The sequence below is a fragment of the Drosophila navojoa genome, chromosome X (assembly GCF_054131105.1).
Source record: "Drosophila navojoa isolate 15081-1374.11 chromosome X, UAZ_NAV_1.0, whole genome shotgun sequence".
Taxonomy (NCBI): domain Eukaryota; kingdom Metazoa; phylum Arthropoda; class Insecta; order Diptera; family Drosophilidae; genus Drosophila; species Drosophila navojoa.
Window position 1 is genome coordinate 10,407,991 of NC_142895.1, and position 140,600 is coordinate 10,548,590.

At 44.0% G+C, this 140,600-nt stretch overlaps 20 protein-coding genes and 1 long non-coding RNA gene across 27 annotated transcripts; 9 read left to right on the top strand and 12 right to left on the bottom strand.

The window, feature by feature from the left end:
• The first annotated feature begins 696 nt into the window (after positions 1–696).
• htk (AT-rich interaction domain hat-trick) lies at positions 697–12,526 on the top strand. Its single transcript, XM_089265005.1, has 6 exons — positions 697–1,069; positions 1,136–1,753; positions 1,816–3,091; positions 5,902–11,079; positions 11,831–12,097; positions 12,168–12,526. Exons 1-6 carry the CDS (start codon positions 1,064–1,066, stop codon positions 12,359–12,361), a joined length of 7,539 nt encoding a protein of 2,512 aa, XP_089121131.1. The 5' UTR covers positions 697–1,063; the 3' UTR covers positions 12,362–12,526.
• shop (sulfite oxidase) lies at positions 3,224–5,367 on the bottom strand. Its single transcript, XM_030390120.2, has 2 exons — positions 4,130–5,367; positions 3,224–4,072 (listed from the first exon to the last, which is right to left on the bottom strand). Exons 1-2 carry the CDS (start codon positions 5,040–5,042, stop codon positions 3,264–3,266), a joined length of 1,722 nt encoding a protein of 573 aa, XP_030245980.1. The 5' UTR covers positions 5,043–5,367; the 3' UTR covers positions 3,224–3,263.
• Positions 12,527–12,704: 178 nt separating the features above from the next.
• Positions 12,705–13,733, bottom strand: LOC115565139 (L-xylulose reductase). The gene is made up of 2 exons (XM_030390143.2): positions 13,271–13,733; positions 12,705–13,211 (listed from the first exon to the last, which is right to left on the bottom strand). Exons 1-2 carry the CDS (start codon positions 13,576–13,578, stop codon positions 12,791–12,793), a joined length of 729 nt encoding a protein of 242 aa, XP_030246003.1. The 5' UTR covers positions 13,579–13,733; the 3' UTR covers positions 12,705–12,790.
• A 491-nt stretch (positions 13,734–14,224) lies between these two features.
• Usp39 (ubiquitin specific protease 39) lies at positions 14,225–16,143 on the top strand. Its single transcript, XM_030390142.2, has 4 exons — positions 14,225–14,379; positions 14,446–14,496; positions 14,589–15,741; positions 15,815–16,143. Exons 1-4 carry the CDS (start codon positions 14,352–14,354, stop codon positions 16,065–16,067), a joined length of 1,485 nt encoding a protein of 494 aa, XP_030246002.1. The 5' UTR covers positions 14,225–14,351; the 3' UTR covers positions 16,068–16,143.
• Positions 16,144–16,245: 102 nt separating this feature from the next.
• On the top strand, positions 16,246–17,363 carry LOC115565136 (uncharacterized). Its single transcript, XM_030390140.2, has 2 exons — positions 16,246–16,522; positions 16,584–17,363. Exons 1-2 carry the CDS (start codon positions 16,379–16,381, stop codon positions 17,001–17,003), a joined length of 564 nt encoding a protein of 187 aa, XP_030246000.1. The 5' UTR covers positions 16,246–16,378; the 3' UTR covers positions 17,004–17,363.
• LOC115565135 (uncharacterized) lies at positions 17,009–19,135 on the bottom strand. 2 transcript variants are annotated; one of them, XM_030390139.2, is made up of 2 exons: positions 17,806–19,135; positions 17,009–17,718 (listed from the first exon to the last, which is right to left on the bottom strand). In XM_030390139.2, exons 1-2 carry the CDS (start codon positions 19,009–19,011, stop codon positions 17,461–17,463), a joined length of 1,464 nt encoding a protein of 487 aa, XP_030245999.1. In that variant the 5' UTR covers positions 19,012–19,135; the 3' UTR covers positions 17,009–17,460. The 2 variants fall into 2 exon arrangements, with proteins under 2 accessions (XP_030245999.1, XP_030245998.1); XM_030390138.2 differs by having other exon boundaries at positions 17,009–17,721; positions 17,806–19,129.
• A 4,468-nt stretch (positions 19,136–23,603) lies between these two features.
• Positions 23,604–35,927, top strand: Dora (zinc finger SWIM domain-containing dorado). Of its 2 annotated transcripts, none has more exons than XM_089264373.1 (8): positions 23,604–24,792; positions 27,691–27,933; positions 28,041–28,204; positions 28,285–28,595; positions 28,683–33,713; positions 33,783–34,121; positions 34,226–34,375; positions 34,466–34,831. In XM_089264373.1, exons 1-8 carry the CDS (start codon positions 24,489–24,491, stop codon positions 34,683–34,685), a joined length of 6,762 nt encoding a protein of 2,253 aa, XP_089120499.1. In that variant the 5' UTR covers positions 23,604–24,488; the 3' UTR covers positions 34,686–34,831. The 2 variants fall into 2 exon arrangements, with proteins under 2 accessions (XP_089120499.1, XP_089120500.1); XM_089264374.1 differs by lacking the exon at positions 34,466–34,831 and adding an exon at positions 35,645–35,927 and having other exon boundaries at positions 23,607–24,792.
• An 8,975-nt stretch (positions 35,928–44,902) lies between these two features.
• Positions 44,903–51,917, bottom strand: LOC115564759 (alanine--glyoxylate aminotransferase 2-like). The gene is made up of 4 exons (XM_030389446.2): positions 51,423–51,917; positions 50,600–50,718; positions 46,424–46,658; positions 44,903–46,353 (listed from the first exon to the last, which is right to left on the bottom strand). Exons 1-4 carry the CDS (start codon positions 51,509–51,511, stop codon positions 45,285–45,287), a joined length of 1,512 nt encoding a protein of 503 aa, XP_030245306.1. The 5' UTR covers positions 51,512–51,917; the 3' UTR covers positions 44,903–45,284.
• A 477-nt stretch (positions 51,918–52,394) lies between these two features.
• On the bottom strand, positions 52,395–53,717 carry LOC149090592 (moonshiner-like). Its single transcript, XM_089265021.1, has one exon. It carries the CDS (start codon positions 53,703–53,705, stop codon positions 53,067–53,069), a length of 639 nt encoding a protein of 212 aa, XP_089121147.1. The 5' UTR covers positions 53,706–53,717; the 3' UTR covers positions 52,395–53,066.
• A 1,089-nt stretch (positions 53,718–54,806) lies between these two features.
• Positions 54,807–55,814, top strand: LOC115565315 (uncharacterized). The gene is made up of 2 exons (XM_089263477.1): positions 54,807–54,905; positions 55,028–55,814. Exons 1-2 carry the CDS (start codon positions 54,807–54,809, stop codon positions 55,445–55,447), a joined length of 519 nt encoding a protein of 172 aa, XP_089119603.1. The 3' UTR covers positions 55,448–55,814.
• On the bottom strand, positions 55,520–62,181 carry yl (Putative vitellogenin receptor yl). Of its 2 annotated transcripts, XM_030390413.2 has the most exons (7): positions 61,930–62,181; positions 61,604–61,854; positions 61,149–61,541; positions 58,501–61,083; positions 56,268–58,416; positions 55,946–56,203; positions 55,520–55,862 (listed from the first exon to the last, which is right to left on the bottom strand). In XM_030390413.2, the coding sequence occupies exons 1-7, from the start codon at positions 61,989–61,991 to the stop codon at positions 55,706–55,708; spliced, it is 5,853 nt and encodes a 1,950-aa protein (XP_030246273.1). In that variant the 5' UTR covers positions 61,992–62,181; the 3' UTR covers positions 55,520–55,705. The 2 variants fall into 2 exon arrangements, with proteins under 2 accessions (XP_030246273.1, XP_030246272.1); XM_030390412.2 differs by having other exon boundaries at positions 55,946–58,416.
• Positions 62,182–63,634: 1,453 nt separating this feature from the next.
• Positions 63,635–64,833, top strand: LOC115565481 (uncharacterized). The gene is made up of 2 exons (XM_089263561.1): positions 63,635–64,184; positions 64,325–64,833. The coding sequence occupies exons 1-2, from the start codon at positions 64,086–64,088 to the stop codon at positions 64,700–64,702; spliced, it is 477 nt and encodes a 158-aa protein (XP_089119687.1). The 5' UTR covers positions 63,635–64,085; the 3' UTR covers positions 64,703–64,833.
• A 134-nt stretch (positions 64,834–64,967) lies between these two features.
• On the bottom strand, positions 64,968–66,247 carry LOC115565482 (uncharacterized). The gene is made up of 2 exons (XM_030390674.2): positions 66,094–66,247; positions 64,968–66,029 (listed from the first exon to the last, which is right to left on the bottom strand). Exons 1-2 carry the CDS (start codon positions 66,094–66,096, stop codon positions 65,112–65,114), a joined length of 921 nt encoding a protein of 306 aa, XP_030246534.1. The 5' UTR covers positions 66,097–66,247; the 3' UTR covers positions 64,968–65,111.
• Positions 66,248–70,424: 4,177 nt separating this feature from the next.
• Positions 70,425–70,887, top strand: LOC108658625 (uncharacterized). Its single transcript, XM_018111283.3, has one exon. It carries the CDS (start codon positions 70,473–70,475, stop codon positions 70,776–70,778), a length of 306 nt encoding a protein of 101 aa, XP_017966772.1. The 5' UTR covers positions 70,425–70,472; the 3' UTR covers positions 70,779–70,887.
• Positions 70,888–71,613: 726 nt separating this feature from the next.
• LOC115564515 (uncharacterized) lies at positions 71,614–72,875 on the bottom strand. Its single transcript, XM_089264501.1, has 2 exons — positions 72,717–72,875; positions 71,614–72,654 (listed from the first exon to the last, which is right to left on the bottom strand). Exons 1-2 carry the CDS (start codon positions 72,717–72,719, stop codon positions 71,734–71,736), a joined length of 924 nt encoding a protein of 307 aa, XP_089120627.1. The 5' UTR covers positions 72,720–72,875; the 3' UTR covers positions 71,614–71,733.
• A 1,244-nt stretch (positions 72,876–74,119) lies between these two features.
• On the bottom strand, positions 74,120–84,644 carry LOC108657750 (uncharacterized). 2 transcript variants are annotated; one of them, XM_089263843.1, is made up of 4 exons: positions 84,495–84,644; positions 83,963–84,321; positions 83,801–83,908; positions 74,120–75,730 (listed from the first exon to the last, which is right to left on the bottom strand). In XM_089263843.1, the coding sequence occupies exons 1-4, from the start codon at positions 84,495–84,497 to the stop codon at positions 74,290–74,292; spliced, it is 1,911 nt and encodes a 636-aa protein (XP_089119969.1). In that variant the 5' UTR covers positions 84,498–84,644; the 3' UTR covers positions 74,120–74,289. The 2 variants fall into 2 exon arrangements, with proteins under 2 accessions (XP_089119969.1, XP_017965894.2); XM_018110405.3 differs by having other exon boundaries at positions 83,801–84,321.
• LOC115564516 (uncharacterized) lies at positions 75,736–77,113 on the bottom strand (the record flags this gene model as incomplete). Its single annotated transcript, XM_030388906.2, has 2 exons — positions 76,574–77,113; positions 75,736–76,443 (listed from the first exon to the last, which is right to left on the bottom strand). Coding segments are annotated over exons 1-2 (867 nt in total), but the record flags the coding sequence as incomplete, so codon positions are not given.
• LOC108657749 (uncharacterized) lies at positions 80,666–82,004 on the bottom strand. The gene has a single exon (XM_089264715.1). It carries the CDS (start codon positions 81,692–81,694, stop codon positions 80,708–80,710), a length of 987 nt encoding a protein of 328 aa, XP_089120841.1. The 5' UTR covers positions 81,695–82,004; the 3' UTR covers positions 80,666–80,707.
• On the top strand, positions 83,801–84,445 carry LOC149090593 (uncharacterized). Its single transcript, XR_016197338.1, has 2 exons — positions 83,801–83,908; positions 83,963–84,445. It is a non-coding gene; the product is annotated as an uncharacterized LOC149090593 (long non-coding RNA).
• A 2,555-nt stretch (positions 84,645–87,199) lies between the features above and the next one.
• On the bottom strand, positions 87,200–88,676 carry LOC108657748 (uncharacterized). 3 transcript variants are annotated; one of them, XM_089264404.1, is made up of 4 exons: positions 88,539–88,676; positions 88,260–88,449; positions 87,898–88,130; positions 87,200–87,837 (listed from the first exon to the last, which is right to left on the bottom strand). In XM_089264404.1, exons 1-4 carry the CDS (start codon positions 88,581–88,583, stop codon positions 87,286–87,288), a joined length of 1,020 nt encoding a protein of 339 aa, XP_089120530.1. In that variant the 5' UTR covers positions 88,584–88,676; the 3' UTR covers positions 87,200–87,285. The 3 variants fall into 3 exon arrangements, with proteins under 3 accessions (XP_089120530.1, XP_089120529.1, XP_089120528.1); XM_089264403.1 differs by having other exon boundaries at positions 87,200–87,768; positions 87,898–88,449; XM_089264402.1 differs by having other exon boundaries at positions 87,898–88,449.
• Positions 88,677–106,877: 18,201 nt separating this feature from the next.
• On the top strand, positions 106,878–107,751 carry LOC108657853 (MICOS complex subunit Mic10). The gene has a single exon (XM_018110508.3). The coding sequence runs from the start codon at positions 107,126–107,128 to the stop codon at positions 107,345–107,347; it is 222 nt and encodes a 73-aa protein (XP_017965997.1). The 5' UTR covers positions 106,878–107,125; the 3' UTR covers positions 107,348–107,751.
• The last annotated feature ends 32,849 nt before the right edge of the window (positions 107,752–140,600 follow it).

Here is a 140,600-nt window from a genome sequence, read left to right on the forward strand (position 1 = left end):
TTTTGGTTAAAATAACAACAAGAGAGACAACAACAAAATTGACTCCTCGCACAACGTGCATTGCTTTGCTTAAACACACATACATATGCATTAGTTTTTCTCTCATTCTTTCGCTTCCCCCTACGTACATACATATAATTGGTTTCGCTGTTCTAAAAGCATTCGCTAGAAACTTAATTATGTAGTTCGCGTGAACAAGCGGCTTATTGAACAGTTACGGCAAACTTTGTTGCGTACGTATGTATTTACAACGTGCAAAATAGCAATTATCTGGTAACTAAATTTACTTTTCATCTACTGTGTATTTGTTTAAGTTGCATAAGTTATATTATATTATGCATATTGTATGTAGGTATGCATATGCATGTATGTACCCATGTTTGTGTGTAAAATATTTTTATTTGCCTATTTTTCTCCATCTATGTATGTATGTATGTACATGTATGTATGTATGTATATACATACATATAATAATGACACACGCATTTTGACGTTGAGGCCGCGCATGTATTCGAATTTACGCTCAAATACAAAAGTAGCGTTGCCACTCAGAGTTGCCATACTGCAATGTGTAATAGTGCAGCGATTGGCGGACATATTTGTATATCGTCACCGCAGTGTTGCTATGGCAAACAACTTATCGATTGCTCAAACAGTGTATTGACTAATCGTAAAGTCCATGTACATTTGTACATCTCTAAATTTTGGCTAAGACGCTAAACAACGTAAAAGAGAGAATGAAAATTTCACTTAAACTTGCGCCAAAATAACTTGCAAGCTTAAAAACTTCGAATTCATAGTTGGACACATTATGCATTATTTACGAATCGTGTAGCAGTGAACATATATCAAGAAAAGAGTAATTATAACAAATAGAAGCACAACGCGGCAAGGCGTGCGAAAAATAGTTCACCTAGAAGTAGGTGGAGGAGGTGGTGAACTTTGAAGGGAATTGCTAGCAGCCCAACGTAAACACCTCGTTGAAATGTACAGCCACTAGTAATACTGTATAAAAGTGGCGTTGGTTTCGGATTACTCGAATTACGAACGGTATTTACAAAATATGCAGGTAAGTGTTGAGCATTTGATCATTTTCAATAGATTTGGAGGGATTTGAACAATGCGTATGTTGCAGCAAGTGGACGATCCGCCATCGCTGCCCGTGGGCACCGAGGTGAGCGCCAAGTACAAAGGAGCCTTCTGCGAGGCCAAAGTCAGTAAAGTGGTTCGTAACATCAAAGTGAAGGTCGCCTATAAACAGGGTCTCGGCTCGGGCATTGTATCAGACGATGCCATCAAGGCGCCACCTGGACAGCTGCGTGTCGGCGCCGTTGTCGAAGTGCGTCATCCAGATCGCAAGGAGAATGTGGAGGCGACCATAACTAAAATCCAGGATTGTTCACAATATACGGTCGTCTTTGATGACGGCGATATCACAACGTTGCGTCGCACTGCGCTCTGTCTGAAGAGCGGCAGGCATTTCAATGAGAGCGAAACATTGGATCAGCTGCCGCTAACACATCCCGAGCACTTCGGCAATCCGGTTGTGGGCGGTCGTCGGGGTCGTCGTCGTGGCCAATTGAACGATGGCAGCTCCGACGATGATGACGAAAGCGATGCAAAGGAAGTGGTCAACGAGAAGGAGGAGCACATTGGCAAAGTGGTGTGCGTGGAGACCGAGTCCAAGAAGAAGGACAAAGAGAAATGGTTTCCCGCCCTTGTCGTGGCGCCCACAGCGCAGGTCAGCAAACAGGTAACTCAAAGCCTAATTCAATTTCCAATTACAATCATAATCGAATCAATTACAATCAATAGGCTACTGTGCGGATACGCGTCAAGGACGAGTATCTCGTGCGGTCCTTCAAGGATGGCCGCTACTACACAGTGCCCAAGAAGGAAGCGAACGAATTCACACGTGAAATGGCCAGCAAACAGGACGTGCCCGCTGTTAAGGCAGCTTTCGAATTCCTCGACAGCAGCAAATTGCCAGCCCACTGGGATCGCGACTCGCTATTCGGCCTATCCAATCTGACTAGCGACGATGAAGGCGAAATCGATTCGGACTCGTCGGACGACGAGCCACACGAGGAGAAGGATCGCTTCGTTGCCCAGCTATACAAGTATATGGACGATCGGGGCACACCATTGAACAAGGTGCCATCGATACAGAGCCGCGACGTGGATCTGTACCGTCTGTTTCGGGCGGTGCAGAAGCGGGGCGGCTACAATCGCGTCACCGCCAAAAATCAATGGAAAGTAATTGCCATGCGGCTGGGCTTCACGCCCTGCACCCTAAGCGTCATGAATCTGGTGAAGCAGGCCTATAAGAAATTTCTACAGCCCTATGGGGACTTTCATCGCAAGCTTGGCTGCTCCCTGCTGATGACGTCTCGCGCCTCGAATCGCAGCAAGGGACGCAGTCTGGTGCGTGCCAATTCGGTGGCCTCACCCAAGCCGGTGGAGACCACGAAGATAGAAACGATTAGCAAACTGGCGATGCCCAATCAGACCACGGTGGCCGCCAGTGGCGCCTCCTCCACTGCCGCTACATCTGCAGCTGGCAGCAGTGCAGCAGCTGCAACGCCTGTTCGCGCCGCCTCGACGGCCTCACAGTCGGCCACTGAGGAATCGGAGAACACCAGCGAGTCCAGCGTGGCCGTGGAGCCGGTCAAAAAACAACGCAAAGCATCCGCCGCCAACAGTGGCAAGGTCAAGAGTCTTGTTGAGAAATACGAGGAGAAATCATCGTCTGTATCCAGCATTGGCCCAGTCGCAACAGCAGCGCTCAACACGAGCAATGTGAGCAGCGCTGCGACAGCTGCAGCTGGAGCAGCATCAACAGCAGCCGGAGCAGGAGCAGCAGCAGCAGCAGCAGCAACAACATCAGCTGCTTCGTCCGCCGCAGCAACAGCAGCAGCTGCTGCCAGTGTCAAGGCCGAGGCTGAGGCGGATATGCCGCTGGCCAAGATCAAGGCCTCGTCCGTATCGACGCGCAACAGCATGGACAAGGAGCCCAGCGCTGGCGGCAGCAATGCATCCAGCAAGGCCACCTCGGAGACCCAACGCAGTCGCGATGCATCGCCAACAACGGGTAAGTGCAAGAGACCTTAACTTAGTCTTCACATAGAAGGATGTTAATAAGGTAGTTGGATGATTCATCCAGTCAAATACACCTTTAATTGTCTTTCTCTAGTTGGGAACAAAAAAAAAAAATAATAATAATAATAATTAAGCAGGAGACCCAATTCATCTTCCGACAGTCCCTAGATTAGCTTCACTTTCACCTTGTGGTAGGCATTGGCGAGCACGCCACGTAGATTCCATATGTTCTCGAAGCTCTCCGGCTGCACATTGTAGGCGGAGTCCACGGCCTTGGCCCAAATCGCAAGTTCCGATTGCTTCCGCTGCTCATCGGTTACTGGCAAACGAATGGACCACAGCGACCAGCCATAGTGGCGTCCATCGGGCACACTCTCCTGCTCCAGTTTGGCGACATGCCACGTTTTGCCGCCGTCGTTTGTCAAATCCACGCGCTCGATGCGTCGACCGCCGCCGCTCCAGGCATAGCCATAGACGGTGATGTGACCGTTGTCCAGCCTCACTCGTTCCTCGGGCATGGGCGAGCAGATGGCCGAGGTTACTGGCATCGCTTGTATGGCCTGTGCCTTGCCAAAGTCCACGGTGTCCCAGTCGGTGCTGGGACTGAAGCCCTTGTAGTCGTTCTGCTGCCAGTGGGAATCGGACTCGTGATCGGCCACAACGATGCGGGTCAACCACTTGACATTGCGCGCGCCCACAGTGCCGGGCACGATGACCCTAATGGGATAGCCATGGTCGCGCGACAGTGGCTGTCCGTTCATTTCATAGGCCAGCACCACATCGCCCCGCGGATCTAGCGCCTTGGACAGCGGTATTGAAGCACCGTAGGGATGTGCCGTCGGATCCAGGTCAGCGCCCTCGAATATAACCTGCAAGTGCTCATCGGGCTCCACGCCCTGGGCACGCAGCACATCGCAGAGGCGGGCGCCCGACCACTTGGCATTGCCCACGGCTCCAGCGCCCCAGGACAGGCCTGGAAAGCAGAGATTCGATTAGATCAGATCAGATCAGGTCAGAGTGGGAGGTTTACCTTTGACGGGCTTGATGCGCGTCATTTCGGAGCGACGATTGCCGCCGCACATGATGGCCGCCGTGACAGTGTGCTTGGGCAGCTTCTTAATCTCATCCAAATTGAAAGTGCATTTGCTCGACTTGCCAGCGCCCGCTTCCACCTCCAGTTCGAGCTCATAATCCTCAGCACTGATGCATGGCACGGGCAAATGATTTCGCACATAGAACAGCTCGTTGGGCGTGTAGAAGTGCTCGCCCAGCATGCTGATTGGCGGCTCCGCATTGAACGGCCGCTTGCTGGCCGGCTTGAGCAATTCGTGGCGTTTCGGCTCTTGTGCCCAGGGTGAGCCCAGCTCATCGGTTTCCGGCGCTTCCACTTTGTTCAGATTGCCAATGCGAAAGCTCTCCAGCAGGTCGAGCACCTCCAATGTATTGTGCTGCTGGTAGATGGCCCAGAAGGGATCGATGGCGTTGCCCGCGGCCATCATTATTTTATCGCCGCCGGGATGATTGGGCGCGAATTCGGTGACATCGTAGACGCCTATTCCGTAGGTGACCCAAATGCCATTCTCTGGCGTATCATGCTTCAGCACATCCTCCACACTGTACGTGGGCAGATCCGTACGATTTGTGTTGTGCCAGAGGCGTGCCGCCTCTTCAGCGTCCAAAGTGGCTGGAGATGGCGTTGCTTTTTGGGGCTTCGCCAATTGCACTAGCTGGCGGTGCCTCTTGTCCAGCTCATGGAACAGCCAATAGCCGACACCAATGCCGCCCAGTGCAGCAGTTGCATAAAGCGCTCGACTGCCTCCTGGCTGATACTCCTGGTGCTCCTGCTGATGCTGTCCAGCTGCGCTTGTTGCCAGCAGACGGTGACGTTGCCGATTGCCCAGACGCAGCTGTTTGCTGGCCGTGGTCAGGAGACGTAAACGCATGATGTTTATATTATATAATCAGCCGCTGCTGAGCAACCAAGTCCGTTTAAGTCTTCGTCGCAGCGCGAATTGTCACATTATCTGGAACGCACGACTAGAGGGAAACGTTTTGTTTGCTTTTTATTTTTGTATTTCTTGTTAGGTTTGTAGCGTTGGCCCCCAAATTGTCGCAATGCTTGAACTATTGATAAGATCAATGTGAAGCCGATTTAATCTTTGTTCTCTTTCTTTAATCTCTTCTTGGGGGTCTGTTTTGAGCTTTCCTTTTCAGTTTTCGTTTTTTTTTTTTTTTTTTTTGTTTGTGCTTTGGTTGCGCCGGCATAAGCACGTACACACTCATACACACGCAGACACACACACACACCTGTTAGTTAGCTTTTTATTGTTATATGCGTCGTATCGATAGTTCGTGCAACGCTATCGAAATATCTAATATCAGTAAAACTATCGAGCAGTTGAAATAAGCTAAAAATTGCAACAGAACAAAGCAAAGCAAACATATTGGCGCATACTTGTATTCATTTTATAATTATTATTATTAATTAATAATAGCAAATCATTTGTGAAACAGTATAAAAACCTGGCAACTGCTCCGTAAGGCAGTGAAGTGAGCCTTAAAAAAAGCTAGATCTGTCGTGAATACAGCTAAACTGGCAATGCCAACGCGATTGACGTCTTTTAAAGTAGAATAAAATTACAAATACGGGTATTCCCTTTGGCAGTAAATATGTGAACTCTTACATTCATAGGAATATCCCTAACAGTAACTAATAGTTTGCCTTTGTTAATGTACTTACATACACACACGAACATGAGCAGCAGTTATTTATGTGCATTTGTCTCTCTCTAACCCATGCAGCGACCGGAACAGCAACAACTGCTGCCGCTACAGCAACAAACACAGGCGCATCAACGAAGAAGGAGAAACACCAACAACGCAAACAGGTGGATAAAGGCGACGAGAAGCGCGGCAAACGCAAAAAGGACGAAATAACCGTTGAGAAAATTGATACAGGCGATTTTGTAGTCGGGATCGGCGACAAATTGAAGGTCAATTATCACGAAAAGAAATCACCCAGCTCCCATGGCAGCACCTACGAAGCGAAGGTCATCGAGATCAGTGTGCAGCGCGGCGTGCCCATGTACCTGGTGCACTACACCGGCTGGAATAATCGCTACGATGAGTGGGTGCCGCGCGAGCGCATTGCCGAGAATCTAACCAAGGGTTCGAAACAGAAGACTCGCACCATCAGCACCAGCAGTGCCAATAGCGGCGGTGCACCCGCCCAAGCATCCAACACAGCTGGCAACAGCAGCAACAATAATAACGGCAATAGCAGCAACAGTGGCCCCAACGCATCTTTGCCACCAAAAGATGGTTCTGGCAAAGCGGAGCAACAGCAACCACCACCTGGACCGGGCACGGGCCCGAGTGCCTCGCTGCTCCAGGGCTTGACCAAGACACCAACGTCGTCGGCAGCACTCACCACCCAGCCGGGCGGCAAACGTGGACGCGGACGTAGCGACTCAATGCCGCCGCGCTCCACAACACCCTCGTCGGTGGCCTCGAACTCGAGTCGCACCAAGTCGCCGGCTGCCTCGCAGTCGCTGGCGCAGCTGAAGCACAAGCGACCCACACGCACGCTGCCCATGAGCAGCAGCAGCAGCAGCAACAATCAGGGCCGGCGCACCTCTGCCTCGGCATCCATCTCGGCCAATGTCTCGGATGCCTCCATGGGCAGCGACAGTGACACGGATTCCGATGAGCCAGTGCGTCGTCCCAAGCGGCTCAATGCCAAGGACGCCCAGCAGCAACAGCAGCAGAGCAAGGCCAAGGCAGCTGCGGCCAGTGGCAAAAAGGTAGCGCCCATACGACGCACCACCGGCAGCGATGACAGCGACGACGACGATGACGAGGAGCAACAACAGCAGCAGCAGCAGCAGCAGCCAACGCCATCGTCATCCGGCAAACAGCAGTCGCAGACGGCACAGCAGCAACAGCAACAACAACAACAACAACAGGCAACAGCCATTCAGCGTCCGCGCGCTGGCAATCGTGCCATGAGCAGCGGTGGAGCAGGCAAGGGGCGTGACTATGATCTCAGCGAGATACGATCGGAGCTGAAGGGCTTTCAGCCGCAGCTGCTGGAGCGCAAAGAAACCATCAAGACCGAGCCGAGCGATGTGCAGGCCAAGCAGGAGCCCAAGACGGGCAGCTCCACGGAGCAGTCATCCGAGACGGATTCCTACATGGACGAGGACTCGCAGTCCTCTGAGAAGTTGCCCTATCGCAAGCAGCAGCAGCAGCAGCAGACGACGACAACTGGCGATAAGCGCAAAGGTGCTGCAGCAACAGCAGCTCCGAGCGGCTCCACTGCAGATCAGCAGCATGCTGCCGAAACGCCCATCAAGAAGGAGTCGGAGAAGCTGCACATCAAGCATGAGACGCTCACTGGTGAGGATCGCAAGCCATTCAAAACGGAGCCCAAGGAGGAACAGGCAAAGCCATTCCATAGTGGCGCCGATATCAAGCCAACGACAACAACATCAATAATAGCTCCAGCACGCTTTGGCGCCAACAGCAGCAGCGGCGGCAGTGGCAGTGGCGGAACAGCCAAGTGCACCTCGGTCATTGTGGAGAAGCCGCTGACCATGATCAAGAAGACGGAGAAAACTGAAGCGACAACAGCGTCAACAGCAGCTGCAGCAGCAGGAGGAGCAGGAGCAGGAGCAGGAACAGGAGCAACAACCTCGACTGGGCCCAAGTTAGAGCTGCTGAAGAAACTGCAGTCGGGTGGCTCCATGGGCTTGGAGCGTGGCAAAAAGTTTGCCGAGCCGGTGCAGCACAAGGAGACGGCCACATTGAAGGTGGAACTGCCGGCTGCCTGTTCGCCATCCTCATCCAGTTCATCCTCCAGCTCGTTCTGCTCGAGCAGCAACAATTCGGCCGCCACGTCCGCCAGCCTGAGCAGCTCCTCGGCGACGCGCTCCTTGCCGGACATGAGCAAGCTGGAGATAAGCAGCGGCACCACCACCACCACCACAACAACAGCGGCTGCAGCAGCCACAGCCACAGCTGGCACGGGCAAGGAGTCCAAATACAGCAACGTCGGTGGTGCTGGTAGTAGTGGTGCAGCTGGTGGTGCTGGTGGTGCTGCTGCTGCGGCTGGCGGTGCTGCCGGCATCAACAATAGCAACCTGACCAGCGGCATCAAGCGACTCTCCTCGGACGTGTACGAGTTCAAGGACACCGAACCCTTCGAGTTCGAGAAGCGCATCTCGCCCATGGCCTGTGGCACCTCGGTCATTGCCAGCAGCAGCAGCGGCAGCGGCAGCACGCCACCGGCACCGGCGCCGGTGATTGTCAGCGCCGCGTCACGAAAGCAGGCGCTCAAGGCGGTCCCTGTGCCGCGGAGCATCGAGCATAAGCTGCTGCTTGCGGCCCACGAGCTAGTGACGCGTGGCTATGCCGCAAATACAGCAGCAGCTGGTGGAGCAACAGCGGCAGGAGCAGCGGCTGCGACCAGCACGCCGAGCAAGGCCAAGAAACGCGGTTCGCCGCTCAAGGAGGCCAGCCTGACGGGCGCGGAGAAGCCCAAGCTAATCAAAGTGGATCAGCAGCAGCAGCAGCAGCAGCAGCAGCAACAGGCGGCCGCAGCTGCGCAATCCTCGCCAGCAGCAAGTCCCAACAGTGCCAAGTCGTCCGGGGCGTCTGCGTCTGGAGCTGGCAGCAAGGCACAGGCAGGCAATGCTGCAGCCGGAACAGTTGCTGCCGGCGCCCAGCTAACGCCTGGGCATCCGCATGCCACGCCCTTCGATGTGCTGCGCAGATCGCCCATCTTCAATTTGAATATCACGGCCCTCAACGAGGAGCTCGCCCAGACGGTGCAGGAGACAACAAGGGCGCTCACTGATGCACTGCAGCCGCCCACAACGCCAGCAACGCCGCCAGCAGCAGCAACCGGAGCACCTGCAGCTGGATCAGGGGCAGGTGCAGGATCAGTTTCTGCTGCCTTCACGCCAGTCATTGCTGTGCCCGTCTCGCCCAAGCTGAGCACTCCGCCCCAAGCGATGGGCGTGGCGAAGGCAACACAACAACAGCAACAGATTGTGGGCAGTCCCTTCATGGAGACGCGCAACGTCTTCGAGCTGAGCACCTCGAACGAGGGCAGCGGCTACAGCTCCGGCGAATCGAACAAGGACAACAAACTGGAGAAGCTGGAGAATGTGAAGATCCTGCTGGCGGGCACTGGGGCTGGTTCATTCGATCTGGATGCGGTCAAGTACGAGCAGAAGCCCACCTCCATTGCCGACAAGGTGCTCAAGGCCATCAGCCAAAAGAAGGAGGAGGTGGAGCAGAGCAAAACCAAGAGCCAAACGGAAAGCAGCACGGACAAAGACGAACAGCAGCAACAGCAACCACAACCGCAATCGCAACCACAACCACAACCGCATCCGAGCAGCCTCAAAGTGGAGCCGAACAGCATCAGCTCGACCCTGAAGGTGGACACATTGAGTCTGCTCAGTGAGCAGCTCAAGGTGCAGACCGGCAGTGGGCTGCCCTCGGTGCTGAGCGAGCTGTACCATCGGACGAGCAGCAGCAACAGTCCCGAAACGAAATCCATTCTGGATGCATCGCTGCCGGCGAAGAATAATGAGCTGAGCGAGACCATACAGAAGCTCGAGTGCGCCATACAGCGCAAGACGCCAGTGGCTGGCCAGTCGTTGGGCTCATCTCTGGCTGGAACACCGCCGGTGACAGCAACAGTGGGCACTGCCAGCTTCTCGGATGAGTCAATGGATAGCACCGATTCCGAGCAGCGTCTGGTCATTGAGGACGTCATTGCCGAGGAGCCGAATACGGCTACCGAACTGAAGAGTCCCATGTCCGAGGGAGTCGGCGGTCTAATGGGCAGTGCGCCGGTCAAGCTGGAGCTGGCTGCCGCGGGTAGCAAACAGCTGACGGGCGTCCAGGCGCCCATTGCATTGAAGCCCGTGTTCATGATGGGTGTGCCGATGTCCATGAATGTCTTCCTCAACAAGGAGCAGTCCACAGCACCGACAACGTCACCAACGCCAACTGGAACCACTGCAACAGCAGGAGCAGGAGCTGGAGCAGCAGGAGCAACTGGAGCGGCTGCAACGCATACAGCACAACCATCTGGGCTGTCTGCGCCTGGAGTGCCAATTGTGGTGCCCGAGATCCCAGTCTCTGTGGTGGTTGCACTGCGTCACAGTCCGGGCAGCGTCAGTCCCGCCTCACCCAAGCCAGAACCGAAGCAGACGCCCAAGCAATTGCTGCCCGCCGCCGACGAGGGCGGTTTACTGCTGAAACCGTACACGGCCCAGGCGAGTCCGCCATTGCCGGATGCTCAGGCTCAGGCACAGGCACAGACTCAGGCACAGGCTCAGGCACAATCTCACTCACAGGCACAATCATTGGCCGTGGAGGCCAAGGCGTCGCCATCGCCGCTGCCACGCCCATTCGCACTATACCAACAGGCCAAGGAGCTGCCCATGCACGTCTCGCCCGCAGCGGGCAGTCCGCTGATCAGCGAGGCCTCCCACACGGAGGCAGCCATCAATCTGCTCTGCGAGGAGACCATACCGGGCAGTCCGGCACCCAACTACAGCAGCAAGGACGAGCCGACGGGCAACACGCTTGGCCTGGCACTCGGCACTGGTGGCGCCGCCGTGACAAGCTCATCTGCCGGGCCCATACCTGGCATCGCATCCATGCCGTCGGACACACCGTCGCCGCGGGCCAACCAAGCGCCGTTGGCTGGACAATCGGCGCCGGCTGCCTCGGTGTCGCCGAACAGCTCGCCGGAGTCGCCGGCCAGCCAGGACGACAGCAGCGAGGAGACCGGCAGCAGCAAGAAGCATACGGAGCTGGAGAGCAACAGCGCGCTCAGCGGTCGACGGAAGCGGCGCGCCAAGGCGAACGAATCAAATGTCCAATCCGCTGTCTGTCACTTCCTGGGCAAGCGACGCAGGCAGCAGATCAACAACATGCGCAAGACAGCTGCAACGACAGGCAAGTATCTCGGAGTAGTGTGGAGCAGTAACAAGAACAGTGTTGCAAAACGGCTAAAGAGTGTTGAGGCTCATGCTCCGCAAGATACAAGCAGAATCTCATTTATGATCCGTTTATAGTAGAATCTATTTATGTAGTATTGACAACACTCATGCTAGGTAAATAAAAGAGTTCCGAGCCATATTATCCATGGCAAAAATAGTATTGGACAAGAAAAAGTATTGGAGATTAAATGGGAATCAATTTGTATGCTAAATAGAAAGTAGAATCTCTATGAAATACGAGTTTAGAGTATTTATGTAGGTTACTACATTACGTTAACTTGCTCCATTACGAAAACAGTGCTGAAAAACGGCTCAAGTGCATTGAGATTCATGAGACAGTAGAATAAAGGGGGAATATGCTTTGACAAATTTTTCATTGCAATCTAGATGAAATAGGAAATTTGATAGACTTTCCTTAACCTTTCACCAAGGCGAAAATATTGTTGACAGAAAATATTTTAAGAATATTTTACGGGTTGAAAACTTTGCAGTAAAATGACAATTTTGTTTAAAACTTTTCTTGGTAAATAGTGAAGAAAACGAAAATAGAAAATTAGCTTGGGAGCAACAGATCCATTGAAATCCAAGCACAGTGGTTGAAGAAAGAGAGAACTCTTTGCTTCTCTCTCTCTTCCTGCAGTGTTCTTCCCAAGGAAATCAGCTCAAATACTTGTAATCTATATTAATAAACATACTTTCAACTCTAGCTGGCTCCGATACGGATGATACGTCCGAGAATGTAGTCACCACACAGCGTCATAGTGCACGCCATCAACTGTTGCCGCAGGGACAACAGCAACAGCTGCAGCAGCAGCATCAACAGGAGCACCATCAACAGCAGCAACAACAACAACAGCAGCAGCAGCAGCAGCAACAACTGCCGCAACAGCAACAACAACAGCAGCAGCCGGCACAAACAATAACCAATGCATCGGGCGTCAGACCATGTCCCTACAACTTCCTGGTGGAATTGGGTAAGCTATTAAGGAGTTGTGAATGCAATTGAGAAATTGAAATGGAACTTAATCTATGAATCCTCTGCAGATCCCTCACTCAGCGCCGAGCAGTGCATATTGATACTGCGCAAGCAGATTCAGGATCTGCGCAAGGCCTACAATAGCATCAAGGGCGAGCTGGCCATCATTGATCGGCGGCGCAAGAAGCTGCGTCGTCGCGAGCGCGAGAAGAAGCAGCAGCAGCAGCTGCAGAGCCAGCAGCAGAGCAAAATCTGTGCATAATAAGAAACGTAAATGCAATACACATACATATACATAGAGATGCATATGTATATACAATATATAGACACACACATACACATATATAAATCCAAAACAATTGTATATTTGTAACGATTTAGGTCCGTTCCGTTCTGCTTTTGAATTTCGCTCGCTCAGTTATTAGAACTATTTTACTATATAAAACAATTACATATATAAATATATTTTTTTTGTGAACTGTCATTGAAATACAGTTATACAGCATTTGAATGGCTACAATCGGTATCGCAGACCATTGTAATTAAAATAAAACAAATATACATACATAACATAATCATGAATTATAAAACGAAACTGAAAAATGTAGTAATAAATGCTTTTATTGATTGAAATATTGATAGTGTATCTCTGTGCATGTGAGTATCCATAAGTGTGTGTGTGTGTGCGTGTTTAGGAGACGGAGTAGCCGCCCTCCAGGTTAATGTGGTGGCCATTCACGAAGCTGGACTTGCTGCTCAGCAGATAGCCAATGGCATCGACCACCTCCTGCACCTCACAGAAGCGATGCAGCGGTATATGGGCCAGCAGTGGCCCACTCTTGGCCGGATCGGACCAATTGTCACGGCCCATTTTGGTCAGCACCACGGTGGGATTAACCGAATTGACTCTTATCTGACGTTCGCCTAGCTCCAGGGCCAAAGATTTGGTCAGCGAGTCCAGTGCCGCTTTGGTCGCACTGTAGGCGGTGTGGCCGGCAAAACTGCGGGATGCCGCAATCGAGGAGACGTTGACGATGGAGCTGCCATTGCGTAGCTTGGGCAGCAGCGCCTGGGTCACATTGAAGACGGCCTTGATGTTTACATCGAATTGCCTGCAGAATGGACAGCATATGAAATATGATCACCGGGAAATGAAATTCCAACAACTTACGTATCGAAATCCTGTTCGGTCAGCTCGGCGAAGGGTTTGATAATGGCCACGCCCGCATTGTTAACCAGGCCGTCGAGCGGCGGCACAGCGGACAAGTCCTCACGCACCTTGTTCCAGTCACGCAAGTCGAGCAACAGTGGCTTAATGTGCTGCTCATCGACGGCCACCAAATCCCTCAGCTGCGCCTCACTGCGCGCCACCGCAATGACCGTGGCGCCCGCAGCGGCCAGCTGCTTGACCAGAGCATTACCAATGCCAGCCCCGGCGCCGGTCACCAGGATCACCTTGTTCTTTAAATCACTCCACATTGCTTATATGTATAGGTATTTCAGTGCGTGTGGAAAATTTTGATCTGCTTCGCCGCTCGTTAGCTTTCTTAGACTGCTCAAAGTTTGCTAATCTGATTTGTTTACATATGTATTATCGTTCTAATCCGCAAGAAGCTTTCAAAGCACTTGATAACTGCTATGCCGCTCTCTCTCTTCCACACACACACTCTCCGCCTCACAGGCACGCTCTCATACTCTCACTTATAGAACTCCCTTGGTACATGCCGATCAGTAGGGCATTCAATGTCAAGCCAATAAATAGTTTGCTCTCATTATGCTGGCTGAGCATTTGATGAGTTGCTTGCTTGTTTAATAAAAGCTTTCCAGAACATCATTTCATATTTGAATATATCCATAATGTAACTGAAGCTATATCGATTAAAAGTTTAAGCATAGTTTCTTTTACTTAAATTCTATTCAGTTGTACTTCTCTCATCCAGCTTGAAATTTGCTACATTTCTTTTCATAATTTATAACCATATTCACTTTATTGTTTGCAGCTCGAGCCGAGCTGCTGAGCTGCTGAGCTGCTTAGCTCCAGTTCCATGAATTTTGCTGGGTCCTCAAAGTATGCTGCGTAAGTCTTGCACATTTAAAATGAAAATATCGATAGGCTAGCAAGACACTGAACTATCGTCGCATATTGATATTGTCACATCTCTAGCCGATAGAAGCGCCGGCAAAAATACAATTGATGGACATTTACAGTTATAGTCAAAACGTAAACAATAGCTAGGAAGAATTTAAGCACAATGGAAATGGAGCAAACACAACCTGCAGGTAGGTCATACAACCCAATATATATGCAGTACGCTAAAATTAACCTACTATTTCATACACAAACAGCAAAGCGCGCCAAACTGGAGACGAAGCACAAGCCCCTATTGGAAGAGGATGGTAAGCTTAGCATATTAAATAAGTCAAATCGGATTATGTCTTGAATGTTAATATATATATATATATATATATATAACATATAACTGTTCCAGAGACGCCATCGGTATTCAATCCCAAGTATCGCGTCTGCCCCTATTTGGACACGATCAATCGCAATCTGCTGGACTTCGACTTCGAGAAACTCTGCTCCATATCGCTGACGCGCATAAACGTTTACGCCTGCCTCGTGTGCGGCAAGTATTTCCAGGGGCGTGGCACCAATACACACGCCTACACACATTCGGTGGGCGAGGCGCATCATGTGTTCCTCAATCTGCATACGCTGCGCTTCTACTGCCTGCCGGACAACTACGAGATCATCGACTCCTCGCTGGACGACATCAAATATGTGCTGAATCCGACATTTCAGCGCAGCGAGATCAGCAAACTGGACCAGCTGCAGCCGAAGCATTCGCGAACCGTTGACGGCGTCCTCTATCTGCCCGGCGTGGTGGGCCTGAACAACATCAAGGCGAACGACTACTGCAATGTGGTGCTCCATGCCCTGTCCCATGTCAGCCCCTTGCGGGATTATTTTCTGCGCGAGCAAAACTACGCAAAGATCAAACGGCCGCCGGGCGACTCCATGTTTACGCTGGTTCAGCGCTTTGGCGAACTGATGCGTAAAATGTGGAATCCGCGCAACTTCAAGGCGCACGTGTCACCGCACGAGATGTTGCAGGCGGTGGTGCTGTGGTCCAACAAACGTTTCCAGATCACCGAGCAGGGTGATCCCATAGACTTTCTGTCCTGGTTCCTCAACACGCTGCATCGCGCCCTCAAGGGTAACAAGCAGCCCAATTCATCCATTTTGTACAAAATATTCCTGGGCGAGATGAACATCTATACGCGCAAGATTCCGCCCGTTGAGCTGGACGATGCGGCCAAGCAGCAGCTGCTCTCCACGGACGAGTACAAGGATCAGGTGGAGCACACCAATTTCATATATCTCACCTGCGATCTGCCGCCGCCGCCGCTGTTTACGGACGAGTTCCGTGAGAACATAATACCGCAGGTGAATCTCTATCAGCTGCTGGCCAAATTCAATGGCACCGCCGAGAAGGAGTACAAAACGTACAAGGATAACTTCATGAAGCGCTTCGAGATCATACGCCTGCCGCAGTTCATCATTCTGTACATCAAACGCTTCACGAAGAACACATTCTTTCTCGAGAAGAATCCCACGATTGTCAACTTTCCCATCAAGTGAGTGGTGCAGCAGTCAGTGGTGCATTCAATTCAGTTATTCACACAATTCATTTGCTTTGTAATCCTGCAGAAATGTGGACTTTGGCGACATTCTGGGCATGAGGCAGCGCGACAAGGATCTCAAGGAAACGAAATATAATCTGGTGGCCAACATTGTGCACGATGGCGATCCAAAGAAGGGCACCTATCGTGTCCACATTCTGCACAAGGCCAACGGCCAGTGGTACGAGATGCAGGATCTGCATGTCACCGAAATCCTGCCACAGATGATCACGCTGACCGAGTCCTACATACAGATCTATGAGCGCTGCGCCGAATCCTAGTCTTAATTGTATATACATATATAAATCTATATATAAATATATACATGTAGCTCAATGCAGAGATTTTTATTATTTACATACATATGTACATATATGTATATGTAAATGTGTGTGTCGTGTCAGCTGTGCATCTGCATCTCCCACCCGCCTGCGCCAACTGTCCGGCGCATGCGTCATGGCCCAGTTGCCAGACCTCCAGCCAGCCACTCGATTCATCAGATTTGCCTTTGCACATGTCAAAAATCGATGTGTGGTGCATTTGTTGATTAGTCATAAGCCCACAGCCCGCAGCTAGCAGCCAGCAGCCAGTCATGTCCGAGCAGGTCAGCTACGAGGAGGAGTGCCAGCGAGCAGAGCTGCTGGGTCTGCAGCCGCCGGACAAAGCTGAATTTGAGCGCAAACGCAGCGCACGGCTCGAACAGCAGCTGGCCGAGCAGGAGGCTGCCGAGGCAGTCGTAAGTATTGACACCAATTAGCTTTGGCCTGCGGCTTATGCTCCACTCTGGCCCTTTGCAGATGCTCGAGCAGCAGGGCGAGTCGCTGCGCGGCGCCGGCGGCAAGTTGGACGAGCTGAACAGCATCCTGTCCAGCACGCAGCAGCGTCTGAATCGCTTCAAGCAAACGGCCTGCGGCAGTCTGACAAACATATTTACGCGTGGCGGTAGTCTGAGTGGTGCCAGCGGCTCTAGTGCTTCCATGGACATGCCCGGCTACAGCATGGATCAGTCAGCCGAGCAGCCGCAGCAGCCGCCCGTGCAAAGGCAGCCCCAGCCCATGGCCCCGCCCACAGCGGCGGAGGTGGCCGCAGCCAAGGCGGCCAAGCGCGCCGCAATGGACAGCCAGCTGGACAAGCTGGACTCACTGATCAACAAGGCGGACAATGCGGAGCTGGCCATGAGCGAGCAGACGAAGCAGATGCGACGCATCGCCAAGTGAGAGACGCGTTTTGGGATCGGGTAACTTAAAAGAAAAGCATTCGGTTTTATTTCATATATAAATATGTGTGCATATATACATACATATATGCTATATATATCTGAACACATTAGTTGCCCTAAATCACAAAAACAATTAAACATAAAGTCGAGATTTTCAATCACAAATGTGCAAAGTTTGTCTTCGCCCTTGATGCATATATACACATACAACTATATGGTTTATATATAATAATGTTAATAATAATAATGTTTGTGTATACATATAGAAATATACATACTTATTTATGTCTTATACCTAATACTTCTTGCTACATTTGAATCGATTTAAATTAACTAAATAAAATTGCATAATCCAAAAGCTAGTTATGAAATTAATTGATAAGAGAAAGGAAGGAACTAAGGCAAACATAACAACACTCGATTTTAAGCTCCAGCTGGAAGATCTGGCTATTACTCTATTCACTCGGATCGGGCGGCGTTAGTGGCGGCGATGGCTGACGCTGCTGCTGCTTCAGCCAGCGCTTGGCCAGATTCTGCTCGTAGACCATAATGGGCGTCGATTTGCTGAGCAATGGGGAGGTCAGTTCGCTATCCGAATCCGAGCGCTCGTCATCGCTCTCATCGTCCGTCTCATACAAGCTGGCGTCCAGACCCGCATCAGTCTCATAGTCTTCCAGTTCAGTGTCCTGTGGCGGCTGGTTGGGCTTCGCACGCTGCTGAAAGCAGGAGGCAAAGGAGGTAGAAGAAGATTGATAATTGTAATAATAATAATAAAACAGTAAAACAAGATTCTCTCTTACAGGCTGCTCTTTGGGGCGCTGCTGGTTAAGCAGCTCCTGTGCCTCGGTCTCGTAGAAGAAGTAGCTGAGCAGCAGCTTCTCCTCCTCCGAATTGTAGCGCCAGGCATGCGGAATCAGTGCCGAATTGTAATCGAAGCGAGCCTGCAGCTCAAGGAACATGTGCGGCGAGATGTGCATCTTGGGCACCTCGATCTGTTGCTGCCACTGCGCAAGCACTGGCGCATCCGGCGGGCAGCTGCCGAAGACGCGAAAGTAGAGCTTGCAGGCGCGATAGTGCTGCAGTTGCTCCGTCTCGCTGACTGTGCGCCGCAGCACGGTTAGCTGCGGCTCCAGCACCTGGATGAGCATGTGGTGCTGCTGGCGATCCGGCATGTTGGCCACCAGCACCGCCCGACTGTTGGTCGGGGAGAAGAGTGGTGGCAGTAGCGTCGGCCACAAGGTGCTCAGCAGGCGCAGCATCAGTTGCGTCACGGTCGAGTGCTTGAAGAGCTGGCGAGGCTGAAGCTTTGGTGCTGTGGCATCTATGGGTTGTGGCAGCCAGCGCAGTGCATCGGCCCAGAGTTTGGCAGCGGCGCCGGCTTGTGTGCTCAGGCCCAGCATCCACATGCAGCGCTTGCAGTACAGATGATCCGCACGATTCATGATGCGATCCTGCAGCACACTCATATTGAGCACAATGTAATTGAGGCCATAGTAGATGTCTTTGGGGCCGGGCACCAATGTGGCGGTCGGCTTATCTGCGCCGCCATGATTGTGGCAAAAGAACTCGCTGGGATCGATCAGACCACTGGGGCATTCGCGTAAGCGATTGTAGCTGCAGCCGGGTACCAGTTCGCTCCGGCAATTGTTGCAATGCAGCGCCACTAGTTGCTCCGAGTGCTCCTCAAAGCCAAGCAGCAACGGCTGTGGTTTCATCGGGACGGCGATGCTCTTCTCCAGTGCCTCCACATCCAGTGTGGTGTAGTTGAAGCGAAAGCTAATGTGACAGCCGTTCGCAATGAAAACTGAAATGCGTTGTATGTCCATGCCGAAGGTATCGTGGCGCAGCACCAGTTGACTTCCACCGTTCTCAACAATGTGCACGTCGTGCTCCTTGATGATGAGGCGCGTTTTCTTTCGACCGCGAATCTCTTGATCGAACTGCAGGAAGACATGGCCGCTGCTTAAATTTGGGCGCAACTCAATGCAAACGGCCTTTAGCGGCATTTTTTGTATTTATTTTTTGTAGCAGTGTCCCTTGTCGGTTGATAATTTCAATATAGTTAATACAATTAAAAAACCGAATGTGAAATGTTTTGTTTGACGCTGAAGTGCTACTGAAACTTATCGATATTATTGTTTCTATCAAGCGATACATTTATGCTGTCCCGATACTGAGTCAACAGCTGCTGAGTTTAAATTTTTGTAAATTATTTAAAAAGCTTCTTAAAAGTTGTTTAAAAATTTGTAGTACCGTGCTATTAAATTATGACATGATAAATATATCGCATTGCTCTAATATTTAAAACAAATTGCACTGTAAATGGAACTCTGCGCCATCCAGAGTCACATAACGACTAAATTCCCAAACGAAAAAATTATTTTGTAACCAGATATGCGTTTAATATATGTACATACATACATACATACATAATTATATAATTTTGTATAGCTTTATTTAGTTATGTTTTCTAATATTGACAGTTAGCTCACACCAACAGGTCATAATATAAGCATCGTGCTCTACGACCTTTAGAGAATACACTTGTACATACATTTACCAAGAAAGTTATCAAGTCAATTACAAGCTCCCAAAAATCTAACGGCAACATTCTATGAAGTTTCCATGATAAAACTGATTCAAACCCAATGACAACGTGGGCAATATGAGGTCAAGGCTTGCAACAAGCGCATGGATGGCTTAAATTAAAAAGTCAGTATGTAAAAACCCACGACGTCGAGCAAATGTACAGAATTCCTGTTCCATAGAGAAATATAATGATAAAGAGTAATTTTCAAATGTGGCGGTCATAATCTAATATATCAGTTAGCTTGTGCATGTCTGCTAGCGCCCCCATATGATTGGGGGAGTCCTTATGTCGTGTATTTTTTACAAACGCAACACATTGCTTTTTATTCACTTACACATATACATAGAGCTGTAAACATAGGAAAGAAATTATTTTATAGTTGACAATCTGTATTAAAAATCTATCATAGGAGGCGCCGGGCGCCCTCCATCGTTATTATTTGAAGTTGACCACTAACCAGAGAACACATAGACCGGACACGTAGTGTAAAGTGTTTTGCACACTTTTTTTTTGACATTACGACCCACACCACTTCGTATTTGCTCGGCTCCTCACTTTTAGGTTCAGGCTACTAAAATATTCGAGAGCACAATCATTTTGCTTCTGGCGCTCGACCGAGATGGTCGATGGTTGAACAAAAGATCCCTCTGTGCTCAATGTTTCCTTTGCTCTCTCTCTCTCTCTCGGTGCTCTTTGCTCTCTCAAATGTGTATATGTGTGTATGCATGTGAGCACAAGCAGCAGCTCTGAGCTGCCAGCTCACGAAAATTGAAATTTCTTCGCAGCAAGAACCCATGCCTTCCCTTCTGTGTGAAGAGTATACCGAACTTATCAAACCGTTTGCCAAGCTCGTACAAAATATGTATATGTGTTTTCGATTTTAATTGTGGAAAGGGTATGAAAGCGTTGGTGCTCATGATGAAAATGCTTTCGCGGCGAGCGTGCACACACACAGTCTTTGTTGCTACATATATTATGAGCGTTTGTGTGCCTGTGTGCGTAGCACTTGCTGCCTGTAGCAATTTTAGGTCCCAGCATTTGCATTTGGTTGATCTTGAGAAGTGCGCACACTTATATATGTACATACATATGTATGTATGATTGTATGTACGCACGGGGCGCGATGCCCACAATTGTGGAATATCACTTGTAGAAGCATTTGTATGCCTATGTGCCCTTACATGTGCGTTTGTGTGTGTGCATGTGTGTAAGCATGGGACGTCAACATTGGTGTGCATGTGTGTATGCATGGGACGAGAACATTGACGTGCATGTGTGTATGCATGGGACGAGAACATTGGCTGCCTACCTCAACTAAGAATTGTCTGAATGATTTTGGGCTCGAATTGAAGAGGCGCGCTTATACATACATACATATGTATGTATTTATGTAAGTAGCTGATTAACTAAAGTGACAAGTGCATATGCCAATTCTTTGTGGCACTGTGACCGTCGAATAACTCATACTGTATGTGTATGTGTGTAGTATAGTTACTCTCGCGCTTATATTTAAGCACCTGGATTTAATTTTAATGATCGTGGGTTGGCTATCGGAAGGAATTAAAACAAAAGTTTAGTATCTTATTTAGCTTACTATACAAATGGGATGCGATTTTCGATCCTTTGTACCTGTTCATATAGTTACATACATATACAGGTGCATGCCAATAAAAAATAAACTTCTAAAAAGAATTGGCATATGCACTTGTCACTTTAGTTATAAGCGCGCCTCTTCAATTCGAGCCCAAAATCATTCAGACAATTCTTAGTTGAGGTAGGCAGCCAATGTTCTCGTCCCATGCTTACACACATGCACACACACAAACGCACATGTAAGGGCACATAGGCATACAAATGCTTCTACAAGTGATATTCCACAATTGTGGGCATCGCGCCCCGTGCGTACATACAATCATACATACATATGTATGTACATATATAAGTGTGCGCACTTCTCAAGATCAACCAAATGCAAATGCTGGGACCTAAAATTGCTACAGGCAGCAAGTGCTACGCACACAGGCACACAAACGCTCATAATATATGTAGCAACAAAGACTGTGTGTGTGCACGCTCGCCGCGAAAGCATTTTCATCATGAGCACCAACGCTTTCATACCCTTTCCACAATTAAAATCGAAAACACATATACATATTTTGTACGAGCTTGGCAAACGGTTTGATAAGTTCGGTATACTCTTCACACAGAAGGGAAGGCATGGGTTCTTGCTGCGAAGAAATTTCAATTTTCGTGAGCTGGCAGCTCAGAGCTGCTGCTTGTGCTCACATGCATACACACATATACACATTTGAGAGAGCAAAGAGCACCGAGAGAGAGAGAGAGAGCAAAGGAAACATTGAGCACAGAGGGATCTTTTGTTCAACCATCGACCATCTCGGTCGAGCGCCAGAAGCAAAATGATTGTGCTCTCGAATATTTTAGTAGCCTGAACCTAAAAGTGAGGAGCCGAGCAAATACGAAGTGGTGTGGGTCGTAATGTCAAAAAAAAAGTGTGCAAAACACTTTACACTACGTGTCCGGTCTATGTGTTCTCTGGTTAGTGAGTTGACTTATGCCCGATATATATTGGTATCGAATTGTTTGGGAAGAGCTGCCGATGTTTTTCGATGTTTTTTTACATCACTAGTACGAACGCGAACGCGATTTTTGTGATGGATAAAAACAAAGTCCCGTATAAATTTATGAAAACTGTGTAAAAATGCAGCAAATGAATCAGAAAATTATTACTAAATTCTGCATTGATTGAGAACTAACAATTTGGAGTGCATAATTAGTGTAACAAAGCAAAATTATTTCGAAACGGGCAAACAAAAAGGTTTTTTCAACGTTTTCTTTACGCATTTCATGCACACACATATACACACAAACACAACATATACACATATATTTGAGCACACATACAGGCATTGATATATGTATATCAATATATTGATGTTGTGCTGTTGTTGTTTATGAAAGTGTGTGTGTGTGTGCGGGAGCGGTGCATTAGTCTATATATGTGTCTATGTGTATGTGTGCGTGCGTTTGTTCAGTGTGTTTCTGTCTGCCTGAACAGGCCAGCGCGAGTACGTTTGTGTTTGTGTGTGATAAAGAGAGAAAGAGTGCGAGCTCGCGCGCAGGTTTCGCGACAAGGCATAAAGCAGGATAAAAGGAGCGAGCAAAGATGAGCAGAAAGAATAAATGTAGAAAATAATTAAAGGTTGCTAAAGGGACGTACAAGACACGGTACAACAGCAATGGCAACGGGGGCAGCAACAGCAACTACAGAGCAGCTGGTCCTGCTGCAGCTAAAACAACAACAACAACTACCAAATACATACATACATGCATACATATGTATATTTGTGTGTATTTCATATGTACGTACGTTTATGCATAAAACTGTGTGACCAACACAATTGGCCATTTTGGCGTTCTCTATTTTGGCAGTCACACACACACACACACTCACAGATACACGAAATACACCAATACACAATCGCAGTCACTGCTCCCCCAGTGACTCTCTCACTCTCTGCTGCTGCTGCTTATGCTTCTTGCTGCTGCTGCTGTGGGGGGTACAAATTCACATAGCCGTGAAAAATAGCATGAAACACAACAACGACAATAAACAATAGGCAGCCGTCGCAGTCGCAACAGCGCAGCGCGTTAAGTTCGTTTGGTTGCGTATGTTCCATCTAACGCGTCGTCTCGGAGACTTCTATTAAACTTTTGATTTTTAAATTATTTTTATTGTTTGTTACTTTTGGGCAGCTCCCACCCTTCGGTCCTGTAGCAATCGGTCGCTCGGTCGGTCAGTTAAAAGCTTATGCGTATGCAAGTTGACGCAGTTAACGATAAATGTTTGTCGTGACACGAAGTGCCCGCGCTTGCAACACACAAAAACAAGAAAAAAAAGAAAAGTAAAAAGAAGAACAAAAAACCCAAACAAATCATAGAATTTTAGTGTTTTTAATATTATTAAAAGTGTAATTTATTAAAAATTGTTAATTGAAACAGTTGAAAGAATAAAATATTTAGTACAGACACGCGTATAAATATAAGAAAATATATATGAGTACACATACATATAATTAAGGAGTCTAGTGAAATTAGTGAACATACCTTTAACCTGCAGTTCATATATCTCGCTGTTTTGAAATCACGCAACCATCCCTATGAAAACAAAACACAATTCACCAACACCAGCAAGAGAAAAAGAATCAGAGCAAACGTAGCAGGCGACGCTGCACAAATCCATGCGTACACACACACGCGCGCGCATACATACATAAGTATGTATCTGTAAATAAATAGTTTTGAAATAATTTTGAAAGCATTAAGCAGCAGTTGACAACAGGAAAATTTCCAAAAAAATAAATATATTAAAAAATAACTAAATAATTATAACAAAGAAAAGAACTTTAAATAAACGTAATCCGCTCAACATTTCGCCATTTACACGAATAAAATTGAGCGTAATTATCCAAATTGCACTTTACAAAGAACTTGCAAATAAGAGAGAAGGAAAGAGTTAGAGGATTGAGCAAAGAGTAGCACCGGAAGAAAGCAAATATCCATCCAAAAATAACAAACAAACACACAGAGGGAGAGACAGCGAAAGCCCCGGCAGCAGCATCAGCAGCAGCTGAATAAATAAATCATAAGCTCGCAGAACGCGTAAAGCTCAGCTTCAACCTGGCGAATCGCAACGGCAACAATAACAACAACAGAGCCGATGCCGCCGCTGGTGGCGCTGCCGCTGTAGCCGCCGCTGGCCGCAACAATAACAATAATGCAGCTGCCGCTGGTGGAGCTGCTGCTGGAGGCGCTGGCGCCGATGCAAATGCGGCCAACGGCGGTGGCGGCGGCAACGAGTGGAATCCCGAGGAAATGGATCGTTTCAGCTTTGACGACTCCATACGCTTCGAAGAGGATTCTCTCTGCAGCTGGAGTTCGGAGGCTGAATCGTTGTGCAACAATTGGCGTGGCTGGAAGAAGCCAACCAATGGCACCACCGGCCCTGGTCTGGGCAATGGTAATGGCAATGGCTTAGGTCCACTTGCGGCCAACAGCAATAGCAATTCTGGTGGCGCATTCGGTGTGGCGGGATGCAGTGCACCTGGCACAGGCAGCAACGGTGGCATGTCCAGCTCAGCCTCCATGGCGTTTGGTGTTCAGTGTGGACGCCAGTTTGGTAAGTGAATATCCTTAAAATATCTCTGAGACTACCACTTGATCAATGCTTAACCCCATAATATACCAACATAACCCTGAATGCATTTCTATGTATGTATGTGTGTCTCGCATACCCGCAAATCGGTTAATCTGGGAACGTAGGCAGCTGTCTAATGAGTACTTGTTGAACCATTGCCAAGATCTTTTCTTTTTATTGAGGACTTCAACAGTACCAATAGCTCAACCTTTCTATAATTTTAAGAAACAAAAACAAATTCAATTTACATCTTATCAGATCATTCAACGCTGGCGATTGTAACGATCTGGCAGCACTGCCAATTACATACGCTCAAATTACACGCATTACATTTTCGATGCATTCACCGAATTCGACGTTAAGTCTGTATGTATGTATGTATGTAAATGTACCTACAAGCATATCTGTATGTATGTTTGTATGTATGTAAGCATATGTAAAAATTGGCTATAAGTTGCAGCAACAACAACTATTTCTGCCTGCGTCTCCTGCTTATCGCTAAAGTCAAAATCACGACTTTGCTGCTTACATTTTGTTGCCATTGTCCGTTTACCTTGTATTACCTTCCTCTTCTTCTTCTGTCTGTTCCTCTCATCTGCACATCACAACGTTTTTTTTATGTATGTGTGTGTCTGTATGTATGCATTGCTCATTGGCTTTGGTCCGTTTCGTGTCCTGTGCGCCGCCGCACCATTATCAACATATAATCTCAGCAGCGCTGCGACTGCGCTGCCGTTACTTTTCATTGCTCTTTGTTTAGCTGTTGTTGCTGGTGCCTGTGTATGCTAGTTTTTTTTTTGTTTTGTTATTGGGGGCCAGGCCATCTTACTATGTAGGTGAGCGAGCACCGGGCAGCTGCATTTTTACGTTAAATGAATGTAAAAATTGGTATGAATGTGCGTGTGTTTTGTGTACCTGTGTATCTTTGTCTGTCTGGCTTTGAAATAGGTATAAAAAATGAATAATAACCGCAAAAAAAGTGACGTTCTGCCTTCTTTCTGCGCTGCGTTGCGTCGGTAATTTACTTTAGCTCTTCGTTTGTGTCAAGGAACCTTTTCAAGGATAATGTCCAAATAAGTGTGTATGATTTCCCTATATGCATATATATTTGTATATAGGATACTTATGTATGTATAGTTCAGTATGTACATACATATATCCATATATCCACCAGCTTTGACAAAACTTGTAACAAGGATCGATGTCAATCAATTTGTAAAAAACTATCGATGACATTACAACCCTGTGTATATGCATATGTATTTGTATGTGCTACGTGGAGTATGTTGCCACATGTCATCTAATTAGTCTCGTGGTGTTTTTTTAACTTTTTGTTTGTTTCGATTTTGCTAAAAATTTGCTGACAGAGTAAAGGCAGCAAAAGACATACGAGAAGAGTTTTATTTGTATTTGTGCTATTTGTTGGAATATCAGTTTTCATGCACTTCCGGGACCGCGAACGAGCGACACACATGCGTACGCGCGTATGTGAGTATGCATGTAAGTGCACATGTATTATGCACAATTTTGACCTCTTTTTTGGTGGGGACAACACTGACGACAATAACACATATCTGAACTCGATTTGTTGTTGCTGTTGTTACTGGTGCTCCTTACCCTTGCCTGCTTGCGCTTACACGCACACACACACACACACACACCAGATGTCAGCAAATGGAATGCGAATAAAGAAGGAATAGGAGGAGGCATGAATAATAACTCTTGACGCTTGCGGAAAATGACTTTGAATAAAATGGTGCCAGAGTGTCTGAAATTAAGCGACAGCGAGCGAACGAGCGAAAGAATGAAAACAAACAAACGATGCGCTGGCCGATGCTTGCGTATGCATGTGTGTGAGTGTGTGAGCGGGTGACTGAGTAAGTGTATAAGTTTGTGTGCGTGCGTGTGTAATGAATGCCAACCGACAAAAACGTACAAAATCGATATCGATAATGGGAAACGAGAAGTAAAGCTTGAAAACGTAACACATTAGCCAAGACCCTTCACGATAGTGAAAGCGAAACAGGTTTACATTAAAATGTCGAAGACAGCTGTTTATATGTAGATGTATGTATATATATAAATATATTCATATATGTACGTATGCAGCTCTTAGAAGATGAACACATGACTGTGTGTGTGTGTGTGGGCGAACTTGAACCTTATTTTCTTGTCGGGTGCGCGCGACCAATGCTTTGTTGCTGTTGTTATTGCTGCGTCAGTGCTCGTGTTAAAAGCAGCAAAACGACACAAAAATATAAACTCAACTCTTTTATTGTTTCTCTGCTTCTTTGTTTTGCGCTCTACAGCGGATGGACACGACCTTTATATATGTATGTATGTGTATGTGTGTGTGTGCTTATGTATGCATGTTGTTATTGTTAATGTGTTGGCTGTTTGTTCATTTGTTTATTTGCATGACAATTTGTAGAATTTTGTTTATCTACAAGTCAATTGCGCTGCACGCACAGACAAAACATACATACAGACATCTATATAATGTGTGTGTGTGTGTGTGTGTGTGTGTGTAGCATGCAACGAAAATTTAACTCGGCTTTTTCATCATCTAAAACGCCATTGACCTCTGCAGCGACTGACTTGCCTCTTCTTCTTCTTCTTCTGCTTACTTGGTCATTGCTCGAATCGTCTCGGATAGCGTTTGATTTATGCTTTAGTTGTGTGCGTGCGTACGTGCGTGTCTGTATGTGTGTGTGTGTTAAGCATTCCTGGTATTACGAATAAAAATCGAATCGGCTCCCTCTAAGGCCTTCCCCTCCACATTTCTTGTTATTGGAGACTAGTTGAAGAGCTACTGGCAATTGATTTTATTGAAATCGAAACTTTATAATATTATTAACCCATTTTTATTGTTATTTACAGATGTCTCGTCGCTGACCGAGCTTGCGGCACGCTGTGTTGCCTCGTACATACCATTCGAGCTGGTCGAGCATGTCTATCCGCCCGTGCCAGAGCAGCTGCAGCTGCGTATTGCATTCTGGAGCTTTCCGGACAACGAGGAGGACATACGATTGTACTCGTGTCTGGCCAACAGTTCGGCCGATGAGTTTCATCGTGGCGATCAGCTGTTTCGCATGCGCGCCGTCAAGGATCCGCTACAGATAGGTGAGTCTCGAGAGATCTGTATATGTACATATGTATGTATGTATGTATGTATGTATGTATGTTGTATATCAAGATCTGGTAATCATTGGTCGAATTTCATCTTGCAGGCTTTCATCTGTCTGCCAGCGTTGTGAGCCAAACGCCGCGCACCTTCTTCAATGTGGCCGTCACATTCGATCGCCGGCGGATCTCCTCGTGCAACTGCACCTGCACCTCCTCGGCGTACTGGTGCTCCCATGTGGTGGCCGTCTGCCTGCACCGCATCCATTGTGTATGTGTCCCATGCCAAGATTTCGCATATGCCACCGTTTCACACTCTAACCCTGTCTCTTTCCATTTCATGCCGTGCAGCCCCTGGAGGTGTGCTTGCGTGCACCTGTCTCCGAGTCGCTGACTCGCCTGCAGCGCGACCAATTGCAAAAGTTCGCCCAGTATCTGATCAGTGAGTTGCCGCAGCAGATATTGCCCACAGCGCAGCGGCTGCTCGACGAGCTGCTCAGCGCCCAGCCGACGGCAATCAATACAGTTTGCGGCGCACCAGATCCCACGGCGGGTGCCTCCATAAATGATCAGACCAGCTGGTATCTAGACGAGAAGACGCTCCACAACAACATCAATCGAATACTCATCAAATTCATAATGCCGGCGCCAATCGTTTTCAGGTAAGCCTCTACCGTCTTTTGAGCTCCAGCTCCAGCTCATGCTCATCCTCATCTTCATCCGCATGCTCATCATTTTCGTCCTTGCAGCGATGTCAACTACTTGACCAATTCGGCACCACCGGCGGCCGCTGAATGGAGCTCGCTGCTGCGTCCGTTGCGTGGACGCGAGCCGGAGGGCATGTGGAATCTCTTGTCCATAGTGCGCGAGATGTACAGACGCTGCGATCGGAATGCCGTGCGTCTGCTGGAGATCATAACGGAGGAGTGCATGGCCTGCGATCAGATGCTGATATGGTGGTTCCAGACCAAGCTGGCGCTCATGATGGGCTCCCATGGCCACAGCGGTGGCAAGCACTCCAATACGCACTCGAACTCCACAGCGCTGCAGCACGCGTGCAGCTCGCTCTGCGATGAAATTGTCGCCCTGTGGCGTCTGGCTGCACTGAATCCGGGACTGGCGCCCGACGAGCGCGACATGCTGCACGCCCAGTTCACGGCCTGGCATCTGAAGATACTCGATCGTGTGGTGAAGAGTCGCATGATGCCGTCGTCGTACACGAACAAGCACCAGCAGAACTCCCGATCCGAAACGGAGCTGTTCATTGGCTTCAAGCCGGCCATTGAGGCATGCTATTTGGACTGGGAGGACTATCCGATAGCGGGCGTCACGCACACCCACGACACCAATCCCATTTACTATTCACCGTTCACATGCTTCAAGCACACGGATGCCAAGGGCGATGCCTGCGGCACCAGCACCACCAGCCAGCTGAACGCCACCCAGGCGCTGATGAGCAACAACAAGCACTATAATTACTTCAGCACCTCCAACGATCATGGCATGCATGCGGGCGCCTTCAAGCAGCGTGCGGAGCGTAGCGCCTATCGTGAACGCTTCGATGCCAGCGGTGCTGAGCTGTTCGGCTCGCCCAATGAGCCGCCGTCCATAAACGCTGTCATGATGCTGGCCCAAGTGAATGCCGCCTGCGGCATGGGCGTCGATCGTGATGCCATTGGACTGGGCGCCAGCTCACAGCAGCAACAACAGCAGCAACAACAGCAGCAACAACAGCAGCAACAGCAACAGCAGCAACAACAGCAACAGCAACATCAGCTCGCAGGCGCTGTTGGGACATCCAAGTCGAATGCTTCAGGCTCTGTGGCAGGCGGCGTTGGCGTCGGCGTTGGCGGAGGCGATGGCAATCGTTCGAGTGCCAGCAGCGAGGGATTCTGTGAGAACGAAGATTTCGGCGGCGACAACAGCAGCAGCCTGAACTATTGCACGGAACGTGCGACGGCTGGCGTGTCAGGGCAGAAATCGCTAACCGAGTCCGATTCGCAAAGCAGCTTCGATGCCGTCTCGCAGCAGAGCAAGGATCTGCCCATGTCTGTTGCTGCGGGCGTGGCAGGCGCCGGTAATGTTGTTGTTGTCGGACCGGGCACACCCGACTATAGACAACAGGCGGGCGGCTCCACGTCGGATACCTCGTCGGCATCGTCGGCCTCGTCATCGGCATCAACGGGATCGGGCAGCAGCAACAGCTCCAGCTCATCCATGCTGAAAACAGCTGCAACGGCTCAGCAGCAGCAACAGCAACAGCAGCAGCAGCAGGTGTCACGTCGCCTGTCCAAGGACGAATCATTTAGCAGCAGCAGCGATGAGTTCATTCCAGTTGTGGGTGCGCCCATTGCAGCGGCAGGAGCAGCATCGGCAGCTGCAACTGGCGGTGATTCGACGCCAGTGCCCAGCACTTCAGCAGCAGCACGCGCCGCATTGGCAGCAGCAACAATTGCACAGCAATGTGAAGAAACAACGGCCGCAGCAGGAGCAGCAGCAGCAGCAGCTGGAGCAGGAGCCGGAGCTGGAGCAGGAGCAGCAGCACCTGTGCCAGCGGCAGCAACAGCAACACCAACTGCAGCTGCTGCTGGTTCTAGTGCTGCTCCTGCTGCTGGAGGCACGGCAGCCATGGAACAGCCTTGCTGCAGCAGCAGCATCGCCGGCGCCGGCGCCAGCAGCAGCAGTGGGACACGCGGCGCCATGGCTGGCGATAACAAGCAGCCGCACATCTTCTCGAATGTACGCCCCTCGGAGGACGCGTGGGACATATTGTTGGCACGGGCGGAGGGCTTGCACGCCCATGGGCATGGTCGTGAGGCGTGCATCTTGGCCGTGCGCCTGGCCGAACAGATGCTGGCCAATCCGCCCAACCTGCTGATGGAGCTGCCTCCGGCGCCCAAGCGCAAGGGCAAGAAACAGAACGTGAATCCCATATCGCATCAGTTGACAGTGGTGGCCTCGTCGACGCTCTCCAAGTGCGCCTTCCTGTGCACCGTGCTCTCCGAGAACTCGGAGCACTATCACATCGGCTTTCGCATCTGTTTGTTTGCCCTGGAGATGCCCCGACCGCCGGCCAGCACCAAGCCGCTCGAGGTGAAGCTGGCCAACCAGGAGGCGGACATATTGGCGCTGCTGAAGCGCCTGCCCCTGGGCGCGGCCGAGCTGCAGGTGATCCGCGAACGGGCCGAGCAGCTGCGCAGCGGCACCTTCAAGTCGCGCGGCGAGGCCCTGCTGCCCATCAACCTGGCCACATTCATCTTTGATGCACTGGTCACGCCCGGCGTGCCCAAACTGCCAATCGGTTACGGCGTCTCCAGCGATCCGACGCGCCGCCCCAGCACATCGACGACGCTGTACAAGCTGAGCGAGGAGAACATGGGCTTCGAGGCCGCCGTGGCGGCATTGGGCCTGAAGGCCAACGTCTCGGAGGCGGAGCATCCGCTGCTCTGCGAGGGCACGCGACGGCAGCGCGGCGATTTGGCACTGACGCTGCTCTACCACTACAAGGACGAGCCGCGCAAGATAGCCAAGATTATGGAGAAGCTACTGGACCGGGACATACACACGCTGCTGAAGACGCCGCTGCTGCCCTCCTACTACTCCAACCATCCGCCGGTGCGCACGCCCAGCCAGCAGCCCTTGCGGCGGGATCACGATCACGAATATGGTGCCAGCGCGGCAATGGGTGCTGGCAACAGTGGTGGTGGCGGCGGAGGAAGTGGCGGCAGCGGTGGTGGCAATGGCGGTGGTGGTGGTGGCGGTGGTGCGGCCGCTGCTGCTGCCTTCAATCTGTGCGAGCTGCTGCCCAACGACTACGGCAGTGTGGGCGGCAACAGTCGACCCCACAGCTCGACCAGCGCCGAGCTGGAGCTGAGCATGTGCGCCCTGAGCATGGCCAGCAGCAGCAATCAGTCGTGCAGCAGCAACAACAACGGCCAGGGACAGGGACAGGGCCAGGGTCAGGGTCTGGTGGCCTGCCAGAGCGGCGGGCAGCCGAATGGAGGCAATGGCGGTGGCAGTGCCAGCAATCCGGCTGGCGGAGCAGGTGCAGCTGGCGGAGCAGCCGCAGTTGGTCAGAACAATGGCAATGGCAATGGCAATTCGGCCGGCGGCAATGGCAACTCGGCCAGCGGCAGCAACAGCAATCCGAACAATGCGAGCAGCAGCAGCCGGAGCAAGGAGAGCCGCTACAAGGGCAAGCGCGCCTATCCCTCGATACCCAATCAGCCGTCGGAGGCGAGCGCCCACTTCATGTTCGAGCTGGCCAAGAATGTGCTGACCAAGGCCGGCGGCAACAGCTCCACGTCGCTGTTCACCCAAGCCAGCACCACACAGAATCACCATGGACCGCACCGGGCGCTGCAGATGTGCGCCTTCCAGCTGGGCCTCTATGCGCTCGGCCTGCACAACTGCGTCAGTCCGAATTGGCTGTCGCGCACGTACTCGTCGCACGTGTCCTGGATACTGGGCCAGGCCATGGAGATTGGTGCGCCGGCGATTAGTTTTCTGATTGACACGTGGGAGGCGCATCTGACGCCGCCAGAGGCAGCCGGCATGGCGGATCGTGCGTCGCGCGGCTGGGACAACAACATGGTCTATCCGGCCGCCGAGCTGGCGCTCTCTGTGCTGCCCCATGCGGCCGCCCTCAATCCCAATGAGATACAGCGCGCGATACTGCAGTGCAAGGAGCAGAGCGATCTGATGCTGGAGCGTGCCTGCCTCACCGTCGAGACGGCCGCCAAGGGCGGCGGCGTCTATCCAGAGGTACTATTCCAGGTGGCGCGCTACTGGTACGAGCTCTACACCCGCAACTCGCCCAACAACTCGGGCGGGGATCACGAACAGCACGAGGATCAGCTGGAGCATTCGGCTGTCAATCTGAGTGCGCTCATCGAGTCGCAGCAGCAGCACGAGCTGCAGCAACAGCAACAGTTGCAGCAGCAGCAACAGCAACAGCAGCAACAACAACAGCAGCAACAACAACAGCAACAGCAGCAGCAACAACAACAGCAGCTAATGAGCGCCGCTGCTGGTGGAGCTGGTGGCCCATTGGCGGGTCCACCTGTGGTCAATGCGGCGCCGCAACAATTCCAGCCAAACGTGGCCGCCTTGACGCCCATCAACCTGGCGCCGTACGGGCCGTACACGTTCTGCCAGAGCATCTATGCGCATCATCACAATCTCAGCTATCCGCCCGGCCAGATGCAGATGTACATTTCGGCTGGTCCGCCACCGCCGCCACAGCCGCTCTATACGAGCTACTCGCAGCAGCAGCAACAGCCGCCGCCACCGCCGCAGGGCGCACAGCAGCAACAGCATGTGCAGCAGCAACAGCAGCAGCAACAACAGCAGCAGCAGCAACAGTCGTTGGTGGCGGCATCAGGTGTGGTGCATGCAGCACCGCCCGGTCATCAGCCACCGCCAGCGTTCCAGGCGCCACCACCGGGCGCCTTTCAGCCACTGCCGCCACAGGCATACCAGGCACTGCAGGGAGGTCCGCCCGGGCCGCCCATGGGTCCAATGGCGCCCACCTATTACGGGCCACCGCCGCCGCCGCCACCAAACGGACCGCCCGGCGGCGGTGTTGGCGTACCATTGCGCCAGCATCCTGCCCAGCATCCAGCACAGCATCCGGCACAGCATCCAGCACAGCATCCATCGCAGCATCCCGTCTATCCGTTCATGCAGCAACAGCCGCCACCACCGCCACCGCAGCACCAGCAGCAGCCGCCGCCGCCAACACAGCCGCCAGTGCGTCAGCGTCAACAGCATCAGTTCACGTAAGTAGAAAGAGTGTGTGAGAGAGAGAGAGAGAGACGGATATATATATCTCCCTTTGCTTCCCATAGATCCACGCAGCTGCGCTATCTGCTGGCCGCCTACAATGTGGGCATGCTGGCCATGGAGACACTGGCGCGACGCGTCCACGACGATCGGCCGCAGGCAAAGTACGCCAGGAATCCTCCGTACGGCGAGGACGTCAAGTGGCTGCTGCGCATCAGCAAGAAGCTGGGCACACAGTATCTGCATCAGTTCTGCGTCTGTGCAGTGAACTCGATCGTGAGTCCCTTTGTGCTGCACGACGTGGCCATCGAGTCGGCCCACTATCTGGGCCGGAACAATCATCAGTTGGTCATGCAGCATCTGCGCTCGGCCCTGACGCCCCTGGTGCAGAAATGCCAGCAAATGTGAGTAGCGTATGGAGTGGCAGCCAGCAGGACTCGTCCATATTCATATTGATTGATTGATTGATTGATTGACCCTTTGTCTTCTTCATTTCTTTGGCATTCAGGTATATCCAGTGCATCCACCAGAAGCTGTACCATCTAACCCAAGGCGACTACGAGGAGTTTGCCAGCATTGTGGTTGCCGCCCGCGCGGCCTTCCAGATCACTCCCGAGGGCAATGCCCAGTTCAAGGATTGGCTGCAGTCGATCAAGCGGTCAGTTGAGGGCAAACTTAGATTAAATATTATAGCTTTGCTATCCACATGTATATATCTCAATTCTAAAAAGTAACCTAACTATCCCAGCGTCATGGACAAAGTATTTGTCGCGAATGGCTATCGGCCGCAGGGCCTAAAGCCCTGGCAATACGACGATCCGGACGGGGTGCTTTTTATATGCGAGAATTTGTACACGAGCCCCAACACCGTCACCAACAGTCACAAGAGCTGGAAGAGAAACTTGAGCATGGCGTTCCGTCGTATGCTCCGCCGGGCTCCCCAGACCAAAGAGAATATTGAAAAATGAAAACGATGCTGAAGATGCAGCAGACTGAGATATCAAGAACGAAGAAACTAACTAGAAAATTTGTCATCACGTTTTTTTGCCTTTGTGCTTTTTTTTCGTTTTTCGTTTTTTTTTTTTTTTTTTTTTTTTTTTTTTTTTTTTATTATCATGATTTATATGTGCGCATGTTTCTTATAACTTTGTATATTGTAAAGCCAATTCTGGTTCTTTAATAATTCCTGGTCATTTTGCGTATTCTATTTGAAATTAAAATTCATCTGCCCTAACATCTGGCTGAAATAATTGAAGGCTTCATTGTTTTATAGTTATCTACATTTATATATATAGTTCACATACAGTATAAACATTTGTATTAACTTGATATAATATGGATATGCTCAAGTCTGGCTGCTGTCTCGATGCGAAGATGGTATTCCAGTCGAGACTTTCCAGTTGTAGCTTATGTTTAACTAATCTTAATGATTAATATACGATATGGAATGCTATACGATAATAGAGCTAACATACGAACGTGCATAAGCATAGTTCACTAAGAACTTTGAGCAAGAGAAAGTTTTAGATTTGAAGAAATTGTTAAATTGAGATGAGTAAAAAAAATCGATAACATTAAGAGGATTTTCTGATTGCCTCCTTTAAATTATCGATATTTTTGAAAAAAAATTTTAAATTAACTGTAAACCGATAACATTCGCAATTGAATATCGTTGATTTAAGAGGACGAAATGTCAAATATTCCAGAATGCTTTAAGCAAACTAAGAAATATTCACACCGACATAGTAAGAGACGATCTATTGAGACTCGGGATAGTTCACAATGTGCTGAAGTCAATTAGGCATTCAGGATGAATGCTATATAAATCGATAACATTCCTTTACAACTATGTAGAATCGATTAATAATTGTCATTGAATTTGCAGCATTCACAATTGAAATGAAATTATTTCCCTGTTCCGTTGCAGATCGAAGTCGTGCAAGAAGGAGCTGTGGACACAGATCAATGCGGCGCTACAAAGCAATTCCAAATGACAAAGACTTGACTCCTGCAATCTGATGACGGCAACGGTTGCGGCTGCAGCGGCTGCTGCTGCTGCCGCTGTTGCGACAACAGCAACAACAATTGCCAGCAGCGGCAGCAGCAGCAGCGACACAGTGCTGGCATCGTCGCCGCCAATGTCGCTGGTGAAGGCAACAGCCGCTGGCAGCGCCGGCAGCAACAATATCATCAACAGCAGCGTCGGCAGTGCTGGCAGCATCAGCAGCCATGGGCACGGCCACAGCCACAGCCATAGCCACAGTCATAGCCACAGCCATAGCCACAACCACAACCACAACCATAACCACAACCATAACCACAGTCACAGCAACAACAGCAGTAGCAGCAGCAGCAGCAGCAGCAACAACAGCAACAGCAATGGCAATGGCAATGGCAATGGCAACGGCAGTGGCAATGGCGGCAGCAACAACGATCAGACTACAGCGCAGGCGCATCATCATCATCACCATCATCATCATCGACATCATCATTTGCTGGAGACGCCGACAAGCAATACAGCCGTTGCTGCTGCAGCAGTGGCGGCGGCAGCAGCAGCCGCGGCAGCAACAACATCCGCCTCAACAACGGCTCAAGTGTACGAGCGTCTATGCCGTCCCAGTCACGTGGTAATGGAACAACAGCAGCAGCAACAGCAGCAACAACAACAACAACATCAACAACAACACCAAAAGCAGCAACAGCAGCAACAACAACAACAGCAGCAGCAGCAACAGCAACAACAACGCGTTGCCCAACTGCCGCCAGTGGGGCAGCAACGTTCAGTGGTGCCGGGACAGGTGCCACCGTTGCCAGCTGCGGCGGGAGCGTTGCCATTGCCTGCGCACGGCTATCCGACAATGCCCGCCGGTTATTATCAGACGCAGGGCACAGGGCGTTCGCTGTTGCATCCGCACCCGCATCCGCATCCACATCCGCATCATGCGCACCCGCCGCACGCGCATCCACATGCCCATGCGCATCCAACGACACATCCCCACGTGCATCCGCATGTGGGCTACCATCATGTGCAGTCGGCGAGCCCATTCCATCAGCATCTTTAACAACGTATCGCAGGCGCTGCCCGCGGCTGCTTTACAGGTGGCGCGTCTCATGCTGCAGCTGCATCCGCGCATCAAGCCCATGGAGCACCAGACGCCCCAACAGCTGCCAACATCAGATGCCACAGGTGCCACATTGGCTCTGCAGCTGCATCGGCCGGGTCGTCTGCAACGCTGCCCTGAGCGGCGGCGCACCACGCTGCTGGTGGTGCTGCTGCTGTTGGCAGCACTCCTGGCCATTGGCCTGCCGCTGCTCCTGCTGCTGCTGCTGCGCTAGCAGCCATTCGACTAGGCTAATGCAGTGTGATCTCAGCGCTGCGCCACGTTTTTACAACCCACACACACACACACACAACCACAACCACACACCACCGCACTTAGTTCATGTTATAGGTTATCTATTGCTCTATATATAACATATATATCTCTAAAAATTTATATATATAATTTTTTTTTTTTTTTTGCTTTTCATTAATTCATTTTTTAGTTGTACAACACAGAATAGAAAACAACAAATTACACGATGTGTGTGCATATTTAGACTGAGATTTCTGCCAACACACAAGCAAGCATTCACACACACACACACACTCACACACACAGGGACAGACACACAGACAGACAACAACAGTAAAAACTCACTTCAAAATGTGTTCAGTTAAACTAACGTTATTTTAGACAACTACTTAACAATAATTAGTTACTACATATACATATATATATATTTATATGTATATGTAATTTTTTTTTTATTTCTGCTTATGATCTATATATATATATATATGTTTTTTTTTCACACTAGACGTAACATTTTACATTTATATATTTTATATAATTTAAGGCAAATATATTTACATATTTTCATAAATCATATACATTGTACATATATATATATATATATATATAAATATATATATGTGCGTAGAGAAATGTCTGTATATATATATGTATGTATATGTGTGTGTATATGTAGAAAAACAAGTGTAGCTAAGCAATTTTGAGGGCTTTTCAAATTATTTTTTATTTATTAAGCCAGACCACTCACCGATCAACTTATTAAATTTATTTAAACAAAATATTGTTATATTATATATATATATTTATATGTATATACATATATCTCCATATATACATATATATATTTTTATTATATAATTTTAGCAATTTTTTTTTTCAAGCTATATATTTGTAGGCAAATCTTTTAGAAGCAATTGTTCAGGCTTCAACTCTTTTGAGCTAATTGTATTTGAAATGTAACTGACATTTGACGTACATCAATTGAATTTGTTTTACCACAAATATTTAGCAGTTAGAGAAATATATATATCTAAATATATATATGTATGTATGTATATTATAAAAAAAGAAAGAAGTAAAAACGACATTTCTCTCAACATGCAAAACGAACAGAACGAGATGGAACAGAATATAAAACAATATAAAATACATAGTTTTAAAAATATTACTTTGTAATTAATTTTAATTAAACACACACACACACATGCAACAACGCAAGTGAGAGAGAAATACAATTTTTATTAAACAAAAAAAAAAATATATAAATATGTATACATATATTTATATATATATATATATACACATTTGCAGTCTATTTACATGCAGTTTAGTTTTGTAAAGTGAACAGAGTACGAAAAAATGCAAAAATAATTAGCAATTGTTTGTTTTTGATTGAGTTTTATTTAGTTATGCTTTATCTTAAACATAATTCATTTTTATCTTAATTGCTATTGATTCTTTTAACTTATAATCCAACTTCTTGCAAAAGAAACAAAAACACAAAAAAAAGAAGAAAAAAAAAAAACAAAAACAAAAGAAACAAATTTTTTTATAAACATACAAAAAACTAAACAAAAATGCAGTTTTGAATAAATATGGTTTTTTGGATTTATTTCAAAACGCAACTAAAAAAAAAAAAACAAAAACAAAAACAAAAACCACAAGACACAAAAAAACATTTTGTTTTATTTCAATTTACCCTTAAACTTATTATTTACTTCTCATTTTGTACTTAAAAGCAAATGCGCCGAGTGGTACCGTTATTTTCTTATGATTTGCCATTTGTTTTGGCCTTGCCACCTGGTTGCGAAATGCGTGTGCTGAGATCGCTGCTGCATAGGCTAGCGTACGAGGGGGTGAGCAAGCGAGACGGCAAGCTGAGCTGGAGAGAGGAGTTATGGCATGCTCGTGTCACGTTGGGCCGAAGCACGACTATCAATCAATGCGAATGTATACACATACACAAACAAACACACACAGAGCTATTTCAATGAGAAACTGCCAACTTCTGTTAGAAACTATGTTAAAAAAAAATTATGTTATAAATATGTATTTGTATATGTATGTAAACAACTTACGCTAAACAGACAGAGAAAGTCCGCACAGAAGCTGAAGCTGTTAAGCTACAACGGCGCACTGCCGCTGCCGCTAACGCTGCTGCTGCTGCTGTATGTAATGCGAAATACCCTGTAAATATGAAATAGTAATTAGATGACTCGTGCAGCGCATTTAGCGCTCCTCTTATATATAAATATTGTAACTCTTTTTGTGTTTTTATATGCGTACATATAATATATGTATATGAAATATAGTATACATATGCATATATATATATATATACATACTTGAATTCGTGCATGCATACAACTTATATATACATATATATACAAATATATACAATATATGAAAAAAAAAAGATAAAAAAGAAAGATGAAAAAGAAAATGAAAATAAAAAAATCTAGTGAATTCTGTAAGCAATCGCGAAAATTGTAAATTTTTAGTAAACAGTTTTATACAAGCGCAATCGAAAATGAAAATGAATATATATAAATATATATACATATATATACATCAATTTACATGCTAACTGTAAAATGTAAAAAAAAAAAGAAATGAAACAAACTTCAGCGAAAAAAAAAACAGTTTTTAAAAACATCAAATGCAAAAGACATGAAACATATACATACATACATACATATATACAGACAACTATTTATTTACATCTAGTTATATATATGTATATACATATAGTTGACTTTTTTCCATGAAAAAACATTAAGCTAAAACAATTAAGCAGAATTAGTAAGAGCGCTTATTCAATATATATATTTATACATATATATAGAATATTCAATTATTGTACATTATATGCAAACACACACAGATATAGTATAATCAATAAACAGGCCACACACACACACACGCACACACCACCATAGCCATCATACATATTTACGATCGCAACTTTTCCGATATTTTACACAATTCCTTAAACAATATGATCAAAGATAAACCAAAAATTATATATGTATATATATATTTCTACATACATACATATATGTGTATGTACAGGTATATTCTTGGGCACACATACTAATGCTAACCCTTCTCATGCGTTCACTTCAGTGACATTTTTTATAGCATACTTTTGAGCGTTCGCCATTTTCTCCATTTCCATTTTCGTTTGCTGTCTTCAGCATGCATTTACCGAAATATCCAAATGAACAAAATTAATAATAATGCTGCCATATAACCCGCCTGCCAATCGGCGCTCAAACACCAACGAACAGTTTATTAACTCCAACATTCATTGTAATATTCTATAACAATATATATATATATGTTTATATGTATAGCTAAATCTACTTGAATAATTTCTTAAAAGAGCGGAAATACGTTGCGATTGTAGCCGTAAAAGTAAACAGACCATAGACATCGATTGTATATATATGCATACATATAAATGTATACAGAATAGTCGAAATTCACAAATACACACACACACACACGCATACATAGAGAGAGTTCACTTTGTTTATTTACATGGGCAGCCACGTCAACCTTAAATAATGAAATGTTAAATTGAAGAAACAAAAACTTAGCAAGATATATATATATATATATACATATATGTATGTACATACAAATACATATAAATATATATATATACATATAAATATATATATATATATATGTATATAAATATATATATATATATGTATATATATATATATATATGTATATGCCTTGTGCTTGGCTTCAAACAGATTCCGCTTAAAAAAATGTATACATACATACTTGTACATATATACAAACAAACTAACATTTAAATAGATATGGCATTCACAGAAATATGTATGATATATGTATGTATGTATGTGTGTACATATATTGAGATATACATACATATGTATGTATGTACTTGCAGACATAAATATGAGCTAGCAGCGCTCATACATACATACATAAATATATAGACTCTATGTACATATACAGTCATTCAAACAGACATTGCCTACATATGCACATACATACACATACATATATATACATACATACATACATATTTATATATACAAATATATATTTAGGCCGCATGCAATTAATCAGATCAACAGGACGACATACATATTTACATATGTAGGTATGTATATACTACGTACATGTATATGTATAGATATTCTCATAGACATATATCTGTCTGTCTGTCTGTCTGTCTGGCGGCCATCGTAGTTAAGATGATATAAAAAAAAACATTACCTCATACTTTAAATACTTATGATAACAGTTGTAGAGCTCTGCGCATATACATACATATATATAGATATATATGTATATATTAGGCAACATAGGCATACACATACACATACACATATACATATACATATATGTATACATATACTAGAAATACTATTTTTTTTTTTGTCAGAAATTAAATGAAACTTTTGGCATTGTATATATTTATATACATACATACAAGCATACATACATGCCCCATATATGTATATACATATATAGCACATGTATATGTATGTATATATGTATGTATATATGTATATTGTCAAGCGTATCTGTCCAACTATGCGCGACTGGGGCTCAATGCCAATATTATTTACTTAAAATAAATAAAAAAAAAAAATAAAAATAAAAAATGTAAACTAAAAACAAAATTTTACAGAAAATTCACATATGTGAATATATATTATATATATACAGCTGCGGTTATTAAAATCGATTTTATTTGTTAAAACAATTCAACACGAATATTAAGATTGAAATATTTACCATTGATTGAAGTAGAATTCTCCAATGGATTCTATCCGACGTCAGCTATTGATTTACATATACATATGTTTTTGTTGAGTTCCCAGCTTCAGGACGTAAGAGCCCCAAATTTGAATTTGTTGCATTGTACAGTTAACCAGGCGGGAAATATATATCGCTTGATTGATTTTTAGGAACGGAACTGTATATAATAATATATGTAAAAGCTTGCTAAATTAAATTAAAAATAATTTCTTATTATATATATAATAAGAAATCTATTATATACAAAACAAAAAAAAAAATAAAAATAAAAATTTATATATATATATACATATATATATATACATACATAAACATTGATACGTATTTGTATATATCTGCATACATAATAAATATACATACACAAACGCATATATATATATACATATATATACATATTTACATTGCATATTTTAGCGTTTTATTCGAATAAAAAACAAAAAAACAAAATAAAACTCGACTTAAAAAATAAAAAAAAAACACACACACACACACACACAAAATCAAGTAGAAACGCTAAAGAGAGAAAAAAGTGTTCTTTTTTTTAAACTAAACAATTAAAAATTTCAAACTAAACCAACAATAACTAATAAACAGAGACAAAAAAAAAAAAAAAAACACGTTACGAAAAGCAACCAAAAAAAGAAAAAAAAATAAATAAAAAAACAAGAACAAAGTGAAAAACTTAATTAAATATGTATTTAAACAATAAATAAATGCGCATTTGGCGCATCTTTTACACCGCTGTAAATATGTCTGAGCCTCAAGTAGAGTAAATAATCCGCAATATCTTTTACACGCGACACGCCCCCTTTACAGCCCTTATGTGTTTCCCGTTTCCCGTTTCCCGTTGGCCCAGTGTGCCGTTAGCTCCACTGATATACATATATACATATATCACTATCTCTTTCCCTCTCTCTCTCTCTCTATCTCTCTCTCCCTCTCTCTCTCTCTGTTTCTTTCGCACACACTAGCTCCAGCTATCTATCCGTTTTACACACACTGATATAATGAAATTTATGAAAATCGTACGACAAAAAAACTCTGCCAAAAAAATGCAACGCTAAAAACAAAAACTAAAAAAAATATATATATATAAAAAAATATTTTAAATTTACAAATAATTCTCATTTGAAAATAGCAACAAATTGTAAACACAATCCCCGAAATATATATATATATATATATATATTCCAAAATATGACTAACTAAATATACATTAATATTAAAATTAAACTTAAAAATTAAATTTAAAAATAAAAATAAAAAAGAGAAATGCAAGAGAAAAATATATGAAAAATGCTTATTTTATATATATTTAAACATACAACAATAAAACAGAAAACCGAGAAGACCATTTAAAAAAAGAAATTAAATTAAATTAAATTATATATATACATAACATAAAATATCAGATATATATATATATATATATATACATTATATATATACATTATATATATATATGATTTTAAACCGTGTTAATATAATAATAACAACATAAACTAGGCAGAAATGAAAAGTGTTTTTTTTTTCGAATTTTAATAGTTTTCAATGGAAATTGGAAAATGGCTGAGACAGTTAGAAATTGCGCATTATTATTATGAACTTATTGAATATGCAATATATGCTACATACATATACATATACACACAATCTTTATACATGTATGTACGTATGTATATGGCGCATTCGCTATATTACAAACACACACGGAGAAAACCAAGAGAAAAACTAAAGTAAACAAAATAGATGGGCAAAAGAGAAACGAAGATCGAGGAAGCGAAACACATTTTTAAACAATGAAACGAAAAATGAAATGCAAAAAAAAAATAACACTCAAATAAAAAACAAAAAAAAACTAAAACTAAAAGCAAAAAAAAAAAAAAAACACATAAATTCTTTTGTAGTTTTATTTTTTATTGTTGTTAACATTTGCAATGGAATTTGAGTTGATTTGATGGTAAGTAAAAAATGTCATGGGCCGAGATGAAGATTACGAATGAGGCATCGTTTCACTTACCTTTCGGTTGAAGTGTCCTTGCTATCTCTCTCTATCTCTCTCTCTCTCTCTCTTTCTCTCTCTCTCTCTCTCTCTGCCTCCCTTTCGCTCTTCCTCTCACTTTCTCTGTCCCTCTTCTTATCTATATCTCTCCTTCTCTTCATTATCGTTATTTCTGTTCTTCTTCTCACCCTTATTCCCTTGCTCTTTCATCTCTTGTTCTATTCCATTTTCTCTTGTCTTTTCTCTGTCACTATTTTCTTCGATTTTTATTTCTATCTCTCTCCTTTTACATTTCGCTGTCTTTGTCCGTCGCTACGTGTCTCTCTTTCCATACTTTTATTTTGTTTTTGTTTTCTGATCTTTCTTTTTTATTTCGCTTCCTCTAGAGGTTTTCTTTCCTTACATATATATCTTTATACCTTGAGCCCATTTTAAATGGGAAATCAGTTTATAGTTTGTTATATCTATTTAAAAATCTTACATTCTTTTTCTCTATACATATATCTTTTTCACTATTTTTCACGTCTCTCTCTATCTCTCTCTCTCTCTCTCTCTCTCTCACACTCTTTCTTCCTATTTCAATCATCCTTCTCCTTGAACTTTGCTTGTTCGTTAAGCGCAGCTTTTTTCAGATAAGCTTTTACTGTAAAAGAAAGCTGACTACGTGTTTCCAACACCAATACAAAAACAGCCAACACACACACACACACACACACACACAATAATACACGTTCGATTAGCAGGAACAGCAACAGATTTATTGAATAAATCAGCGAAGCTTAAAGCTATAAAATATGGGAATTTCTGCGAGTGAGTCTATAAAAAATATATGTATATATCTATGTAAATATATGTATGTATACATATTTTTTATTGTCATCAAAAATGTTGAATAAAATAAAAAAAATAATTCGTTTGTTTGTTTTTTTTTTATGTATGTAAGTATATTAAAATATATTTGTAAATATGTATACAATCTATAAAAAAATATATATATATAATAATAATAATCATAGTAATAAGAAGAAGCATATAACACTATTATTGTATATATTTGTGGCTACATTTCTAGATACTAGAAGTATAATTCGCTTGGATAAAAAAAAAATGATAAAAAAAAAATAGAATATAAAATATAATATTTAAATATATATCGAGATATTCCTAACAAGCTACAGCTAGTAAAAAAAAAATAGATGTACATATTTATATAACGGTAAACATATATATATATATACATATATATATATATATGATTATCTTTGTGCAACTAACTAAGGAGTAGGAGAAAGAGCAGGAGCAGGAGCTGGAGCTGGAGCTGGAGCAGGAGCTGGAGCTGGAGCTGGAGCAGGAGCTGGAGCTGGGGTAAGGGCGCAGGCTGAGGCTGGAGCATGCCCCACTCAGACAGACTTGATCAGGCGATCCTGCCGCTCGAACAGCTTCGTCTTGTTGGCCAGCGTCTCGGCCGCTGTGGCAATGACACCGTTGGTGCTTGCAGCAGCATCCGCTGCCGCGGCGGCCGTCGCCGCCTCCATGGCGCGCGCCTGCATCTGCTCCTGCCGCAGGGTGGTGAGGCATTCGCGGAACGCGAGCAGAAACTCGTCGGCATTCTCGCGATTGAAGCACATGGGCGGCTTTAGCTTGATGACGTTCTCGTTGGGCCCGTCGCTGGAGATGAGCACCTTGTGCAGCTGCTTCATGCGATTCACCAGCCAGTGGGCGGCCTGGGTGTCCGGCGAGCGCGTCTCCCGGTCGCTGACCAGCTCGATGCCCACGAACAGGCCCATGCCGCGCACATCGCCGACGGAGTCGAACTCCTGCTTCAGCTGGCTGCACTCGCGCAGCAGATACTCGCCCACCTGCTGGGCGTTCTGCTGCAGCTGCTCCTCGTCGATGATGCGCATCACCGCGTTGGCAATGGCGCACGAGACCGGATTGCCGCCGTATGTGTTGAAGTAGGCGATGCCCGTGTCGTGGAAGGCCTGGGCGATCTCGGGCGTGGTCACCACTGCGCCCACCGGATGGCCATTGCCCATGGGCTTGGCCACGCACACGATGTCGGGCACCACGCCCTGCGTCTCGAACGCCCAGTAGTGGCTGCCCACGCGCCCGAAGCCCACCTGCACCTCGTCCGCGATGCAGACGCCGCCGGTACGGCGCACCGCCTGGTAGGCGGCCTGGAAGTACCCGGCGGGCGGCAGGATCTGTCCGCCGCAGCTCTGCAGGCTCTCCGCAATGAAGGCGGCCACGCCCTGGCCCTTCGCCAGCTGGCGCTCGCAAATGTCGGCAATGGGCTGGGCATAGAGCGCGCCGAGATCAGCATTGGGATAGAGCTTGTCCGTGAACTGGCCGCCGTAGATGTCCGGGCAGGGAGCCACGTGCACGTAGTCCGGCTTCTTGGCGCCGCCCGGCTGATTGAACTTGTACGGCGAGATCTCCATGACGGACTGCAAGTGGCCGTGATAGGCGCTGCAGGAGGACAAGCAAATGCGAGAGTGAATCCCTATTCGATATTGGGAATGGACGGGAGATGTCTTACTGGTCCAGTGTGATCACATCCTGACGCTTCGTGTAGTTGCGTGCCAGGCGCAGGGCCAAGTCGTTCGCCTCCGAGCCGGAGTTGACGAAGAAGCAAACGGACAGCGATGGCGGCATCTTGCTGGTCAGCGTACGGCCGCACTGCACCAGCTCGTCGTGCAGGAAGCGATTGTTCGTCGATATCGTGGCCATCTGCAGGGCGCCCGCTCGCACCACCTCCGGATGACAGTGACCCACTGCAAGTGAGAGCAGACGTGAAATATCTCATTATAATATATGTGTGTATGTGTTTGGACTGATTATGAACCACTTTGAAGCGGTGCCAAGTGGAAATACTGGAAGCGGTTAGCTTGGTTCACTGACCCCAGCATAATCTCTCTTCTCTACGGAAAGTAACAACAGTCAGTTGGCTCCAAGATAACCTCAATGGTTCAGTTCTTTAAGCTTTACCTAAAGAGTCTACCCCGAGACCGTACTTAACTCTAGAAAGAACTTGAAAAGTCTATCTGTATTGGAATAGTCTATTAAGACTTCGATCTTAGATCAATTGCCCCAGTAATAGTGGGGATATCTATAGTTAAATCGGCTTGCGCTCTAAGAGGAGAACAAGGAAGAGCAATGAGGAGGAGAAGATGAGGCGGAGGAGCAGTATGACGAGGATTAGGAGTAGAAGGCAGAAAAGGAGACAGATAAGAATGATAATATGTGAAAGGAGGAGGTAATTTAGAAGGAGGAGGACAACGAGAAGAAGAAACTAGAGGAGAGAGGAGGAGTTGTAGGCCGATGATGATGAGGAAGAGTAGAAATTATAATAAGGAGAAGGAACAAGAGAAGAGAGTAAAGATACGAGGATAAAGAGATATGGGGAAGCAGCAGGAGGCGGAAAAATATAAGGATAATGGAAAGAGGAGAAGCTGTAGGAGAGAGTACAAAATGAAAAAAAGAGAAGGAGGATGATTAGCTGGAGGAGAGCCAGAGCAGGAGTAGAAGGCAGAAAAGGAACAGTTGCCAAGAGCTACTCTGCCCTAGAGCAGTTGATGCTGCACATCAGTGGATGGCATTGCATCATCATAGACAACGGACAAGGGACTACGGACCGGACATCCGCATCGGCTGCTGGGGGCCGATTTGCTTCGAGCCATGAAGGGCTATGGAGCTGCCAGGTTGCATTTTGAGTCCACGCTGCGCTAAGCCAGATTCGACAGATAAGCGCCACTATGGATGGGGATAGCAGGCTGGCTGGCTGGGCACACGTGAATGCCATGAATAATGATTATTTTTAGGCACATTCGAGCGGGCGACTGAATGCATAGTTAGTGAGCGTCTGTGATTGCGAGAGCCCAGCAGCACTGTCCTACACACTCGCAATCCCAATATAGATAAATATTTATAGGTATAATGTAACAAGATTTCAATATTATAATATTGTTGAATTATTTGAAAACTTGTTTAATGTAAATTAATTACTTTTAATTAAGAGCAGATATTTTAAAAGTTGTTTTCAATTTTGCAAGGCAATTTTTTTTTTTTAATAAAATTTAGAATAAGAAGATAATTGTTGAGCCTTGACAGCTATCAGCAATAATTATAAAAAAAAAAAAAAAAAAAAAAAAAAAAAACAAATATACAAACTAAGCCATCTATCTAATCAGTTCTATTTTGTAGGCGTGTGTAGCGAATTGTCAAGTCTTGACCGCATTTTCCTAATGACAAACATGCACACATACATACATACATACATGCAGACACACACACACACACACACACACACTCATGCATGTGCATGTGTCAAAAGTGTTTTTCACCATTATCACACAACGGCGCAGAATTTTCCACTCGCAACGGCCGCCCGCTGATTGCTCAGTTTGTTAGGCTTGAACAAATATTGAATGTAGACTATGGACGACAAACGGCTAGATGACAGACAGCCCGTTAGCTGGCCGAGCCGGGCCGGGCCGGGCCGGGCCAATCGGCCAAAGTGCGTAGTTGTTGTTGTTATCTCGCGTAGATTTCCACTCGGCACGAGACGTTCACATGTTGCTGCCCCCACAAGGCAACGCAACGGAACGCAAAGCAAATCAAATCAAAGCAACGCAACGGAACGCAACGTAGTTCAGCTCATTCCAGTGCAGCCACCCAGTTTCACAGCTGGGCCGTCACGTCGTCCAGCAGATAAGCGGCACACTACGCGCTCTGCTCGTCATAGTGGCCGCCGCAGTCGACGCTGCTGCTTGGAAAGTAGCACGAGACAATAACGTGGCGATTGGAACGCGTGAGAGGCGAGACGCGACGTAGGAAATCACAAAGTTTCGTAATGAGCAATAACAAAGTGCCGTTGCTGCTGTTGTTGTTGTTGCTGCTGTTATGACTATTGCTGCTGTTGTTGGTGCTGTTGCTGTTATGGTCAGCAATAGCAACACGTGCACAGAACACGCTACGTTATCAAGTCTAACAATAAACTAGTTAATATTTGTCTTGATACGCTTACGCTGCCTTCAGTTGTTGTTCTATTGTCGCTGTTGTTGTCTTTGTTGTTGTTGTACCGAAGACAAATGTAGTCGAAATCACGTTTATAGCTTGTGCACAGAAATAGCCTCGGTCTTGCGTTCAAGCACTTTGATCGTACGATCGATTGGCCCTGATAATGCCAAACGCATATCGTAAACGGTAAACAATAATGTGTACACAATTCAATATTTGTTATTTAAAGCGACTAAATAACAATTTGCTACTCGAACTATAAATAAACAGATTGTGCATGGGTGATAACGGGGAAAAAAAGTGCTATTCAAATTTAAATATAAATATGCAAAATGGACCAAAATAGTCTAGGGCTATTAATAATGAACGATCTCTGCCCAATAGTAGGCCTTATCGGAAAATATGCTAGGCGTAGCGAGCTAATTTCTTACGTACATACATACATGCCTACATATGTATGTATGTATGGACATGCCTGCATACATGCATACGTACATAGTTGGCTGCGCTCAATTTAGCAGCTTATCAGCTGAATATATTATAATTTTTTGCACTTAGTAGTTTTTTGTAGTATTCTTTTCATATGATTTTTTTCCTATTTATTATATGGCATAAATATTTGCAATAGTGAAAATGAAAACTGCGCACAACGGCCAAATGTTAAATGTTACACGAGGCTGTCGTCAGAGGGCGCGCTTACGTCACTAGCATAACAGCATGCCTGACCTAGCGGCGGCTGCTGCCTTACATAAGTGTAACAGCTGATCGCTGCTGCTAATGCAAGCATCTGCATTCTGAATGGAAAATTCCGTTACGAAAGCAAAAAGGGATAACAGTGCACTGCAAAATGGCACAGTGGGTCGACACTGTTGCAATACGCAAATTGTCAAATTGATAAATTGCACACAAATGTCAGTCCTAATTGAATTGATTATTTATATTACTGCAAGTATTATTTTTATGACGATGATTTGCATTGTAATTGTTATTGTTATTGTTAGGTCTATGGGTGGCTCTATTAGTGTTTGTGCCACCAGCAGAGCAACCTAATCAGGCCCAGCAACAGCTGCTCGTGCTCACCGTGTGCCGGGGCCCGAAATCAATGGGCAGCATCAACAACTTACGTAGTACACATAGGCCGGCCCCGGCCCAGGCCAGCCCAGCCCCAAGCGACGTATGTGATAAGGCTGAGTCAGTATAATAATTTTTTTTTTTGTTTTTTTTTTTTTTTTTTTTTTTGCGCCAGCTACTCGAATCAAATCACACACACAAGCTGCTCAATCGGGGCCTGAGCATGCCGTCAGCGTCTGGCCAGCCAACAAGCCAGATTGGGGAGCCTAGCCTTGAACTTGCTGATGCCCTCTCACTAATCATCATCATCATCAGGGGTGTCAAACTTTTTATCAGAATACATTGAGACGCATTTCGCACATATCAGCTTACTGCATTATATTGTGACTGGCGGTTATTTGATTTTGAACCCAGCTAATCGGGCCTCGATCCCGGGGCCAAAAAATATTACTCTTAGTATATGCTAATTTGAGATGCTGATCTCATGAGCTTAAGCTTAATTAGCCTACTTTCTGTTAAGACACATATAATTTATGAACTATTCTTATTTGCGGTCATAATCACATTTCTAATTACCGTTATAGTTATAGTTATAGTTATAGTTATGTAATGAATCAACACTTACCATGTGCCACATTGTTGATGCAGTCCAGATAGCGTACGCCCTCCTCATCGAACATATATTGACCCTGGCCGCGTACGATCTTCAATGGATCCGAGCGATAGAAGAGCTTACAGGCTTGACTGCATTTTGTTTGGTATTTTGTTAGTATTTTTACGCAGGTGTGCAGAAAAGAAAAGAATGAGAAAATAAATAAGAAATATTTAAAAATGTATTCAAAATCGAGTTAGGTTAATGTATGTTTTATATATGTAGGTGTTTAGCTGGATTGTCTGTAGCTATCTATCTATATGGCTTTTGGATGGGGACAACCGGGGCCTAGGTCCACAAACAACAACGTAGAATATGACGAGCTGTACTAGAAGACTTGAGATTATCGTTTATGTTCTTATATGAAGATTTGTGCTATTTGGACGGCTTTGGCTGTGGCTCTTGTTGTTGAGCAGTAAATCGATAAAGGCCAAAAATAAATACCGCTACTTGCGGCGCGAGTGTTTGGCAACAGTAAAAAATGTGAACTCGTCTGTTGGCCCATTCACCATTGTTGTTGTTGTTTTTGTGGGGCGGAAGAGGCGAACACAAGCAAAACTCAACGGCTGCAGCTACACAACGGATGAGTGTGCTGCATGGGGATGCCGTTAGTTGACCTTGACAGCGAAATTGTTTAACGCAAGGTCAACTAATTGTACGCATAACATAAGTGCAGTTGCATATGCATAGCATTGCATTGTATTGCTTAACATAACATAACGTAAGGCAGCAACGTAAGGATGTTAGCTATACGCCTGCATAATAATATTGTAATTATATTTGATTTAATACGCACCCAATGTGTTTGTTACGCAGCTTAATTGTCTCCGCCTTGGACAGCTGCTGACTGGCCACGCTTTGCAATTGCTCACTTGCAAACGGCATTTTGAATTTGTGCAGCTAAATTGTTATTATTAATATTATTTTAAAAACGAGACTTGAGCGCGCGCACTTTGAAAAGTTGAACTGTTCCAGCAAGGATTACGTGTCAACTGAATTGAATTGAAGGCTGTGTATGTCGGTCTGACTGGCAGGCACTGGACGCCTTTAACGTCTTTGGGTGCTTAGAAATTGTCGCCGAATGACAAATTTTATGTGAGAGTAGAGCTATTTTATAACCAGCCCACTGCCATATACAATATAATATTATATATATACATATATATAGTATCTGTATGCATATACATATGTGTATGCCTCTGCTGATGTTGTTGCTGTTGTTATTTGGCACTGTTGCCGTTGCTGCCGCTGCTACTGCCGCCGCCGCCGCCGCTGCTGCTGCTGCTGCAGCTACACCGTTAAGACTCAATATTCCTTAATTGTGCCGCTGCTACTGCAGACGCTGTTACTGGCTGACGCGCTCAGTTGCTGTTACTGTTAAGCGTCGCACTGGCCAATGTGTGCGTGAGTGCATGTACACATAGGGTGTAGCGGCAACACACACGTGACTAGCACCTCTCTTGTTCTCGCTCTCATTCTATAGCGGCTGGCTGTGTGTGTGAGTGTCCGCTTGGTGTCGGTGTGATAACAGCAGCCAGCCGACAGAGCGTAGCGCAACGTGCGCTGAATGAAAACAACAACAAAATAAACAACAACAACAGCTACAGCAGCGACAGCTGAGCTGAAAGTTAGCCAACTAGGAGCTTTGTTGTTGTTAGAGATGCTCGCGTGCGTGATGCATGCGTGATGCATGCATAGTCACGTTTCAATAATGTTATGCAATATTCATGTATTATATGAAATTATTAGTACTCTGCTTATATAATAATGTTTAAAGGCCATACGCCCACATATGTTTTCTTACATCTGTTTAAAAAATTAATATGTACATTATAATACGTCATGAATATACATATAACATCGGCCTAAAAGTATGTTATAATTAAAAATATGAGTATATGTAACAATTTTTATATTTATTATTACATACAGTGATCATTAAGTATTGCATATGTATAGTTTATTGTTAAAGCTAAGGTAATTTCACTGCTGATTTAATTAAATGAACGAGGCGATGTATAATTGCCAAAAAAAATAATCGCAACTACTTCGTTACATACCCACACTCACAGACGTACATACATATATATATATTTTTTCCACAATTTCACCAGCTGGTCACACCAAATATAACGGAACTTAGACGATTTTCGAAGTATACATACGTATGTATGGTGTAAGGTGTTAAGGGTATTGTCCACAGTTTCACCAGCTGGTCACACCAAATATATATATATGTACATATACTTCGAAAATCGTCCAAGTTCCGTTATATTTGGTGTGACCAGCTGGTAAAACTGTGTAAAATAACCTAAACGGCGTAAGCAAATGTCGAAATACAAACTTCAAATTGCACTATTTTAAATTTGTACACTACATATAATGTTTAGTTTTGCACTAAAGTATAACTAGGTAACAAATTATGTAAGTCATAATTAACTCATTGTAATTGCAGCAATTTATTAACATACGTCTGAAATTCGGCAGTGCCCTCCTCCAGCGGCAGCTCCATAATGCGGTCCAGCAGCTGCCATGTTATGAGTGGCTGAATTAAATTTTGTTTGCACACATACGCTGGAATGTTGAGATCAAAGCTGCGGCAGCACCACTCTGGCTTTATTGGCGGTATGCAAATACGATACACAATTTTATCGTTGTCCTTCAGATTGTGAGGATCAACCGGCCTTGCATTCCGTTTGGCTCTTGCTGGGCGCTTCGCGACAGGGCGACTTTGTTTACGAGGCGCTGCCTTGGGCAGCTCTAATGGAAGCGGAGTTGACTCCGGCATGCGCTCATTGGCGTTGTACTTTTCCCTCCACTTCACCTCCAGTTTGCACATCGCCTTTTCCTCATTTGCACTTAGTTGAAGCGTGGAATTAATGCGCAGATAATGCAAAGTATCCGTTATCACATGATCAAAAAAACTACGCGACTCGGGAATCCAAGTAGGATTTATGACACTATTAGTCCTTTTACGTTTACTCATTGTGCTTTGCCAAATGATCAAGCATTGCCCAAGATGGCCTAATATTATTGCTGGATGTTTTCGATTCGAGTAAATCTCGCGCAGTGTGTGCATACAATTATTTGAAATATATTACATTTTTTGCCTTTCAAGGAGTTGCCACCATGCTTGATATTTATATCCGGTAAACGGATAAAAACTTACACACACATGTGTACACATGTATGTATGTAAATAAGGAGCTTTAAAGACTATTTGATTAGCTGATCTAAATATGCATAATAACAATGATAAAGCATTTTAATATGATGTACAATGGCGGATCCCCCTCCCGGTAATTTGACTATAGCCTTTTGTGGCAACAATTAATAACTCCAAGATTTATGATCAGCGACTCACATAAGACCGAAGCGCTAAAGCGGCGACCGCAGTATGTCATAAAACAGTAAAAACAATACAATACAAAACACCAGCATCCACTTAACCCAATAGCAATACCCCAAGGTAGATTTGAAAAATATATAAATTGTATAATTAAAGCAAAGGAGCGTGCGACAATGCTACGCCCAAAGCGGAGCAAAAGAGATGAAGCGAGTGCGGAGCAGGCGTGGCAGGGTCACAAAAACAATAACAAAATAAATGACAACAAAGAACATCTATCTATGGCAAGTCGACCGTGAAATACCCTTACTAGCATAGGGAAATTTAAGTATATACCCGATATTTTACGATATTCACTTCTCCACCTCTCTCTTTCAGCCACTCTATGTCACTCTCTCTCTCTTCATATAACTGGTATTAGTATTATGGATGAGTTGCATACCCAATGAGATCTTATCTTCTGTGATAGCCCTTCTTGTGTTTGATGTACCCTCTGTAAGAGTATAGCGAAAATCCACAAAATCTAGCAATTGCATTTACGACTCTCATCCGAAATTGTCTGTTCGTCGTCGATGAGTCGTGGGATCGTGGGATTCGCTACACACGGCTAAACGCGTCGCCCAACATTTCTAAGCAGTTCAGTTGCACACTTATTGTTGTTGGTTTCGGCTATTCGGTTGTTCAGTTGTTCAGTTGTTGGGCTTGAGTAATGAGCACTGTCCGTCGACATGTTCGCAGTGCCGTAAAGGCGTTCAAATTAGTTGTAAAATCAGCCCGCACGATACATTTCATTTAATAACAGTTCGGACTTGTTTCTTTTAGCGAGAGTATATAATGCACACACGATGTCCGAATGAGCCACAGTCATCCGTCAACACCGTTCCAGTGAACTCGTACAACTCCAACTCAACGAATCCTACAGTCTCCAAAATGGCAAGTCCACAAGAAAAAGTGTGATCAGTCGGAATACCTCAGCTCATGAGATCATAAAGCATCTTGGAATAATAATAGTAGCTCTCGTCTGTTGTCTCTCTTATCTGAATCCCTCTCTGTAGCACTCCATTGCTGCCATTGCTCTGATCGCTTCACTGGCGCTGTGCGCCGCTGACGTCTCTCATTTGCCCCTCTCCCGGAGCTACTTGCCTCCGCTCAGTGGTGCCGGCGGCTACTCGGCGTACTCTTCTTATCCCTCGTATACGGGCAACTCCTACTCCGGTGGTGCCTACTACCCGGGCTCCCGCATCGGCTCTGGCTACAACTCCGGCTACAGGTCCGGCCTAGGCTCCGGCTATGCTGCTCCGCTGGTCACCTCTGGCTACAACAGCTATGCAGCTGTGCCACAGTATAATACCTATGCCACGCCCACACGCAACTATCTGCCAGCCCTGGCTGGATACTCCGGCTCTGGCTTAGCTGGCTCCGGCTACAGCGGCCTGGACACTAAATACGCCTCCAATGGTGGCTATATCTATTAGGAGACGATCTCAGGCTTTGCTGGCGTTTCCTTGCCTAATCTTAGTATTTACATTTGGCGAATAAATAGTATCTCTGATTAAATGCAATTTAATTGTAGATTATTTTAAGTGCGTATAACGGTAAAGGCACTGCTTGTAAAACATAAATTGTACAAATATAAATACATATATAAATATATAACACGCGTAAGTGCAGACAACATTTAGACAACTAATAGTTAACAATTTCTGGGGGGTGATTGGGGGCAGAGATGAGGATCACTTATGGTACAAGTCGTGCATGCACATCATCGCTTGCGTCATCTCCGCCGTAGGGCCCGGCTGAGAAGGCATCATCACCAGAGCCTGGTACCAGGGCATTCGAACCTCGGCGTTCTCCTCCCCGTTCGTTGACCAGCGAATGTATTCGGCTCGACTAATTCATTGAATGAGACGGAAATAACGGACATTAGTATTCGTATTATATTCTTATACATATATATAAATCTTCGCACTCACTCTTGTGTTTTCGAGCGGAACTTGCGTAGCCATTTCGCTGCTCTGTGCTTGCCTTTGCTGCAGGAATCTCTGCAGGATTTTGGGTACACCGAACTGAAGGGGTTCACGCTCGGCCGTATAGGGAGCTGTGTCTGTCGCTGTGGTGTGGGTGTGTGTGCTGATGCCTCTGCTGCTGGAGCTGCTGCCGGTGTCGCATACCATGTCCACTTCGTTGCCGTCTTCCCGGAGCGACTTGTCGCCAAGCGTTGCCAGAGGATTCTGGAAATGCAGGTTAATATTGAGATCGCGATGTCCGCGCTGCCGCCGTTGATAGAACATGTACCCAATGCCGGTGGCGGCAACTGCCATCAACAGTAGCGCGGCCAGCAGCCAGACACCTCGACCCTCCCCATCATCGCTGCTGTCCGAGCGCTGCTCGCTGGAGACCAGCCAATTCATGTCGATCTCGTTCGTGCTGCCGTGCGGACACTGCTGGGTCTCCGGGACGACAGCATTGCCGCACATGCACTCGTACCCGTAGTCGGCCAGGACACACATGCCGGCGCAGTGGGCATGCTGGCAGGGATTGGCTGGGGCTAGAGGCTGTCGCGACACTCCCGCTACAATGATGTCCTGGGCATTCATCACGTTCAGATTGATGGCCTTGCAGTTGCGCTGGCCGTACAGTTGACAGCGCACCGCCTCCCTGGCGCCCATATTGACAATGTAGGCGTGGTTCTCGTAGATGCTCAGTCCGGTGGGCTGCATCAGAGCGTTGCTCTTCTGCAGCAGCACATAGCTCTGCCTCTGCTTGGCACCGCCACGCCCCCCATAGCTGATCATCTCCAGGGTGCGGCTGTGCAGATCCACAAAGTAGAGCATCTGCAGGTGGGGATCTGTTGCCAGGGCGGTCACATAGCTGCGATGCTTGCCCAGCAGCAGCTCCCGCCGGCTGCCGTCCAGGCGCGCCATGTGGATCTGGGAAATGTGCAGTCCGAAGGTTTCACTGCGTATGGCCACGTAGAAGAGACGCCCCAGGTGCGCATCCACGGCCAGGGCCTTCAGACTGAACCGGGCCGTCATGTGCAGTATCTGGCCACACATCTTGGCCCGGAAGCTGCACACACTGATCTGCTGCGGCGCACTGCCGCTGATCACGTACACGTTGCCCGTCGTCCACTCCACGGCCATTTTGCTGGGCGCGCGCAGCGAGAGAGCGGCCATGCGCGTGCGGTCCCGCATGTCCACGCGGTAGATGATGTTCTCCTCCTCGCTGCTGAAGTAGCCCAGCTTACGGCGCATGTCCACGTCGAAGCCGCTGATGCGCGAATCGTTCGCTGACCAGGCCACCGTCAGCATCACCGGCTGCTCACTGAGATTGCGCACCTCGTTGTAGCTGGTGAAGAGTAGAGTCGCCCCGGACTGTATGCTCTTGCAGCTGCTGCGATCTTGGCGCAGCATGAAATCCGCATGGCACTGGCACTGATAGCTGCCCGGCGTATTCTCGCACAGCTGCGCGCACGGCTGCTGCTCCGGCGAGACGGCGCACTCGTCAATGTCCACGCAGCTGCGCTGATCGCTCTGCAGCCGATAGCCCTCCAAGCAGGTGCACACGGCGCCTGCCGGCGTCGCCTGGCACTTGTGCTGGCAGAGCGGCCTCATGCAGGCGCTGCCGCACTGCGGGCCCTCGTCGTTGCCATTGGTGCAGTCATCGAAGCCGTTGCAGACACGCGACATGTCCACACACTCGCCATCGTGGCAGTCGAAGAGATGCGGCTTGCACGCTCGCCTCGCACTCCCACTCCCACTCTCAGCCATGGCCGTTCCGTTGCCGAGCTGCGCGTGCTGCTCGCAGTGCTCCTCGTCGCTGCCGTCGGCACAGTCGCGCTCCTTGTCGCAGCGGAACTCCTGCCGGATGCAGTGCTTGCTGTCGCGGCACTGGAACTCGTAGATGCTGCACAGCTCGCCACAGTCCGCCTCATCCTCGCCGCGCGGGCACTCGGCGGTGCCGTTGCAGCGCGCGGCCATGTCCAGACACAGCTTCAGATTGCTGCTGCACTGATACATGGGCGTGGTCAGCGTGCCGCAGCTAATGTTGGCTGCAGCAGCACCACCGTTGCCGCTGCGCCGGTCACAGTTGAGCTCGTCCGACTGATCCCCGCAGTCGTTGTGGCCGTCGCAGACGAGCCGCTCATCCAGACACTGGCCAAGCAGGCAGCGATGCATCTTCTCGGGGCACTGGCGCTGTCCGCACTTGTCGTGCTCATCGGAGGCATCGCTGCAGTCGATGCGGCCGTCGCATTCCCAGCTGCTGGATATGCACGATCCGCTGCTGCACTGGAACATGCCGTGCTCACAGCTGGCGGCCTCCTTGCAGCGCAGCTCGTCCGAGTTGTCGCCACAGTCGTTGTTGCCATCGCAGACCAGGGTGTAGTCCACGCACTTGCCGTTGTCGCACGCGTGCTGGTGGGCGTGGCAGAGCTTGGTGCGATCTGAAAGGGAGAAGGGATATATAAGACACACACATATCTATACATATCATGCATGCACATCGTATAGCATAGCAGTTGACCTACCAAACTGGGCGCAGTGCAGCTCGTCGGAGCTATCGTTGCAGTCCTTGTGGCCGTCGCAGCGCTTGTTCTTGGCCAGACAACGCTTGCCGTCATGGCAGGCGAATTCCGACAGATCACACTTCACTTTGACGCGTTTGATGCCGTCGCAGTCCGTCTCATCGGAGCCATCGGCGCAGTCCTGATGGCCGTTGCAGCGGTGCGTCATCGTCAGGCACTCGCCCGAGCTGCGACAGCGGAACTCGCAGTCCAGGGCCTCGGTGCAGCTGCGATTGGAGGCGTCGCGATACACGAAGCCGGCGGGGCACAGGCACGTGCTGTCAAACTGTCCGGCACTGACGCACACATGCGAGCATCCGCCGTTGGCGTTCTGGCAGGGATGCGGGGACTGGCCGGCGCCCAGTCGCCGACTCGCGGCCAAAGGTATGCGCACGGGCAGCATGTGACTGAGGAAGGCGGTGGCTGCTGCGGCGGCACCGTCACGGCCCATGTGCGGGTTCGCGTCGATCTCGATGCGCTTGTTGGGGCCCAGGTTGTTCTTGTGCGTCCAGTAGATGGCCGGTGAGCCGAGCTCGCTCCAAAAGAGATCCTGATCGACCAGGGCCAGGGCGTACGGTCGCCGGAACTTGCCCCGGAACGACTGCCCGTGGGTCTGGCGATAATTGCTGTAGCTGATGCGACTCGTGTCGCTGTCCGACCAGAACATGGTGCGCGTTTCATAGTCCACGGCAAACTTGATGTCATCGTCGCCCAGGTCGTCCTCAAAGACATGCGTCTGGGCGCCCTTTCCGCTCAGCGCCAAGCGATCGATGTGCGTGTGCCGGCGCGCCTTGAGCGCCACAAACATATAGCCCTCGGCTGGCATTACGGTCAGCCCGATGGGCATCTCGTCGCCGGCAAAGAAGCGCACCAGGGCACGCTGTCCGGTGCGCAGGGACAGCAGCTCAATCACGTGACGTTCCATGTCCGTCCAGTAGAGATTGTGGGCCAAGTGATCAAATGCCAAGCCGCTGATGTTTCCCAGATTGCGAGAGACCAAGGTGACCAAACGCTGCTCGTTCATGTGGGGCACATACTCGAAGATCGCGCGCTGCATGTTGTCCGCTATGAAGAGGGTGCCATTGATGCTATTGAAGGCCATCTCGCTGATGTAGCAGGGCAGGTTGTGCGAGGCGGTGACCACATGGCGGCCGAACGCGGTGTGCTCGATCTCCAGCAGTGCCTGGCGCAGTCCAATGAACAGACGATGCTTCTTCTCCGTTTGGCTGCACCGACGGCCATCGGTGGACAGTGTCATGCCCTCGGGACAGGCGCACGTGTGGCCGCCCGCGCTCGGCTCAGCGAGCAGGCAGAGATGTGAGCAGCGCGCCATTTCACAGGCATGCGGCACCTGCGGCTGCTTGGCCGGATGATAGATGTGCACGGCATAGATGGTGCGATCACGTGCCAATACCCGATGATCTTTGCCGGAGAACTTGTGGCAGGTGTGAATACTCCGGGTGCCCCAGTCCGACCAGTAGAGGTGATCCTCAAAGATGGCGAGCCCATAAGGATGCTTTAGCATACCATCGAGCACGGTTTGACGCGAGCTGCCATCCGGGTGGACACTCTGTATGCTGCCCAGCTTGGCGTCCACCCAATAGACGCGCTCCTGGTGCATGTCCAAGGCAATGCCGTTCGGCCAGTGTATATTATCCGATACAATCGGCTTGGAGTGGGTGCCATCCATGGAGGCACGGGCTATCATCGGCTTATTGCCCCAATCGGTCCAGAACATTTGACCACGCTGCGGCCACAGTGCCAGGCTGCGTGGCTGATGCACATCCTCGGTGACCAGCACCACACAGTTAAGTCCATCGTTCGAGCAGACCGCAATGTGTCGCATGACATTGTCCGAGAAATATATGTTGTGCGTCAGCCAATCGACGGCCAAATCCTCGGGAGCGTCTAGGCCGGATGTGAGCAAGATTTCGGCCATGGAGCCGTCGGCATGCGCGCGCACAATGCTCTCGGCCTCATTCTGTATGTTGGTCCAGTAGATGTACTTGCCATCGAAAGCCACACCAATCACCTTGGTCAAATTGGTGGCCACACTGATGACGTGATGTCGCTCCTTTGACTGCGGCGCTAGGTGCATGCCCATCACAGTCACTTGGGTGGTGTAGAGGAGTAGTGGGGACTGCTTCTCACCGCCAATGCTAGTGGCGTGACAGGTGCGATTGTTGGTGGGATCTAGCTCGTAGCCTGCATCACAGGCGCAGCGATAGCCACCGGATGTGTTCTCACAGCGCTGACTGCACAGATCCTGTTGCTCCTGGCACTCGTTAATGTCCCCGCACTTATTCTGAAACTTGAGCAGCCGAAAGCCTTTGGGGCAATAGCATTCTGGACCGCTGGTGGGCATCATGTGACAAGTGGCGTTGAGCGGGCACTCCTTGCTGCTGCAGCCGGGCTTCACATTGCAGCTCTCGCTCTCATCGCTGCCATCCGAGCAGTTGGGCTGACCGTCGCACACCTGAGCGAGCGACAGGCAGCTGCCATGATTGCGACACATAAACTTGCCCATAGACGGTTGACACAGATCCTCTGCAAAGTTAAGTTCACAATGCTAAAGCATTCAATTGACCAAATCACGTCGAGCATACACTTACCACAGTCCTTCTCATCACTGCCATCGCCGCAATCGTCGACGCCGTCGCAGACCCACTGCTTGCGCTGCAGGCAACGTCCGTTGGCACAGAGGTGGCCGGTGGTGCAGCTGGTGGCCGACTGCTTGCAGCCGGCCGTCTCATCGGAGCCGTCGGGGCAATCCGGTTTGCCGTCACACATAAAGTCAAGCGGCAAGCAGCTGTGATCCTGACACATGTACTCATACTGGCTGCAGTTGCGGTGTCCGAAGCTAGTCACCATTCGATGCGGGCAATGGAGCTCATCTTCGCCGCCGGGACAATTGTCGACACCATTGCATATTAGTTCCGCTGCCAGGCAGGCACCGTGTGGCTGGGCACACGGGAACCAATGCGGCTGCTGGCACAGCTTGTAGTCTGCCATCCACGGAGATATAAGATTTAGGTTAAGTTTGAGGTTAAATTCGATTTCTAGCTACCGCAATCCAATTCATCCGTGTTGTCTGTGCAATCGCTACGTCCGTCGCACATCTTCGCCTGTAAGATGCAGACTCCGTTTTTGCACTGGAACTGATCTCCATCGCAGCGTGCGTGCGTTGATCCCGTCGCGGTGGCAGAAGTCGCACCGCAAATGAGCAGCAGCACTCCACCGCACAGGCACAAAAGCCACCAGGACTGCTGCACATGGCACTGTGTTCGCACATTCTTCTCTTGGCTCAAGGCTGCGGCCCTGTTCGGACAATATCCACGTGTGCATTTGAGGTTATGTTACGCAACGAGCCCAGCTCAATTATTTGGTACTCACATTTGATTTGTGCTCTTAATCCAGCGGCTTGTGGTCTTCTTCACCGCGTATTCGTTACTCATAAATTAAACATTAACGAAACAAAATATATCAAAACGTTCAACACAAATTACTAACACAATGCAACAAGCGTGCGCAAAACTCGACGCAGACGTTAAGATGCAAAAAGCGAACTGGACGATGTTCAATTGCAAGAAAGCGCAATCGGCTTATTGTGCACCCACGCATGCCTATGCACAATTCGAAATTCGGCCAAGTTCCGTTACAGTTGGTGTGACCAGCTGTATTAACCGCTGAAATACCCATTAGAGCGCATACAAATGATAATGTTCAAATCGTTGCTTTATTTTGCAATAAGTTTTTTTTTTTTCGATGTAATTTACTAATGCATTTTTTTAATACACATGAAAATGTACTGAATTGGCGTATTTTGTTCTCTGTCGATGTAATTGACTAATGCATTAGTTTAATACATACACATGAAAATATACTGAGTTAGCATATTTTGTTCTTAGGTATAATGCAATTTTAGATGAAAACAGACATGAGCCTGAAACACGGCAGTGGCCTGGCGCAAAGGCACCTTCATGATGTGGTCCAGCAGCTTCCATGTGATCAACGGCTGAATCAAGTTGTACTTGCTTACATATGCTGGGACCTTGAGATCGAAGTCACGGGACTCCCAGTGGGACTTTAGACGCGGAACGTTAATGCGATGTGTTACAATAACGTTGTTATCCACTCTGCGAAGAGGAACGACCTTTCCATTCTTAAAGGCTATTGGAAAGTTCAATCCACCACGGCAGCGCTTTCCGCGTTTTCTACGGAAATCGAACTGCGGCTTTATGCCCGTCTTTGTCATCTTCCATTTCGCCCACAGCTTGTAAAGCTTGAACATAATTGAACAGCTGCGAAAATCAAGAATTCAGTTGAATTTTGGGATTATTATTTTGATTTTTCATAAAATGTAACACGACTTACTTGATGATTACTCAAAAACGTTTGAACGAGAAAGTTCGACGACTTAAACTGTGCCTACACGCACAACTGGCAAAAAATATTGTCGCTTCCGGTTAGTGGCAACTCTACCCGTTATATCGATTAAGATGCAAGCAATTGATATGCGCCTTTTTAGTGCCATTTTAATGCCGATATATGAAAATATGAATAGCATGCGATATATATGTAAATGAATAATGTACGATAAATCTGTTAAAATGAAGTAACATGACTACACTGGGACCCCAACATGCAGCAATTCGACTATAGCCGTTTGTGGCAACAATTAATAACGATAAGATTTATGATTGGCGACCCATATAAGACCGAAGCGTTAAACCGGCCACCGCACTATGTCATAAAACAGTAAAAAAAAAAATTTAAAAAACAAACGAAAAGCAATACCAGCATCCACTTAACACAAAACAATATCCCAAGGTAGATTTGAAAAATATATAAATTGTATAATTAAAGTAAAGGAGCGCGCGACAATGTTACGTCCCAAAACGAAGAATAGAAGAGGTGAAGTGAGTGCGGAGTGCAGGCGTGGCAGGGTCATAAAAACAATAACAAAATAAATGACAACAAAGAACATCTATCTATGGCAAGCCGACCGTGAAATACCCTTACTAGGATAGGGAAATTTAAGTAAGTGTTTACGATATTCACTTCTCTAGCTCTATTATCCTCTATATGTCTCCCTCTCTCTCTCTTTCTCTCTTCCTATGTCACCGACTAGCATTATGGATGAGTTGCATACCCAGTGAGATCTTATCTTCTGTGTTTGATACCCCTTGTGCATATACCTCTTTTAAGAGTATAGCGAAAAACCACAAAATCTAGCAATTGCATTTACGACTCTCATCCGAAATTGTCTGTTCGTCGTCGATGAGTCGTGGGATCGTGGGATTCGCTACACACTGCTAAACGCGTCGCTCAACATTTCTAAGCAGTTCAGTTGCACACTTATTGTTGTTGGTTTCGGCTATTCGGTTGTTCAGTTGTTCAGTTGTTCAGTTGTTGGGCTTGAGTAATGAGCACTGTCCGTCGACATGTTCGCAGTGCCGTAAAGGCGTTCAAATTAGTTGTAAAATCAGCCCGCACGATACATTTCATTTAATAACAGTTCGGTTGTTTTCTTTTAGCGAGAGTATATAATGCACACACGATGTCCGAATGAGCCACAGTCATCCGTCAACACCGTTCCAGTGAACTCGTACAACTCCAACTCAACGAATCCTACACATTCCGAAATGGCAAGTCCACATGAAAAGTGTGATCAGTCGGAATACCTCAGCTCATGAGATCATAAAGCATCTTGGAATAACAATAATAATTCATTGAGTCTATAGTAACTCTCGTCTGTTGTCTCTCTTATCTGAATCCCTCTCTGTAGCACTCTATTTCTGCCATTGCTCTGATCGCTTCACTGGCGCTGTGCGCCGCTGACGTCTCTCATTTGCCCCTCTCCGGAAGCTACTTGCCTCCGCTCAGTGGTGCCGGCGGCTACTCGACGTACTCTTCGTATCCCTCGTATACGGGCAACTCCTACTCCGCTGGTGCCTACTACCCGGGCTCCCGCATCGGCTCTGGCTACAACTCCGGCCTAGGCTCCGGCTACGCTGCTCCGCTGGTCACCTCTGGCTACAACAGCTATGCAGCTGTGCCCCAGTACAACACCTATGCCACGCCCTCACGCACCTACCTGCCAGCTCAGGTAAGCTACAGTGGTCTGGACACTAAATATGCGGCCAACGGTGGCTACATCTATTAAAAGCCGAACTTAGTCTGTGCTTGGATCAGTATCGCGCCTATCTTATCATATATATGTATATATATAATTGTATATATGCTTACCGATAAAACTCTTTTTTTTTCACTATAAATAAAGTTGTTTAAACTATAATTATTTATGTTTTGTTTTTAAAGTTGAATGGGTTTGAAGTAAGACGCAAGGAAAGTGAGATGGATTGGGGTTTTCCCAGTCGGTCAGTCTTATTTTTGTGAGCTCAGAAATAGAAAAAAAATACATTTATCTATTTTTTTGTTTTTGCACATTTCAAACTTTATTTAAACACAAAACTAATTAAGAAACTTAATTTAAAAAAAAAAATGATTTTTCTTGGAAATTCGTTTTGTTGTTAACCTTTAGCCCGATTCAATCAGAAATTGTGGAGATCAGCTTAATGCTTATGACGGTACGCGTAACCACCGTTGGCAGCGTAGCGGGTGCCGCCAGCACCATGGGAGCTGCCGCCTCCGTAGCGAGATCCACCAAAGCCCTGACCAAAGCTGCGCGCCGAGGCCGAAGAGCTCGCAGCGTAGCCACCGAGGCCCTGGCCAAAGGAGGAGGCGTAACGAGCTGGCGAGGAATAGCTGCTACGTGAGACGGCTGGAGCGGAGTAGCTGACGTGCGAAACAGCTGGAGCAGAGTAGCTGCTCTGGGCTGGTGCCAGGTACTGCCGGGAGGGAGCATATGTGGAGGCAGCGGATGAGTAGCCGCTGCGAGAGACAGAAGGAGCGGAGTAGCTGCTGCGAGAGACAGCTGGAGCGGAGTAGCTCACATGCGAAACAGCTGGAGCGGAGTAGCTGCTGCGAGAGACAGCTGGAGCGGAGTAGCTGCTCTGGGCTGGGGCCAAGTACTGGCGAGATGGAGCATATGTAGAGGCAGCGGATGAGTAGCTGCTGTGAGAGACAGCAGGAGCGGAGTAGCTGCTATGGGAGATGGCAGGAGCGGAGTAGCTGCTGCGAGAGACAGCTGGAGCCAGGTATTGGCGCGACGGAGCTGCATAGGTGGAGCCAGCCGAGCTGTAGCTGCCGTGTGAGATGGCTGGGGCAGAGTAGCTGCTGGCGCCTGCGGTCGAGTAGCTGCTGAGGGATGCAGCCGGTGCCAGATACTGTCGCGATGGCGTTGCATAGCTGGAGCCCAGCGAGCTCGACGAGTAGGAGCTGGATGGTGTATAGGAGGCGACGCCGCTCGATCCCGCCGAGCTGTAGCCGCTGTACGCATTGGCCTGTGGTGGCAGATAGGTGTTGCTCAAAGGACTGGCCACGCCCAGGGCGGCGAGGGCCAGCAGCGCGGAGCAAATGACGAATGGACGCTGTCGGCAGAGACAATTCGATTAGATGGGATTAGCCACTGGAGACTGGACACTGGACACTTACCATGACGAGCTAGTGGTAGTAGTTGTTGGTCGTTCAGTGATGCTAAGCCAGCGCTTACTGATGCCCCTAGAGTTGCGGACCAACACTTTTATAGCGCTCACAAACAAAAGAATTTTGTGTACAAATCGTGTTGAAGAACGAAACGGAATCCAAGATCTCAGCTAAACTAGTCAGCCGAAATTTGAGTACCACGCCCGAGTCGTATGCGTGAGACAATCAGAAACCGCAATTCTGGCTAATTGTAAAGTTAAAAGAGCTTTTCGAGTAATACAAGTATCGTAAACATCGCGATAATTGATATTCTAAAACGGTGGCAACGCTACCAAAAGACTTTATAAAAATATCAATCAGAATTTCTAAAAAATGTACATATATACATATGTAAATATAATATAAAAAAAACTATTAAAATTACAATAAATGTTAATTGAATAATAAAAAAAAAATATAGATCAACTAAATTTAGGAATGACACCAAATAATGCTACACATGTGTCAGCATACTACCCTTTTTTTACTTTATCACCCTTTAAATACTTTATTAATTCAAATAATTTAATATAACTAAATAAATAAATTAGGTACATTATATCAGGAATTATTTTTAAATAGATATATGAAAAAAAAAAAACAAATAATTTGTAGTGCAGTGTAGACGCAGAATTGCGCTATAGTAGAGGATGCCATGGGATCTAATAGTAGTTTGTTTATTTTTAGCCATGTCCATTTCGGAAGTCGCAGAGCCAAACACAAACATTAACGCAAATAATTTGAAAGTTTAATTAATGATGCGATTTTTTTTCTATCGTGTCTAGTATTTTGCGGTCTTTGTTGTTTATTTTTGGTTCTCAGCTCAGACTGGCCAGGCGGAGCATTGGCAATAGTGAAAAACGTGAGATAAGTAAGGTTTAGGGAGGTAGAGGTGGAGATAGAGATAGACTTAGGCTAGAAGCAGAAGTAGAGCTAAAGGCGGAGATAGATATAAAAATAAATGTGGATATAGATCTACATAGATATATAGGCGGAGGTAGAGATACTGGTAGAGGTGGAGGTAGAGGTAGAGCTAGAGCTGGAGGTAGAGGTAGAGGTAGAGGTAGAGGTAGAGGTAGAGGTAGAGGTAGAGGTAGAGGTAGAGGTAGAGGTAGAGGTAGAGGTAGAGGTAGAGGTAGAGGTAGAGGTAGAGGTAGAGGTAGAGGTAGAGGTAGAGGTGGAGGTGGAGGTAGAGAGGCATCGCCTCTATGTTGATTTGCTGATTTAGACTGACATATGTATGTAGCTGCGGGCCTGCAGTTGGGGCATGGGACTTGGCACTTAATCTTGGCTGAAAGCTTGAACGTTTGAATGCTTTATTCGGGCTGAAGGCGACGATTACTCACATTGGACATTAATTATAATTCGTACAGTGTTTATATCATTGCGTGCCCAGCAAATGGTGAGGAACCCAGAAACAAATACAAATAACAACGTAGCAAACAATTCGTTTATGGGCGCAATTTTAAATTATGCGCCCAATTTTGTAGATCGTTATCCCAACCCAGATACTATATATATCAGATGGGTGTTGATAGAGCCAAAGCGGTGTTGGCAGTTGTTTGCCTCGCTTAGCCAAGATCAGTTTATTGTAGATATGTATTAGCTAATATATGTTGGCATGAATATGTATGTACATACATATGTATATATGTACGTATCTATGTAGTTTTGTATTATTTACTTTATCTGATTTACTTTGGAGTTACTATTACTTTTACTACTGAATAAATTAGAGATAAATTGTATTTAACTTACGTATACTCTCCGTGCACTGCATCATAAGCTTTGCTTACAACGTTTCCTAATACTTATACTTCTACTACTATATCTACTACTATTCATACTACTTTAAAATACTTCAACTACTATTTCTGTATTTAGACATGAATTCCATATAATCCTTATAATTTTATATTACTATTTCTGCTCCTATTATTGCATCACATATTTCAACTAGAATACTACTACTATTTCTACTACTATAATATAATTTCTATTTTGATATTAATACTATTGGTACTACTATACACAATTTCTATGTTGATACCTTGTACTACGTTTCTACTGCTCTACTACTATTTCTACTACCATGCTTATATGTCTACTACCATAGTTTTATTTGTCATTGCATACAACTATTTCTACTAATATACTACTATTTACCTCTGCTTGCATACTATTATTTCTACTACTCTACCACTTCTATTACTATTCTTTATATACGACTATCCCATTACTACTGCTACTACTTATCTACTATTACTACTATACCAATACTGCTACTATCAATATTCTACTACTATTTAGTATTTGCATATACTATTTCTACCTAAATTACTGCTACAGGAAGTCTTACTACTACGACTATTTCTACTTTGATTGCCAATTTGAACTCGACTACTTGTTCTACTTTTAATACTACTTCCAGGTCTTTCTCTGTCTTCTAATATAAATAGTTGTTATACCATTGCTGCCTCAGCGTCTTCTACCATTTCTATTTCGACTATTACTTCAGCTTTAGCCTCTACTCCATCTGTATTTAATACTCAGTTGACATCTATTATATTTTTTTTCACTACTTCCACTCTTACTCTTTCTTCTACTAAACTTGGCATACTTTTTTTTTTTGCTAGTATGACTACATTATTTTCAGCTTAGTCTTTTGCTATTGCTACTTCCACTTTCGTTAGTAACCGTCTCTCTATCTCTCCCTCTCTCTCTCTCTTTCTCTCTTCTACTTCTATAATCTCTACAATTAGTGTTGAGCGCTTAAAGAGTCTCGTAATATATCTACCCGCATGAAGTTCCTCCTTCGAATTGCTAATCATTAATGACAGCATAAATAATAATAATAATAATAACAATAAAAAAACACGTTCTGCTTAGCAAAAATGTAAACATTAACTCATTTAGCAAATATTTAAGCTGGCATTGTCCAACTTGATTAAATGCAATTTGACTACCGAATCGACTTTCACTATCGACCCAGAGCCAGGGGAGCTTAACTATGGCATAGACTTAGTGGTATACTATGGCGGGTGTCTCTGAGATAATGAGCTGTGGAATAACTCAAGCGCGCTAAGATTTATTTCCAGAGTTTTTCTTCTAATTGACGCGGCCCGCATGTCGTTCGGCTCTCGTTCTCTTGCTATACGTCAAATTCTTTATATCTTCTTGATATTTAATTAACCAATTCTTTTTCCAAATATTTGCAGTCAATTTATTGGCTATTCGAATTGAACTGAATATGTATTAATTGCAAACAGACACGAAGAGTTGCAGTTGAACGACTACAATATACCCTAACCGCAAGTTAGATGAACGAAATGTAGCTATATTTGTAGTTGAACGACTACAATATACCCTAACCACAAGTTAGATAAACGGAATGTAGCTATATTTGCAGTTGAACGACTACAAGATACCCTAACCAGAAGTTAGATAAACGATATGTAGCTATATTTGCAGTTGAACGACTACACGATACCCTAACCACAAGTTAGATATACGAAATGTAGCTATATTTGCAGTTGAACGACTACACGATACCCTAACCACAAGTTAGATAAACGAAATGTAGCTATATTTGCAGTTGAACGACTACAATATACCCTAACCACAAGTTAGATAAACGAATTGTAGCTGTATTTGATGTGTCCTAAACACACCCCTTTACAGGGTAGTTTACAGGGTATTTACGAAAAGTTAACAATTAGCTGAACCAATACAAGCAAATACAAAGCTGATTATGTGTTATTTATATTATGTGCACCAACTACTATTATAAGTTTATCAACTTACATATATACATGTGATATATGTATATGTATTATATATGGTATATAAAACCTGATACGACAAACGTAATTTGCAAAGATTATTTTTTGTTGCGTGAGTTTGTTGTGCCTTCTTTTCATTTCTTACCTCTTTCTCATCTTTCTTGAATGCCTTTTGTGCTGCTGAATTGGGAGCGCTAAAAAAGCAATGTATACATACATACATATACATATATGTATTCATATTCATATAAGTATATATGTACATATATAGTTTCTTTTTTGTTGTATTTCATGTATTGCATTTTGATTTTTCCTCTTTTTGTCGAATCGGGTTAATGTTAATGGACCCTCGAAGAAACTTGTTATGCCCGAATAACGGCGTGCAAGCAAGGAAGAGTCGTGCGTGAGAAGCGCATAGAAGGGCCGTTGCCCTGGCCCAATGCTGCAGCTGCATCCAGAATACATGTATATATATATATTTCGACCCGTTGCAATTCCTCAGATGCCAACTTGTTGCCATCGTCTGCACATCGCTCGTCGCTCATCGCTCATCGCTCATCGCTCGTCATGCAGTTCACTTGGATTTTGTTGTCGCTGTCGATGCTGGCAATGCACAGCTTCGCCCGGCCCACGGCCAGCACAACGAAGCCACAGATATTCATTGCCGAGCCGATGCTGTATCATTTTATTACGGAGCATCGGCCCACATCGATGGGCCAGAACTATTACCTCAAGCCCGGCCAGCTGGTCGGCACATTCAGCCTCGACTCGGGCACGCTGCACGTGAAGCACGAGGACAGCAAGCGACCCATCAGCAGCAAGCTCAACATTCTCTTTGTGGCCACGGCCAAGGAGAAGGATGCCGCCACCTAGGAATCATCTGCGAACCTTATATACATGTATATCTATGTAAATCCCATCTATTGTATATTTCTCTTGAGCAGCTCAATAAAGCCCAGTGTTGAAAGACTGTCGATATATAGCAGATCCTTTTTTACTGAACGAAAATCATAGGTTGATTCGCCTACCACCTCCATAAAATGAATAGAGCCATCCTTTATATACGTCTTCAAATAAAGAAATGTATATCCCATTCTTTGTGGCTATCTATTGACATGTGTACCTATAGATATACTTAGATACAGAGAGAGAGAGAGAGAGAGAGAGAGAGAGAGAGAGAGAGAGAGAGAGAGATAGAGAGCGAGAGAGAGATAGAGAGGTTGGAGCAGCGAGAGAGACGAGAGAGAGAGAGAGAGAGAGAGAGAGAGAGAGAGAATTGAAATAATAAGAATTGAATAGTTAGATTCCCTTGACTTCTTCAGACTGATCTAAGTCTCATATCATTGTAATCAATCAAGCCCACAGCCGGTAGTGCTCCAGTTACTTTAAACGGATCTTGATGGCTGAGCGAATAGTTTTTATATAACGAAATTTTAGTATGATATAGATGTATTGACGTATTGATGATGAAATCATGAAATATTAATATCATATGATATCACAGAACGCCCAAAAACATCGAATCTATTTCTAAAGGAAACACATTAAACATTAAAAATTCACTAATTATAGTAGAACAATGGTCTTACTTAAAGAAGTATTTATAGAGACCCATGTATATGCATATGACTAAATATGAATACAAATTTGCATATTTACGGGCCGAGTGCTTTGTAGAACTTTCATCGAATGCAAATAAAATGCTGCGTTTATCGTTTCTGGTAGTTTAAGAAATTCATTGTTTTTATTTTAATTTATAAAAAAAAAAAGGTTGGTTCGAAAAAAAAAAATTGTGAGGAATATCGATTGGAAGCGTTCTTGGAGCCAACTAGTAGACGTAGCCGCCGTTCGAGCCATAGACGGTGTCAATGCCAGAGTATCTCACTACATTGGCAACTGGAGCGGTAGCGGCAGCTGCAGCGGGAGCAGAATACGAAGCACTCTCGAAGCTGGCCGCGGGAGCAGTGTACGAGGATTCGCTGGTGAAGCCACTGGCTGGAGCGGCGTACGAGGCGCTCTCGAAGCTGGCAGCAGGGGCGACGTACGACGAGTCGCTGGTGAAGCTACCAGCGGCGGCAGCTTCAGCGGGAGCAGCATAAGATGCGCTCTGGTAGCTGGCAGCGGGAGCGACATAGGATGAGTCGGCGGTAAAGCTGCTGGTGGCTGGGGCGGTGTAGGTCTTGCTGGTGTAAGTCTTGACGGGGGCAGCATAGGTAGTGCTCTGGTAGCTGGCAGCGGGAGCGACATAGGATGTGTCGGCGGTAGCTGGGGCGGTGTAGGTCTTGCTGGTGTAAGTCTTGACGGGGGCGGCGTACGAGGTGGTCTGAACAGAGGCAGCGGGAGCGACATAGGATGAGTCAGCGGTAAAGCTGCTGGTGGCTGGGGCGGTGTAGGTCTTGCTGAAGACTTGCTTAGCTGGGGCAGCATAGGTAGTGCTCTGGTAGGTGGCAGCCGGAGCGGTGTAAGTCTTGCTGGTGAAAGTCTTGACGGGGGCGGCGTACGAGGTGGTCTGGACGGAGGCAGCGGGAGCCACGAACGAGGAGTCGCTGCTGAACGAGCCGGCATCGGCAGACGCCACAGCAGCTGGGGCGGCATACGAGGCGCTCTGGACGGAGGCAGCCGGAGCGACGTAGCTCTTGGTCACACTCGTGATCACGGAGGAGCGCGGTGGCAGATAGGTGTTGCTCAGGTGGCTGACATCAGCTGCGGCCAGGGCCAACAGGGCGAACGAGACGATGGCAAAGAGTTGCTGAAATGATTAGCAGGAGCTATTAGCAGGAGCCGGAGCCAGAGCAGCATGTCCTTACTAACCATTGTGTGTGAGAGTGTGTGTGTGCGTGTATGCGTGTATGCGGGGGTGCTGTGAGGGTGTTCCTGCGCGTTGCTGCGTTGACAAAGTTGGTCAAAGAACTAACTTTTGACTAGCGCGTCCTAGCATATTTATAGTCAAGAGACAAATGTCAAAGCGACGCAGCGAGAAGAACAAGATAATAAGAACTTGTAGCTTATTTAACAAATGCTCATAAAATATCGTTCATTATAAGCTTTCTATGAATAAACCAGAGAGAACAAAAAAAAATATAATAATAAAATAAAAGCACAAAACAAATAAGACTCATATAATAATAAAAGCAATGTTCAGAACAAGCTTGAGCTCCTAGTGGAGCTCGGAGTGAGACGTCCGTCAGTGATGATGATTGGTGGTTTGTTCATTAGCTGGCTCAGAACTCAATATTCTATCTGAAACATGTTTCGTTGCTTTTATTTCGGCTGGCATTTATAGTCGCACAGCTCGTCCATTTAATGGCCGACTCATAAAGCACGATATTGGCAAACGAAACTCCATTCATAACGCTCAGCTTGGCAGGTCCGCTAGGTGGGCCGTCTATAGCCAACGAGTTCTATGCCCTGCAATCAGTCATAGCGCACAATCAATCAACATGAAAACAATGAAAAAAGCTACCTTGTGGCTATATTAAATAAGAAACAAATTAAAACACGATGGGATTTTCAGAGAGCCGAGACGGCCTGATATTAATTAATCAACAGCAGCAGATAGCCAAGTGCGGCTGCTGATGATGAGTAACGCCAAGTAGTAGACTCAATATACAAAGCAGTTTCATATTCGACATCGAAATGTGTCTGGCAATCAGATATATTACATTTTAAATATCAGCTATTTATAGCATTTTCTAAATCCGTCTTTTTTGCGCTTTTCACATTCACATCCGTTTGCTTCTCTGATTGATAATTAATGTCTTTTTCATATTGTATTTCGTGAGACATTTCAAATTGGCGCTCCGTTTGCCAATTCTCATCAGAGAACTATCAGCTAGTTAACAGCTCTGGCGTTTAAAGTTCTCCTTTCTGTTATTTGATCGACTTGGCAGCGCTTCACTTAACAGCTCTAATAATGACTTTCTTAACAGCTCGGGCACTAATAGTTCCTCTAACAGTGCTTTTACCAGTTATGGCAGCGCTGTAACTTACAGTTCTGTTCCTTAACAGTTCTGGCAACACTGTGTGTGACGAATTTAAATTTAACATCAAACTGCTCTCAATTTCGCACTTTTTACACACGAGTTGTTTAACAGTGTTGGCAGCTTTCCACGCGCATAAGCTGTTCAGCTGCTGTTAGTTTTGAAATTTACAGAGCTGTAACGGCTCGAAGGATTTTCAGCGCTGACCGCGTGAAGGGCAAACACTTGAATTAATTTCATTTCATTAGTCGATTATATTTCAAGTAAAAAAAAAAGAAGCAATTTAACAAAACTAGTACTACAATTTGGCTAGGTTACATAAAAATAATAAAAAAAAAAAAAAACAATTCACGGTGTCGCAAATGCGAGTTCGGGCGTCTGCTCGACAACCCGTTCAAACGCATTTAGTTTGTCTTCTCATACACGTAGCCGCCGTTGCTGCCGTAGTTGGTGCCAATCTGTGAGATGGCATTGGTTGTGACTGTGGCTGGCGCTGGGGCCGGGCTGCTAATCAGAGCGCTGCTAGTTGGAGCCGAGACCAGAGTTGGAGTTGCAATGGGAGCTGGAGCAGCTTGCTGGACGGTGGTCGTACTCTGCACAAGGCTTTGGGCAGCTGGCTGTGCGTAGCTCACCTGCTGGGTAAGGGCAGGTGTGAAGCTGTAGTTGGGCGTGAACTGTGCCACTGGCGCAGCAACTGGACTGCTCAATTGCAGTGGAGCGGGTGGTGCTGGTACATAGGATTGCTGCAATTGCACTGGAGCCTGAACCGTGGTGGTATAGGTCACCTGTTGCTGTGGCTGCTGCACTTGCTGCTGTTGCACTTGTTGCTGTTGCACTTGCTGCTGTTGCACTTGCTGCTGTTGCACTTGCTGTTGCACTTGTTGTTGTACTTGCTGCACTTGCTGTTGCAGCTCCTGCTGCACTTGTTGTACTTGCTGCTGCAGCTCCTGCTGCGCCTGTTGCACTTGCTGCTGCAGCTCCTGCTGCACCTGCTGCTGCACTTGCTGCTGTTGCAATTGTTGCTGCTGCTGCACTTGCTGTACTTGCTGCAGTTGTTGCTGCTGCTGCACTTGCTGTACCTGCTGCACTTGCTGCTGCTGCTGCACTTGCTGCTGCTGCTGCACTTGCAGTTGTTGTTGCTGCTGCTGCACTTGCTGCTGTTGCAGTTGTTGCTGCTGCTGCTGCACTTGCTGTACCTGCTGCACTTGCTGCAGTTGCTGCTGCTGCTGCACCTGCTGTACTTGCTGCTGCTGCGGTTGCTGCTGCACTTGGAATTGGATGGGTGCGGGTGCGGAGGCAGAGACGACCTTTTGTAGATTGTAGGTTGCAGTGGGTGCTGGTGCCTGGTAGTTATAGCCGGTAAACTGAGCCTGTTGGATGGCAGTCTCCTGCACTTGCTGAACGATTGGAACTGGAGCTGGGGCGGAGAAGATTTGCTGCACCTGCGGAGCAGGAGCAGGAACGGTGTATGATTGCTGCACTACCGGGGCAGAGGCAGCAAAGGTTTGTTGCACCACTGGAGCAGAAGCAGTATAGGTTTGCTGCACCACTGGAGCCGGGGCCGCAACATAGCTTTCCTGAATGGCCTGAGTGGGAGCGACATATGACTGCTGCACCACTGGAGTGGAGGTCGTAATCACTTGGCTCACAGGGGCAGAGTAGGTCTGCTGCACCGCTGGCGCGGCTGCTGGAGTGGAGTAGATTTCCTGAACAGCAGGTGCGGGCGACGAGATCACCTGATTCTCCTGAACCACTTGCGCTGGGGCCGAAATTACTTGGGTAGTGCTCTGAATGGACTGGGTCTCCTGAACCACGGGAGCAGGAGTGGCAGCAGGAGCGGAGTAGGTCTGCTGAACCACTGGTGCTGGAGCAGAGTAAGTCTGCTGCACCAGCTGAGTTGGAGCTGGAACTGGAGCAGAGTACAGCTGTTGAAGGGCTGGAGCTGGAGCTGAGTAGGTTGGCTGAGCCACCGGAGCTGAAGTGTAGTACGTTTGCTGAGCCACTGGCGCTGGAGCAGTGTAGGTCGTCTGAGTTACTGGCGCTGGAGCGGAGTAAGTTTGCTGAACCACTTGAGCTGAGGCGGCGTATGACTGCTGGGCGACTGGAGCTGGTGCTGAGTAGGTTTGCTGGGTCACTGGAGCGGCCACTGGAGTGCTCACCGACTGCTCAACAACGGTTGTGGATTCCTGAGCAGCAGCTGGAGGCGAGGGCACAAAGAGCTGCGTGGGAGCTGCTGGCGCCACGCTAACTGACGATTTGGATGTCTCGTAGCTGACGGCCGTGGGCTGTGGAGCCGTTGACACTTGGTTAACGCTCGACTGGCCGCCGCTGTGGATGGTGAAGCTGCCCAATGAAACGGATGGACGGATCGACTCAATCTGTGCAATGGAACGCTGCGACTGCTGCGGCTGCAGCTGATAGCTCTGATAGCTGATCGCTTGCTGGCCGGGCTGCTGCAGACCCTTGATGGGAGCCGGGGGCAAATAGGCATTCGACTGCGGACGGGCCAGAGCCAGACCCACCATGGCAGTGCCAACGACGACTAACGCAATGAGTTTCTGCCAGGCAAACCACAAGACATGAAAATAGACAGAAACCGAAACAGAAACAGATTAAACAATCCAGAGTTGGCTAATGGCAGGCAGGTGGTAAAAGTGAGGATGGTCGCGGCTGGGCGCACTCGCTTACCATGTTGTGTGTGAAGTTACAAGATCTGCGCGTGCTACACCAAACGAACGAAACCGTAAAACTGATGCCTGCCCAACAGATCCGATGGGCATTTATAGTCGAATGCCATCTGAAGACGGCGGCCAGAGCACTTGCGGCGACAGCTAGCATCATTGTCATTCCATAATTGGTTCAGCGTCATCTTGGACATCTATATTTCATGGTGTGCGTGTGTCGCTTGTGTGTGAATATGTAAATGCTAAATGCTCACAACAAAAGCTTGCAATTTGGCTATAACTTTGGGCCGATTAATAAATGCCCAAAAAGTTGTAGACAAAAAACAAAAAAAAATATTTATAAATAAATGAAAAAAGAAGAAGATACAACAAACAGCAAACAAACAATGCCTCACACTCTCGACGACGATGCACACACAATGCCAACAGCTCGGCTCGGCTTGGCTCTGCCTGTGCTGCGATGTGGCCCAGTCGCGTCTGCTAATCTCATATTTCCCATCTCGGGGGCGGTGTTACACAAATGGCTTTCTTTTCGCAAGCCCACGCACACAAGCACACGCACTCGAACACACATGCAATAGTTTTCCAGAGCTCAAAGTGTGTTTGCATTTGTTGCAATTGCGCATTTGCATAGTTTCTGCTGCGACGGCTGCTGCTGCTGCTGCAGTCTCTGCTGACCACCAATTGATGCCTGCCTGGGTGCGTTCGTTGACTTCACCTAGTTAAATTATGCAATTCAAACTGATCGGCGATCCGCGGCGAACTCCTAGAGTTGGCATTGAATTGACAATCAACAGCAGCGATAGGTATCGCTGTTAGGCAGCGTTCGATAGCCAGAAACAGGCCTAAGCTTTCACGTCACTGACGCATTCTAACGGGGTGGCAACACTGGCCGCGTCGATTTTGCAATCGTGCAAAAACAAACAAGCATGTAAATATGTTGACAAAAAATAAAAAGATAATAAAATATTATCTAATTGTTGTTGCTCTTTTCTTGAGGTTGAATTTTAAATTATTTTGCCTTCTGCGTCATTTGCTCAAATTAAAATAAACAATTAAAAATAAGCCAAAATAAATTAGAAACTAAATACTCGCAAAATGTTGCCAAATATGTCATAAATAATACACGAGAAAAATAAAAGCAATGTTCATTTTGTTATTAACCACATATACATATGCATATATGTATATAAATATTGGCAACATGGATATACTTCGTATATATAAAAAAAGTTATTTCTCTTTATCAATCTCGCATTTATTAATAAGAAAATATACTGAACAGAAATATACTGCACTTTTTGATGAACAAAATAAATTATGTTTTGTATGTTATTATGATCTAAATTAAAAAGAATACACATTTTTATTTGTGTTTTTATTGACATATATATAAATATGAGTAAAATATATACATATATACACAAAATTTAATTTAATTTTTAAGTATTTTTGGAAAAAAATGATTTCTGTTTATGAAGCTTATCCAAAATAGTTTAGAGCTGCACCTCCTTAGCCTATTCAATGTGATGGTGTTGCTATTTTATATTTCGCATGCATATATGCATATGTCCATAAAATATGTCCATATTTGTATAATTCCTTTAATTTTAGCCTTCATGCATAACACGCTGTTATACATTTCATGATATTGTGCGGCTGCGTTTCACATTTGTTTAGAAAATTATGTTTATTATAATGATAATGAAGTCAGATCTCAGTCAGATCTCAGCTTGATAATTTCTTATCAAGCGTACAAATCGATACCGAAATTTTTGGTCAACAACAACAAAAGCAACAACAATATGTTTGCACCTGCGGCTTTTGCACGCGTCGCTCGAGCTGATGGAAATGAAACAAAAAGCTGTAAAAAAATGTCAAGTTGAGGGTCTGTGCCCCTGGCAACAGTTGCATTAAGTAATTATGACTAATTGCCGATCGGACAACCTTTAAGATTAACAAGAAAATGACGAAGAAGCTGAAGCAGAAGAAGACCGGCATCGGCATAAGCTTTACAGAGACTAGCATAGAAAACATGGCTTGTATAATTGACAAAGCGTTGAATGAAATTGTTTTACAAGCGAATGCAAATGAAGCAGAGGTATGGCCGTAAAAAGCATTGAAGATGCTGACTAGCTGGATACCCTGTAAGCAGAGTGCAAGTCATGTTTGATTGCTTCGATTGAGCTAGCTTGAACTAGCTCTATGGTATAGAGGAGCTCCAGAGCAACTGCTCTCTGAAAGTGAACTCGAAATTAGATTTCCAGTTATGAGAGTATATTCTTATATGATAATACTATAACAAAATACTCTCATAATTGCCTAGGCCTTGCTCTGCTCAACGTCTGCTTATGCTTTTCTGGCCTTAATCAATCAAATTCACTGCGGACAGGGTATTCACACACATCATAAATGTATGTAGGTATCTATCAAATAGAAACAAACGAAATCTATTCAACAACATAACGTACGTTAAATAATAATAGCAACAATGGGGGGGCTGCAGCTAAACAAAACATCGAAAAACTGTGTAGACAAATATGAAAAATTAACGACTATAAAACCACAAGATATCAAGAGAAAAAAACAAAACAAAATGAAGAAGAAGAAGCGCGAAACTTGCCAAATGAATTTGCATAGAAACATAAAATACAAGAGTTGCAAGCCAAAGGAAATATCACCTTTGCTTGGACACCTGTGGGCGTTGCTTGCAAAGAATTAGCAAATCTATTTCATATGGAGCGAGTTTCGCAACGATTCGCATACGATTTAGTCAGCTTAACGCTACTAGGCTGCAAATAGTTATTCTACTATTCATGGGTGGGTATTTCCCTTTGACTAGTCATTATGTTAACCGACTGAGTAGTTGATATTGAAAACATTAGTTGAGGTTGAGTTGACATAGGGTATTTAGAAGACGAAATTTCTATTCAGTCAATAGAAAGAATTCGACAAAAATTGTACGGCCGTATTGAGCTTGGATTTAATCGGAATATCTCTTGAATTTCGGGCTATTAGCTCGAGTTTGAATTCGAAATGTGATCTCTTTAGCACTTTGAGTATCATAGTTTCTGAGGAACCTTAAAATGCTGTCTTCGATTTGCCACGCCCCCTAGTGAGTGGATAGGACAGGTCTTGACTTTTTATTATTCGAGAGTATACACAAGTCTATAGTTTCAATAGCGTCGAAATCGTTTGGGCGGGCAGATAGACGGACGAGCAGACGGACGGAGTAACGGACGAACATACAGACGGACGGACGGCTAGACTGACGAGCATTGCAAAAAATCAATATAATTCACTTTCGTGAATGAATATAAAAATGTGGAAACAATATTATAACATATAAAGTACTGTTAGGCAAATCAGACATAATCGACTGCATAATACTCTAACGTAGATCAAAAACCGTTAATTGTGTTCGATATATGTTCGGCTTTATTTGATGAATAGACTCTCTTCCGCAATTTGACCTCATAAAATCCAGAGCTTCGATTTGCTAGCTCTCCAGTAAGCGTGGATACCAAACTTGTATCTCATCTCAAAAACCCAAGACTTAAGTTTGTTTACCTACATAAACATATAAATATCCAATATCTCTAGTATCTAATAGGCTGTCTACTAAAGTAGATATGTATATGTATATTTATATAGATATAGAGATAAAGAGGTATGTATAAAAAGAGAGAGAAAGAGAGAGAGATAGAGATAGACAGCGAAACTTAGTTAAGTTTTGACCTCTTTCAAGGTCTGGCTCTAATTTATAGTTTCATTTTCAATAAACGAGTCAAGTATATCCGCCTGTTTCATTGAGTTATATAATACAATAAATAGTTTAACTATTGTTTTTAGGTGTTGCTCGGGTCAAGCCAGACATGACTCGCTAAGCTTAAGTGTGTTTTTTTTTTTCGTTTTATGTTCTTCTCAAAGCCAAGCCGAGCTTTTGTGACTCGTATCTGCTCATCGTGTGAGATCGTAAACACGGGAAAAAAGCACAAGGTGATGATCAAATTGAATATCGAATCGAATCGAACCGTACCGAATGGAGAGAGAGAGGGAGAGAGAGAGACACAGAAAAAAAAAAATAAAACACAAATTGATTAAATAATAATTTATTGGCACTAAATGTCGTCGTTGCTCATTTCGCGCGCTTGTAGACGTAGCCACCGTTGGAGGCGTAGGTGGTCTCCTTGTTGTGGGACTTGGCCAGCGCCTTGGCGTCTGTGCTCTTTGGCTTCGCCTTGCCCTCTGGCTGCGGCTCGTCGGCGAACCGCTGTGGATGCGGCTGATAGTTTTGGCCGGGTATGCCGAAGCTGGGCACGAATGGCTGACCCACGTTGACCAGGTGCTGGAAGTGATGTGTGGACTGTGGACCGCCAAAGCCAGTCTGTTGACCAAAGCCAACGTTCTGCTGGAAGGGCAGCGGTATGGCGGCTGCCGGTAGTCCTTGCATGGTCAGGTAATCGGGTGCAAATGGCGTTGGGCCGGCTTGAAAGGCGCCGCCTTGGGGTCCCACTGGAAAGCCGCCGCCCTGTGGGCCAACTGGAAAGCCTCCGCCCTGTTGTCCAGGCGTAAACTGAAAGCCTTGTTGTCCTCCTACAAACTGAGCGCCCTGTGAAAACTGGCCAGGCTGAGGACCAGCTGGAAACTGCCCAGGCTGAGGACCGACTGGAAACTGGCCAGGCTGAGGACCGACTGGAAACTGGCCAGGCTGAGGACCGACTGGAAACTGGCCAGGCTGTTGGAATTGTGGTCCTTGTGCTCCATTGGCAAACCCATTGCCAAAGGCTTCCGCACTACCGCCGTTGAATCCAAAGTACGGCGGATAAATGGGCAGCGGGAAATTGGGCGGTGCACTGTGCGGCTGTGGAACATTGCCTCCATTGGGTACCGAGTAGCCCGAGGGCAGCGTCAAGCCGCCGCCGGGATAGTAGCTGCCATCGTTGGCTTTGGCAGGCTCCGCCGGGGCTGGCTCGTCCGCCAGGGGCTGCGCGGCCGACGGCTTGGGATCCGGTGGCAAATAGTTTTTGGACAGATGGCTAACATCGGCTGTGGTCAGGTGCAGGACCAGCAGCAGCCCCAGCTGGAGCAGCAGTGGCCATTTGGTCCATGGCATTGTAGGCATCCTTCTAGCGATTCGATCTCTGCGAGTTGTCGGGTGTCGTAGCGCTCTTCAAGCTCGAGCGGGCGGTGTGAACTGTGTGCGGCATGGGCCATGAAGTGGGCCACTTATAAGTGGAAGCCAGAGTGCGCCGGTTACATTGTGATCTAGCAAAACTTACATAAATGTCGTATTTCGTGTCGATTCCATTTCACTTTCGTCTACTTTGCATCATAATGGCCATCTGGGCGATGCCAAGTTCCGTTGAACTTCCAAATCCGAATTTGAACTATAAAAATTAATTAGGCAGCCGGGCAAATTTGTTAAACTGTCAACATCGGTTGACCCTACTCTTCCTTCTCCTCCTACTCCTCCTCCTCCTCCTCACCCTCCGTATCGCATCACCCGCCTGCCGGCCGCCCCTCGTCTGGCTCCTGGTGCTCCGGCAATTTTGCATACAAAGACTACACGAAATACATTTCTCTCAACTGGTTTGCCTCTTGGCAATTAACAATTCAGTTCCAGTTTCGGCATTTCGACGCTTTCTATGATATAATAATTATAAATGTTACAATCCAGATATAAAAGAATCTCTTATCAACTCCCCTATATGTTCAATTCTCAATTCAATATTCACAATGCAAATTAGCCTCATAACATATCCACTCACACACACAGACACACACACACACACAGATTCCAAAACTGTTGGAAATAATGACATAATAGAACTCAACTCTATGTAAATAAACAAACAAAAGTCGAATGACAAATGATGCCATGCGACTTTGCTGTGTTGCAACTGGACCGTGGAGATACCCTATACTGGATGCATAATATTAATTTAGTAGTACTTTTATATAGTAATAGTATGTATAGGGCATCTCAGATAGACTTTTACCTAGTATATATATAGTCGAACTTCTTTTATACCTTGTATTCTGTCACATGGAAGTCTCTTTTTACTCGTTATTTGACTATGAGACACCCTGTACTTGAAAATATCAGTGACTGCTTTTCATTTCAGTGGCGATTTGTCTTATGAGATACCCTGTACTTAAAATTAATAGTATATGTAACCAACTATCCTTAAAGGACTTGAACTATACAGCAATAAAAAGAAGTATATTAAATATATCTTAATATTTTAAGTCTTACTCAGTACCCTGTATTTGACATATAATACAGTGCTGTACTTAAAGTAAAGTCTATAATTCGAACTGCCCCTAACGTATTTTAGTTTTGTATTTTAATTTCTATTTGACTCTGAGATACCCTATACTTGACTTGATAGTGCCTATATATCGATCGGGTCTGAGATATCCTATATTATATGTATGTGTCTTGATTTTTAATTTTGAGATACCCTGTACTTGTATTGCATGTGAACAATCAGGTCCCTTTGTTTGTCTTAGCTTTTAGATACCCTCTAATCTATGTCTTACATTTTCCATTTGATTTCCTTATCGTCCTCTGTGCTTAGATCTGTTTGTAATATATTGATTTATTATTTTATATATATAATATTCGCAATTTGCAAAAATAAACTTTTTTCTTGGTAATCATATGCCAGTAAGCTTTTTACAAGTCTTTTACAATATTAGTATCCAGCATAAACAAGAGCTTTGCGAGGAGCAAAGCTCGAGCTTAAAAGCCACGTAAAAAGCTCGCGCTAAGCTTGCCGTAAGCTTGTTTAGGCAACTTCTTAGCTTTGACATCTTTGGCAAAAGCTCTTCGAGACTTTGAAAGCTTCGAGATCTGTCATGTGAGAGAATACACTTAATAATGATTGATGGACTTTGATTGACTGACTGAATGAATGATTATTGATTTGCATTTCTGATTCGGAAGCAAAGGGAATGTAATTAAATATCTAAAATAAAACCTCGCTGATTTGTTTCTTTTTTCTTTTTAATTAATTATATACACACAGGTTGGTAAAAAAAAAACAAATGAATAGAATTGATGGTGCAAAGAGCACATTATGGGCTATTTACACTGTTGCTAATTCGATTTGGTGAACAGTTTGCAACGTCTTACTTCTTCTTGTAGACATAGCCACCGTTGGCGGCGTACTGGGTGCCGACATCGCCAACCGAGTAGCTACCACCGGTGGATCCAGTGGTGTAGGTCTGCTGGTAAGAGGGGGCAGCGTAGGTCTGCTGGACAGCTGGGACGGTGTAGGTCTGCTGGACAGCCGGGGCGGTGTAGGTCTGCTGGTAAGAGGGGACAGAGTAGGTCTGTTGGACAGCCGGGGCGGTGTAGGTCTGCTGGTAAGAGGGAACGGAGTAGGTCTGTTGGACAGCCGGGGCGGTGTAGGTCTGCTGGTAGGCTGGGACAGAGTAGGTCTGCTGGACAGCTGGGGCAGTGTAGCTCACGGCAGGAGCGGTGTAAACCTGCTGCTGTACGGCCGGAGCGGTGTAAACCTGCTGCTGCACAGGGGGCAGGTATTCGTTTGTGGGTGGACGGTAGCTGACAGCAGGAGCCGCGTAGGAGGTGCTGCCAGTCGAGTAGCTGCCACCACCGGACGTATAGCTCACCGATGGAGTCGAGTACGACTGCTGCACAGGCGGCAGATAATCGTTGCTGGGCACCAGGTGGCTGACATCGGCTGCCGCGCAGGCGAACAGAGCGAACACAATAAGGAATTTCTGCAATGGACGAGAAGAAGACGTTTGATCCGATTAGGCACAGAGCACAGCACAATAACAATAACACTTGCACATTAAAAAAAAATGTTATAGAAGATTATAGAAAAAAATAAAAAAAATAAAATGTGAACCAATTTGTGATCGGTTGGCTCCAACGGTTAAGGTGTACTAACCATGTTGGATGGATAGGTACGACTACGACTGTACTGGACGAGCTAGACGTTGAAACTGATGCTGATCCCTAAAGCATGCCGGCAATTTATAGCGAAAAAAGAGCATCACTCAACTTGCAGCACATTTGGAGAAGAGGCAGCTGCCGGCAGCAGCGCCAGCGACGGCAGCGTCAGCAGCGGCGGTAGAGGTGGTAGAGGCGGTGGGAGCAGCTACGTCTGCAGCTTCCACTTAAAATATACACTAAGCGCAAAGAAAAAAAACATAAAACCATAAATAAAGACAAGCCAGAAAAAGCAAATAACAAAAACAATAAGAGCGAGAGAAAAAAATAAAAAGCACACGCGTTAAACAAGTTTACGCATTTACAAAACTTTTCCGCAACCTTTATTTATTTTAATTTTTTACTTTTTTTGGTGGACAAGATTATGATCCAAAGATCTAGCCGGCTAATAGATGGATTTAAATACTAGTCTGTCAACTAATTTTCATACTCATTAGTGCCAGAAAAGGTGAGTGCGAAATGAGCGACTGAGCGGGAGAGAGAGAGAGAGTGAGTGAGAGAGAGATGGCTAAGGGCGCACACGAACCAATTCGTTTTGAAGGTCATGGGTTTTATGGCTTTATGCGAACTGGTCGAATCGGGCTGTCACTCTGACCGCATGGATTCAATTAAAGAAATTAATTGAATTTCAGTTTGACACAAAATTAACAGAAAATTAAAAATTGTAGGAAAATAAAAGGGTCAAACCATTAGCAGAGGTAAGGCAGTCCAGCCCAGCCCAGCCCAGCGCCGACTGCAGCTTAACAGACCTTGGCAAGATCAAAGCAGCCCGCATCCCGCATCCCCATGCCAAGAATGCAAAATGATGTGATTCAGCATGGCTTGGCCCAGTCGCGTTGCCATTACGTAGCACTTTCTAAAAAAAAGAAGCCAAACGGCCTTGAGAACACTGAGCGGACATGCCTGCTGATATGCGAGTGGAGCTCATAGCCTTACATAATTTGTAGAGGGCATGGCAAGTCTTCGGATCAACTTTTACTTCGAGCATGGCCTGCAAAAGTTCATGAACCTGTAACAGACACAGCTCACAACATTTCTCAATCGCTGCAGCCTTTAATTGTCTTCGTTTATTTAAGGGCATTCCAACATTGACGAATTGCAGTTGTATCTCAAGGGACCGGTTCAAGTGACTCAATAATTGGCAAGCCTTCTATTTCCTTTGAACAGGAAGTCAAACATGAAATGCTGACATTGTAATTATTTATCAGAATGTACGAGTAGGAGGAGTTGCGACAAACCGACATTGTTGAACTCATTAGTAAATTGCCTTGAAAGGCAACGAGCAACATTTACATAAGTCAATTATTAACATATGTTACCCTGACAGCATATATTATTAGGGCAAGTCGATGTTCTCTAAATATTAACAACCTATACAAAGGCATAACAGAGTGTTAACATTTGTAAACAAAAACAAACTTTATATGCATAAGTAATATTTGTACCTATGCATACACATGTATGTACATACATATCGTCATATACATCATATACATCACATACATACATCATATAAATTATATACATCATATACCTCATGTAAATTATATGCATCATATACATCATATACTTCATATACATCATATACATCATATGCATCTATACATCACATACATCATACACATCATATACATCATATACATCATATACATCATATACTTCATATACATCATATACATCATATACGTCATATACGTCATATACATCATATACATCATATACATCATATACATCATATACATCATATACATCATATACATCATATACATCATATACATCACATACATCATATAAATTATATACATCATATACATCGTACACATCATATACATCATATAAATCATATATACCATATACATCATATACATCATATACATCACATAAATCATATACATCACCTACTTCATATACATCACATGAATCGTTTACATCATATACATCATATGAATCGTATACATCATATACATTTGCAGTGCTTTAACATTGACATGGAAAAGCCGAATTTCTTATACATAATATAATTATTAATTATATACATACACCTACATTAAATACATCTACATTATATAGATCTACATAATTCATCACGCAGAGTGCTAACATTGGCATAGAAAAAGGCCAACTTCCTCTACATATGCATAACAGAGTGTTAACATTAATTACTGAAATTGCATTTACATAAACGCGAACGTCACGAAATAATTAACACAGTTGAATTATGGGTTATAAATTGATATGAGCTAACTAAATGCAGCTCGTTTAAACGGATTGGGCCAAGTTTGACTTAACTCAGAGATTGCTTATATAAGATAGAAAAATGTAAATAAATTCAAATTGGCTTCAGCTGTGCCTTAGTTATTTATTAAATGGATCCATATTTAATTTTCATTGACTGCAGTTTCATATATCAAATATGGCTAGAGTATCTCAGCTTCGATTTGCCAGCGAATCAATTCCGATATCCGACTAATTAAAATTAATGGCAGTGCTAGACACTCGAAGCGAATCTTCGTTATGAGCGAATGGACCGTGACGTGCTCTGCGAGAATATGGGATTGACATTTCAAATTATGGTTCCATTTAAGATGGGTCGACTAACTACGTTTGCCCATTCCGAGTCCATTCGATTTAAAAGTCGATAAATACATTTCGTTTTGAAATTTTATTATTCACAAAAAGGAGAAGGAACATAGGCGAGAGGGAGACAAATATGGAGTAAGCTAGAGAGCTTAGTAAACATAGCCGCCGTTGGAGCCGTATTGTGTGCCATAGCTGGCGGAGCCACTTGAAGAGGCAGCCTGAGCCGTGTATGTGGCTACGTTGGATTCCTCAATGCCATTGGACGCGGGCTCCTGGTACAGATGGGCAGGTGTGACGGTGTTGGCACCAATAGCAATTGGAGCCTTCGGCACGCCGTAGGTAACGTGGGCAACGCGATCGGCCTGAGGAATGAACTGTTCCGGAGTATAAGTATTGGCACCAATGTTGAACGACTGTGTCTCCACAGAGCCTGAGACTGATCCCAGGTTCTGAGGGATCAGATGTGCTGGCTGGTAGCTGCTGGGATCACTACCGGGCAGGACTGCTGGGGCCGATGAGCTGCTGGTGTCCACATTGACAACGACCTCTCCGGTAGCTGCTTGCTGATTCTGGGGAATCAAATGAGCTGGCTGGTAGCTGCTGGTATCGGCACCGACAATCACTTGAGATTGCTGATTCTGAGTAATCAAATGGGCTGGTGTGTAGCTGCTGGTATCGGCACCGACAATGACTTGAGATTGCTGATCCTGGGAGATCAGATGAGCAGGCTGGTAGCTGCTGGTATCGGCACCGACAATTACTTGAGCTTGCTGATTCTGAGGAATCAAATGAGCTGGCTGGTAGCTGCTGGGATCACCACCGGGTAGCACTGCTGGGGCCGATGAGCTGCTGGTGTCCACATTGACAACTACCTGTCCGGTAGCTGCTTGCTGATTCTGAGTAAGCAAATGAGCTGGTGTGTAGCTGCTGGTATCGGCACCGACAATGAGCTGTGCGGCAGCTCCTTGCTGATTCTGAGGATTCAAATGAATTGGTGTGTAGCTGCTGGAATCACTACCGGGCAGCACTGCTGGGGCCGATGAGCTACCGCTGCCGCTGACGCCTGCACCGACAACGACTTGAGAAGTGGTTGCCTGCTGATTCTGCGAAATCAAATGAGCAGGGGTGTAGCTGCTTGAATCACTACCGGGCAGCACTGCTGGGGCCGACGAGGATGAGGATGCAGATGAGGATGCCGATGCGGATGCGGAGGAGCCGCCATAAGCATAGCCAGAACCTTGTCCCACATTGAGCAGGTGACTGACATCGGCGGCCACCAGGCCGACCAGAGCCAAAGCGATAACGCAGAATTTCTGCGATAGACAAGAAAACCGAAATTGAGTATCAAAGTGTTATCGATTCGAGCACTTCACTCGATAAGTGTTTTGTTCTTAGAACTTACCATGTTTAGGGTCTGTAGGCTGAGTTGATCTGTTGTTGGTGGCATCGAGGTATCAAGTTTTTATACGAAAAACTATCGAATGGAACACAATAATGGGTTGCTCTATGCTAATTAACGGTTTATGTCTTACTCGTCTCTATTGTTTTTATAGAAACTCACAAATTAATATACATATATGTGCACAAATATATACATATATATATATATTTAAATAAATTCTCAAAGTCCAAAAACAAATTCCCAAGTAGAAAAGGCGGCAGAGAATCGACTATCAATAGGTATCTCCAAGACGTTGACAAAACGACATCCGTACAAAATATTGATTAGAACGTCTACGACATTTGAACGGCCTCCACTAATTATGATCGCATCTCTCGCCGCACCTTTCCTCACATCAAATATAACTTCAAAAACACAAATTAGCGCAAACTATTTCATTAATATATAATTTTCATTATCTAATGTCGCTTTTTTTTTTTTTTTTTTTTTGGGTTCTATAAGCGGCTTTGGGTCGGAAACCAGTTTTCACACAGCAGCCTCCAGTAGTTGGCAACCTGTACACTTGAGCCCAAATCCGTCGACTTCACAGAGCAATAACTGTCTTTAGAAACCCAATTATCGCATCTTGAATGGCATTCAATCAATAACTCTGTCAAAAAGAACATCACTGAAGCTTGTTTGCTCTTCATCGTACTAAGTATACCCAGTGAAGTCGTTTGATCTGTATCAGAAGTTCACATCTTCGATATTTGAATGCATTTATATTCTATTTGTCGTCTCTGAGTCTGCTCTGGGAGTTCAGTTCTATTGTTTGTCTATCATGCGAAGATCGACGAGCCGCAGATAAACAAAATACGAGTTTGTATTGATATGGAAATAAAACTATGCTCTTATTATTTTATTATTTGTTTTTTTGTTAGACTAACAAATTTGTCTTTAAGTTTTTAGATTGATTTTTTATTATTATTTTAATTTAGTTTAGTGCTTTTTAGTTGATTTCTGTCATAAATAAAAATATTTTAGTGATTTATTAATAATATTTATTTCATAATTTGTTTTTATTTTCTATATTCTATTATATTACATAATTTTATGATTCCTATTTTAAATTTTATTTGTTTTGATTTAAAAAAAAAAAAAAAAAAAAAAAAAAATGTTTTCGACAATAATAATTTCCTTATAAAATTCTCAAAGCTTATTTTGAAAATAAATTCAAAAATCAAAAGCATAAAATTTGATACAGGTCGTTACAAATATTTGTCTATGAATATCAAACCAAATATGTAATAGATTTACATATGATTGTATTAACGGTTGGGCCAATCATTTGCATATTCACAGGGTATATACTAGTCAAGCTCGTTTGTTAATGGCATTCGTGCTATATATGTTTTCTTAGCACATTAGCATTCTAATCATCCTGTTCTGTTTCTATATAGAACTGGTTGATTGGCAATTAAAATATAGTTTTACTTTTCGTTTCTGGCAACTTAACAGATTAACTAGTTTTTATTGTTATATAATGGATGACAGAGGCGAAGAGTGAGAGCATCAATTTTCGTATATGACTGAACATTTATAGAGCAGAGTTGTAACTTAGGGCTATACCATTTAATTAGCAATAAATTAGTAAAACTTTTACTTTCCTTTGCTCTTTCAAGAAGTGAGTGAGAAGTGAATATGATTTGAAGGCGTGGCAGAATGGGATTTAAGGCAATCATTTTGAGCCGGGAGTGAGTTTTATGACTGCATAATACGCTCTCACAGTTCAAGTTCGTGCGCGACATAAAAGTTTCGGATATTTGTTGTTTGTTAAAAAAAAGTCTAGAAACTGCTAGAATTGGTTCTATTGATATTCATTTCATCTCATTTGATATTCATAACTATTCAAGATTTGCAGATCGAGATAAGCAAAAATCAGGATTTGATGCCAAGAGCTTAGTGGGAATAATGATCATTATGAATGTGAAACTATCATTAGTATGTTTGCCTGTTCGCATCTTTCTTTCCTACGGCCCGGCTAATAAGATTTAGTTAATATGAGACATTATGTGATTCCGTCTGTCGACTGCATGAATATTTATTATACTTGGCGTGATGGCGCGGCCCAACTTGTTTTCAGACCGCAAACTTACACAAAAATGCAAATCGTACGCGTCAATCTTGTCCCATGCTCATATGTATTTATGGGCGTCCACAAATGCCAAACAATGAGTTTCATTCAGCTGGACCAGCTCTGGGCCCATTAGATGGACCAGGGATTGACTCATGATTCTATCGCAGCTGTCACAGCTATCGCATAATTATGAAACCTGAAATCCGATGAACTCTGTCGAACGGGTTTCGATTCATCATCATCGACTCTAGGCATATGGTTATATGAACTATGTTCTCTGTAAAATATTCATATATTAGCTAACGAGCCTGTAGACAAACCCGAAACTTTTTTTTATTTATTCTTATTTTGCTAATTTTGTTGTGGGTATTTTTCTTTTTTTTACTAATTTTTGTATATTTTATGATCAGTTTAATATTTTTGATTCTCTATGGAAGAGACTTACATTCCTTTGTTTCTATCCATAATAACAGACAGCGCCTTAAAAAAACAGGTTCTTTTGAATATAAACAGACCCTTAAATAAATCCCTCAGACAGCATAAATATAGAATAGATATAATAATCCAATAACATAGAAACCGTTCATATGTGAACAAAAGTTCCATGGTATACCATTATCGATGTGTCTAGAAACTACATGTATAATTATACATTTATTTAAATATATACATTTTTTTTTATTATATTCAAGCTCCAAATGTCTGTCCAATGCACAGTTCAGTATGGGTGCTGGATAACATTCGTACCGCTTTGCGATTTCGAAAATACGATCCTAATCAGATAGGAATATATGCCTATACTATTATGTGGATTGTATTTCATTTTGAAGATAATAGGGTGCGGCAACCAAGATATTATGCTTACAAAATCAAACTTATGTCAATAATATCAGTAAGGAATATACATAAAAATCTATTCTATACCCATAAAATTTTGATTGTAGCTTTCGAGTTATGTTAAATCGAGATCTACAAAGATAGCCATCTGTCCATCCATCTATCTATCTGGGTAGCTTGACGATTAGATGGATATCTCTGTTGGTATATATATACTTCATATAGAGTGATAGATAGATATATAGATAGATAGGTAGATATATTGGTACAACCTAGAGTGATAGGTAAACAAAGATATAGATAGGCAATATATAGATGGTCCACAGATACATTGATAGATGAGCATGGCCCATGCAATCTGAGTTCTGATCGATAAACTGTATACTATGAGGGGTCGGCCATACTTCCAACAATTGCCAATGCACGAATAGCTCAGTTGAACCAGAACCAGTAGTTGTTCCATGGGGCGCAACTCTATTTCTCTCTCTCTCTTTCTCTCTCACTCTCTCTCTCTCTCTCTCTCTCTATCCTTATCTATATCTATTACTTTCTAACTCTACCCATTTAGGTATCCAAAAATACAAAACATGCACAATTATATCTGCAAATGAATTAATTTTGTTTATTTCTGAGTCAAATAAATGTGCATTTTTTTGATATGCCATGTTCTATCTGATTTCGTAGAGCTCATATCGTAAATAAAGACGGAAACTTGTTGGCTTTTGGCGACAAGTGTCAACAGTTGACTTGATTAAGCTGGACTCAACATAGCTAAGTAGTTTTTGTGTGTTGTCAAAGTTGTTGCTGCGTCTTCTGGTACGGCCAGCTTGATTTAGTATAAGAGCTGGCATGATATAGTAGCTGGCTGGCTGGGGAGGAGACAAGGGTATCTGGTGATCGACATGTGGCATATAAATCCGTGCGTTTATCTATGATCAAAGCGCAAGCATTGATCGGGCGGGACTTACTTGAGGTGGCCGAGACAACTGGTAGCCGGCTCTCAGTGTTGGCTGTGTCAGGCGGCACTTGGCCAAAATTTACCCACTTGCCGGCTTTGTTTGTCTCTGGCAAACGCAGCCAAACACTGAGGTCAAAGCAAAACATACGCTAAACGTCGCCGTAAAACAATTGCGGAACAGTCCGCGCATTATTTGTGGCCCCCGGCAATGAGCCGACTTCAGTTGAGCTCAGCTTAGCTGAGTCAATTGTAAAATTGCATTCCGAGACAGCGCTGACAAACAGACGGAGAGGCGGGCGGGCAGATACACATTGTACTCACTGTATCACACACTCCAAGCACATGCCGTATGACAAACGGCTCTTAGCAAGTGTCAAGAAAAACAAACACATCAACAAGACGCCAGTGTGTGCATATTTATTTGCGACACTCTTGGTAGGCGATAAATGCTGAATATTTGCTTACTCTATGGTGTGTAACAGGGACATTATTATTACATTAAATAGTCGGCGAAAGAGATGAGAAAAGTGTTGCAAAATTGAGTTCACATTCAAGGATATAATATCAGATAATAATATTGGATATATGTGTATCGATGGCTGAGCAAGGTGATGGAAAATCTGGGATTCTGTCTGTTGATCTTCTAGAAAGTTCTTCTAAGGATATAAGGGGGGGGGGTGGTGTGTGTGTGTGTGGAGAGAAAGAGGGAGGGCCAGTTACGTCAAGTGATTTGACGTGCTTCTTCGACAAGTGCCACATTTGTCATGAGATTCGCAAAGAGAGGCGCGTTATTTAACTTCTTTTTTGCATTTTTTTTTCTCAAAACAAAGCAGCAAATATATGTCGCCATCTCTGTCTCTGTCTCTGTGTAAGATGCAACCCCCTCACGCCCGTCCTGCCACCGAGGTGAGTGGCATTGCTAGTGGCCTAAACAGCAGTTACCAGCCATTTAGCTGCAGTTGCTGCTGCTGCTGCTGCTGCTGCTGCTACTGCTTCAGCTGCTGTTCGACGCCTAATTCAATGGGCAAACATTGAAACTGAAAGTTGGTCGACGCTTTGCGGTTTGGAAGGCGAGGCAGTGGATTTTATTTAATTAATTAATGCTAAAAACTGTTTGAGCATTGGCCAATACACATCTTTGCATATATATGTATAACTATAGCTATATATATATGTATCTGAATTGCTTGATGAATCTGTAGCTAAAACTGTCTGTGTCTGCTTCATCTGTGAGGCGTTAAGTAATGATCTCGAGATTATATATAGGTATCTATTATAGTATATACTTACAGGTGTGTATACCTAGATAGATGTATAGATACAAATCTATATATCTGTATTTGTATCTGTTGATCTATGATCATTTGCATATATACTTCCAGATGTATCTGCAAGTATCTGCTTCTACAGCATTGTTTGTATCTATATGTGTATCTCTAGCTCTATCTTCAATATATCTATGTTTATGCATCTCTAGATGTATCTGTATCAAAGCTGTATCTTTAGCTAATTGCATCTACTGTTTTCTGTCTAACCCAATCTTGGTATACGTCTATAGCTGTATCTATAGTTTAATGCACAGATGTATCTGTATCTTTCTAGAAATATACATATGCATTTATAACTATGGCTACAGCTGTGACTATGTCCCTTGAACTATATGTATCTATAGGTACTTATAGGCCTTATAGCTATATCTGGACATAGGGCTATAGGTACCTATATCTGTATCCCTAGATATATCCGATTTTCTAGCTGTATCTTTAGCCATAGCAACATCTCTATATTTGTGTATATGTAGCTCCCGCTATATCTCTATCGATGCATTTACAGCTGTATCTGTATCCAAATCTCTGCTAGCCATGCCTCTTTAGCTCTCGCTGTATCTGCAGCCATGTATCTGGCGCTGTTAATGCGTCAAAAACGAAGCAGTTGGATTATTTACACTAATTGACGCCTTAAGGCAATCGATTTTATTATCTTGTCTGCGCCAAGGTTCGACAAATTGAATTCGTATAGATATATAAATAAATATGGAAATAAAAATAAGTGATTATGATCAATTGGAGAAGTGAGCAGCCGAACATTCGAAGGGTGCTCTTCGTCTAGCGCAACCTCTTTTTTTTTTTTTGTTTTCATTTCTTTTGTTTATTATCAGATGTGCATGTGTGCGTGCTTTTAATTGTTTAATAACATAACGCGAAATGGGGTTTTATTTATTTATTTTTTGTTTTTGTTTTTGCTTTTCAGTTTTCTTGTCGAGCCAAAAGAAGTGTTACTAATGAAGGCCAACAGCCTTGGCCAGAAACAAATTTTTGCCGGTCACGGCTGCCAAATATTTCTCTAAGGATAGATAGTGAACCAAATAAAACTAATGCCGTGCCATAAGACAATAGAATTCAAAGGTAATTTCAGTAATTACTTCAACTACTCTTGTGTCTGTGTAAGTGTGAAGGGCATGGTAAAGAGCTTAAACCGTTTTTTTCTTTGGCCTAGAAATTAGTTGCGATCATCGCTGATCATAAATTATGTTGTATTTCTTTACACTGCTTAAGTGTTTTATTAATATTTTTTTTGGTTTTTTTTTTTTGCAGAGCGCGATGAATGAGCTATTTATATCATAAGCTGTATTTCTATCTATAGTTTAATCTATCTAATCCAGTGCTTGTATCTATGGATCTTTTTAGTTTTAGCTACTCGTAGTTGTATCTGTATCTACAGCTCTAGCTGTACAATCATCATTCCGATATGTACCTGCAGCTTAATTGGTATCTATAAGGAAAGTTGTTTCTGTGTGGGTATATTTAGGCATAGCTCTTGCTCAAATCTATTCGTATCTAAGTAAAGCATATATGTATCTATTTATATCTGCTTCCAATATTTGTATCTTGGGCTACATCAGAGCATGTATCCATTGACATGCTTGTATCTGTGTGTGTGCAGCTCCAGGTGTGTCTCCAGATCTATTAATAAGGCTGAATTCATGCCCATCTAAGTAGATTTGTATCCATATCTAAATCTAGCTCTAGTCGGAGTCGCTATCTCCGTCTATAAGCATACTTGTTTGTATTCGTATCTATGCTTGAACTTGTCTAGTTTATGGCGGCACGAGCAGAGAATGCCTAGATACAGCTCGATCATAGCCTAATTTTTGAATGTGGCTCAAAGTTTATGACAATTTCGCCAAATTTAGCAAAACAGACAAATAATATTAATTTTAGTAGATCTTTTTTATGTAAAAAATTTACATTCTACTTCGGATTTACGCTTTTGCCGACATTATAGAGTACAACCTTGAGAATGACGTCAAATGGAGTCATAGTACGTTCTAGACATTTGCATAGTAATGCCATCCGAATGCTCTTGATATGGATGTCCATATCTTTGACACGATCGATCGATAAAGCTACAGCTGGGCCGGCAGATGGCACATGGGCGGTGCAAGGGGGATGGGGAGCGGGGAACCGGTTTCGATTATTGCGGCATTCGTGGCCAATGAGTGAGCAACACTTCGGGCCATGCCGAGTCCAAGTTTTGTTTTTCTATTTTTTGCCGGCTCAGCGCGTAATTTGCTCGGCAATTACAAAATCAAGCCGCTAATCAGGTTTTCACATAGTTTGCATTGCTCGAAGTAACACTTCGTCAGCTGCATTGGCATTCAGATAAATTAATTGACAAACTCTGATTGCCATAATTACTAGCCTCTCGAGTGGCCATCAATTTGTCCAACGATTTCACGATCAGCGCGCAGAGACTGCACCCATTTGTGACAGCGTGAGAAAATCGGAACAAGTCTGCCTCGTCTAACATAACTCATCTTCACATCGTCTCTTCCATATAGTACGTATGACAGAGCTCTGAGTTTTTTCCTTGTCAAGCCGGGCATATTGTATATTTTGCGACGGGGAATTCCCCTTGAGCATCGATATGTCATATATACATATGCATAATTTATATTTTTGTACATTATTACTTTGGTGTTGAGTTCATAAAGTCGTTTTTAGAATTTTTGTCAGAGTTGAATGGCTCTGCAGGCGACCGGGCAAAGCCATCGAATGAGCTTCGCTCTATTGTCTGGCGAGGGCTTTTCCATGACTGAAATAAACATATATGTGTGTGTATGTATATGTCTGTATATACATCAATGTCTTAGCAACAATCGAATGATGTTCTGCTTAGCTAATTGGTCCATCGTTTGTAAGATGGACGCCGTCATTTAAATAAATCCGTATTTCAACTTATTACAGAATTTATCATGAAAAAAAAATCAAGAAAGTCTAAACTCTAAAATAATAAAATTTTTATAAATAATAGGAATATAATAGATATACATAGATAGATAGATATACATAGTTCATTATATATATTATTATTATATTCATTATGACTATCTATGACTATTTTACTTTTGCAAACTATTCTACCAAGACGAGAGCCTTGCAAAAATTATGTTTTTTACATGATTTGTTCATAACGGATTAAATGAATTGGATGAGGCTGCGCTCCGAATGTTTCCGAATGCCAAATCGAGTTTTCAATTCTGGGTCTTTTGTCCATATTTCGCATCGCTCTTTCGGCTTCGCTTTCTGCACTTTTTCAGCGTCAATTTATTATGACTTCTAGAGTAATCGTTAGATTTTATGTTTTGACTAAATCATTTCACTAACTGTCGAACTCTAAGAGACAAAACACATTCACTCTATGTAGCACATACACATATTATATGATTTATTTTTAATTTCTAGGCTCACGTATTAGGGCAACAGGTAGATAAATGGACAACGTTGTTTCAGAACTTTATGCTGATCAAGAATAGCTATAATTTATGGAATCCAATCTGGCTTTGATTTGCCATAAATTTTTGGCATTGCCTAAAAGTATGCAATGATTTTGTGTGCTACAACTGAATGAAGCTTCGCTGGCCAACGACCTGCACAAGAAAGAAATGCTCGGAGCTATTAATATATTATAATTATCTATAATTGATGTGATTTATATGGCTTTCACAAGTGAATAGCGTTTCAGTTGCTTTGTTATCTGCAGATACTCAAGCATTGTCTGCACAGCTAGCAATTATCAATATGTTGAAAAATAATCAGGCTAATAAGCAAAGATTTAATGGCATGTTGTTGTTGTTGCGATAGTTGTTGTGCTGCGATGGTGCTGTTGCTGTCTGGGCTATTCGCCTCAAGCACCGTGTCTCGGTGTCTCTTAAGCTGGCCACTTTAATTAGCCCAAGTGGCAGGCAGTCGTAAAGCAAAAAAGCGTTGCCTACTTTCAGGCGGCCATTAAAAATTAAATGCATATCAAAGAAATAACTGCCGGGCAGGGACAGCTCGATCCACAAGAGCCACAGCAGCCGCAGGCCCAGGCACATCAGAAGAGTAAGCGGAAGATGAGGAGGAAGAGCAAGATGAAGAGTAGAAGGTAGCGGAAAACAGGTCCTGCACTAAGTAAACGACACTAAAATATTACGTGCACATATGCCAAGACCCTCTATAAGACAAATGATGAGCAGCAACAGCAACCGACCCACATGGGGGATGGTGGATGGGGGGCCATGATGCGGCAAGCGCCGTTAGAGGCAGCCAAGCCGAGCAATCAGGCAAAATGAGGTGCATTTTTCAGCAGTTGTCGGTCCCGGGCATCAAATAATACCCAAAAATAATCACAAGGCGACAAAATGTTGCATATAATGCGGCTGCTTAGACAGGCAGACGCGCCAAGTGTGCGAGAGAGAGAGAGAGAGAGAGAGTGGGAGTGGGAGTGGGAGAGGCGATGGTTGACTGCCTTGAGGCTGGCACGAGACGTGGCTGGGCTATGGTTGTTGATGATGGTCCTGCCAAGGATGTCTGCCTGGGCTCGTGTTAATTATTTTGCTAAAATATTAACAGCAACAGCAGCAACAGCAACAACAGCAACAGCAGCAGCAGCAGCAGCAGCAGCAACAACAATAGCAACATCAGCCAAATTTGACAAAATTTGATGAGCGAACCGAAAAACTGAAAATGAAAAATCGCAATTTCCGTCGCTCCGATAACCGCCGGCTAGCACACACACACACACACATATATATATATATTTGTATTTATATATATAAATGTTTATGTTTTAAGGATTTATAACAATAAAGAAACGGACGTCAGACAGCGACAGCGGCTTAATGAGTGACGGCTGGTCATATTAGATCCGATGCATGAGTGCCTCAAACCCCGTGCGCCACACACACACACACACACACATCTCTCTATCTGTGTGTGTGTGTGGGTGAGTTATGGCGCATTAAGCTTCCTTCTTCATTTTTTTTTTAAGGGAACTCTTTGGTTAAGCGGGGTTCGGTGCTTGGCGTCTTTTACTTGGCATTTGCATTATTCATGTGCTGGCAGGCGCTGTAGTTTTATTTGAAAGCCGAAGCGTTCATAAAAACTCAACTGGCAAGTGCATCGCTAGGACAGGGCGTAGGGCGTAGGGCGTGGGGCGTTGGGCGTTGGCCGTGGGGCGTGGGCAATGCCCTATGCAGCAAAAGGGTTGCAATGCTGCACTAATGAATCACTCATCAATCAGTTAAACAAGTATTCGATCTAGAGTTTGAGACGATTCAAGTTGAATTTCAGCATGTTGGTGGCGCCATCTAGCGGTAGGTGGCGCATGACAATCTCATTATTTTAAGATAAGGCTGGAATTTTATTAATTTTGTTTTAAATTATCCAACTTTGAGCATTAAAGATAAATATATACATATATTTTTTAATGAGTAGACTTTTAGCTTTGTATATAAATCTTTTATTCAGCATGTATAAATAGTTTATCTACATATAGTACATATATTTAATATTCTATATCGTACAAGACAGTTAAATAATTTTAATTTATTTTATTTAGTATTTTAATTTATTTAATTTATTATTTTAATTTATTTAGTTATTTATTTAATGTATATAAAAACATTTTTTTTTTTTTTTTAATATTTGTCAATATAATTTAATAATATAATAATAATTTTTTATTTTAAATTAATTTAATATATATAAAAACATTTTTTTTTTTTTTTTTAAATATTTGTCAGATGATTTCAAATCTACAATTGGTAGCTTTTGTAATTTCTCTTCACTAGACAAATAGCCAGTGTTGTAAGACGTTTAATTTACACTTTGTGATAAATTTGACTTTCGCTTGTATATTTGATAAATAATTAAATAAATAAACATATTGCATAAATAAATATTGGATATGAACGAGTTAAGACCTCAGCTCAAATTCTTTTCTGGAAATATAATATATGTATGTATGTGTTATCATTCATGAGCGAATATTGGAAACATATTGAGATATTTTAGATATAGACCCGACGTTTTTTCTGGAGCAAATTGTGAATGAAGTGGAGTTGGCCGTAGAGCATTTATCGTTCGTTGGTTTTTAGTGTTGGTTAATGTTTCATTTTGTGTTGCATTTTACGTGCGCTACCCAGAGCTTTTGATGGGTTTTTTTCGGGGCGCCGCGTCGCATCGCGTCGCGCCGTGTGTTGATGTTGATGACAGCGCGGCTGTCACGAGATGAAGTTGTCGTTCAGCGCAATGACTTTGCTGATGATAATGACAATGACAATGATAATTACGATGATGATGATGATGCTGATGATGGTGATGATGGTGATGATGGCTAAGGCGGGCAGCTAACAGCGCTCGTTAACTTGCCTTTAAGTCAACTTGTTTGACAATCTGCTCAACAACAACAACAACAACAAGGACAACAGGAGCAAAGAGTGTTATAAATTGCATTTAGTGTCGGGCCGAGTCATTGGTGATTTGTTATGGCTGCCAGACTTTAGCTAGAGAAAGAGAGAGCGAGAGCGAGAGCGAGAGCAAAAGGTCAGATCGTCCAAGCACATTGATGAAATGCCACTGGCTAACAATATCCATGCCAAGAGGTGGGAGGTGGTCGGTGGTTGGTGGACGGGAGTGTGGGCCTGTGGGGGCAGTCAAATATGTAAATTACAAATGCCTGGCAAGGCAACTGGGCTCGGAATTGTTTACAAATTTCATACAAAATGCTTCAGCCCGGGCTTGAGCCATGGGCCAAGGTGGACAGTGCCGAGGCCTAGATGTGCATATGCTAAAATAACGCGCCAGTCATAAACTAAAGACTTTGTTTACAAATTAAATGCAGCATGCAACAAGCGACAGAGTCAGAGTCAGAGTCCGAGTCGAGGTCGGAGTCGGAGTCGGAGACAGAGAGAGAGACAGAGACATCTTCATCCAGGCCGACTATAGGGAAGGCAAACGCAACGGCTTCCAGCCTCAGAGAGAGAGATATGCGCACAGATATACAAGAGTCAGCTCAGAGCCTGCTTATGAATGCGATCTGGCCAGATGGACAGCGGGACTGTGTGCCTGGATGGGCAGCCGGACCGATGTCGATGTCGATGTGGATGTGGATGTGGCTTGCTCCTGGCGCTTGGGTGTGATGCAGTTGTTCTGCTGTCTGTGGCTGTGCCCCATGTACTTTATGCCCACGGTATGCAAAGCAGGGCAGGCCCGCTCCACAGCCGCAGCAACAGCTTCAGCTACATGTGTTTTACATGAATTTTAAATGATATGTTAAATAAAATGCGCAGCTAAACAGCCGATGGGCAAAACAACGACGACGACGACGACGGCGACGAATGCGTGGACAACACGCAGCGAACGGGCCAAAACGCGACGCGGATGCGGGGCCAAGTGGAAGTGCGCTGGGGCAGGCGCGAGCGCGAGTGCTCTAAGCGAACAGTGGTGCACACTCTCCAAAACCAACAGCTTGATCAGCTAAAGGATTGTGCTATATGGTGTGTTATATAATAAATATTCATCTATATAAATATACCTCAAGATGTTAATTAAATTCAATATTCAGTTAAAGCATTTTCTTCGATCAAAGAAGCAGCTCAAACTTGTTGCTAGATTTAACTGATTGTTAAACTGAATGTTAGGCCTCACATCAAAATTATTTCTAACTCAAAAGCAAGTTTAAGCTATGAGCTCATTAAGACCTAAACTTTGTTGTAGTCTCTGAGTGGAAATAAGCGAAGCGAAAGACACTTATAGACACTTTGGCCATGCCTATATTCCCCTCTTTCTAACTCCCTCTCTCTCTCTCATTCTCTCATCTGTGTTTGGGTAGACTATACGATAACCAACCACTCTCTGATTTACACATATTTCTTGCTCTTCCTCTCTCTCCCAATTCATGTCTCCTATTCGATAGATTTTTGCCTTTCCCAATCTCTGTTTTTCTCAGGATCACTTGAAACTATAGAGCATACAGATTTGTTTTCTTCTTTGTCCCTCTTCTGTTTATCTCGATTTCTTTCTTTGTCTATCTCTGATTCAGTAGAGCATTGGCACTGCTTTGGACAACATATTTTTACTTTCACGCTTTGTAATTCTTTAAGCTTCTCCTACTTTCTCTCTCTCTCTCTCTCTCTCTCAGCTCTATTTGTCTCTCTCGTTGTCTCTCACATTGACTCTTGCTTGCTTGCTTCTCTTTTATTATTTGGTCTCTCTATTTTTTTCGTTTTATTCAATCTCTACTTCTCTCTTTCTCTCTTTCCCTCTATCTCTGTTAGAAAGCTCTCTCTTTCTGCCACTTTCCCTCTGATTGTCTCTTTCTCTTTCCCTGTAAGCCTTTGTTTTCCTCTCCCCATCTCTTACTATCTTTCTATCTCTCTCTATCCCGCACTCTCTTTAAATCGTTGCCCTTCTCTCTTCATCTCTTATAATGCTAATGTCTTTCTCTCCATTTTCCGTTCTCTTCTATCACATTTTTCCAATTTCTCCGTATTATTACCAAATACTTTACTTTTACTTCACTTTACTTTGCTAAGCTTTGATTTGAAATTTTCATCCGCTTTTGCCATATGTCTTAACCACTGTGCGCAGCATCTAAAAACTATGCAAAGTTTATGCGAATCTAAAATATTTGCACTGCACATGCGCATGCACTGCTAGCTCAATTGTTCAGATACATTTATATCTTAAATGCAGGCAAAACTGGGCGCTGCTTTGGCTGCTGCTTTGGCTGCTGCTGCTGCTGCTGCTGCTGCTGCACCCGCCGGCCTGCGTCACATTTGTAGTTGTTGTGTTAAGTTGGGAGTCCGAGTCGGGAGTGGAGAGTCGAAAAGCGTCTGGGGCTAAACCGTTTGCCGGCTGCTGCCTGATGCTATCAATTCAAAGTCAAATGGGGGGACAACAAAACAAATCGGCGCTGCATCTATAATGAGCCCCGTTCTGGCCATGCCACAGATCCCCATGCACCAGACCCAGAGCCGGGCCTAAGTTTGCGGCCCGAATCTCAATTGTTGGCCATATGGCTTTCGGGCCTTGGCCATGTTTTGCTTGAGCATGTGCTCATGGAGTTGTTGTTGTTGTTGTTGTTGTTGCACGATGTCTGACTAGGGACACCCACCCAATGCATGCACACACACACACACACGCAACGTTGTGCGTTGCCCTCAAGGTAATCGTCGTCCGATTCCAACTCGAACTGCGAATCGCAGTCGAATTATTTCTGTTTACCTCAAAGCTGATCAACTGAGTACTCGCCTCTCTCTCTCTCTCTCTCTCTCTCTCTCTCAGCTTCTCTCTCTCCCCCTACCACATTTTCTCTTATGTTTCTCCGTCTGTCTGTGTGTTTACCTCATTGACTGCAAAGTTGTGGACTGCCGCACAATTGAATCGCTCCGGCCCATAAATGTCTTTATTATAAGCCAACTGCTTTTGGCCAATTTGTGGTCTCAACTACCTTCCGCTCTTCTTCCACTGCCTCTTCTCTTACTTCATCTTCTTCTTCTGCTTGATTCTAACCGTTAAATTCGGTAACTCTTTCTATGCCCACGAGTATCAAGTTTTAAATGAACTTGAGACTTAAGCCATAAAAATGGGATGAATAATAAAAATAAAATTATATTATTTATGAACTTGCATTCAACAATTTAATAAAATATTGATTATGTGAAAACTTAAATATAATGTAGTTATATTATATCACATAGCGCCAAGAGGAAATATTTAAATATGCTTCAACATATGTTATACGTATTCCATAGGTAAGAGTTGCTCTCTCTGCCTCTCTGTATCTCATTGCCACACAATGTCTTCCGCCCATTCTCTCCATTTCTCTCATTACATCTCTCTCACCGATATATATTTATAGACATTAGTTTATGCTCTTTAAGTATTCCATATATTATGCTTATTAATAATTAAGTTGTTACGGAAATATATCTGAATTTATTATTTATTATTTTTATGTAGAGATACTTGAAAAGATTTAATAAATCAAGTTATTATAATAATATTATTAAATAATATTATTATTATATAATAAAAACAATATTAATCTTAATATGGCCGATTTATTAGTTATGTATACTAAGCTTTTAATTTTTTATTTACTTCTTATTTTTATTTATTTATAATTATTTGTATATAGAAACTTCGTTAAAAATTTTTACAAATAAATCGAGAATATAATAATATTATTGTTTAATAAAAAAATAAAAGAATTATTATTGCAGATTTATTATTAATATAATATTTATTATTTTTGTATAAAAAATTTCTTAAAAGAAATTCTTTAAAAATAATTCAAAAATATTAATTATTTAAAACTAATACAAAACTTAAATAAAAATAGTATTATTAATTCCATCTTTTGGAGAATCTCACACATTTAAGTGTTCCACAAACTATGTTACATAAAAAATTCATAATTAATAATTTAATAAATATTTTAAAACTCAGTTTCATTCCATTTATTGCGATTTTAAATTGATTTATGATTATTATACATATTAAATTTATTAAATGATTTAAAATAAAATTTGTTAAAATTGATATATAATTATTATTATATATTTTAAATTGATTTAATAATTTTTATAATTTATTAATATAATATATAATAATAATAATATTAATATTTTAATATTTTTTATATAATTTGTTAGCAATATTTCTTTTATATAAATTTATTTATATTTTAAGCACCCCATGATTATTTTACACCTCCCTCAAATCACTTCAATGAAAGCATTTTTGGCTGTGCTTCTATTGTGGACTATGAATATATGTATATATGTATATATATGTATATATATTCTAGCCTTAAGTAGCTTCAAGCTGACCCCAATTTCGAGCGGCATATGATGCATTCGTTTAATTTAAGAGATTACAGCTAGCCACGGCAATGCCTGAGCTGAGCAGAGTTTACAATAACTGTGCCAAAGTGCAAAATGCGCAACACCCACAAAACACCCAATTTCAGACACCACCAACAACAACAGCAACAACAACAACAACAATAGTAGCAACAACAACTGCATTAAATTGCCCGATGCAGCGAATGGAGGCACAACAATTTCTTTAAACACAGAGCCCGGTCAAGCCAGCAACAACTTTGAGGCAGAAGTAATAGAAAAGGATTCGGACGCCATTGAGCACCCGAATTTGCAATTTTCGAGTTAGGCTTCGCTTCGTCTTGGCCAGCCAAACGGCCCAGCAAATGGTGGGCGAGCAAATTATAGCCTTGCTGTTGCCAACGAGGCTAGCCAAAATCCAAAAGTTAGTCTCTCTCTTTTCTTTTTCTTTGTTTTGTTTTGCTTTGCTTTGTTTTTTGGGCCACGAAGTTGTCGGCGTCTCTTTAACACTTAACACGTCAACGGAGCAGCGCTCGTCAGCGATGGTTTCTTTGTTCTTCTGCTTGGCCGGTTAGTTCCCATCGATCCAAAACAAGAATCGTAATGGAAACAATGTTACGGTGTTTTTCCCTTAACTGACATGATTACCTCCATCGCGAACGAACGGACGGATGGACAGGCAGACCATATACATGCATAGCTGAGATTGCGAATGATTGTGCTCGTTGCGGTCGAGGCACTTGCCTCGCTATCGATTATTATCTATTTTGGCAGATATCGATCGTGATCGATCTGGGGCTGCCGCTGCCGCTGCTGCTGCTGCTGCACCATTGCAAAAGGTTAAGAAGTAAGTGTATCTGGCTGAAGTCTCAGCCAGTTGCGCTTCAGTGCCGGCAGCATGCGTGCTCCGAAGGAGTCCGATGTGCAGTCCACGCCTGCCTCCAGCCCATTGCACAAACATTTCCATTGCCATTCGTGGAGTTGTTAATGTGGCAAATGCAACAACAGCTCCACATACCCAGGCTCCTATGCATGTCTGCATTCATGTTGCTGCCTCTCAGCATTTTGCCAGTTGGACTCCAACTCGGTGAAGCTACAAAGATTCATTCCAATTGCATCAGCTCCAAAATTCATTATAAAGCTTCATAATTTCTTATATATATTCATTTAAAATATCTCTAAAATAATAAATATTTAAAGCAATTTGTTTAGTGGTTAAATGATTTTTGGAAATTTTTTTTGTATGTATTTTAAATATTTTTTTTATCACATTAATTGTATTTTACTTAAATGTTTTTTAATATATATGTGAAATATTTTTGATGAATTAAAAAAAAAAAATATATATATATTTAAAAGTATATATAATAGTATATTCTAAGATATATACTATACAATATATTTATTATGAAAATTAAGCATCTTTTTTAATTGTTATTTATTTACTTTACATTTCTTAAAATAAAAAATATGCTGAACTATTTAATTTTGAGTACTAACAAAATATTTAGATACTACAGCTTCATTATGCAATTTTAAAAAATTATTTGTAAGTGCTTTATTTTTTTTTTATTTTTATTTTAATAATTGACTATTTAATATTTATTGACGACCATGTAATTTTATTTATATATATTTTTTATTTTTAAATATTTTTTTATATATCTTTATTTTTTTATATTTAAAACAAGGTATTTTTTTTTTTTTTTTTTAATAATTGACTATTTAATATTTATTGGCGACCATGTAATTTTATTTATATATTTTTTATTTTTAAATATTTTTATTTATTTATTTTTTATATTTGATGTTTGGTAAAAAATGTAATTTCGAATTTGTAAAAATTTCATACTGCAACTTTGTTATTATTAAAAAAAAAAAAATGCATTAATATATAATATATAATATTTTACAAAATGTTTTTAATAATAATTTTTTAACATTTAATTTTGAAATGTTTAAAACTGCATACGTAAATTTATAATTACAATATTTACTTACACTTACTTTATTTAAGTGCCAAATTGCTATTAGGTATTATACATAAAAATATGGGAAAATTCATTGGACTATTTATCATTATTGAAAATTTTCTTTTCTCTGTTTTTTTCATTCCTACATACCAGAGCTCATAAATTTCATATTCATGCACATACGCAAATTTTCATATGAACAAATATCAAAACAAACAATCGATATCGTATGTATAAATAATCGATATAGAATAATAATATCTGAGTAGGCTTTGCTCCACTGCTTTCGAGGCGAGCTTTTGGATCGTTGACTTTTGTGAGATTTAGTTTTTCGAAGCATCAACAACATTAACAATCGTGCCTGATTTTAAGCGTATCGACTTGTTTTAGGAAAATTTCCCGTTTTTATGTCAAAGTTATTTTGAAAGTAAAAAAAGAAAAAACGTAAAAAAAAGAGAGAAACACGACCAATTTCCGCTGGGTTAGGTGCTGGATCTGCTGGGAAAGACTTGAGGCCACTATCGTCCAACAATGCCCGTCGAGGAGAAGGTGTTCTTTGAGGACCAGCCCGGAAGGAAGTTCGATCGGTGCATGGCCAATGGCATTGTCAAGGGCGGCGGCGGCTTTGTCGTGGGCGCTGTCATATCCCTATTATTTCTGCGTCGGCGCGTTTGGCCGATCTTGCTTGGCACTGGATTCGGCTTTGGGGTGGCCTACAAGACGTGCGAAAAGGATTTGGAGTCGTTCAAGTAAACTCTTCAAGGGATTCTCAAGATTCACAAAATTCAACAATGCAAGCACACACACACACGAACACGCACACACACACACATATACAAAACTTTGGCTGTGTACATAACTATGGCATTCTATATGTAAAGAGATACATATATAGACAGAGAAACAGAACAAGAGCAAACGCGTGCAACGAAGGCGAAGGCAAAGGCGATGGCTACGGCGATGGCGATGGCGATGGCTACGGCAAGGGAGCGACAGCGGGAGAGGGCGAGCGTGAGCGAGAGCGAGAAGATGAGCAAGCAAGCATGTCACTCACAGCATCTCTGCACTGTCAGCCATCTAAGTTTTATGTTGTAGCTGTTACTTGTTGGACTGCCAATTAAAATTCAATAAAAAAATACATGCAATTCCAATGAAAATGATGCGCGCTCTTATCACAAAATGGGAAATCAGCGAATCGGGGCATGACTAGAAGCAATCAGTACGAGTTCCATGTAAAACAGTATCAGCAAGATCCGCACAGGGAGCGAGAGAGAGAGAGAGAGGGAGAGAGGGAGAGACTGAGAGAGAGAGAGCTGAAAGAGAGTCGCTGCGCATGGGGCAAGTTAAAAATCTTTGGCCGGGTCAGCAACAAAGTCAAGTGCAGCGAGACGTGGCACAGCCAAAGCGAGTTGCCTGCCTGACTCAAGGAGCTCACGTTTCGGCTGCAGTAGCTGGCTGCCTCATGTTGCATGCAACCTGGTGCCGAGGCTCGTTTGCCCGTCACATAATCTGCTCCAAATCAAAATTGCTTATTAAACGTGGAGCTGTGGATAGCTGCAGCTCTCGCTGCGCCTACAGCGTCTCTCGCTCTCGCTCTCGCTCTGCGCCTCTCACTCTCTCTCTCTCTCTCACTCTAGCTCATGTGCGTTGTGGGCGCCCGCAGCTGGCATGGACATGGCTCTGGCTCTGACTCTGACTCTGACTCTGTGGACTTGCGTAGCGCCCAAAACGAATCTGTCGCCGCATCGCCAGTTGCAATGTGCCACGAAAATTGCTGCCGAATTCTGTTGCACAGTTGATCACGATTGCCTGGTTCGCGGGCCTCAATAAGCCAAACATCTTGATACGGATGCGGCGCTACAGGCTGCACATTGATCGACGATGACGACGACGACGACGACGACGACGACGACGTGCAAAGCTGCCAATGAACCGATACCAGCCGCTGGCTAACAATATCTACCGCCCTCTCTCCCTCTACCTCTCCCTCCCTCTCTCTCGCTCTGGCAATTTCTACGTTTGCCCTCTGAACTCGATTGCATTTTGTATATATTATAATTGCCGGCCACGGCTCTGGCGCGTTATCTCTGAGAGAGTCAGCCTGCCAGCCTGACAGTGCCTGGTCACTCAGTCACTCTAGCCTGGTCGATGGCCCATGCAGATAGAGGAGACTGGCCGAGTGCTCCGCTTCCATTCGATGCGCTGCCCATTTCTCGTATCGCTGATCGGCGGCGAGCGCAGTGCTCCGATTCGGATGCCACTTTCCAGGAAGCGGCAAATGGCCAAGCGCACAGAACTTGTCGCATTAGCACCACGTTGTGTAGCTGAAATTAATGCGATTGCTGATTGCATTTATGCTCGCCCCGAATAACGAATAACAAACGCGATGCGATGCGATGCGATGCGATGGCCGATGGCCGATGGCTCTCGATGGCTTTCGATGGCAGGCCTTGTCGATGCATGAAAGCGCAGCTCAACTGGCTGCAGATAGATCAGAGATTCGCCATATATGGACCTCTATATATATATAGACATCATCTATGGACACTTTCGCGAGTCTTTAGCAAGCTGTGCCAAATGCTAAGCGATTCGGTGCTCACATAACTCAAGTCCGAGTGCTGCCCATTTGTGCTTTTATTTGGGACAGTGCTGCCCATTTCACTGGCAGCTGGCGTAGATCAAACTGCATTGCGATTTATGGCATCTTTCCCGAAATTGTTGTTATTATTTGTTATTCTGTCGGACAATTAAGTGGAGCTATTTGGTTCCAAAGGGCATATCGAGCATGTTTAACAGACTGAAGCACTAGATATTGATAAAGTACTGCATCTATACTTATAGATATACTTATATAGACTACTGATAATGCATAATTCCATATTGATACGCTATGCCACATAAAAAATCGAATCCTTGGAGCTGTGACAATGCTTAGAAGAAGCTTCACTATCAAGGGAAGAGCATTATCGTTGCCTTTCCTTTCCAGCTGTCGATGCAACTATAATCATATAATCACTCTAAGTTCCTAGATTTTCAAGCCTAGTTCGTAGATCGTAAGCCCCAACGAATAGCTGAGCTGAGCAGGGTATTTGCTCGTCAGTCATTGCCGACTCTTGCGTCTGCTTTGTGAGCGCCAAGCTCCAGTTACCAAATTGCAAAATGACGACAACATGTGTTTGATTTTGATGGGTTGCTCGCTGAGCTGAGCTGAGCTGAGCTGAGCTGAGCTGGCCTCGCTCTCATGGAAAAGCTGCAAACGATCTTGGCAAAAAAAAAGCGCAAGCAGTTACTACGACAACAACAACAACCACAGCAGCGGCGGCAGCAGCAGCAGCAATAGAAAAATGGAAAGGTTCCCAAGAAAATTTAGATCAATTTTCCTAATTTACTTGAGCGCAGCGATTGCGTGTCGTGGCGTGAAAAACGGCACTTGAAAATTCCTACAGCGCCTGCAAAGGAATCGCAGTTGCTGCCCGACTGCCAAAAGGGAGTTGAAAAGAAGAGCCAAACCAACAGAGAGAGAGAGAGAGCGACGAGCAAAAGAAAGAAAAAATATAAATCACGACTCAAGTTTCGAAAGCGCGAAACTGTTACCAAAGCACTTAAACTTAAATTGGCCAGCGACGACGACGACGACGACGATGACGACGACGTCGACTAAGGTAACAGAGTAAACCGAGCCACAGATTCAGCAACTGCAACTGCAACTGGGAGCGCAGCTCAGCTGAGCTGAGCAGAGGCAAAAGGCTAAATTAGAAATAGTGTAGATAGATACGCCAATAGAATTTATAGCGGCTGCGCGTAGCCTGCGTCGCCATGATCATGCGGCATGAGCCTGCACCGCCATCACCTGCAGCACCACCAAACCACCAAGCCAACTCTAGCTGCGACTGTGGCTGCGGCTGTGGCTGTGCCCGGGCAGGTTAATTTTGGGCACGACGCCCAATGATGACGATGATGATGGCAACGCACGAAGCGCGGCCTGCCTTGGTCATGAACAGCGTGTAGAGCGTGTAGAGCGTGCACAGTCGCTGCTTAAGTTTAATGGAACCAATTGAAGATATTTTGTGGCCAAGTGATAAAGTTGTATGCCCAGTTGGTGGTGGTGGTGTTGTTGTTGTTGTTGTTGTTGTTGTTGTTGGTGGGTGCCGAGCCCAGCCAGCTAGCCAGCTAGCCAGTTAGATAGGAAGCGGAGCAGCGTTTGTTCATCAACAGCTTCGCTGGCCATCAGCTGAGTGGGCCTCACCACGATCATCCATTAAATGATGCGTAAGCGTAAACGTGATCATGCGTTTGCCTGCCTGGACTGCCTCTACTGCCTCTACTGCCTGGCTGCCACACTAGATCACACGATCTTGATACACAATGGTTCTACACAGTGAGGGATCGTGAAAGAATTACTAAGTCGGATATCGGTAAACTACGACTTTGACTTTGACTTCGTTCTTTGGGGCTCGGTCGTCGTCGTCGGACTGCGGACTGCGGACTGCGGACTTCAGGTCTGAAATGTAACCGAGTTATGTGAAAATTGCTAAAGAATTTTCGTGCCTAGCTAAGGCTGCTGCGAGTGGGAGAAAGAGACAGCATGAGAGAGTTGAAGAGTCCAAGAAAACTTTCAGCGAGCATCAAGCAATTAAAATAGCTCGAGGCAAATATTTGCAGGCGTTCGATATTTATTGTAGAACTTAAATACTTAAGTAAATTATTATAATAAAATATTTAATAAAATATGTATATTTTTGAATGAGGAAAAAGGTGTAAATTATAGATATTTGAATTTAATTATGATATAATATAATATAATACAATATAATATAATATAATAAAATATAATAATATAATATAATATAATATAATATAATATAATATAATATAATATAATATAATATAATATAATATAATATAATATAATACTAATAATTATAACACAATAAATAAATATAGGTGGGAAATTAATATTTATCGATATTAGCAGAATCCTTAACTATAAAAGTAAGTGCAAGCGATCTATAGTTATAGATTTATCTTACTCCATCCATATTACTTTAATTAACGTGAAACGTTACGACTTATGTATCTATAATAAACAAATGTTAATGAGCAAACGATACTTATCGATACTTGCACTATAAATAATATTTATTGATATTTCGAATGCTATCCTTAAAAAGAAAAGCAGAGCAAGCCATGGACACTTATATGAGCAATACCATGTAAATTACAGAAATCGATATTTAAAGAATAAGGAATTGTGATCGATATTCATAAGGCTTGAGGAAAAACCAAGTGCAAATGATTGATATCTATAAAAGTTTTGCATATAAAATGTATATATTATATATGTCGCCTTTCATAGAAATATTATATATTTGTCAATTCAACTAAATCAAGATATTAAAACATATGTATATGTAAAATATATCTAGATATTTAAATATATCTAATAATTTCTTGAGCCCTGGCAAGACATTAAAAAACTAATTTAATGACTTTTGGTAACATTTTGCATATCGATCAATAAAAATCGCACTTTAATTAAAGCAAAACTTCATTAAACGTAATTTAAAGAAAAATAAAATAAAAATTAATCAAAAATTCAATATTTTACATATAAATTTTGCTTTGACTTTGAGCTGTCTTATTTTTATTTCAAAACTTTTACCAGAATATAAATAGATCATATTCATACAACATTTGCAAAGACTGTCTTTGATAGTCATAGCTCGATAAAATTCTTGAATATATATTTCATTTTTCACTTATTATTTTTTGCACAAACTTGATTTCAAAGGAAGTTTTTACTCGATTCTCTGCTAATTTCAAAAGTTGATTTCAATAGGGTCTTTCAGGGCGAACCTAATCGATAATTTCTTAATTAAATTTCGTGCGGCCATGGAGCGAGTGAGTGGGCTACTGGTTCCGCTCGGAGACAATTGGGATTGGCTTCTGGTTCGGCTAAAATGCAAAATGCCTGACCTTACGCAAAAGCCATTTTGTGAGAGGCGGCGACGTCGCTGCTGACGCAGACGCTGACGCTGACGCAGACGCTTCCGCTGCTGTCGCCAATCAATCAAACGGACGTCGACGTCTTGCTGTTGTTGTTGTTGTTGTTGTTGCGGCTTTTATTTATTTTGGCTCATTTTTACGCTTTATGCACTGCGCACTGGGCCGCAATTTGCTGCCTCCCCCATTTTCTGGTTGCTTTCTTGTTGTTTTCTTCCTCTGCTGCTGCTGTTGCTGTTGCTGCTTGCTCTGCTTCTTCCTCGTTTTCTTCGTTCGTGTTGTTCGTGCGCGTCTTGGCCTTCTGCTTGTTGCTGTGGCCATTAAATTTGATACCCACTTATTTGGCCAATAAAATTAACCTACCTCAACTAACCGGAGCCCCGTTCCAAGAGCAAGGGCCAGCTCGGCTTAAACTGTGCCGTCGTTTAACTGGCCCTCATGTGTGTGTGTGTGTGTGTGTGTGTGTGCGTCTGTCTGAAACATTGGGTTGGTCGGAACGGCGGTGCCTCATGTGGGTAGGGCTCTCGTTTTGGATGCGCCTAATGAGCATTGGCAACCACCGCAAACTGCTCAGCAGTAAACTTATTTAACATACATACGGCCGGGTCAAGAGAGCTGCTAGCCAAAGAGTCATTTCTCCAAATGAAATGAAGATTGAAATAATCCAATAATAATCAATAATGAGAAGTGCAGAGAAGGGCAATCAATATTTGCATATAGAATGAAGAGCGTAACGCAGTTAGTGGTAAGCCGGAGAGATAAAGAGAGATGGATGGTATATAGAGAGAGTGAGAGACGGAGAAGTAGGGTGTAGAAAGGAAGAGAAAGAGAAAGAGAAAGAAAGACAAATAATATGAAAGAATGAAAGCAAGATAGAGAGACCCATAGAGCTAGATATATAGGGAGATAGAGAGAGAGAGAGGTAGAGAGAGAGGTAGAGAGAGAGAGAGAGAGAGATAGATTGGGAGTAGGACATACAGAGAGAGAATGAAAAAGTTAGAGATAGAGAAAGAGAGAGAGAGAGCGATAGAATGGGAGTAGGACATACAGAGACAGAATGAAAAAGTTAGACATAGAGAAAGAGAGAGGGAGAGAGAGAGATAGATTGGGAGTAGGACATACAGAGAGAGAATGAAAAAGTTAGAGATAGAGAAAGAGAGAGAGAGAGAGTGATTGGAAGTAGATAAGACAGAAAGAGAATGAAAAAGTTAGAGATAGAGAAGATGAGATAGAGTTAGGCTGAGGGAAAGAGAGAGAGAGAGAGAGAGAGAGAGAGAGAGACAGATTGAGTTAAGACTCGCATTGTTCATACTGATAAGCCCAGTTAAACTTGGCAACTTCTCTCTAAGTCTCTCTCTCTATCTAGCTCTCCATCTCCATCTTTCCCTGTCTCTCTGTTTCCCTGGCTATATAATCATCCCAGCGGTAGCTGCTGCACAGAAGCCCTGGCAACCCTTGAAGTAGGTGCGGCCCCATTGTCACCAGCTGCTCCACTCGGGCGGCTGTAAAAGGTGCGACAATTTAGACGTCGTCGCTGTCGTGGTCGCGCCTTGTCGACGTCACTCCACTCCACTCCAGGCAGAGGATGAGAGCTGGAAGCTGGATGCTGGATGCTGGGCGCAGACAACGCACCAATTAAAGAGTCGATCGCAGCGGCTCTCGTAATGGGATTGCATTGGCAATCGGCAACGACTTGGGCCTGGACTGGGGCCCGGCTCAAATTGGGGACAGGCAGCAACGGCTGCCCATTCACATTCACATTCACGTTCACGTTCGCAGTCGCGCTCACTCGATTGTGCGAGTGTCCATTGTCACTTGTTGCAATAAATTGAAATTGACCAAAAGCGTGCGGTGCCACTTGGCTGAGATGTCTGCGCCCCTTGGCACCCGCTCCTCTGGCACTCGCACTCGCACTCGCTGGCACTCCACATTACTCATGGTGCCGCATGCGGCATGTATCTTGTTGCAAGTGCTTTGGGCATTGGGCTTGAGGCCCGTCGCCCGATTGGCTTGACAATAAATGTCAACACTTTGCGGCCGCTAATTTATTTGCGCGCCTGATGCGTGCCCCATCGCTGGCGGCCAGCATTTCTCGTTCGCACCATGAGCGAGTGGAGGGGAGGGGAGGGGCTCGGTGCGTTGCATGTTGTAGCTGACTCCGCGAATGGGCATGCTCGTTACATAGAGCACTGTCGCGACCTTGAACCCCGAGCTGATTGCGTGAGCCGGCGAAAGATTTGCATTTCAATGTGCATAAAAGAGGTGCTCCAAAGTTATCGTTATCGTTATCGTTATGCGTGCTGTTATCGGTACATCTTACTCTCTCGCATTTCTCTGTAACTGTTGCATTGGATTATTAGTCTTTCGCTTTTCTCAATTTGTTTACCTTTCCTTAAATTCATCAACTTTGCCGTGTTTACTTAGTTTGCTTTTTCTCTCGATTTTTAGTGGCTTTTATCGATATTTGCTTAGCCATTTATACGTAAGTGCAGAATCATGTCTCTCTGTGGATGTCCTTAACTTTGTTTAGTTTTTTTTCAGATCTATTTTGTTTGCATTGCTAATTTTGCTTACATTTTGTCATCGATATATATCGATACTTGTTCTCTAATGATGTGTACTCACATCTGTTTCCTAGCTGTTTCTACCCTCCCTAACACCCTTGTTACTCACTGTATACTCTTCATATAACTTATTTTTTGATCATTCCCCTTCTCTCTTTCTATATATCTCTCTCGCTTACTCCCGCCCTCTCTCTCTGTCTATCCATCACTCATCTGCACCTTCTTAATTTGCATTTGTTAAGGTTAACGCGTCTGCTTCATTCCTTTGATCTGGCCCAAAAAACTTTCTCAACACTTTCTTTCTCTGCGTCTCTCTCCCTCTCTCCCCCCTCTCTCTCTCACTCTCCCTCACACATGTGCCTCTGCATGCCATTTATCGTCATCGCAATAGTTTTATAATTGCTAACAACCTTCTCAGGTTTGCCCTTGCCCCTTTGCCAGTGCCCAAAAAACTGAAGAAAAAAAAAAAAAAAAAACAAAAAACCAAAACAAAAATAACAAAAATTGAAGAATCAGCTCTGGTCGGGAGTCAGCGAAGCGCGGCGGCAACCAAAGTGTTGGCCATCCACTGGACAGGCACAGGCACAGGCACAGGTAAAGGTAAAGGCCGGCGTCCTCGCCGCGCGGCGTCGCTGTCGTCATCCTCGTGGTCGGTTGGCTGACACGCGGCCGCGGCAGCCGCTGATGGTCAGAGCCAAATGTAGCCGGCGTCCAGTGGCCAGGCAATTAAAATTTTGCGGCGACTGAAGGCAGCCGCTGCTTAACAGAGCCGCTGCCGCTGCCCTCTGCCCCTTGGCCAGCAATGCGATTCCCTTTTTGCCTAAATAAGTCAACTGTTACGACGTCGACGACGACGACGACGACGGCGTTGCGGCCAAATGGGCGTATGAAATGCAATTAAATTAAATTTGCAGTTGCAAGTGTTCGCCGTGGCAGCAGACGATGAGCGGAATGGGTGAGAAGAGCAGCAGATAGAGCGAGAGCGAGAGAGAGATGGCTGGTGTGAGAGGGCGGGCAAGAGCAATAGAAAGGCGAGACGACGCAGAGCTGTAGCCGTAGCCGTAGTCGTAGCCGTAGCTGTGAGCGAGACCACAAACAACTTGTCATAATGACCAGTGTCAATTTAGCATAATTAACGTCTAATTGAAATAGTTATCCGAACTGCGCGCATCCCTGCTGCCATGCCATGGTAGGTGTCCAGGGGGATGGCCGAGGGCCGAGGGCCGAGGGGCAGTCCGAAGGCGTCAGTGCGTGACATGGGAAACGGCCAATAAGTACCTGTCTCTATCAACAGATCAAATTGAATTCACTCGCAGCAGCAGCAGCAGCAGCAAGTGGATAATAACAGTTGGCTGTACTGTGTGAAAGAGAGAGAGAGTGAGAGAGAGAGAGAGAGAGGGAGAGATATGGATAGATAATATACTATATAGAATGTAGATAGGCATATATAAATATGTAAAATGTGAATATATATATATACATATGAATATAGATTGAGGACTATACCAATATATCGAAAAACACGCTTGTCTATCGATATACATACATATATATATATATATATATATATATATATATATATATATATATATATATATATATATATATATATATATATATATATATATATATATATGTATCGATATATCAATCGATATATATGTACACATACATATGTAGATATCTTTTTCTCTATATACAAGTATTTCTAAGCATTCATTATGATTGTGGAGAGGGTGTTTACATATATCAATGCTTATATAGCTCTAGCAAAATTTATATTAAATATACGTATATTGTGGAGAGGATGTTTATATACATATATGTATATTTATATAGTTCTACCAAAATAGGTATTTATGTTCATATACGTAAAATTGGTTAACCTATATATCTTCCCATCTCTATATGTATACCTACACATAAATACATCTTTATATGCATAAATATATATTTTTATGTCCACATCTATCTGCATTGATTACTGTATAATATACATATATATACATACATATATCTATCTGTATACCCGTTTTTTCACTATATCGCTTAATCTCTCTCTGTCTATTGAGTTTTACCTCTCTTCTTCTTCACTTTCTTAACGTTATCGTTGCACTGCCTTTTTTCTCTCTCTTTCTTGCTCCCGCGCTATAATTCTCTGTCTCTCTCTCTCTCTCTCTCTCTCTCTCCCCGTCTTCGATGTTCTCTCTCTTTTTCCACTTCATTCCCTCTCTTTCGTCTTCTACTTCGCCGTTTCTCTATCTCTGCTTCCCCATATCTCTCCGCCTTGCTCTCCAGGTATGTATCTCTCCCCCTCTGCCTCACTCGCCATTTCTAAATGAGAGGGCATTCGCCATTCGGCTTACTCCATTCGCTTTAACCACATACATTTCCTGCTCACGTTTGTTTTTGTTATTGGCCTGGTCTATATAAATGTCACTGGAGCTTGTAGATGTTTTATAGCCAATTATGCCTGACAGCTTAACTGCATGTCTCTCTCTCTCTCTCTCGCTCTTTCTCTTTGTGTGTGTGTGTGTGTGTGTGTGTTTGTCCTAGTCTAACAATGTTTTTTATTTTCCTCAATTTTCAAATGTTTGCAAACTGTCCTATTCCCGTCTCTTACTCACTCCCGCACTGGCTTCCCCTCCCACAGCACTGTGTGGCACTCCTATAGGTTTTGTGGCACATTCTCTGTGTTGCCTGCCAACCAGCATATCGATAACAGTTGATAAGCCGAGGGCTCGCTGCCCAGCAGCCACCCACTGCTGTGTTGTGTTGTTTAAAAGGTTTTCCGTGTAGCAGCGATAATATGGTTAAAATTGAATAACTGCAATGCATACACGCATACGCTGAGAAAGAGAGAGAGAGTGAGAGAGAGAGAGAGAGAGAGAGAGAAAGAGAGAGTGATTTGGCAATCGATCGACTGTTGTTGCACTTCCCTCTAAGCTGCATGTGGAAGTCAATTTTAAGCAGATGCTGTTGTTGTGGTGCCACACACTCACACTCACACTCACACACACACACATACACATACACACATATATTGAATCAGCGAAGCTTAAAGTTAGCTTAAGGCCCGTAAGGCCTCTTGGCTTAATCCGCACTTTGGCGCGTTTCTTAGCAGCTTTAAGCCAAACCCCTTGCACCTTCGCACTGGCTGCAGTCACATAGCTGGTGGTGCCAGTGGTGCTGGTGGTGCATGGCCACCACTTTGTTTACAAAAATTATGCAAACTATGCAATTGTTTTAATTTGCAACGTTTTCTCTGTCGTTTTTTTGTTTTTTGTTCTTGCAATAAATTTAACGCCAGCTAGCCAGATCCAACAGAGAACCCCATGCCAAGACCTGGACTGCCCCAAGGCACTGACTGAGCGACTGTCGGACCTAGGGACTGTCGGACTGAGCGACTGTGGCTGCGGCCAAGTGCGCGCCGCGTACTCGCTAAGTATGTCTGAACTTATTCGGATCGTTTGTTCAATGTCCGTTAAATTTTATCGCAACATTATCTTCACATTTGATACGAAATGCCACGTCTCAAGAACTTTGTGTATCTGCAAATTGCCCGCTGGATAAGATCGCGCGGCAGTCGCAACTTTCTTTTCGCACTTGATAGATGGCATTCGGCCAGAGGGCAGGGGGCAGGGGGCAGCTCTCTGGCTTGTGATGAGCAGCTGTCTCTGCTGGCTGTAGAAAACTCTATTAAGCTCGATTGATATAGCTCTTGACTGCTGTAGGTAAGGTTAGATAATAGGGGTAGCTCTTAAACTAGTTGGGAATTTTGGTAAGGGTAATCCTAAGACTGGAAAAGGGTCTGTCATAATAAGGAATCATCACACCACATAAAGAGTGGCTTATCCTAAGAAAGATCTGCCTTATCGTAGAGTTGAAAAGGTCGTAAAAGGATAACGGAAAGAAAGGCTCAACTGACATATATAAATATTACTTTCTGTATGAAGAGTCGAGAGGCTTCTACGAGCTAGTCCGAGCTGGGTATTCCCTATGCCTAGCTCTCTCTTGGCGCGTCTGCTAATGCCTAGAACTGGGCGACAAACAATTTTAAAGTCAATTTGTGAGTTAAAGTTCGGCAAGAACAATGGCCAAGTCAGTGGCACACATGCAGAGGCCCCAATCCCAGGACTCGGCCCCGGATAAATGGATGGGCGGATGGCTGCTTGATGGAATTTAAATTCGTGCGTGTGTGCGTGTGTATGCAGTTTGTGGCTCTGGGCCTGGGCTCTGCCTCTGGCTGTGAGTCTTGGCTTGATTGAAAGCTCTAAACATAAATCGCGGCATATTTTAATGCGGCTGTGCGCCACTTGACTCGATTGCACAAGAACAACAAAAGTTGTGCTACAATTCATGCATGAAACATGACGCGCTCCTGATATATTTCCAGCCAGCCGCAAAAGCCGAACGTTGAAATCTGCCTGGGTGTTGGCAGCGAGTGGTTGGAGCGGAAGGAAGCGCCATATAAGAGCGCACCACATGCACTGCAAACATAGCGGGGGTTCGTTTCGAGTAAACAAGACAATGTGAGAGAAGAGCAGAGATGGGCAGACAAGAAGAGGGAAGAGAAGGGCAAGGTCAGCATATAAATATATATATGGTTTCATTGCTAAGCAGTATTCCAATTGGAATACGATTAGATATTTCATTTAGGGCAGTGGAGGATTTATATTGCATATAGAAATCGTCGATACATCTAGGATATCATTATTAAGCATATTTCAATACATTTCAATTGGAATCTACTTTGAAATCTAAATGGAATCTGCAATACAATTGGAATATGCGTAGTTCTTTCTCTTCATTGTAAATAATATCGTACATGACTTCAACTTCTTGCAGTGTACTGTATTGGATATAGAAATCGTCAATATACATGTAATTATATATATTATAGATATTATTGTCTATTAATATATTCCATTTGAAACTGTCTATGTTATTTAAATTTAAATTGGAAACATGTAATCCAATTGGAATCCGCTTAGTTATTTCTCTTCCTTGTAAATAATATCGTACATGATTCTAAGTTCTTGCAGTGTACTGGTGAATATATATTGCATATGGAAATCATCTATATACCATATTTTACACTTTCTAATTGGAATCTATTTGGATACTTAAGTCATATCATTTTCATTAGAAGAAGAGTCAATTTATAAAGAAGAAGAAGACGTGTCAATATATATGAATATATGTATATTGCATATAGAAAATAAGAAATATACATATATATCACCATATAAAAATATCATTGCAACACATATATTACATCGTTCCAATTGGAATCTACTTGGATACGTAAGTCATACCACTCTCTTAAGAAGAACACTCAATATATAAAGAAGAAGATGACGAGTCAATATACATGATTTCATTATAAAATAGTATATATGTGATACATATGTGAATACTACACTACTTATACATACATAAGTATATAGATGATTCCTTTGCATACCATATATTGAACACTTCAAATTGGAATCTTCTTGGATATTTCTTGCAGTGTAATGGTTAAGCGATTGACGTTTTATCGGGCCACCATGCAAAACTTAAATGTTGACTTCAGCGTGTTCTTGGCAGCATTTCTCCGGCTGCTGCTGCTGCTACGACATCTCGTCGTCGTCTGCGTCTCAAATTAAGCAGCTCCCTTCCCTATTGGGCCTCCACACCCACCGCCCTGCCCCGCCCCGCCCATCGACCCATCTGTGGCTGTGGCCTCAAATCAGAGGCACGCAGGTGAAAGCATTTCTAATGAGCGCGTTTTGGCATTTGGCAACCGATGCGAAGATGCAGTCAGCAGAAGGCAACGACGTCAACGACGACGACGACGACGACGACGACGACGCAGGTAGTGACGCAGGCAGCGTCGACTGGGCTCGAGCTGATGGCACGCCATGGGCGCAATTATTGCAACTTCAATAAATTTTCGAGTTGATTACGCACTGAGCGAAATTAATCGCTCGCATACGTCATGCGGCATGCGGCATGTGGCATGCAGCATGTGTGCGCCGGACTGGGACGTTGGCAATTGCAATTAAGTGCGACTTGGACTGTTCGACTGTTGGGATCGACGGCGGGCGTCGGGCGACGGCTGGCGGCGGCGCGGGGATGCCGGCAAATTCTGGGGGCAGGAAATTCTAGGAAATTATTCACACTCATTAACATATTTACACCTAAAAACGAACGCTGACAAATGACAAAGAGGCGTGCAGCTACAGTTCTCTCTCTCTCTCTCTCTCTCCTTCTCTCTCTTCAGTTCCAGTTCCCAATTAGACAAACGATCTCGGGCATAGCCGCATCGCTTTGCCATTTAAGCCTTTTTGTCAACTGGCCCCCGGCTGCAGTTATCGTAATCGGAGTCGTATCCATACTCATATACTCACACTCACACTCACACTCATAGACGTAGTCGTAGTCGTAGCTGCCTGCCGATTACGATTAATGAGCAGGCACTTAAAAATGTTCATGGCACGCGCTACGCAAAGCCAAAGTCAACGAAGCCAAAGCGATTTCTTTTCTTTTGGGCTGGTGCATCGGGTTTATTAAGTTGTTGCCAGTTGTTCAACACCTGCCCAGTGGCAAGTGGCAAGTGGCGAGAGGGCAGAGGGACAAGGGGAGTGACAAGAGTCGCAGATCGCCGCACGCAGCTGATTGGCAATTTGCTGCTCTCGGCTCTCAGCTTCGTCTCTCATTTGTCTTGGCTGCAAATCCAAGTCAATGCACTTGACCAGCTGCCGGCGGCCAATTAAGCTGCGGGTCGCGGCTAATACGCAGCAGACAGAGACCGCAGCTCAAAGCCAGCCAAACGGTAGCCGTCTGACTCGCCGACTCTCCAATTCTCCGCCTCCAGTTGTCCAGCTGTACGAGTCTGTTGTGACGTATTTGGCCATTGACAGCGCCTTAATGGATTAACATTTGTCAGTGTCGTGTTAGGCAGCCACAATGCCTGGCCCACACCCCAGCACCCCTGCCCCCAGGCTGCGGTTGCCCGGCTTTCGAGCCCGAATCCGAAGCTGGGCCACGGCTTAAGATTGAGCCTTATTTGCATGCAGGCTGTGGCTGCAACTGCGGCCAGAAGGCACCGCAGAGGCCTGCGATTGGGCCCCAGCTTTGCCTCTGGCTTATGTGTAAATATTGTCATCATCGCAGCGATACGACTCGATGCACCATTAAATACTCTGGCTGCGCTTGTGCCAGGGCATAAATCGCCAGAGCTTAGCTGAAACATTTCAAAATCTACTATTAATATTTGGCGAGCGCAAAGTCGAGTCGAAAACCTCAAGAGTCCAATCAGAAGAGGCTTCTTTTCGTTCTCTTTGGGTTGTTGGTAATGGTAGTGATTTCTGTTGAATTGCCGACTTACTTCGCATATTAGAGGAGGGCATTTAGATTTTTGGGTCAATCACGATTACAGAAGATGCCAACAAAAATTGTAGAATTACAGTCCACGCAATGTATTTCACATTACTTAGGAATTTTCTTATTAGATTGATAAATATATCATAAGGTGTATCACAAGGGGTAGACATCCCGATAAATGTATTATTACTGCAATTTTTTCAGCTTAATTGCTTAAGCTTTTTTTTTGGCTCTAAGCCTTGCAGAAACAATTACTTACTTACTTATTTTTAATAGGCGACAATCCACTTAGACAATAATAAGCAAGATTATCTATTTAGAATTTCTCTTATATCATCTCATAACATGTGACAAATTGATGTTTTCTTTTTGTCTAGGTAAGACTTTGACTAAAATAGTTTAGATTTTACATACAATGTGAACTTCTCTTTTCGAACTCAGATTCATATTCATATTCATATTCATATTCATCTCGTATTCATATTCATATTAATATTAATATTCATATTCATATTCATATTCGTATTCATATTCATCTCGTATTCATATTCATATTAATATTTATATTCATATTCTTATTCATATTCGTATTCATATTCATATTCATATTCATATTCATATTCATATTCATATTCATATTCATATTCATATTCATATTCATATTCATATTCATATTCATATTCATATTCATATTCATATTCATATTCATATTCATATTCATATTCATATTCATATTCATATTCATATTCATATTCATATTCATATTCATATTCATATTCATATTCATATTCATATTCATATTCATATTCATATTCATATTCATATTCATATTCATATTCATATTCATATACAGATTCATATTCATAATCGTATTGCTTGCTACGCATATTCACTCGACATCGTATTCATTCCTCAATCTCGTACCAACTTTTACTCAAACTTGCGCACCTATTCTCATAATATTCATACTGACTCAAACTCATACTCTCGCCTCTTTATAGTCGTACGCATTCTCTTAACTATTCAGACTAGCACTCAGTGGCTCAGCGCTAATTAATTTGTATAATGTGCTGTCGACGCGACTTCGACTACAACTGACTGATGGACAGGCTGACTGAGGGTTCACTGGACAGACAGACGAACAGGCGAACGAATGGACGGACGGACAGCCGGAGGGACTGTTAACTAGCCGTAAACATACAAGGGGCTCGTAAATAATACCAACTAGGCATGCACTGGGCACAGGCGAGCCACCTAGCGGCCAATCAATTAAACGGCCGCTGCACAGCCCCCGGGCCCGGGCCCGGTCTCGATCCCGATTCCGATCCCCGGACCCAGCTCTCTCGCAAGGAGTCAAACCAAGACGTGTCGAGTCGAAGCTCAGCCGATGGGGTTCGCAGACGTGGCGCGAAAAGAAAACGTTTATAGTGCGTGTAATCAGCTCTTAACTTATAATTTATAAAAAAAAGCGGCCTGCTCTGTCTGGCTGCGTGTAAGTGTGTGTGTGTTAGTTCGCAGTTTAGCGCTGGGAGAGATGCAACGCATCGGCGGAAACTATAAACATCTGTATAATTAAATAAAATAAAATTAAAAATGTTAATGAGCGCCTCTGAGCATCGGCGATCTCTCGGTTTTCGGTGCTTGGCGTTCTCTCCCTTTTCGGTCTGCATTCTGTGCCGCTTGCCCCATGCCGCATACCGCTTAATGATAGGCGAAACGCAGTTTGGCGACTCAGCCCGTGGCTTGTAAACAATTTAGCGTGTCTCTTCATATTATATCATTAAAATTAATATGAGTTTGGCGTGCTGCAAGTTATTGCCATTGCCACTGCCACAGTTGCAGTTGGAGTTGGAGTTGGAGTTGCCGCAAAGTGCGTCAAACCAGACAGGGGCCTAAAGGCCTAGCGGCCTCAGCCAATTGGCCAAATGAGTCTCAGACTGCCTCTACCTCTACCTCTACCTCTACCTCTACCTCTACCTCTACCTCTACCTCTACCTCTACCTCTACCTCTACCTCTACCTCTACCTCTACCTCTACCTCTACCTCTACCTCTACCTCTACCTCTACCTCTACCTCTACCTCTGCCTCTACCTCTACCTCTGCCTCTGTTTCTGCGTGTCGCTCAACTAATAAGATAGAGATTGAGAGATGCCAAATGGCTCTCCAGTTAGCAGCTAAATGATTGGCTACCGTTCACATCCCGACAAAAGGGCCATCAGCTGCGCTCAGGCGTAATACTACATCCACACTCATCTCACAGCGCTCAGGCCATTCATTACGCACTAGCTATATTTAAGCATTTGCTGCGATTAGCAAGTGTCGACCTGTTTCGCACTTAAGTGCGTAAATACTTGAGGCGACGCCAATCGACTTGATGCAAACTGATTTATAGCCACGTAATATCTATGTATATTCTTCTCTTTAGTTTCGTTGAAGATTTCTTTTGGATTTATAAAGTTTGAAAGTAAAGTAAATAACATTCCAATCTAGTCTCTGAGTCTGAGTGCAGGCGAAAAGCGATATTCCAATAGATATGGGTTCGAATGGTCCGAAAATTAAATAAATATTTCGTGGCTCCTACGTGAATATATATTGGCTTCATTATGAATATGAATATGTATATGAATATGAATATGAGTCTGAATTTGAATCTGAATATGAATATGAATATGAATATGAATATGAATATGAATATGAATATGTATATGAATGTGAATATGAATATGAATATGAATAAAAATTTGTATGAGTGTGAATATATGCTTTAATTAGTATAGTTTGAGTATGAATATGAGTATGAGTGTGAAAGTCTTAAGAATCGGACCATGACTAAGAGTAACGAGTACAACTATAAGCACAAGTGTATGAATATGAACATCAATATGAGCATGAATATGAATGGCTAAAAGTGTGAGTAGGACTGTATGTGAATACCAAGACGAACATATGAGTATGCATAGCTTTCGAATAGTTTGAATACAAGTATGAATATGAGAATGAGTGTGACAATGAGATTGAGAATAATTCCAGTTGACTTTCATTCAGTGAATTGACATTTCTTGGTAAACATAAGGAATTCATATTTCGGCGCCTTTGCATACATCGGAATGAATCCCTTTTGCTTGGATGCCCTGCAGACTCTGACACAACTGTACCGCTTTGGCTAGGGAATAGGAATAGGCTGTTGACGGCTCTCGCGTGAGTGGCTTTGCCCTTGAAATTGGATGCAGTGGTGCAAACGAAATGTTGTCAATTGCCAATTGATGAAATGCCTTGGCTAAATGTTTTAAAGTGCCACGGGCAATGCGTCCTTTGGTCCTTCAGCCACTTGATGGCTTCAATGCCAAAATGAAAATCAAGTGCGCTGCTTTATGCCAGCACAATATACATACGTGTGTACCTATAGGACGTGCGTATGTGTGCATCTATGTAACGTATTCAGTCGACATCACAAACACACATTCACGTGCAGACGGTGCTGACACACAGCGCTGCCTGGGCACAAAACTCTCTCTAAACTGTTCAGCGACATGTGCACAAAAGCCACAGATAGTACATATATGTTATCTATCTATCATTATATATATATAGAGTATACATATATATATAGATATACATATACATAGGTGGAGCATTGCGTATACGTCGCGTCGTACGGTCGAGCATTTGTATCCGGCAAAATATCTATCAATGCGCTCTCGGTTATTCATCAACGAAAATGTCTAAATTATTCAAATGGAAATGTGGTACGTTCGCTGTCTCTATCTCAGACTCGAATGCTGCTGCCGTCGCCGTCGCCGTCGCCTCAATTCTCAATTTTCCTGCATTTCGATTTCCATCTCCCTTTGAATTTGGCTCTGCTGCTACTGCTTTGTTTTTGGGCCAAAATGCGGACATGGCTATGGCTGAATTGATGAAGCGGCAGCAGACCGACAAACCGTTGGACATATTACGTACACTTGTTCACTTTTGCCCAGAGTGGGCGTGGGAGTGTGTCTATGTGTGTGTGTGTGTGTGTGGAGATCCTCAACAATGGCTGTGGGCCTTCTGTTGCCACTGCCCCTGCTGCTCCTACTGCTGTCGCTGCTGCCGCTGCTGCTGCTGCTGCCTAGTCAAATGGGTTTTCCGTCAAGAGTGCTGTCCGCTTTTGTTTGTATATAATGTTTTGTTGGATTTATGTCTAGCAAACGCTTTATATAAATATGTGTGCAGACAGCTCGAGTAGCCACTGAAGCTAGACGGCCGCACACAGCAGCGAGGCTGACTCAATAAGTAGTTGTCGAACGTGCAAAGCACCCACGAAATATGCTGCCGAGCACTCTCACTCGCTCAGCTGACGTTTTGCAACACTGCCTGTGAAACAGTGAACACTGCACAACAGTAGTTGAGAGTTGATTGTTTTATTTCTTATGTGGATGGTTCTTAAATGGAGTCGAATGCATTGTCTTTAACGTATTCATCAAGGAGAGGTCCAGAACAGTTGCTTGATTTAGGTTTGTGCTAGGTAATTAATTTAATTAACAATTATTTTATTACGTAAATTAAAAACGATTTTTAGTTTTTTTTAGACTCGGAAGAAACAATGATAAAAATAGAAAATGACATCAAAGAAAATAATAGAAATGAATAGGAATAAATTTATGTTTTTAGTCTAAAAAAAAAGGGACGCAAGTTAAGGCAGAGCTCTGCAGAGGCTTGGTTTTTCATGTGTGTTAAGTATATAAAAGTATGTATTTTATATACTTAAAAGTCCTTAGTATATTATACACTAGTATACAGTATTTTTAAAAATATATCCCTCATCTGTATCCCAGCACTGTAGCCGTGTCAGTTGAGCTTTTAGTTTCAATAATTATTATTACTATATTATATATACATATATTTTATCTACATTTTACAGCACTGAACTTGATCAAACTTGCAGGCCTTTAATAAGTCTTCTCATAGGCAAACAGCCTTCGCATTTATATCTTTATATCCTTTCAGTCTTGACAGATGTATATTCATATCTGTGCATACATCTATTATAATTTCATATTTCTCCATTACTCAACACTGCCTGCACGAGCTCTCTCACATTTCGATTTCTTTTCAAAGTAAATTTTAAATACCTTTTCCATATTTAATTTTTGCTCTCATTAAAGAATTCGGAGATTTATTGAATTTATAATTTCTCTGGCTACTCTCGCCTGAGGCCATACGCACACACACACTTCCGCACGCACTTGTGTCTGTCTGAGTGTCTGTGTGTAAGTGTGTGTGTGTGTGTGTGCCTCATTTCCATGCGAGTCGCATTCGCAATGCGCAAAAGGTTTTTGCCTGTAATTTCGGCGCTGGGGGCTAAAGTTCCATTTAAAAAATTCAATTTACTTGTCTGGTCTGGTTGCTGGCTATGGGCTTTGGGCTTTTGGTTTTGGGCTGGTGTTCGGCTGGACCGTGTTGTGTGTCGGCTGCCACTAGCCTCGGTCAGGTTGGCGTTAATTTACTGTTATGACGTCAGCAGGAAACACCTTGAACAACAATTGGCAATGCCAATGCAATTGCAGCCGAGGCAGCGAGCTGATCCGCTTGTAATTGCTGTGCCAGCGCCTGCCTCCGAGTAGGCGTGGCAACTGGCGCCGTCCACGTCTTCGTTGTCGCCCAGCAGTGGCAGAGGCAGGGGCAGAGTCAGAGGCAGAGGCAGAGTCAAAGCCAAGCAGCTTCACAGCGTTTTTGTGCATGTCAACGATGTTGTTGCTGCTGCTGTTGCTGCTGTTGCTGCTGCTGTTGTTGCTGTTGCAGGGGCAACGAGCAGGATAAAATGCGCTGTTTACATTCTCTAATTTCGCTTGTTCATTGTCCAGCGAAGCGTTCGGCGTGCATCCCCACACATGCTGGACGAACAAAGCATTTGGTCAGTTGACCGCGACCCCAGCCAGCAGCCAGCAGCCAGCAGCCAGTCGCCGTTTGGGGGCATGCAGCACAGGCTGCCCCTATCGGTGCGAGTCGAAAGGCTCGAAAATTAAGCCGAGTAGCTGTAGCTGTAGCTCATGGCAAACACACACAGCTCACACTCGACTCACACAGCCAGCGACGTTTTCTTTTGGCCGAACATCTTCTCTTTGCTTTTCATTTGGCTGCTGCGCCTGCCGTCCGCCGTCCGCCGCTGCCTCCTGCCTCCTGCCGTCTCCTGCTTGCTTGGCAAGAGATTTCAAAGTAATGTTACATCAAGTGGAAAGCACTTGCACACACAGTGAGCCACTGACTGCACGGGCCGTGCCATAGAGGCATAGAAGCATCCATGTACGAGCTGCTCCCGATCCCTGCACAGCCTCAGCCCCCCCGCAGGCTGCGCCTCTGCGGCCCTACGGCACCCATGCAGCTAGCAATGCTGGCAATTCGCTTTGTTCTTCTGCTCAGTCAGCACTCTCTCTCTCTCTCTCTCTCTCTCCCTCGCTCAAAGTGCTCAACTTACTCCGAAGCGTGAATGCACTTGTCGCAAAGCCCAAAAGAAAAAAGTCCACCGAAATTGATCTGAATGGACGAATCGGAGTCGAAGATATATGCAGCTCTTTGTAGCCTGAAATTTAACACTCGATTTACCAATGAGGCTTTAAGGGCTTGCGCATTTAATTCATCTCAAGATTGGATAATTGATGAGAAAAATTCGCAGTTTATGATTCGGTTAATAAGGAATTAGCTCTTTTGGCTAGCTACAAAAAAAACTCTAGTTTTTTTTTTTATAAAAATAATTATAGGAAAATATATTTATATATAGTCATATATGAATTGGTTCGTTCCTACTAGTTCCATAAGCAAGCAAGTAGATTATGTGTGTTAATCGACTGAAATGAGCAAACTTTATCTCAGATATTTCAAAATGAACATATGTAAGTGAACTGGTTCATAAACTGAATTCAAGCCCGCATCACGATTACAGTCGCTGATCTACTTCTGCAAAGCATCTAGTAGATTATATGAATTTGCAAGGAACAAACTTTCCTAATATTCCAACATATATGAACTGGTTCATGAGCCCTTGCTTCATCTGTGCTCTTTGGTTCAAGGCCAAGGATTGAGGCACACAAGGAAATATAGAGTATTATTTTTGAGAGCTCAGGTAAACGAACTAGTTCCACAAAAGATGTCAGTGGGAGGAGAAGAGATATAAAACCGTTATTTTTCAGATATAAAATATGTGCGAATTAAGAACCAACGAACTAGTTCGCATCGTGAATCAAGCGCATAGACCTATGCGTTTCCCATCGACTGTGTCGCCAAGACAGTCGCATAGCTAAACTACCCTACAGCGCAGCACAAACTAATAAGAAACTATAAAAAAAGGAGATGGAAACCAAAAACAAACACTGTGAAACAAAAGCCGTTGAAATGTAGTAGAAAATTTCATTTCTGTCGACAAGCGAATTTTTCAATGTGTCGTCGTCGTCGACGTCGACGTTGCTCGTTCGCTGTTGTTGTTAGTTTCACTAATAAAGGAGCAACAACAAACAAACCTACAAACAACAACAACAGCAACAACAACAACATATTGTTGGTCCCTCAACAAAGACTTGTCTAATTCGCACAAATGGCAAATGTAAACGAATTTCCTATGTTCATTAACCAATGCAGCTGGCGTCGGTGCTGGCGTCGCTGCTGACGTCGCTGTCGCCGCTGACAGCCTCGGCCTGCACTTGTCTTTGTGTCAGCAGCTGAACGTTTTGTTGCCCTCTTGCCACGTCTGCTGCGCGCTGCAACATGATACTATTTTTATTAGCCTGACACTGCGAATCACTTGAGTGTGCACATTTCTTGCCCAGCTGGAAAGAGTTTAGAGCGGAAAAGACTGAAGACTGTACAGCCATCCAAAAAGGTATTCAATACGCAAAAAAGAGAAAAGCGTTTGCCAACACTGGCCACGTAATCTATATGTATGCATAGCAAAGAGTCATAGCTGGGAACAGCATCGCATGATAACTATGAAAAATACAGTGGGATTCGGTTATAACGATTCCGCCTATAGCCTCTTTGGATTAGAATGACGGTTCCTTAACCGGATTTCACTGTACATAGAGAATGTATAAATTATATTATCTAGAGTTTTTCAGATGTTGAATCGGAGCTTTGACTCTGGGAAATTAAAAACAAAGCCATAAGCCAGAGCGAGCTAGAGCAAAATCTTACACGAAACACTTGAGACTGTAAAGTATATATGGGCTTGAAATAAAATATATACAGTCGAGTCTTGAGAATTTGTGGCCCGCTAAATCGAAAATCGCGATAAATCGAAAAGTTTTGGTAAATATTAACTCTCGATAAATTGAATTTCTATGTAAGTCGAAAAAATAAAACTGACCTCCTTGACATTTCAAATTATCGGAACTCCACTGTATGTATATTTTTTTAAATTAAAAAAAAAGAACAGTGTTGGTAAAGTTGTGTAGTTTCAGCTAACTGATGTTTAACAATTTGTTTATTATTTCAGCTAAAATCGAATGCAGCAGAAAAATGAGTTTTCGATTCTTATTTTCATCATTCCATTGATAAACTAGACGTATTCTTTATTTTATTATCAAACCAACGCTGATGCAAGTGAGAATCCTAAAATTATAAAACTCAAAATTTTGCTAGAGTCTTAAAGGAAACTAAAAATCAATACATATTTTCATATATATGTATTTTTATACATTCTCAAGCTATTTATTATTTCTGCCTAAAACCCTTAAAACTTAAACAACTTTGTTATTTGGAATTCATTTTTTTTTTAAATTAAATAAATATATAACATATTTAAATATGGCTTGGAATTGCATAAAAAAAAATTGTAAAAAATGTTCTAAACAATATTATAATAATTAAAAATATATTGCACACACACACGCCCACACACACACGCCCACTCACTGTAATGAGAACTGACAAATTGCTGCCGTTATTTCAATTGCTGTTGCCGTCTCGAGCCGTGTTGCTGCTGCTGATAGCATGCTAATTGCTGGCGATAACCTTTGAGTCGCCCAGGTGTCAGCAGCACAGCACACAACAAGCGACACACACACACACACACACACAGAGACAGGGACAACACATGAGTGCAACACACAATGTAAACATTGCCATCCTGCGCACAGTTAGATTTTAAATTAGTTTTTCGTGCTATGTTTAACTAGCTAACAGTTGCCACCTTCCACAAGCAACAACTGTTGGCAACAGCAGCAACAACACTCGACTCGGCTGATCAACAACAGCAATGCAATGGAATTTGTCAGAGCGTGCGACTTTGACTCTGAATTGGTTGTTGTTGCACTTGATGCTGCTGCTGCTGCTGCTGGCAACAGTTGCTGCTGTGCTGAGGCTGACATGTGCCAATCAAATGCGAAAATATCATGAAAACTGTCAAAAAATAAAAAAATAAGTAAAAAAGAAAACGGGGCCCTTTGGCCAAAAGTGAACTAATAAAAGAGAATTGAAGGCGATCGCTGCGACGACTGGCTGCGGCTAGTTCGCTCCACAGACAGGTCCAGGCGCTGTTGCAGGTCGCAGCTGCTGCAGCCTAGACAACAACAACAGCAGCAACAACAACAGCAGCGAGCGAGTGCAACAAGAGCAGGCCCTGGGCAGCCCATGGCCCCAAGTCTACGTACCCAATTCTTGCCCACTCCCTTCCACCCGCCCACACATCTGTACGCCCCTTGCCATTCCTGTTGCCGTTGCAGTTGCAGCTGATCATGCGCTCAACTCACGCAAAATAGTCGTGCACGATTTGGTTCGTGATTTTGTGTAACGAAGCGCCCAAAAATATATATATACATACATCCATGCATATATATACCTAGGTACATACATACATATATACATATCTATCTAGCTGGATGGCCTATCCAGCGAGGCTGGCGAGATATTTGTGCGCCGGCCCGGGCAGCCGGCTGACGCTGATGACGACAACGAGGCTGAAGCCGAAGACGATCTCATGACCAAAATAACAACGCAATACGCTGGAAATTCATCTTCGCTCCAGTTGGTGCTCGCTGCGGTGCCACAGCAGATGTTGTTGTTGCTGTTGCTGTTGTTGTTGTTGTTGTGGGCTCAGCTACAGTTGGCAACTTGCAACTGGCGACACTTGCGGATCATTTTGGTGACTATTGCAGCATCGGAGACTGCATTGCAACAGAGAGCAACATGAAATTGTCAGCGGGTTTGCAACGTGACCAGGAGAGGCAGAGAAGAACCGAATTATTGAATTTTGAGAAGATTTACGATAAAGGGAAATGCTTAGGGAACGAGGTGGGATTATGAGAGAGAGAGAGTGAGATAGAGGAAGCAGAGAGAGGGAGACAGAGAGAGAGAGAGCGAGAGAAAAAACAATGAATGAGATGAGAATGAGAGATAAATAAAGAAATAGAGAAAGAGGAAAAGTGAAAGGTAGAGAGAAATGGAGGGCGAGAGAGATTGACAAAAACAATGAGAAGAAGAAGAAGAAGAGAAAGGGAGTGTGAGTAACAGATAATCAGAGATAGATAGATAGAGAGAGAGAGAGAGGGAGAGAGAGAGAGAGGGTGAGAGAAAGATATTTCTGAAAGAGATATATATGAAGAACTAGAGAGATATATTTATATAAGAAAAGAAAGAGAGAGACACAAATATGATAGACGACGATAACAAGTGGTAGCTAGAGAGAAAAACAAAAAGCAGGGACAGAGATATGTGGCAAAAAGGAGAGAATCACAGAGAACGAATCAGATAGAAGAAGGTGTTAATACGACACAACTAGATAAGCCAAGCGACAGGAAGAATTTATAAAAAGAGAGCGACAGTTGCGAAAGGCGAATACAAAGCTAATAGAGATTAATCTCATGTTGAAGCTAATGAGATAGGCTATGTGCTTCACTTCACTCAAAGCCCAATATTAGAAGAGCTTCATGACAGCCTCAAGAGTGCCTGAAGCCATCGCTTAAGCAGCTTCAACGAGCTTACAAAGCTCGATCTTCGCCCTCACGTGTGTATCTCAATTGCGGTAAGGCGCACGAGTGCTTGACTTATCCCAGAGTCGAGTGAGCTTATGGACTTTTCTCGGCTCAGTCTCGAACAATTGTCAAGTGCATCAAGAGTTCGTCATGCTAATCCATTAGACACATTTCGGTGCATTTACTCCATGCTGTTGTTGTTGTTGTTTGTGTTGTCTTACCTTGAAAATCGTTGAGTACTCTTTGTGACTGCTACGGTGGTCGGTGGTCACAAGGTGCTCCACTCACGGCCAGCATACCCGATTGTGTCTCCATCTCCATCTCCGTCTCCATCTCCGTCTCGGTCTCGGTCTCCAGCTCCATCTTCGGCTCATGCCGAATGCCTGCCAGTTATTTGCTCCCATTGTTCGCGGTCGTGCTCAATATTGCGTTGCTTCGCCTCGTCTGTCCCAGTGTCGCCTGGCTCCATCTCCCGCCTCTTTGGCTCCCCGCATGAACGCACGCCATGCAGCAGCAGCAGCAGCAGGAGCAGCAGCAGCAGGAGCAGCAGCAGCAGGAGCAGTCGCAGCGGCAGCAGCAGCTTTCGTTTTCGTGGTCCCAGAGACATGTCCTGGTACTGGGCTCTGCGTTCGCCTCGAGTCTTTTGTCTTATTTGATTTATGAGTTTTATTGTGGCTCTATTCCTGCTCGCTGGCCCTTGCCCCCTGCCCCACCACCGCCAAGGGTCCCTTGGCTCCACGACGCGAGTGCTCTCTGAGTGTTTGCTGTGCGGCTTTCAATACCTTTTGGGCGCAAGTAGCGTGCTTTGATTTCCACTCGGCAAAGGCAAAGGCAAAGGCAAAGGCAAAGGCAAAGGCAAAGGCAAAGGCAGAGGCCAGGGCAAGAGCAACTGCCAAGGCGAAGGCGACGTTGACGGCGCATGCAACTGCAGCTGTGGCACTGCCAAATTTGGTGCCACAGCGCTGCATGATGCTCGCCGCCTCGGCCCATAGATCATTTCTGATCAGTGCCGGGGCCTCGGCCAGACAAGTGCGACGCGTCGCCGCGTCTTGTGCGTGGGCGTGGGAAAGAAGCATTCAACTAATTAGGCTCAATTCGCTGAGTGTTCAATTCGAGTCTTACGAATCGCCAAGTACGAGCATACATATGCAAGCAGTTGATATAGGTGAGGGTACGATTAAAGATATTACTGAATTGGTATGAAACTGAAAATCGACTGAGCTGCTCAAACTACTTAAATATATGTAAATACTCCATATATCGAGCAGTCGTATTAATTTAAGTATGAATATTAGTATTTATTATAATTCGAATAACTATTTGTGCTCTCATCTGGAACTAGAAATATCAGAGACCTGTTCGAGAACTAAAGAAGTCTATTAAAAAGCAATTCTCTTCTGCTATTCAGTCGACAAATCTGATGGCTGTTGACTACTTTTGGAGTCAGAATATATAGAGTATCTAATAAGGTCTGTACAGATTTAAGATTACTTGGTCTTCTTCTGAAATACTACTACATCTTGTTTCTCAGCGCTGTAATTAATACTAGTATATAAAACATTCATTCACTTGCATTCGCTTCTCTCTCCTCTTGTCTTCTGTTTCAGTTCTGCTAATGTGTGTATGGGAGTGCTAATACACCCGCTCATACGTTTACACAATGCACTCAACTACAAATTCTGCTCTTATACTGATCTTATTGATAATCAACTCAAGTGATTTGAGAGTCTTGAGCCTATTTGAAGAGTTCTGCCAGAGAAGAGCTGTCGTTAAAGGCTAGTCCAAATTCCAATTATGTATAGTTCAAAATACATATATTCATACAGATATATATACAATCTATTTCCTTTGAGATCGGACTCCTGCCTGACTTTACTTTATTCGCATGTCCTATTTATATTGCAATTCCAACATTTTATAGGTAATACAACTTGATTCAGTTCAAAATTAATTAATATTGAAATCATGGAAAAATTTTCAATTGATTTCCCTAATTTACCAGCAGCACCTCAGGGACAACCTCCGAGAATAATGAGTTAGATCTCATTGTATTCTAGAAAAAACATTTGAAATTTCTTTTTCAAGCTATTTAATATTTTACAAACATTTCAGCTCAGTGAATCGACTCCTTTCTGCTTCGTCTTCCTCTTGCTCAGTTAATTGCTTTAGAGAAATCCATGGCAATGTCAACAACAATAAAAACCTCTCAGCTGCCAATTGCTGCAATAGCAGATCGGGTCAGCAGAGCGACGCGCTGTGGCGTGCTGTCAGTCGGCTGAGATTCGCAGAGAGAGGCAACAGTGGGGTGGGGCAGTCGCAGTCGCAGTCGCAGTCGCAGTTGCCTGCAGTCAAAATAATAAATAATTGAATGGCCAAAGTGCCCAAAGTGGCTGTGTGCACACAGAGAGTGCGTTTGTTCGATTGCTGTTGTTGTTGTTGTTGTTAGTGTTGCATTTGGTTTGGCTTAGATTGAAATCAAGGTTGCAACAGGCAACAGGCAAACGGGCAAACGGGCAACAACAGCGAGCACATGCTCACAGTGCATGCAAAGGCGATTGCAGCTCATCTCCAGCAACGAGCTGGCGACTCGCGCTGCGAATTAAGCTGTTGACACATAACATCATGTCGCACTTGTCTTGTGGCACAAATCTCACCAGCTGAGTGAAACGCGCGCACTACATGAGCCGCGCGTCGACGTTGCGACGTTGCGACGTCCTCGTTGCAATTGGAGTCCGAATTGAAGAGTTGGAGCGGACCTGGGGCTTCCAGCCGAATGGCACCATGTTGAGTATACTACAGCCAACAACGGGAACGACAACAACAACAACAACAATAGCAACAGTAACAACAACAATGGAAAGAACAACTGCAGCGGGCATTCGAGAGCAAGTCCCGGCTTAGCTCAACTCTCCAAGACGCAAGACTTTGCCAGCACTGGTCAAAGCACAACAAATCTTGCGGCATGTTATCGCTGCCATGACCACGACAACAGCAACAGCAACAGCAACATAAACACCACCACCAACAGCAACAACAACAACAGCAGCAACAACAACAACGGACAGCATTGACTTGAACGTCGCAACTTTCGCAATTTGTGATTGGATTCTGGCGGTAAGTGCATTCGAGATGTCTCTAAGCCCGGTAACTCTTCGCTCTTATAGCTGCTGTTGTTGTTGTAGTTGTTGTTGTTGGCATTTGGGTGAAGGGCATTATGGCCATGCGCAATCAGCAAATGTAAACAAAACAGAAAATGCAAATAAAATAAATAATATAAATAAAATAATATAATAAAAAAATTATAATAAATAAATTGATGTGTATTAGAAAATGAAATAGAATATCTATAGATAGACTGAAAATAAAATTGAAAAATTGATATATAAGCTCAACAGGAAATACAGGAAATGCTCAATCTAGGAATAAGCAAAACAGAAAATGCAAATAAAATGAAAATAATAAAAAAAAAAAATTAATAAATAATAATAATAAATAAATGTGTATCAGAAAATAAAATAAAATATCTGCCTGAACATATTTAAAATAAAATTGATAAATATGCTCAAGAGGAAATGCTCAATCAAAGAATAAAACAATACAAAAAATGCAAAAAAAAAAAAAAAAAATGAAAATTATAAATGAATAAAAAATTAAAATAAATTAAATTGATGTGTATTAGAAAATCAAATAGAATATCTATATAGTTAGACTGAAAATAAAATTGATAATTTGATAAATATGCTCAACAGGAAATGCTCTATCAAAGAATAAGCAATACAAAAAATAAAAAAATAAAATAAAAAATAAAAATTATAAATAAATTAAAAAAATAAAATAAAATAAATTGATGTGTATTAAAAAAATAAAATAAAATATCTATAAATAAACGTATTTAAAATAAAATTGATAAACTGATAATAAACCAGAATATGCAAATAAATAAATTAAGTTAAATTAGAAAATTAAACAAAATATCTATATAATTAAACTAAAAGTAATATTGAAAAATTGATAAATAAATGATAAAATATGCTCAACATACATATATGACAGATAGACTGTGAAATGTCTAGGAAATACCCAGGCCCCGAATCGAAACACCTCACTTTTACATTTAATATATACGTAGTTTCACATGCACTCAAAATACATTCAAGGTATTTCCATTATAAAACAAATGTTAGGAATCAGACCCAGTACGACTCCACCGGCATGACTCTGCGATCGCTGGACTCGCCTCTACCATACGCAGGACTACCTCGTGTTGTTGTTGTGATTTAGAATACAAAAATATATACATGTGTACTTACATATATGGGTATTTTGATGCCTGATGCAAATTTTTAAAGAAGTCCCTTATAATGCGAGATCTCCCGTATCAATTCGAGTGTAATCCCAAATATTTTTGAAATTACATTTAAATATAAAAAAATCCAAATACATATTAAAATTTATTTTCTCTCCATGCTCAAAATTTCATTGAGATCTAACTGGTTTCCTTTACTGTTCTACATATATAGCATATCTACATTTAAATGGAGTATATCCAGTTTTATAGTCTAGCATTTACATAAAAATGAAATTACGTTTGCAAAAGGATTTTGATCATCTATTAATATACTATTATTATATTTATACAAATTTGTGATTAAATATGTTCAGCTAGAATATCAAATCTCCAATTGTCTTCTTCTGCCCGAAGACTCCAATAATTTTATACATTGATGATTTCAGCTAGTATATCGAATATTGTCCACTCCCTCTCCTATGGATTATACCTGCCTAAAACATAGTCGAGTGCATTCAAAAGACGATATCGAGCCGGAATGGGGCTCTTGTTCCTGTTTCCTGCCAAATTCGGTGCGAGTAATCGAGCTGAGCGAAGTTTTGCACTTTGGTAGCTGCGGCTTTTGTGTGTGTTTTTGGTGCTGGGTGCTTAGGGTGGGTGCAGGGAAACTGTGGAGAATGTGAGAGGCGGGGAGGGCGAGAGGGGCGTAAGGCGAGCATTGCATGTGGCACGTTCGCGTCACTCATACGCCGTGTGGGCTGGCACCGTTGCAGTCGCAACGCCATTTTGTTGGCCGCCATTTGCTCGGCATCATCAATTCCAGCTGACACGTCATCCATCTTGGCGGCCAGGGCAGAGGACGGGACAGCAGGGGACAGCAGGGTACAGGATGCCTTGGCGCTGTGGGTGTGCGATAGGGCGATGGAGATAGGAAGTTGGTGACCGAAACGCACAGAGGCCTGCGGCAAGAAGTCCTCTAAACGACCTCTGGACGCTGTTGCCCGGCGCCGAAAAGCTGCGGCCAACATTAACAACAACCAGAAGCAGCAGCAGCAGCAGCAGCAGCAACAGCAGGAGCAGCAAGAGCAGGAGCAGCAACAGCAGCAGGAGCCGTTTGGATAAGGGGCATGCAACTGGGCGGCTGTTGGGTTGGGCAGAATGGCAATGGCAAGTCGGCAACTGGGGAGCCGTAGTCCGCACAAGATTAGAAAATTCGACGTTGTGCAGCAGGCGAAATTAAAATGGCGACAGAGCAGGCAGGCAGGCAGGCAGGAGGCAGCGCCATCACGAATGCATGTTGCAAAGGGGCATGAAGGCATTCTCCCTCTCTCTCTCTCCCACTCTCTCTGTCCCTCTCTGGTTCACTCTTTGTGTGTGCTCGCTGCTGGGACTGTAGACGTGCGACGCTGCAGCCATTAAAATCCACAGCTGCCTCGGCAGCGTTGCACGTAAAATGGTCGGCAGTGTGCGGGCGGCATTGTAACGCACGCAAGGACATTTGAAGGATAAAGTCGCGTGAGAGCAAGCAGCAGCCATAGCCATTGCAGCACCAGCTGCAACAGCAACAACAGCAACAGCAACAACTGCGCTGCGCTGCGCCGAGCTGAGCTGAGCTGCCGTTACTTGGCATACGAAATCAACTGGGCCCCCAACGAGGGAGCCGCGCGACTAAAGTACTAGAAAAATTGAGTAGTAAATAAATGATAAACGAAAATAAAATGCAAGGACTAGCTGCTACGCGGCACACACACACACACACACACATGCATGCATGCATGCATGTATTTGCGCTCTGACAGGATTACAAGAATGCTCCAAGGACCAACAATGCCAGGCAACAGCAACAGCAACAGCAACAACAACAACAGCCAACGGCAACAAAATGACTGTCCCCATGCCCAGATCATTCCGATGCCCCTCCATAGCTCCCTCGCCCCCAGCCAGCTCCCCATTGGCGTTCTCTGACTCTGAGTTGTACTCGCCACATTCGTGTGCTGCATGCAGTTTCAGTTTTTGGAGCCAACTAAATTCACATTTGTTGTACGTAGTAGCAGAGCACAACTCCTGCTGCTGCTGCTGCTGCTGCTGCTCCTGCTTATAGTCCTGCTCCTTCTGTTACTGCTGCAGCATGGCTCACAGCCGTTGGCATATGCTTTGGGCTATCTGTCTCCTGCCGCCACTCGATTGCCGCTCTCATATTCACTCACACACACACTCACTCACACACATACTCACATTCAGGGCGGCTTCTGCCATTGGCAACAATTTCTGATAATTTCAAATCAATTTAATGAGCTGCAACTGTCTCAGGTCCAGTGTAGAGCACTTCAAAGTCTCCAGCTCCTTGCGAACTCCAACTTGAGCTTCGATTCCAATTCCAACTCCAACTCCAACTTCAGCATCAGCTCTATTTATCGCTAAACGATATGTAATACCGGCTAATGCTTATTAATTGGAATCATACATGAAATTATCTTTGTTCATAAATTATATTTCATAATGAAGTTGAAATAATGATGAATAAAATTTTGTAGAACTTGCATAAAAAGCAATGCAAATTTGTTTCTCAAATCTTTAGGCCTGCTGCTGTCGATGATGATGATGATGACGATCTCTGTTGATTATGATGTTCGTCATTATGATGTTGTGGGCTTTGCAACGCTGTGGCAGCCGCTTAAATAAATTAAATTCAATTTTAGCGCAGCCATTGGGCGCCGCCGTGGCCTGGAAAAATGGTCAGAGCCAGCGTTGACCTCTGTCAGTCAGTAAGGCAACAGCAACAACACCAGCAACAATTGCAGTAACAACAACAACAACAGCAACAACAACTGCAGCAACTG

Coding starts and splice junctions, on each gene's coding strand:
- htk (XM_089265005.1), top strand. Junction 1,754..1,815: donor CAGCGCAGGTCAGCAAACAG/GTAACTCAAAGC, acceptor TACAATCAATAG/GCTACTGTGCGGATACGCGT. Junction 3,092..5,901: donor CGATGCATCGCCAACAACGG/GTAAGTGCAAGA, acceptor TAACCCATGCAG/CGACCGGAACAGCAACAACT.
- shop (XM_030390120.2), bottom strand. CDS start 5,042: ATGCGTTTACGTCTCCTGACCACGGCCAGCAAACAGCTGCGTCTGGGC. Junction 4,073..4,129: donor GCGCATCAAGCCCGTCAAAG/GTAAACCTCCCA, acceptor TCTGCTTTCCAG/GCCTGTCCTGGGGCGCTGGA.
- LOC115565139 (XM_030390143.2), bottom strand. CDS start 13,578: ATGTGGAGTGATTTAAAGAACAAGGTGATCCTGGTGACCGGCGCCGGG. Junction 13,212..13,270: donor ACCGAACAGGATTTCGATAC/GTAAGTTGTTGG, acceptor TCCATTCTGCAG/GCAATTCGATGTAAACATCA.
- Usp39 (XM_030390142.2), top strand. CDS start 14,352: ATGGAAATGGAGCAAACACAACCTGCAG. Junction 14,497..14,588: donor GCCCCTATTGGAAGAGGATG/GTAAGCTTAGCA, acceptor TAACTGTTCCAG/AGACGCCATCGGTATTCAAT. Junction 15,742..15,814: donor ATTGTCAACTTTCCCATCAA/GTGAGTGGTGCA, acceptor GTAATCCTGCAG/AAATGTGGACTTTGGCGACA.
- LOC115565136 (XM_030390140.2), top strand. CDS start 16,379: ATGTCCGAGCAGGTCAGCTACGAGGAGGAGTGCCAGCGAGCAGAGCTG. Junction 16,523..16,583: donor AGGAGGCTGCCGAGGCAGTC/GTAAGTATTGAC, acceptor GGCCCTTTGCAG/ATGCTCGAGCAGCAGGGCGA.
- LOC115565135 (XM_030390138.2), bottom strand. CDS start 19,011: ATGCCGCTAAAGGCCGTTTGCATTGAGTTGCGCCCAAATTTAAGCAGC. Junction 17,722..17,805: donor AGCGCCCCAAAGAGCAGCCT/GTAAGAGAGAAT, acceptor TCCTGCTTTCAG/CAGCGTGCGAAGCCCAACCA.
- Dora (XM_089264373.1), top strand. CDS start 24,489: ATGGATCGTTTCAGCTTTGACGACTCCATACGCTTCGAAGAGGATTCT. Junction 28,205..28,284: donor GCCTGCACCGCATCCATTGT/GTATGTGTCCCA, acceptor CATGCCGTGCAG/CCCCTGGAGGTGTGCTTGCG. Junction 34,122..34,225: donor GTGCAGAAATGCCAGCAAAT/GTGAGTAGCGTA, acceptor TTTGGCATTCAG/GTATATCCAGTGCATCCACC.
- LOC115564759 (XM_030389446.2), bottom strand. CDS start 51,511: ATGCCGTTTGCAAGTGAGCAATTGCAAAGCGTGGCCAGTCAGCAGCTG. Junction 46,659..50,599: donor CATCAACAATGTGGCACATG/GTAAGTGTTGAT, acceptor TCTCACTTGCAG/TGGGTCACTGTCATCCGGAG. Junction 46,354..46,423: donor GATGTGATCACACTGGACCA/GTAAGACATCTC, acceptor GTCCTCCTGCAG/CGCCTATCACGGCCACTTGC.
- LOC149090592 (XM_089265021.1), bottom strand. CDS start 53,705: ATGCACACACTGCGCGAGATTTACTCGAATCGAAAACATCCAGCAATA.
- LOC115565315 (XM_089263477.1), top strand. CDS start 54,807: ATGCACACACGATGTCCGAATGAGCCACAGTCATCCGTCAACACCGTT. Junction 54,906..55,027: donor ATCCTACAGTCTCCAAAATG/GCAAGTCCACAA, acceptor CCCTCTCTGTAG/CACTCCATTGCTGCCATTGC.
- yl (XM_030390412.2), bottom strand. CDS start 61,991: ATGAGTAACGAATACGCGGTGAAGAAGACCACAAGCCGCTGGATTAAG. Junction 61,084..61,148: donor CAGTGATGAGAAGGACTGTG/GTAAGTGTATGC, acceptor TTAACTTTGCAG/AGGATCTGTGTCAACCGTCT. Junction 58,417..58,500: donor GCTGCACTGCGCCCAGTTTG/GTAGGTCAACTG, acceptor TCTCCCTTTCAG/ATCGCACCAAGCTCTGCCAC.
- LOC115565481 (XM_089263561.1), top strand. CDS start 64,086: ATGCACACACGATGTCCGAATGAGCCACAGTCATCCGTCAACACCGTT. Junction 64,185..64,324: donor ATCCTACACATTCCGAAATG/GCAAGTCCACAT, acceptor CCCTCTCTGTAG/CACTCTATTTCTGCCATTGC.
- LOC108658625 (XM_018111283.3), top strand. CDS start 70,473: ATGCAGTTCACTTGGATTTTGTTGTCGCTGTCGATGCTGGCAATGCAC.
- LOC108657749 (XM_089264715.1), bottom strand. CDS start 81,694: ATGCCTACAATGCCATGGACCAAATGGCCACTGCTGCTCCAGCTGGGG.
- LOC108657750 (XM_018110405.3), bottom strand. Junction 75,731..83,800: donor GCCCCCTCTTACCAGCAGAC/CTACACCACTGG, acceptor GGTTCAGCAGAC/CTACTCCGCTCCTGCTGCCA.
- LOC108657748 (XM_089264402.1), bottom strand. CDS start 88,583: ATGCCACCAACAACAGATCAACTCAGCCTACAGACCCTAAACATG. Junction 88,450..88,538: donor GCCTACAGACCCTAAACATG/GTAAGTTCTAAG, acceptor TGTCTATCGCAG/AAATTCTGCGTTATCGCTTT. Junction 87,838..87,897: donor CTCAGAATCAGCAAGCTCAA/GTAATTGTCGGT, acceptor TCCCAGGATCAG/CAATCTCAAGTCATTGTCGG.
- LOC108657853 (XM_018110508.3), top strand. CDS start 107,126: ATGCCCGTCGAGGAGAAGGTGTTCTTTGAGGACCAGCCCGGAAGGAAG.